At 37.8% G+C, this 144179-nt stretch overlaps 2 protein-coding genes across 5 annotated transcripts; both read left to right on the top strand.

Moving 5' to 3' along the window:
- Positions 1 to 31036: 31036 nt before the first annotated feature.
- Ranbp6 (RAN binding protein 6) lies at positions 31037 to 35614 on the top strand. Of its 2 annotated transcripts, XM_042686675.1 has the most exons (2): positions 31046 to 31190; positions 32306 to 32483. In XM_042686675.1, exons 1-2 carry the CDS (start codon positions 31055 to 31057, stop codon positions 32395 to 32397), a joined length of 228 nt encoding a protein of 75 aa, XP_042542609.1. In that variant the 5' UTR covers positions 31046 to 31054; the 3' UTR covers positions 32398 to 32483. The 2 variants fall into 2 exon arrangements, with proteins under 2 accessions (XP_042542608.1, XP_042542609.1); XM_042686674.1 differs by having other exon boundaries at positions 31037 to 35614.
- A 2893-nt stretch (positions 35615 to 38507) lies between these two features.
- Positions 38508 to 140051, top strand: Kiaa2026 (KIAA2026 ortholog). 3 transcript variants are annotated; one of them, XM_042686777.1, is made up of 8 exons: positions 38508 to 39192; positions 59847 to 60047; positions 76328 to 77745; positions 93021 to 93100; positions 102323 to 102412; positions 128704 to 128819; positions 134155 to 134342; positions 136141 to 140051. In XM_042686777.1, the coding sequence occupies exons 1-8, from the start codon at positions 38597 to 38599 to the stop codon at positions 139374 to 139376; spliced, it is 5925 nt and encodes a 1974-aa protein (XP_042542711.1). In that variant the 5' UTR covers positions 38508 to 38596; the 3' UTR covers positions 139377 to 140051. The 3 variants fall into 3 exon arrangements, with proteins under 3 accessions (XP_042542711.1, XP_042542709.1, XP_042542710.1); XM_042686775.1 differs by having other exon boundaries at positions 135742 to 140051; XM_042686776.1 differs by lacking the exon at positions 102323 to 102412 and having other exon boundaries at positions 135742 to 140051.
- Positions 140052 to 144179: the final 4128 nt, after the last annotated feature.

Genomic DNA, 144179 nt, shown 5'->3' with positions numbered 1-144179 from the left:
AACTGCAATACTCCTAGTCTCTACCATCTAAATAACTATGGTTATAGACATAAGCTAAAATGTCCCGTTTACCCAGTCAGAATGTCCCACATCCACAAATCAGCCAATGACAAATGCTGGAGGGGATGTGGAGAAAGAGGAACCCTATTACACTGCTGGTGGGAATGTACACTTATACAACCACTTTGGAAAGCAGTCTGGAGGGTCCTTAGAAAGCTAAAGATTGACCTCCCTTACGACCCAGTCATACCACTTCTAGGCATCTACCCTGAACAACAGGAACCAATATACAAGGACACGTGCACCTCCATGTTTATTGCAGCACTGTTCACAATAGCTAGGATATGGAAACAACCCAGATGCCCCACCACAGATGAATGGATCCAAAAATTGTGGTATCTATACACAATGGAATATTATGCAGCCATTAGAAATGACAAAATAATGGCATTTGCAGGGAAATGAATGGAGCTAGAAGGAATCATGTTGAGCGAGGTAAGCCAAGAGCAAAGAGACAAACGGTACATGGTCTCCCTGATAAGTGGATGCTAAATCCAAAATGTTAGGTGATAAGACAAAACTAACAGGACTTAAGAAACAAAGAACTAGAGAAAAGGAAGGAAGGAGAGAAAGGAACGAGAAAGAAAAAAGAGAGAAGGAGATCTAGAGAGACAGATACAGACTCCTGAATTGCAAAGGGGTCAGGCTTGCAAATTTGTTTGTAAAAGCTATCCAAATGCTTTTGATAAAGATCAACTAACTGTGTGAACCAATCCTCAAAGTACAGTCTCCAATTTGGAACACAAAGGAGAAATTGTTAAGAACAAAAACACAGAAAACCTTGAAAGTCTAGCTCCTTAGAGCTAAACAAGAAAAAGACACTTCTTTTATTCACTGCCATTAAGCTTCATCTTCCACTAGCAGAGAAAAATCCCTCATTATCATGGGCTCTTTAACACTATTTCACAAGTCTTAATTACCTGTGGTAATAAATGAAGCTAGCAAATTGTGTCACTCTTATTTAACAAGTTACTGTAAAGTTCTCTGAGCCCTTTTTACAGAAAAAAAATCATACATGCTTAAAGAAATGTATATCATTCTTGTGAGATCTCTTTCCTTCTCTTTCTCTCTAAATGGCTTCTCTCCTTCCTAGTACATGTATAACTTTTTAGTTATGATTATTAATGACCCCAAACAAGAAAAATGATTGTAACTAAAAGTTAACACAACTAGGAAAATAATCTAAAAATTCCTAATAGAGGGTGGAGGGAAGGATGGGATGGGAAGGGGAAACAAAGGAGGAGGCTACAATGCTTGATAAGAAATGTACTCATTACCTTGCCCATGTAATTGTAACCCCTCTGTACAGTATTTTCACAATAAAAATAAAAAACTGAAAAAAAAAAAATAAAAAAAAAAGAAACAAAGAACTCCCACTCATCTGGTCGAACCACTACTAAATATCCCCATGCTGCTGATCACATGTATGGTGTATAACATGTGAACACCATTATATGTTATAGACGTGATAGACAATTTGCTCCAGGAAAGTTAGAATGAACTTGTGACTTTAAATGAGCATCATTATTCCACAATACTGTGAAATTCTGGAAATTATGTAATCACTTAATCACAATAAAAAAAAAAAAAAGAAAGAACCTTGGGGAAGGTAGGAAGGGAAGGGATGGTAGGGGGAAAACAATGGAGGGGGTAACAATGTTCAATAGGAAGTGTACTCATTACCTTACTCATGTAACTGTAACCCTCTGTATAGTATCTTTACAATAAAAAAATGTTTAAAAAAAAATAAAGGAGTCACTGAAATGCAAAAATAAAATAAAATAAACAAAATGTCTCGTTTAAATATCTTTTAACACCAACAACTATTTGTATATAGTTCCATCACACAACCACTGATAATACAACAGAAATTACATATAGACATGCTTTAAAATGGCTTAATAAGGCCTGAGATAATATCTTAGTGGTAGAGTGCGTGCCTGACACCACAGGGCCCTGGATTTGAACCCTAGCACTTCAAGGAGAAGAAGAAAAAATACCACTGAGTATATACCCACAGCAAATAAAAACAGTCTATTGGTAAGATGTATGAACTCTCATGTTCATTGCAACATTATCCACATAGTATGTAAACATGAAAGGGTTTTAAAAACATGGCTTATATGTACAGTGGAGTACATTCTTTTAATAAAAAAAAAAAGTGGTAGAGTCCCAGCCTTCAGCATAAGAGCTCAGGGACAGCACCCAGGCTTTGAGTTCAAGCTCCACAACCAAAAACAAAAAAAAAATATTATTTGTGATAATAAAGATAAACCTAGGAAACAATACCTTAAGTGGAATAAACTAAGCATGAAGAGATTGGTACCATATGATTTCATTATAAGTGAAATCTAAAAAAGTTGAATTCATATTAGGAGCGAATAGAATGATGATTACCAATGATGATTCGAGGGGGTATATATGGAAAGATGACATGTTAATTAATGGGTACAAAGTTGTAGCTGGATAGAAAAAATGCTAGTGTTCTATATTGCATAGTACAGTGAGTATAGTTACTAATAATGTACCAAGTATTTCAAAATAGCTAAGGGAGAATTAAATCTTGCTGCAAACAGATGTTTAGATTGTCCAACTAGTCTGATTTGATCATTCCACTATGCAATCATGCATATAAACAATATATGTACATATAGTATATATGAGTGTGTTCATTTCTTTTAAAACAGTAGAATTAAAAGATTTGGGGGTGGGGGTGAAATTGATTGGATATACTGAAAACATGTGGAATTATCAAAATAAAATCCCCTATATAGCTAATGAAAGCTAAGGTAAAGAGAGATTGTGAATTCTTTTTTTTGGGGGGGGGGGCCCTGGGCGCTGTCCCTCAGCTCTTCAGCTCAAGGCTAGCGCTCTACCACTTGAGCCACAGCACCACTTCTGGTTTTTTTCTTTTTGCTTATATGATGCTGAGGAATCGAACCCAGGGCCTCATGCATGCAAGGCAACCGCTCTACCACTGAGCCACCTTCCCAGGCCCCGAGATTGTGACTTCTTAAATATGAATAATTGGGGAGAAGGAAAGGGAGAGGAGGAAATGTAACTTTTCATCTTGGACAAAGTGATGTCAGTTTAAAGAGAAAAAAAAAACCACTCCTACATAAGAACAAATGTATGATCTTTATTTTAGACCATATTGAGATTCAGGTATCTGAAAATCCCCCCCCCAGTAGAGATATAGGATAAACATTTTGGCCATATGCATCTAACTGGGGAGAAAGTGGAGACATTGAAGTGGAAGATATTGGCATTTACTTGGTGATGAAAACCAAAAGAAAAAATGAAATCATCTCTGTCTCTTCTGATCCTCAGTTTCCTCCTCACCAGATAGGATATGACTCCTCTATTGCTTAGTCTCCCAGACACATGTATGAACAATGAGGTACTTGTTCTATAGCCAACCTCAGGATGCACTGCATACCTGTGCGTACAATGGCTGATACAAGCATTATTCAGGAATATGTAGAGTAACAGGTTATGTGCCTTAGAAAAGTACATGATGGAAGAGTGAGAAACAGGAAGTTGCTGTTATTGCTTTAGTCATCAATGTGAATAAGGTTTAATCTGAGTAGGAAAGTGGACATGAAAATTAGGAAATCAATTTGAGAAATACTGTTTAAATAACTTACTCTTTCAAGCTGTAAAGCACACAGGACCACTCAGTTTATCTCAAGTGATTGAAGAGAAAACAGGAAATTAAGTATTTGCAGCCGACAAATGAATCAGAATCAGGATGTGACAAAACTCATGCAATCTCTTATTCATGGTCTCTGCCTAGAATTGACATCACTGACTCATGGATTTTACTTTCACTCTTTTCCACATTACTGAGTTTGCATTCCTGAATGATCAGTTTATCTCTGTCTCACATTCAAATTCTCTAAGAGAATATGGTTGAACAACCTACTGATTTACTCCATATAGGATTGCTTTATTAAGCAGAATACTTTATGCCTCCTCACGAGTTTCCTCAGAGCCAAATTCCATTCCTTTTCCAGTGGAGCATTGTGTATTATTAGTACAAACATAATCTGTTGAAGATTAAAATAAAAGATTGGTATGTTTAGATGGTTGCCAAGTGAAGCTGGTGATGTGTTAAGTCCTGTGAAGACTCACAGAGAATGATGATTTTTCTGTCTCTTCCTCATTTTTTCAAGCCATGAAAATTAGTTTGCAAATATGCTAAGATGGGGTTTATCTTATCAAGCAAAGTCTAACCAGGTTCATAAATTGTGATATATACACCAAAATGCCAATTTATCAAATTACAATAGGACATTTTAGATTATGGAGACTTTCACATGACTGATACATTCTCTCCCAATGGGAAGACTCACATTTTCATTTTGTAGAAGAAAGGAAAAACGCACAAGAATTGTGTCACCTGAGACTGTCTACTCCCATCTTACAAAAAGCTGTAGTGGCTAGCACCTGCAATCCCAGCTATTCAGCAAGTATTGATTAGCATGTTTCAAGGCTGGCCTTAGAGAGACAACCATCACAATCAATGATCTAAGAGTTATGGCATAAAGAGTTAGTGAGTCCCCATCTTATTTAATAAATGGTTCATGTGGGTGAATGCCTGTAAACCCAGATACCTAAGAGAGAGTAAGTAAGAGAATTGTAATCTGAGATGCAAGGTCTTACCTGAAAACTAAAACATAAAAGGACTGGGAACATGGGTCTAGTGGCTAGATGCCTTCCTAGAAAGCATGAGGCCCTAACACCAAACCCTAGAACCTTGCCCTCAAAAGAGCTTTTGGGGGTGCCAAACCCCAAAACTTCTACTTGTATTTCATCAAACAGAGATATGTCACATAGCCATGTTTAATCTATAAGGTAGGCTGAGAAATGAAAGTTGAGGCTGTGCACATTACCACCCACAAATAAACTGTCATTCTACTTACAAGTAGGGAAAAAATTTCAAATAGGCATCCATCAATGCCTTCAACAAAATTAACCCCCAAACTGAGAAGACATAGGAATCAAGAACTATGGAATCCAGTGTAGGAAGACATAGGGCACGTGTTTTCTTTCATATGTAGGTCTTAGACCCAAAATATAATCTCCCATGTAAACACACACAGAGGTGTACGAATATATACATAAAATGTAGTATATGGGGGAATGAAACTCCATGAAGTAAACCTTTCAGACAGTTAACAAATAGAGTAGCAAAATGAATGTCCAGAAGCTGAAATAAGATTGTAAGGAGGTACTAGGAGGAGGAAGTGGATGAATGAAAAAGGGAACAGGTAGAAAATACAACAAGAACATTTCATGTACATATGTGATGAAGGAAATGTGAAACATAAAATGAGTCTGGGGAAGGGAAAAAAGGGATGGAGAGATGATGGAAGGAATGACTCTGATCATGAAGCATCGGACACTTAGTTAAAGATGTTAAATTGTACAGCCTTTTGAAGTTCAGAAAACTTTTTAATGAAGAAGATAACAATTAACTCACAAGCTAACGGTTCTTTAGTACATCCTTTGAAAAATGTCTCCGATGGCAATAGGGATCACTGAACAATGAAGAGCAAAGAAGAGACAGGGGTAATCTGGAGGTAACTATTTACCTTGAAGAAGTGAAAAGCTGATGTGAAGACACTGTGTTAACATTAGGAAGGAGTAATTAGTATCTGAAAACAATTGTGAGTCTTAGAGAAAAAAAAGAGGGGTAAACTGAGTCTAATTGTGCTGTAGAAAGGAATAGTGAATATGGAAGAGAAAGAAGGTTTGAAGCTGATACCAGCAGTTTCAGGTCTGGGCACCTATGATGTATGATGGGAATCTTGGTTCAGGAAGTTTTGAAGATTTGCTCCCATTCTTGAGAAGAAAAAATAAGCTGGGAAATGATGTATAAGTTAAAGAGTCATGTTTTGTGGGTAGAGTCAAGAGGAGGCTGCATTTATGGGAATAGTGTAGGTTGAGAATGAGTTTTATCATAAGCAGGTGCTAAGGTTTGAATATGGACTGATCCCTCAGAAACTCATGATGAAATTTGGTCCCTTTGTAACAATATTGAGTAACAATCAGGTCCTGATGACATTGCTATGATGAATTAATGCTACTCTTGCAGGACTGAATTCATAACTGTCAGCTCAAGTTATTATAAAGCAACACCGCTGCTTATATGGTTTTTCTCCCCTTCATGTACCCCCTTGCCCTTCTTCTTTCCCAGCCAACACAGAACCCTCACCAAAAGGTCTTCCAACCTCCAGAAACCATGAGCTTTATAGTTTAGCCAGTCTCAATTATTCTATCATAGCAATTGAAACAAATTAATAACCAAACTGCTGAAAAAATTGTCCTGATTAATAAATGTTAATTGCAGAGAGGAAATTATGGTTTCAAGTTGAGAAGAGCCTCGAGGAATAAAATACTCAAATCAAAATATGGCTATAGAAAGTTTACCAAATAAGAGAAAATCTGAGCCATTTTTCTCTTGTTTGGGAACTCCTGTAGCTATATTTTGTCCTAGATGGTTATTAATGTCATTGATATTCACATAATTTGTTATCTACCGTGTGTGTGTGTGTGTGTGTGTGTGTGTGTGTGTGTGTGTGTGTGTGTGCGCACGCGCGCGCCAGTTCTGGGGCTTGAGCTCAAGGCATGGGCACTGTCCATGAGCTTTTTTACTCAAGTCCAACATGCAAGTGGTATTGAATCACTGCTCCACTTTTGGCTTTTTTGGTAGATAGTTAAGAGATAAAAATCTCATGGACTTTTCTGACCAGGCTTCTTGAACTGTGATCTTCAGATCTTAGTCTCCTGAGTAGGTAGGATTATAGGTGTAAACCAGTGGCACCCAGCTTGCTTTTTCTGAAACTGAAAGGAAATAGTCACTTTTGGGTTTTTTGTTTGCTTGGGTTTTTTTTTGTTGTTGTTGGTTTGTTTGTTTGTTTTTGTTGGTTGTGGGGCTTGGACTCAGGGCCTGGGCACTGTCCCTGAGCTCTTTTTGCTCAAGGCTAGTGTTCTACCACGTTGAGCCACAGGTCCACTTCCAGCTTTTTAGTGGTTAATTGGAGATAAGAGTCTCATGTACTTTTCTTTACAGGTTGGCTTCAAACTGTGATCCTCAGATCTCTGCCTCCTCAGTAGCTAGGATTACAGGCGTGAGCCACTAGTGCCCAATGAAATAGCCATTTAAATAAAACTCTGAGTGAGCTGGTAGGGAACTTCACCTTTTAGAAAATATATTTTGAGGCCAGGTGCTGGTGGCTCACGCCTGTAATCCTAGAACTCAGGAGGTTAGATCTGAGGATTTCAGTTCAAAGCCATCCCAGAAAAGTCCATGAGACTCATCTCTCCAATTAAGCACCAGAAAACCAGAAGTTGTGCTTTGGCTCAAGCAGTAGAGTGCTTGTCTTGAGCTGAAGAACTGAGGGACAGCACCCTTGCCCAGAATTCAAGCCCCATGACCTACAAACGAACAGACAAAAAGAGTTTTTACACTATATTTTATTCCTCCCAGGCTTTAGGAATTCAGAAGAAATAGTGCAGAAGTATCAATTTACAGTATTGTTTCCTATCATGCATTCAATTTTCAGTTAAATTATCTGCTCTGGAACAAATTTCATCCTTTCTCTTTCTTCATTACTTAAGATTTTGAATGACATGGCACTTCTCAAGAATGCTGGAGGCAAAACAAGGGACCTAAGCCCCACCTTAATCTTAATTCTAGTTTACTTGGGAGGTTCTTGAAATTTGCAGCTCATCTGGAATTGAGTCAGTGCTTTCAGCAATCTGTTTGTTATAAAGGTAAACCTAACATAGGTAAACCTCAACACAGAGTGCTACAGATCTGGGAGATGAGAGAGCGGGTTTCTCTAAGCCTCCTGACTCTCTGTCTCTTTGTTAAAAGAGCTTATAACTCTATAGGACACATAGGTATTCCAAGTGTGCAATTGTAATTTGGTTCTTGAGAAGTTAAACGTTTTTATGAAGTCATGAAAAGATTAGCTCATATCTATCACCCTGGTCTCATGGTGAAATGAAATTATTTCCAAGAGTAAATGTAGCTGTCTGTAGCGATGTGTCATTTGCAATCACATGGGGATGACTTTAAAAGTCTTTCTGCATGATCACCTCTTTACTTTCTTAGGTATTCTGTTACTTGCAACTGTAACCATTGTAACTCTTTGGTTGGCTGGTTGGTTGGTTGGTTGATTGGTTAGTTGGTTGGTTGGTTTGAAACAGATTGGTGCCAAACTTGCTTCAACCTCCAGAGTGCTGGGATTGTAACCGTTCACCACCTCATCTGGCTTTTGGTATCATTCTTAAATCCTCCATTAAGTCTGGATATTTTTAAGACTTGAGTAGTAAAGTGACAGTGTGCTGTGCCATCCTGATCCATTTCCAGGAACAGCGGATTTTGTTCCTAATCTGATTTAGATGATGCTGGCTAACAGATCTCTTTTTGGAAACTTCTTTGACTATACATATCTATCTCAATTATTGTCATTCTTCACTCCCTGGAGGCAGCCCATACTGAGGATATAAGAGTGAGTTTGCCTGTCTTTTCCCTACTCAGAATAACTCTCGATGGCCACACGGCATCAGAGTTGCTTATAGAATTGAGTGGGGTCTTGTGATTATTTCACAGCTAATCTCCCAGCACTCAATCTTACTTCCCTTCTTTCCACAACTTCAGATTCTAAGAGTGCTCCTAATATACTTCTGTAGACCAGCCTCCAAGTCAGTCTACTTCCTAGGAAACTTCAACTATGATAAGGGGTTTTTATTTGTTGGTATTAGGTTCAGCTTCAGGTGATCAACAACCAAACAATAATGATTTAAATAGAATAGAAATGTATTCCTTCCACTTCAAAGTCTGCATCGAAGACCCTGAAAAAATATGGTATACAGCGTTACGAGGCCAAGCTCTATCTTCTTGCTCCGGCCTGCAGATCAGAGTTCCTTGTCTAACATATAACTTTATACATTCTAAACACACACACACACACACACACACACACACACACACATTTCAACACTCTTCCCTCCCACCCCTCATGCCACCCTGCATCTGGGAGCAAGGCAGTATCAGAGACCAGACTGGAATTGAGGTTTGGGGTACTTCTAAGGTTCCATTCACCAAGTTTTGTATTGGTTTCCTATAGGGAAGTGTGTGCAGAAAGTAAAGTATAAACATCAGTGTGACAATATTTTGTACACAAGTGGGAGGTGGCTTACTTGAGAATGCTTGCTGAGCAATAAACAGCTTACAATTTGAATAAACCTTAATCTATTTCCAGATTCTCAGGCAGTTTAGGGTGGAATTAGCTCACACCCAGGAAAGAAATCTGAATTCCTGTTAAGCCTGGACTGGTAGACCTTTTCAGGAAACTCAGTGTTCTGAGAGTATATTGAGAGAAGGTCTTCCAAACTCCCAATCCTTTTGGGTCTCACAGCTCAGCTCAGCGCTCTCATGCGCGCTCTCTCTCTCTCTCTGGTGATTTCTCTTAAAAAGATTATCCCATGGGCTGGGAATGTGGCTTAGTGGTAGAGTGAGTGCTTGCCTAGCATGCATGAAGCCCTGGGTTCAATTCCTCAGTACCACATAAACAGAAAATGCTGGAAGTGGGGCTGTGGCTCAAGTAGTAGAGTGCTAGCCTTGAGCAAAAGGAGCTCAGGGACAGTGCCCAGGCCTGAGTTCAAGCCCCAAGACTAGAAAAAGAAAAGAAAAGAAAAGAAAAGATTGCCCCATGAATTTTACTATTACAAGAGTTACTATGTACTTTCATTGTTTTAGTCTTCACAATTTGGTCCTACTTTGCCCTTCTCTTCGAGCTTTGGCTTATTAAGACAGTCCACCTGCCTGCTCATTCCACCTGAGTCCAGAGCCTGTTTTCTAAATTTGCTTCTGGTTTTAGCGTCCTCCCTAGAACTTAAACTCGGCACCTTCTCATGTTCTTTCAGTCCATCTTTGCTTAGGTTTTTAAGATAAAACCAATGGCACACCAGGATAGCTGAACTCAGACCCATGTTCTGCAATCCGAATGTGTCACTGAGATCTTTGCTGGGGCTACTCTCTAGTCAATGTACGAGCTCCCTCTAGAGCTCCAAATGTGGATTGAGGGTGCTCCTGTTGTGGCCGAAGCTCAGAGAGGGCAGAGTAGGCCACTTGATGCTTTTGGCTCACTTCTCAATCTGTCTTTCTCCTCCATAATCCTCCAAGGCCACATGGCAACCTTTAGACTTTCCATTACCTCTAAGTTATATCCTTCTTCTTCCAGACTCCCACTTCTTGGCTAATCCTTAGTAGTAAGCAGAGCATGGGAGAAAAAAAAAATATTTGGTTTACCAATGAGATAACTTAAATGACTGCAGTACTAATTGGGTTATAGATATTTAGTTTGCACTGTCATTAATAAATTATTCCCTCTATTCAAGAGAGTAGGGTATTATATTTGTATTGATGTAAGTTCTGATTCTTGCTTATCCTGTAAAATATGACTTGTGTCATCACTGAAAATGAAAAGGATGAATTTTCTGAATGCTAAGAGCGGCTAACAGTGTTTTTCTTATGGTTAGAGCATAACTTGAAGCATTCATGGCTTTAAAAGAGTATTTTTATTCACTTTTTAAAAAGTTAAATCTCACAGATACACATTTATAAATATCTAGCAAAGTCTTTACTCAGTGGCCATGAAACATTTTTTCACCTCCTCTTCTTCCTTCTCTTTTTTCCTTCCTCTTCATCTTTGTCTTCTTCTCCTTCCCCTTCCCCTTCTCCTTTTCCTTTTCCTTCTTGTTTTGCAAAATTGGGATTTGAACTGAGTCTCACACAGAGGCAAATCCTGTACCACTTGATCTAGGCACTAGACCTTTTCGTTTTCAGACTATCTTTTAGATAAGGTCTTGCACATTTGTCCAGGGCCAGCCTCAGGCTGCAATTAAGTAGCTGGTATTATGGTCGTCTATTGCTGCACCAGGCATGTTCTTTACAACAACAAAAAAAGATGGTCACAGTAACTTTTCTGCCTAAGCTGGCCTCAAATCACAACCACCCTGTCTTCTGTCTCCTAAGTGGTTGAGTATTATAGGTATGAGCCTCTGTACTTGGCCATAAAACAGATTTCTCTAAACACATACCTTTAAATGAACCGTTGCTAACAAATGCTTGATAGGAAATGGACTCACTACCTTGCTCATGTAACTGTAACCCCTCTGTATAGTATCTTTACAATAATATATAAATATATATATATAATGAAAAAAAACCTACTTGACAAAAAATAAGCTGTCTTCTTTAAAAGGAAAAAAAAAGCCATGAAGAATCTTTTTTTTTTTTTTTTTTTTTTTTTGCAGAGAGAAACAACCAGTACTATTTGGAAGTCTGTGCTATGGTGAGTACAAGCTATATTCTCTGCTCTGTGGGACCAAAACCAAACGGAATAAAAACCAACAAACGAAAATCCCCCAAGTTCCAAAAAGCAGCAAGAAAGAATGCAGGAAGTCTTACAGAACATAGTGATCCAGAGGGGCCGTGGACGTGGCACTCCTGTCTTTAATGCACATCCAACTCTGCTATCTACTGCATGGTTCCCACCAACTCAACTGACTGACTGGATGGGAACTTAGGAATGAATAGCCAGGCCACTTAATCATTTCCCTGCCTCTATTGGCTTCCCTGTCCCTTCATAAACTCCTCCAGGATTGGAGTCTGTTTCCTGTAGAAGGAAGAGCTGTTATCCATGGGGGAAGGTGTGACTCAGGATTTCCAGAACTGATCTTGCATCCCTTGAAGCCTTGCTGTGTGCAGGGACACAGCACGGAGGTGGGCGTGAAGGCAGCCTGACAAACTATGAATTTAAAAAGAAGAAGAAGAAGAAAAACTAAACCACAGAATCTATTTTTTAAAATAGGAAAGAGTGACTTTCTTTATGCTTAAAAATGCTGAAGGGAGTGCTGGGAAAGTGACTCAGTGGTAGAGTATTTGCCTCGCATGCATGAGGCCCTGGGTTCGATTTCTCAGTACCACATAAATAGAAAAAGCCAGAAGTGGGGCTGTGGCTCAAGTGGTAGAGTGCTAGTCTTGAGCTAAAGAGCTGAGGGACAGCACCCAGGCCCAGAGTTCAAGCCCCATGACCAACCCCCCAAAAAAAAATTTTAAAAGGAGTCTTTCTTTCCTAATACCTGCTTATTTACTAACTCTCTCTTCCTTACCAGACTCACTCTAAAACAAAAAGCCAGGAGCATATAGGTTTCATAAAAAATGATTTTAGATCTGATGAGAAAATGTTGCATGATCTTTTTTACCTAAAAAGAAATCTAATCAAATTAGGAAATGAGTAACCCAATTTATTACTCATTTTTCTTGTCTATTTATTTCCTGCTCCCACAATCTCTTCTGACTCAATATTCATCCTTCCTGTTTCTGCACAGTTCATTCTAGATCAAAGTGTCACGCCAGGCACACTGCAGAAGGCCTCAGCACTGGGACTCGATCCCTTCTTTCCTCCTGAGTTTTGTGATTTATAACTGTTTCTGCATCTGCCTCATAAGAAAATGTAAAGAATGGCTGCTGAGAACTAAAGAGGACTGTCATGTAAGGATACATGTAACTCTGAAAGAGCAAAGCAATGGACCTGAAATGAAGATAACAATGCAGACTGAAGAATGAGCATACCTGAAAAGTATCTCAGAAAATAAAACCAGAAGCATTGTGTAATATATATATATATATATATATATATATATATGTATATATATATATATATATATATTCATCCTTCCTTCTCATTTAATTCTTAGAGTGTAGTCTCTAACATGACTATCACTAGATATCTGGTGATATTCACCTCTTTAGCATACTCTATGTATGTTAATTTTACTTATATATAAAATACAAATTGTACAAGGAGCCTTCATTTACTTGTCACCTGCTTTTTTTTTAATGGTCCTGGGGCTTGAACTCAGGACCTGGACGTTGTCCCTGAGCTTCTCTGGCTCAAGACTAGCACTCTACCACTTGAGCCACAGTGTCACTTCTGGCTTTTTCTGAGGGTTTTTTTGAAATAAAGAGTCTCATGAACTTCCCTGCCGGGGCTGGCTTTGAGCTGCCATCCTCACCTCCCAGACTCCTGAGTAGCTAGGATTACAGATGTGAGCCACCAGTGCCCACTCATCACTCCCTATAATAACAATCACATGGCATATTATTTCACTAACAATGGGTTTTTAGGCCCCAAACTCCAGAAATTTCACCCCAGGTCCAGCCACTTACCCCTGTAGGCCAAATAAAGTGACATAATGAAGGGCAAGGATAGGATATTTATTTATTACATGGCAGCCACAGGAAGGCAGTACTTCAGTACATTTTTCAGCTGTCTTCAGCTGACATTTGCCTTAGGTTAAATAGGCAGTATTAGGAACAGGGGGTAAGAACGGCATGTATTATTAAAACAGAGTCACTATTGGAGGGAATGGCTCAAATCAAAGGGCATAGGAACAAAATGGAAAAGTCTTGGATGCCTAGATTTTCTCCTGTGCCTAGCTAATTTGTGAGCCCAAGTAAGGAGTCAATATTTCTCATCCAAAATGTCTTTAAGTTGCCTCTTACATCACTGCTTGTTTCCTCAGCTCCATCTCCCCCAAATTGGAGTAAGTTTTTTCATCTGTAAGAATCTGTTGTTTTGCAGGAACAATCAGCTCTGAGTTAGGCTCTTTGTGCATTTTCTATCATCTGATTACCAATTTCTGTTCAGGAGTGGAGTGTGTGCTCTACTTTTGAACTTGTTATGAATATCTCATCATGATTACACCAGGCTGGAATTCCACACACTTGAAACAGGATGTCAACACCCCCAAACCCAAAGTAGAGCTAAAGGGGGGAAGTACAACCCTACTAATATGGATTCAAAAAATGGTAATGCAGCAAGCCATTGTATGTTGAAAATCCACAATCTTGTGTGGAAGAAATGTTTCTGGGATTCATTGCCTAACAAGACCTCAAAACCTTGGATTTTGGTCATCTATATTACTATAAGGTAGTAACAATTATCAATAGCATTTTATGTACTGAAATAGTATGAAAGATTTCACTTCAGACTATTACAGCTTCCTGTGGCCTCATCCCCACCATTGTTTCCCCAGGCATTCCTGAAGATTTACTTTCTTACTATTAGAGCAAGAGCACCACCCAGTGGTAAGGTTTAAAAGGTTTCCTCACACTTATAAAATACAAGTTAAAATTCTTAAGCCAAGTACCTCTACACCCGGGACAGGTTCCTTCACAAGCAACTTGACCGGCAAAAAAAAAAAAAAGAATAATTGATTTTGGGGGCTGGGAAGGTGGCTCAGTGGTAGAGCGCTTGCCTTGTATGCATGAGGCCCTCGGTTCGAGTCCCAGCACCACATAAGCAAAAAGAAAAAAGCTGGAAGTGGCGCTGTGGCTCAAGTGGTAGAGCGCTAGCCTTGAACTGAAGACCTGAGGGACAGTGCCCAGGCCCAGAGTTCAGGCCCCACGACCAGACCAAAAAAAAAAAAAAAAAGAATAATTAATTTTGAGCCAGGTGTCTATGGCTCATGCCTGTAACTCTAGATACTCAAGAGGTTGAAGATCTGAGAATCATGGTTTGAAACCAGCCTGGGCAGAAAAGTTTGTGAGACTTTCTGTTTGTGAGATATCCAACAAACTACTCAGAAAAAGCCACAAGTGGTGCTGTGGCTCAAGTGGTAGAACACTAGCCTTGACAATGAAGAGGCTCCAGGACAATGCTCAGGCCCAGAGTTCAAGCACCAGGATGGGCAAAATAGTAATAATCATATTAATAATAACCATTTTAACCAGTTAGGCATAGTAACTCACACCTATAATCCCAACTCCTCAGCAGGTGGAGATTGAGAAAATAATGATTTCAGTCCAGTCTGTGCAAAAAAAAAAAGTGATGAGATTTCCATCACAACCAACAAGTTGAGAATGGTGATATGCATCCATAATTCTATGTACGTGGGAGGCATAAAGTAGGAGGATCACAAAATAACTAAAGTGATGCGCACACACACACACACACACACACACACACACACACACACACACACACACACACACAGAGGAGGCATGACTCAAGTGTTTCTAGCCCTGGCTGAGATTAAAAAGGTCCCTTTCAAGCAATCACTTCTTTGTTTTAACACTTTATCACTTCAAATACGTGTCTTATTTCTTCACTTCCAGCCTCAGAATACTCTGATTACTTATTCTGAGCTTCCATAGGTGCTGCTAAGCACTTAACATGCACACAAAACCACAGTTTAAAGACCCTACCAGTGGGAACAATAGCAGATGAATAAGTAACCTGCCATTTGTTCCTTGTCCCTTTGGTGGGCAATTTTTCTCTGAGCTAATGTCAGTAACCATTCAGTTGAAAGGGGTGACATTGATCAAATGCACTGTATGCATCAATTGCTTTGTTGAATAGCAACCCTTGTACAACTAAAGAACATTTTTGAAAATGCACCCTTGTGTTAATTTTCTGTTTCCTGTCTCATACTATTGCTCTGTGAGGTCTCTTCCCAAATAAACTACCTGTATCCAACTAGATATCTCAAGCTGTGATTTCAAGGGATTTGTATCTAATTGAGTTATATAAAAGGTCTTTTGGGTCTTATCCAGAGAAAACTAAGGAAGAACTATTATACCTCTCACATCTGTGGAAACCTAATCACAAGAACAGTGGTTCAAGTCAGGCTTCGGTGGCTCAAGCCTGTAATCCTAGCTACTCAGGAGGCTGAGATCTGAGGATAATGGTTCAAAGCCAGCCCAGGCTGGAAAGTCTGTGAGACTCTTATCTCCAATTAACAACAAGAAAACTGCAGTGTGCTGTGGCTCAAAGTGGTAGAGCACTAGCCTTGAGCAAAAGAAACTCAGGGATAGGGCCCAGGCCCTGAGTTCAAGCCCAGCACTGACAAAAAAAAGAGAGAGAGAGAGAAAAAAAAAATCCACAAAACAGTGGTTCCAGCTCTTCATAAAACCTCTTTAATTTCTTCCATAAAATCTACTTTCCTCTCTATTCCTATCACTTTCCCTGCAAGGATAATTCTTACCTTCCCTGTCTCATGCCACTCCACCTAACCCAACCTGAGTTGAAGCTTCCACAAAACACAGAAAACTCTTTGTCTTCAAAATGATGCTTTTGTCTCTATAAATATCCTTCAAAGAAAAGGCACACAGACTTCTTGGGAACTGGAGTAGGGAAAACATAGAGGAAAAAAAACCTCATATTATATATTGCAATCAAGGTTTTTTCCATGCTCATATTTTCACTGTGATATGTACATGACCCAGTAAAGTAAATGATCTTTGTGAAAGTGAAGACATGAATACAGCTCAGAACCTACAGTCTGTACTAGCCAGCACTCATACTTCCCATATTTTGTATATCACTGTGCAGACTCCTGCCAGTAATCCCAGCTGTTCTGAGATCAGCAAGATGACAGTTCAAGTTAGCCAGACCCCATGAAAACAAACAAGGCTGGCATAGTGCTATGTATCTGTAATTCCAACCACATGGGCATAAGTAGGAAGCCTGCAGTCCAGGCTGTCCTCAGCAAAAACACAAGACTCTATCCAAAAGAATAACTAAAGCAAAAAGAATTAAGAGTATGGCTTAATTCATATAGCACCTGCCTAGCAAGCGTCAAGCCCTGAGTTCAAACTCTAGTACAATAATAATAATAATAATATTGCTGCCATAAAAATTCAAACAATTGGGGCTGGGAATATGGCTTAGTGGTAGAGTGCTTGCCAAGCCTGCATGAAGTCCTGAGTTCAATTCCTCAATACCACAAAACAGAAAAAGCTGGATGTGGCACTGTGGCTTAAGCAGTAAAGTGCTAGCCTTGAGCAAACAAGCTCAGGGACAGCGCCCAGGCCTGAGTTCAAGCCCCAGAATTGGCACAAAAAAAAATCCAAAACCATATCGAAGTTTATATAGTGAAAGTAAAAGTCCTTTCACTTAACCTCAAGCGCATTCCCTTTGTAGAGACTGACATATTTTTTCCTCCATATATGTTTGTACACCACTGTAGGCATTTTGTCTGTATATATAAAATGGAATAAAAATGAGACATCTTTTTCTTTAGCATATTAATGGTTGCTATGGTAAATTCCAGGTTCATCTTGTTTTTTCTTTGTTTCTTGTCCTCTCTCGCTATATTCCCATAGCACCTGCCTTACCTACCACCTCAACTAAAGCTCATATCACATGTATTCTTATTCATGCCTTCCTTCTTTTTATTCTCTTCTTTAATATTTTAAATATCTCTTCTACATACACTCTGGACCCTATTCTTTTTCTTTCTTTCTTTCTTTTCTTTTTTTGGGGGGGCTTAAACTCGAGGTCTGGGCACATTGTCCCTGAGCTCTTCTGCTCAAGGCTACCACTCTACCACTTTGAGCCACAGCACCACTTCCACTTCTGATTATCTAGTGGTTAATTGAAGATAAGAGTCTCTCAGACTTTCCTGCCCCAGCTGGCTTTGAACTTGGATCCTCAGATCTCAGCATCCTGAGTAGATACAATTACAGGTGGGAGCTACCAGCACCCAAATGAACCCTATTCCTATACCAGGCAGTGCTTGAGTACCATAAATTCTATATTCTAGTGTTGTTCTGCTATGCTTGGACTGTAGAACCTCAGACACGTTACTTTAGTCCTCTGAGCTTGGGAAAGGATTTGACGCATAGTCAGTGAATGATGTGTAGTGATAATAACCTAAAGGACTTTTAATTGTCATGTAAAATTACTTATTGCTCCATTTTTATTATAGAACATTTTATTTTTGTTATTCGCCACACCAACTAAATACTTTAAGCCCAGAAATTTGCACTAAAATTGCTGTTTTTAAAAAATTTACTATGAAGGTAATGTACACAGGGGTTATGGTTATGTAAGGTAGTAAGTACATTTCTTTCTGAAGTGTTAACCCCTCCCTCATCTTCTCCCACTTTTCCCCCTCCTAATCCCCTCTCCCTCAAGTTGTAAAGTTCATTTCCAACATAGTGTCTATTGAGTATCACTGTTGAATTGGCTCACCATTTGTCTTACCATTTCTGAGATTCTCCTTCCTTATATACAAGACAAATTTCTCCAAGTGTAGGAAAGGGTGACAGTGTCCTGATCTATGAAATGATAACCCTTTGACACAACACCTTAATTATGAAAAATTATATTTTACAAGAATAATTTTTTCTAGAGTAGTGACAGAAGAATGATTTATTTTGTTAGTTTCAGAAAATGATGATTGTTAACTAGAGTTATTAAAATAACCACCAGAAAAAACACAGGAAAGCTTCAAAGTGGCTGAGTTTGAGAGGCAAGACACAGGATAGGGAGATAAAGAACTAGGGTCTGTGACTTTTCATAACACACACTGTTTTACTATGTTTAAAATGTTCAAGATTATTTTAACCTTTTTAATATAAAAGTATTCTAAGAATTACCTTATGATTGATAAAAACGTAGATGGATAAAGTCTGTTCAGGAGCTCAGGATGGTAAGTGGGTATCTGTATTTTAAACTAATGCTTTTGGTGGTCTTGTTGTAAGTGGCCAAGAGATCACCGTTTGAATATCAGTGCTCTAATATTTATCTACAACTTGTAACATATTTTTAATCCAATATCTTCCATCTTTAAAATTTGCCCTTTAAGTTTACTTTTCATTGATCTTCTATTTCAAATTTTATTAAATGACTTTTGCATTTTTTGGTATACTCACATGATTCTTACTATACTTCATACGAAGTATAGTAATAAATTACATGATTTCTTTCTTTCCTTTTTTTTTTTTTTTTTGCTGGTCGTGGGGCCTGAACTCTGGGCCTGGGCGCTGTCTCTCAGCTCTTCAGCTCAAGGCTAGCGCTCTACCACTGGAGCCACAGTGCCATTTCCAGCTTTTTCTGCTTATGTGATGCTGAGGAATCGAACCCAGGGCCTCATGCATGCAAGACAAACATGCAAGGCAAATATCTCTTTTTTGGCTAACCTACCTTTTTAACGCTTGGTTTTATTTATTTCTGGGGTTTTTCCCTCTCTTTTCAATATTTGTTAAATTTATCAGTTCTTATCAGGAAGCTAGAGAAGACAAAATTTTATATTTAGAAAGTGTTACTGGAGAGAGTATGTCAAAGGGATTATTATTTGCAGAGATTGGCAAAGCCAAAAGGAACTAATAAGGTTTAGCAATAATTATTACTTCACCATGTTTACATCTGAAGGGAAATATAGGAGAGAATGTGCACAAGGGGAGTTTGTAGCATGGAAAGAGAACTCTCAACAGAAATGTTAACTATAGAATTCAACTAATAACCACTGATAACTAATTGGGAGGCTCGTAAGGGGAACAAGATGAGGAGATGAGTAGCCCTCTTTCCAGTTTCTTGTGGACACCAGAAGCCACAGAGCAAGGGAACCTGCTTGATGCCTTCTTGTGGATCTGAGGAAGAAAGAGCACAGGGAAGAACCACCAGCATGCAATGATACCCACAACCTCTTACACGTCTGCACACCTTACAGTAGGCATTCTGCACTACTTTTTGAGAATATTGGGATAGTAAACAGCCTTGAAAGACAGAGATAATGTCTCCTTCTGGAGGAAAGGGTAGACATGGTTACTATCCAGAATAGAAAGATAATAACCTCCTCTAGATCAGAAGCTTCTAGGCCTACTCCCTATTATACAAGATTCTGGTACTCTAAGCTCAGTGAGTTTTTTCCTATAATGTAATCCAAATTCACAGTATGTGCATTGTCACTTAATGTATCAAATCATCCTGTTGGAATTGGGTCTGGAACCAGTGACTCTATTAATGAGAAATTGTGTTTTACCCTTGATGCATGACTCCAATGTCTTTTATAGGTATCCGTGAAATTAAGCTTTGAAACTATTTGTTTTGAAGCAGAGTAAAATCTCAGCTCTTTCATCACTCTTGACAACTCCAAAAAAAAGAGAAGGGAAATAAAAATATAGCAAAACCACCACTACCATTAGTGAGAGAAATAAAAATATAGCAAATAAAAATATAGCAAAACCATCACTTCCATTAGTGAGAGAAAAAAAAGAGACAGAATATATAGCACTCTTCTTTCACCAAGACTAAGTAGCTTTGGATAGATATAGCACAGGTGAGCTCCTCTTTGGAGAAGAGTGGCAACATATATAGGAAACATTATGGAATTAGAAAGATAATCCCCCATTTCCTACTCCTGATGAAATAATTGGTTCAGTCAAGGACAAATTAGTATTTGTTGAAACAGTAGCCCAAAGATAAAATGTGGGTCTCAAGGAGAAAAACAAAAGTGAAAAGCAATCAACAAACTACAGTTTTAAAGATTGAAATTGACTGTCAAGCTAGGCACTGGTGGCTCACGCCTGTAATCCTAGCAACTCAGAAGGCAGAGTTGTGAAGGTCATGGTTTGAAGCCAGCCTGGGCAGGAAAGTCTGTGCGATGCTTATCTCTAATTAAATCACAGAAAAATCCAGAAGTGGTTCTGTGGCTCAGAGTGCTAGTCTTGAGCAAAAGGAGCTCAGGGACAGCATGCCAGCCCAGAGTTCAAGCCTCAAGATCAGCAAAAAAAAAAAAAGGGGGGGGCAGAGAAAGAGAGAGTGAGAGAGAGAGAGAGAGAGAGAGAGAGGGAGGGAGAGAGGGAGAGAGGGAGAGAGGGAGAGAATACTTGGTGTCATTATACTGTGAAGCAATTTCCACTCCTATACATTACTGTAAGAAATGAAAAGTACAACTACTTTGGGAAGCATTTGGCAGGCGTAGATAGAGATAAAGAGGTAGATCTCTCTCTCTCTCTCTCTCTCTCTCTCTCTCTCTCTCTCTATGTATATGTGTATATATATATATATATATATATACCTACATTTAACATATAATAAAAGCATTCCACTTCTAGGTATTTGGAGAAATAAAAATCACAATGAAACCCCTTTCTATACATAATATGTATGAAAATATTTCTGCACAAAATTTGTGCTCATATTACTTACAAAAGTATAAACTGGGAACAACACACATGTCTATTAGATATATGCATAAACAAATTGTAGTATATTCCTGTGATGAAATACTATATTCATAGGACAGATAAATATAAAGGGACAATCATGCACCAACATGTATGAACATCAAAATCATTGTGCTTTGTGATTCAGAAGACATATGCTGAATGATCCCATAAAACATAATATACAAGAGGGTTAAGGGGAGTGTGATGAATGAAGGGTAAATGTGATTGAAATACTATAGCTAAGTGATATAGTTAATAGTAATATTTTATCGATTTCAAAATAGTATATGATTTTAAATATTTTATCACAAATTATATTTGTGCTGATATGAAAGGTAAATATGAAGTCTATTATATATATCACACTATATAACACAAATATGTTCAATTATTTATCAAATAAAAATAAAACTCTCTCCAAAAAGAAAAGAGATAAAGCTGTAGAGCAACAGAAATCAGATTAGTTAGTGATTGCGTCGAACCACTACTGGGCAAGAAGATGTCTATGGAAGGGAACTTGTTGGAAATGATCTCTATATGATATGGTCATGATTAATTGTTAGATTGCCTCTGATTATACACTTGCAATTAGTTAGTTTTATTGCATATAAAGTACAGTTTAATAAACCTGAATAAAATAAAAATACCTCATAGGTAGCATTAATACTTCCTATTGTCTAGTATTTGAGTCAAGTTCTAAGGGAAAATAGGTATGAGTACTGGTGACTCATACCTGTAATCCTAGCTGCTCACGAGACTGAAATCTGAGGACTCAGGTTCAAAACCAGTGAAGACAGACAAATCTGAGACTCTGTGTGTGTGTGCGTGTGTGTGTGCACATGCATGTGTGTGTGTGTGTGTGTGTGTGCACAATTGGTGGGACACAAAACTTAGGGCCTAGGTGCTGTCCTTGAGTATCATTGGCTCAAGGCTAGTGCTCAGCCACTTGAGCCAAGAGCCACTCCTGACCTTTTCTGAGTAGTTCATTGCAGATAAAAATTTCACAGATTTTCCTGCCTGAGCTGGCTTTAAACTGTGATCCTCAGATCTTAGCCTCCTGAGCAGCTAGCCTTACAGGCATGAGCCACTAGTGCCCAGCCAAATCTAAGAGTCCTATCTCCAGTTAATCAGCAAAAAGCCAAAAGAGGAGGCATGGCTCAAGTGGTAGAGTGCCCTCCTTGAGCAAAAAAGCCAAGGGAAAGCCTAAGGCCTCGAGTTCAAGTCCCACTGCTAGCACAAAGTGTGTATGTGGGTGGGAGGAAGACACAAGACTTACTTCAGGGGGAAATTTAATTTAGGTGGTTATTCACACAGATGTGAAATGAGAAAGTGCAACTAGCACTGAGCTCTGTAGAGAGACTGCCCAGGTCTGCACTGAAACCTGAGGAAAGGATACTGAGGACATCCCCGGAAGGGCACAATCTCTCTGCAGACAGGGGAGGTAGCTGTGTTCATTTTTTCAAGTGCTCCAAGAGGCAGAAAACTGCTGCCTCCAGTCGTCCACTGCCAAGACTACCCAGAGAAGAACAAGAGGAGAACAATGCTGTTTCTCACTTTTTTCAGTCCTCCAATTTCTAGAGGATCCCATTGATAGAACCTACCAGTAATGAAAAGATCCAATAATGAAAAAATCCAGTAATGAAAAGAAATTTTGTGCGCTGGGAAGATGGTTCAGTGGTAGAGAGCTTGCCTTGCATGCCTGAGGCCCTGGGTTCGATTCCTCAGCACCACATAAGCAAAAAGAAAAAAGCTGGAAGTGGCACTGTGGCTCAAGTGGTAGAGTGCTAGCCTTGAGCTGAAGAGCTGAGGGACAGTGCCCAGGCCCAGAGCTCAGGCCCCATGACCGGACCCCCCCAAAAAAAGAAATTTTGTTTCCAAACATTAGCATTGGAGAGCAAATTACAGAAAGTACACATATAGAGCTAAAAGCCAACACACAAATGACACCTCTGGTTTAATCCCCCTTTCAGTAATGAAATCATGTAGTTGCAACCTGAAGTTCCCAACCAGTGGTTCATCTACTGGTGTTGATAGGTATTGATTACTATTAAGTAGAGTCATTATTTTATTCTGGGCTATAAAACAGCAGTTTAATTTTTTTAATTTTAGCATTCTTTATGCACTTAATAGCTGGGATTCTGTAAAAAAAAAATTTCCCTAATGAAGTATTTGGTTAATCTGAATAACAACTTGTGTAGGAAAGGTAAGGGGGAAAAGGAAAAATCTTATTTACCTTAGTCAAAGATCATTTCCAAAGATGATCAATGAATTAGTATTTGTGGCATGAGAATATAATTACATTTGTTTGATATCATCACTTTTTGTTTGTGTTAGGTCCACCCATGAGAAATAGCCCCTTCCCTTTTGTTTTACCTCTACGCACAAAGTGGTCCTCTCTAGAAGTCCCAGCCGCGCAGCTTGGGGGCCATGGGTGGTCCCCAGGCTCTGAGGGTACTTGCTCATCCACTTCAGCCTCACATCCTCCCAACCCTCTCACTGTATATCCTCAATCCCCTCCATAAGTGCCTTCTCTTTCACACTACACCTTGTGAAGGCCAATGGTTTGGCTCTTAGAATAAATTCTCTTCTGCTTGAGCAACCACGTGGAGGTCTCCTTTCTCCAAACCTTACAGTTTGATCACCACTTTTGTTTGGCATTATCATTTTTTGTTTATCACTTCCATTGACACATTTAATTGTTGTTTTTTTGTTTGTTTGTGTGCTAGTCCTGGGGTTTGACGTCAGGTCTTGAGTGCTGTCCCTGAGGGTTTTTAAAATTTTTTGCTCAAAGCTAGTGCTCAACCTTCCCACCAGAGCTGGTTTTGAACCACGATCCTCAGATTTCAGCTTTCTGAGTAGATAGGATTATAGACATGATATAGTTGGTATCTCTTAGACCCTAGTTTCTCTTTACAACACATAAATCTTTAGTATACTTAATATAAGGTCCGTTCCTGGATGGCTAGCAGACTCCACACTCCTCTCAGCAAAGTCTCCACCCAGTACCTGTGTTACATAGGCAACTGGCACACCTGGAAGAGGTCACATCTGCATCTGCTGAGGTCACATCTGAATTTGATGTGGCCACACTTTTCTCCTCCCATACCGTAGATAAGGCCTAGCCTAGGTCCAGACGCCCTCTTTCTCAGGTCTCTTCCCAGCCACGTGGAGTGCCAACATGGCCTGGTGCCAGCCGGAATGATGAATAAACCTACCCCTTACCTGAATACCACGTGCATGGTGTGGTACTTACTCAGCAACCTCTTTTTAAAAGCCTAACACTTAAGTCTTAAGTTTCGTTTTTTTAAATCCATTGTAGGTATCCTTGTTAATATTCAGGTTGTTTCATTTTGGCCATTTGGAGCCTTTATTGCATTTTTTAAAAAATGTTGTGTAATGTTTTGGGTGTTTCTCTGGATTATTTTCGTAATAGTGTCATGTAGGCCCATTTTAATTCTATTCCTTTCATTAAACTCTAATTTTCCTTAGAAGAAATTTGCAATTTATTTTGAACTTTCCTTACTTGATAAACTGCTGATAAACATCTTAATTGTCTGGTTTCGGGCCACCTTTGTGAAAAACATTCTTCAGATGGTTTCTCCCTCAGCGCAACAAAGCTAATTTTAATTACAAAAGTTCATAAAGTCATATAACTCTAACCAAATCTGCAAGTCCAGACTTGCAATCTTGGGTATTATGTATGCTCCTTAGAGCAGCTATAACAATGCAGAAAAGTAACTAGAAAAGAATGATCTAATTTAAGAACAAAATTTAAGATTTTTAAATCAGATTATTTTTTCTAAAAGTAAAAGCTTATAAATAATTTCCCTAAAGTTGATTTACTTAGATCTTATTGTTGGAATGATGACTATTATCATAACACGTGAGAACAAAACATGGGTCCTGACATTCACCTTCTTGAAGAAGCTTCTTTTTGTTCCCCTCAGAAGAGTTAACAGTCTTTTGATCTGTAGCAACACTGCTTTTTATTATTTTATCAGTAAATAAATAGGTAAATAGCAGCATCTCCAAGCAGAAGCTCAGTCCAGAACTTAGGCAGATTTCTGAGACGTCTCCTAGTCTTCTTGGTACTATGAACACTTAAAACCTTTCTAATCTTTGTCTTCCACTGCTATAATTTAGACTTGCAGCTTAACTGATTTTTTGGGGAGGCAGGGAGGGTCAGTTGTGGGGCTTGAACTCAGGGCCTGGTCCTTGTCTCTGAGCCTCTTTGTGCTCTACTACTTGAGTCACAGAGCCATTTCTGGTTTTTGAGTGGTTAATTGGAGATAAGAGTCTCACCAGGACTTCTCTGCTCTAGCTGGCTTTGAACCACAATCCTCAGAGTTCTGGCTCCTGAGTAGCTAGGATTACAGGCATGAGCCACCAGTGCCCAGCTAGCTTAACTGAATTTAAACAAGGCCTCCTAAATTCCTCTAGTCTTTACACTTCGGTTTTCAAATTCCTATAAAAGTAAACTTTCTAAAAATTGGTCATTTCATAGGTCTTGGTTAAAATTAACTTCTCCTTACCTTTAAAAAAACAACAACTAAAATTCTCCGCATGGAATATAGTGTCCTTTATGATCTGGCCTTTATTTTTCCTGCCTTCCTTCTTGCTACCTCCTATGTCATCCTTAGACTCTCTCAGGCTCCAGACCCAATACTCCAGCAACACTGAAACATTGGTACTAATCCATATCGAAGTATACTCTACAGCCACCGCATTTCAACAAGTTGTTTCCTCACTTAGAACAAACTTCTCTTTCTTCAAATGGTTAATGAAGATTCGTACTTCAAAAGTCATCTCTGATATCATCTCCTCTGGGGAGCTTTATCTGATATTCCCACACCCAGAGTATTGTTAGCTGTCCCACAAACTTCAAGGAATTCCATTGAAGACTCACTGCCTCCGTGTGCTCCCTACACTTAGGACCTTTGCCACCTCTTACAAGCATTTTCATGTATTTAATCTTTGCCCCAAGCACCTTGTACTGTACTTGAGTATACATGCAGTGAAGGTTTTGTTGTGGCAGTGCAGACCAGCAAACAGCAGAGACTATGACCACTTTTCAGAGAAGATAAAGGAGTTTATTGCTGACAACCGGAACCAAGCAAATGCTAAGAAAGAAGTTCAGTTCCAGAGGGAGGTGAAGACCCTGTTTTTGTTTGTTTGTTTGTTTTGTTGTTGTTGGTTGGTTGGTTGGTCATGGGGCCTGAACTCTGGGCCTGGCTCTTCAGCTCAAGACTAGCGCTCTACCACTTGAGCCATGGTGCCACTTCTGGCTTTTTCTGCTAACGTGGTGCTGAGGAATCAAACCCAGGGCCTCATGCATGCAAGGCAAGCACTCTACTACTGAGCTACTTCCCAGCCCTATCCCTGGGTTTTACACAAGCTGGTTACACACAAAATACGCATTAATCAGGTTTACACAAGGTTAGGGGGTTGATATCAACTTCTGACGAGGTGGTTAATTCCTTTCTAGTTGCCCAGAAATCATCTACCCCTCTTTATTATTTAAAATAATGCTTTGTGGGCTTCCCACTATGGATTCAGATAGCCCTGAAATGTGGATACTGAGTCTAAGAAACTCCATCTTGTCCTAATGGCCATCTTGGCACTTTGCCCTAAGATCCTAATTATTCCTCATCTGGTTTGCTGTACTTATGTTAAACACTTTTACTGGATTTAATTCCTCACAGCACAATGTGGTTTTGACCTTTATAAGCTTTGTGCTAGCTCCATTCTAAGCTGCAAGTTTTGAGGGGCAATGAGTCAGCTTGCAAACACCAGCATTTTAATAAAAACTCCCAATTTGACCTCTTAAAGTGCGGCTTCTCTTTATCTCACTGATAGAATTTCCCCATATAACAGCACCCCTTAGTTACCCTCAGCTCACATTTTGGAATGTGGGAAGGGGCCACATTTTGGCAACTGGATTTTGGAAAGTGCCTTTACCAGCAGGGTGACTTTTCTACTTCAATTTGCTGAGGGAATGAGATTGAATAGCTTTTGTTGTTGTTGTTGTAAGTAAGTTTTTTGGTTTGTTTTTTGGTGCCTGTATTGGGCGCTTGAACCTAGAGCTTCTCACACAGTATAACTTCTGGCTTTTTCTGTGTGATTAATTGGAGATAAAAACAAAATCCACAGAATTTCCTGACCAGGCTGACTTCAAACAACTATCCTCAGATATCATCCTTCTGAGAGCTAGGATTACAGGCATGAGCCACCAGCACTCAGCTTAAATTGAGTGTGTGTGTGTGTGTGTGTGTATGTGTGTGTGTGTGTGTGTGTGTGTGTGTGTTTGCAGGCTTGAATTCTGGGCCTGGGTGCTGTCCCTCAGCTCTTTTGCTCATGGCTAGTGCTTTACCACTTGAGCACAACTTGGTTTTCTGGTGGTTAATTGGAGATAAGAGTCTCACAGACTTTCCTGCCCAGGCTGGCTTTGAACTGTGATCCTCAGATCTCAGCCTTCTGCATAGGATTACAGGCATGAGACACCAATGCCTCCAGGCTAGCTCTCTACCACTTGAGCCACACCTCCACTTCTGACTTTTTGCTGGTTAAGTGGAAATAAGTCTCTCAGATTTATCTGGCCAGGCTGGCTTCTAACTCAGATCTCAAGCCTAGGATGTTAGGTGGGAGCCACCAATGCCTAGTTTTGATTAAAAAATCTTAACCTAAGATTCTCAAATAGATATATGAAGTGATACCATTTTACCTATATTCCAACAAAAATATAACTAAGCTCCTGTTCTTCTATATCTGTACCAATCCTAGGCATTGTCAGATATTTATTTTTAAAGTATGATGGTCAGGCACCAATGACTCACACTTGTAATCAGGAGACTGAGATCTGAGAATCGCAGTTCAAAGCCAGCCCAGGCAGGGCAGCCTGTGAAACTTATCTCCAGTGAATCACTAAAAAAATCTGAAGTAGACCTGTGGCTCAAGATCTAGAGTGCCAGACTTAAGCAAAAAAAAAACTCGGATAGCACCCATGTCCTGAGTTCAAGCCCCAGGACCAGAAAAACAGACACACACACACACACACACACACACACACACACACACACACACACACACACCACACATTCTCTCTCTCTCTCTCACACACACACACACACACACACACAAACAAACATAGAGACAGACAAACCAACACATACACACACACATCCCAAATGTGGGTCTGTGATGGTATCTAATTTTAGTTTTAATAAGCCTTTAATATTCTAATTCTTTTTTTTTTGGTCCGTCGTGGGGCTTGAACTCTGGGCCTGGGCGCTGTCCCTCAGCTCTTCAGCTCTAGGCGAGCGCTCTACCACTTGAGCTACAGCGCCACTTCCGGTTTTCTGGTGGTTTATTGGAGATAGGAGTCTCAGGGGCTGGCTTTGAACCGTGATCCTCAGATCTCAGCCTCCTGAGTAGCTAGGATTACAGGCATGAGCCACCAGCGCCCGGCATTATTCTAATTCTTGTAGTGTTGAGGAAAGACCTTTTCCTATGCACATTCATTATTTTTTACCTTATCTTGCTCATTAAAGTTCAAAAACTTGAATGTAGATACGAAAGCTATGATTATAGTTAGCAAATTCAATACCTATCATCCTTTTTTACTTATTTTGAATATATTTTTAGAACATGATATACAAGGGGTTACAGTTGAATAAATCAGGTAATGAGTACATTTTTTTTTGAACAATGTTACCCCTTCCCTTACTCTTTTTCAGTTTTTCTCTTCCATTCCCACCCACAGGTTGTATAGTTCATTTGCAACATAGTGTCTATTACCAATGATGAATTTGTTTACTTTTTGTCCCTCCGTTTTTTAAATCACCAAATGCTGAGATTCTGCAGGCAATTTTTTTCAAGGAACCATAACCAGTATGTGAACAATGCAGAACTGGATTTAAGATCATAGAATCAAATCATCTTCTGGATATTTACACAAGCCAGTGTTCTTATTTAAATTTCATCAAAAATTCTGGTTCAATAGTTTAGAGGCAAGGCCCTAAACTCTATATTTTAAAATAAGTATCCCAAATGATTTTCATGTTTTCTACAGAATGAGAGTAATGCCTAGACAATGGGGCTTGGTATTACAAACTAATTTATGTGACTACTTGCGTGGGCTATGATCTCGTGATATGAAAACTATGGTTTTCCTATTTTTGGATGCATATGCATCCTTACAAAGTTGAATATGTCTTCTTGGAGAAACTTAAAACAGACATTGCAATATATGAAGATCTGTGATGGTGTTGCAAAAATCAAGAATGGTTAGGGGGAAGTAATGTGGTAAAAGAGGGTTGATGTTATGTTCAAAAGAGACGGGGATTAAGACTCAGATGTGTCATTTTAGGTAAAACCCTGACCTCCTTGAGTTTCTATTCCTTACCTAAAATTAGTCCTGTCATCCTAACAAATCTGTATAAAGTTCTTTTTTTGGGGGGGGGAGGGGTCCGGTTGTGGGGCCTGACTCTGGGCCTGTCCCTCAGCTCTTCAGCTCAAGGCTAGCACTCTACCACTTGAGCCACAGCACCACTTCCGGCTTTTTTTTCTCCTGCTTATGTGGTGCTAAGGAATTGAACCCAGGGCTTCATGCATGCAAAGCAAGCACTCTACCACTGAGCCACCTTCCTAGCCCAACAAATCTATATAAAGTTCTAAATGTGTTAATGCAGAGTAAGACCTCATCATTCTCTTTTGGATTGTCATAGCTTTCTGAATTAAAGAAACCATATTTCGCTGTAGAGTCTTGGAACAAACCCTGCAGTTTTCCACTAGAGGATACTAGTGGAACTGCTTCACATCACAGTTTAGACACGATGTAATATGTGACACAATCAAAAATACAAAATTAGTTAAGTAACAAGACTAGGGTTCAAGTACTCTGATTTTTATTTCGGATTACTTTTTTTTTCTTTTTTTGCTGGCCATGGGGCTTGAACTCTAGGCCTGGGCGCTATCCCTCATCTCTTCAGCTAAACGCTAGTGCTCTACCACTTGAGCCATAGAACTACTTCTGGTTTTGTGAGTGGTTTATTGGACATAAAGAGTCTCACAGACTTTCCTGTCTGGGTTGGCTTTGAGCCGCAATCCTCAGATCTCTGTCTCCTGAGTAGCTAGGATTACAGGCATGAGCCACTGGCACCCGGCTAACTCCAGATTACTTTCTACCATACTTTACTCAATTGTCTTTTTATTCTTTATTATAATCCAAGGGCCAAGTGATTCTGATACACATCCAAGTTTGAGCACCAGTGTTCTATCACTGTACTACCACTACTATAGATGTGGTAGTGAGGAGGAAATCATTCTCTTGTTGGCCTTATTTTATAAACCACTTTATTATGGTATTACTCACATATCATACAGCTCACCAGCTTAAACTGCACAAAGTAATAGCTTTTAGTATAACCACGTGGTGCAATAATCACAAGTCAATTATAGAACATTTTCATTATTCAAAAAAATACGCTCTGCAAGCACTAATTTCAGTCTGTATAGAGTTGGTTTTTAAAAAGCTTTCTTATCATGGAATCATACAATATTTGGTCCTTTGTGATTGACTTCTTTCATTCAGCTTGTTTTCAAAATGCACTCACTGGTTTTAGATGATCGGAGTAATACCAACGCAGTTTAGAAATAGAGGAAAAATCACTCAGAATCCTAACCGAATATAATGAATGTTAACATTTCTTCCCCTTTTCCCCTGCAGGTGCATATTTATCAGAAAAATAAATGGAGGATCACCAACATCACACCTCTCTCAGAAACTTCTTCCTGGCTTCCAAGCCTCCCGGTGCTTAGCAACCGGCACCCTGGCAGCGGAGGGAGCAGCGCCCCGCCCATCCCCACCGTCGCCTCGCTGACGTCACGCTCCAAGCCGCAGACCCCCCCCCCCCCCGCCCTTCTTCCCGGTCGCCGTAGTTTTGACAGGGCGCGATGGCGGCGGCCGGATCTGCAGGGGTGCCGGCGACCGTGTCGGAGAAGCAAGAGTTCTACCAGCTTCTGAAGAACCTAATCAATCCAAGCTGTATGGTGCGGCGGCAAGCGGAGGAAATCTATGAGAATATCCCAGGTCTGTGTAAGACTACATTCCTCTTAGATGCCGTCAGGAATAGAAGAGCGGGTTATGAGGTGAGGCAAATGGCTGCCGCACTGCTACGACGGCTTTTGTCCTCTGGCTTTGAGGAGGTCTATCCAAATCTGCCTTCTGATGTGCAGAGGGATGTCAAGATTGAACTCATACTGGCCGTTAAGTTAGAGACACATGCTAGCATGAGGAAAAAACTTTGCGATATTTTTGCGGTGCTGGCCAGGAATCTGATAGATGAGGATGGCACTAACCACTGGCCAGAGGGTCTGAAGTTCCTTATTGACTCGATCTACTCTAAAAATGTGGTTCTGTGGGAAGTTGCGCTTCACGTTTTCTGGCACTTTCCTGGGATTTTTGGGAACCAAGACCGGCACGATTTGGATATCATCAAAAGATTGTTGGACCAATGTATTCAAGATCAAGAACACCCAGCAATCAGGACCTTATCTGCTAGAGCTGCAGCTGCGTTTGTTCTTGCTAACGAGAACAACATTGCCCTTTTCAAAGACTTTGCAGACTTGCTTCCTGGAATCCTACAGGCTGTGAATGACTCCTGCTACCAGGATGACGATTCTGTGCTAGAATCCCTTGTTGAGATTGCAGATACTGTACCAAAATACTTGGGTCCCTATTTAGAAGATACTCTACAACTGAGCCTGAAGTTGTGTGGAGACTCTAGGCTTAGTAATCTGCAACGCCAGCTGGCCCTGGAAGTAATTGTGACCTTGTCTGAAACTGCTACCCCAATGTTGAAAAAACATACAAATATTATTGCACAGGCAGTTCCTCATATATTAGCAATGATGGTTGATCTACAAGATGATGAGGATTGGGTAAATGCTGATGAAATGGAAGAAGATGATTTTGACAGTAATGCTGTTGCTGCTGAGAGTGCACTAGACAGACTAGCTTGTGGGCTTGGTGGAAAGGTGGTCTTACCCATGACCAAAGAGCATATCATGCAAATGCTTCAGAGCCCTGATTGGAAATATCGGCATGCTGGATTAATGGCCTTATCTGCAATTGGAGAAGGTTGCCATCAGCAAATGGAACCGATCCTAGATGAAACAGTTAACTCAGTTTTGCTTTTTCTTCAGGATCCTCATCCAAGGGTGAGGGCTGCGGCCTGTACTACACTTGGACAGATGGCTACAGATTTTGCCCCTGGTTTCCAAAAGAAATTCCATGAGACAGTGATTGCAGCTTTGTTGCGTACAATGGAAAATCAAGGTAATCAGCGTGTGCAATCTCATGCAGCTTCTGCTCTTATTGTTTTTATTGAAGATTGCCCCAAATCATTGCTAGTTCTATATTTGGATAATATGGTGAAAAATCTGCATTCTATCTTGGTAATTAAGCTTCAAGAATTGATTCGGAATGGGACTAAATTGGCTTTGGAACAGCTTGTGACAACCATTGCCTCTGTTGCAGATACAATAGAAGAAAAATTCATTCCATATTATGACATATTTATGCCCTCCCTAACTCATGTTGTTGAACTCGCTGTTCAGAAGGAACTTAAACTTCTGAGAGGAAAAACTATTGAGTGCATTAGCCATGTTGGTCTTGCTGTTGGGAAAGAAAAATTTATGCAAGATACATCAAATGTGATGCAGCTATTGTTGAAGACGCAATCAGACTTAAGTAATATGGAAGATGATGACCCTCAGACCTCTTACATGGTTTCAGCATGGGCTAGGATGTGTAAAATTCTTGGGAAAGATTTTGAGCAGTACCTTCCACTGGTTGTTGAGCCTCTTATTAAGACTGCTTCAGCTAAACCTGATGTTGCTCTCTTAGACACACAAGATGTGGAGAATATGAGTGATGACGATGGCTGGCAATTTGTAAATCTTGGAGACCAACAAAGTTTTGGGATTAAAACTTCAGGACTCGAAGCAAAAGCAACCGCTTGCCAGATGTTGGTTTATTATGCTAAGGAGTTAAAAGAAGGATTTGTGGAATATACAGACCAAGTTGTAAAACTGATGGTTCCTTTACTGAAATTTTATTTCCATGACAATGTTCGGGTGGCAGCCGCAGAGGCCATGCCTTTTCTCCTGGAATGTGCAAGAATTCGTGGTGCAGACTATCTTTCACAGATGTGGCAGTTGATATGTGATCCTTTAATCAAAGCTATTGGGACTGAACCTGATACAGATGTACTCTCAGAAATTATGAATTCTTTTGCAAAGTCCATTGAGGTAATGGGAGATGGTTGCCTTAATGATGAACACTTGGAAGAATTAGGAGGAATTCTGAAGGCAAAACTTGAAGGACATTTTAAAAACCAAGAGATACGACAGGTTAAAAGGCAAGAGGAAAACTATGACCAGCAGGTTGAAATGTCTCTGCAAGATGAAGATGAATGTGATGTTTATATTCTGACCAAAGTATCAGATATTTTGCACTCATTATTTAGTACTTACAAGGAAAAGATTTTACCATGGTTTGAACAGCTCCTTCCATTAATTGTAAATCTCATTTGTTCAAGTAGGCCATGGCCAGACAGACAGTGGGGATTATGCATATTTGATGATATCATAGAGCACTGCAGTCCAACCTCATTTAAATATGTGGAATATTTTCGGTGGCCAATGCTACTAAATATGCGAGACAATAACCCAGAAGTTAGGCAAGCTGCTGCTTATGGCCTTGGTGTTATGGCACAGTTTGGTGGAGATGATTATCGTTCTTTATGTTCAGAAGCAGTTCCACTCTTGGTGAAAGTTATTAAGTGTGCAAATTCCAAAACCAAAAAAAATGTTATTGCTACGGAAAACTGTATCTCAGCAATAGGGAAGATTTTGAAGTTTAAGCCTAACTGTGTAAATGTAGATGAAGTTCTTCCACATTGGTTATCATGGCTTCCACTGCATGAAGATAAAGAGGAAGCTATTCAGACTCTGAATTTTCTCTGTGACTTAATTGAAAGTAACCATCCACTTGTAGTGGGTCCAAATAATTCCAATCTTCCCAAAATCATCAGTATAATTGCAGAAGGAAAAATCAATGACACTATTAACTATGAAGATCCTTGTGCTAAACGCCTAGCTAATGTTGTTCGCCAGGTACAGACTTCTGAAGATTTATGGTTGGAGTGCATATCCAAACTTGATGATGAACAGCAGGAAGCCTTACACGAATTGCTAAATCTTGCTTGAAGCACTTTAATATTACTTGAATATCATCTGCCATAAAAGTGACTACTAATAAATGTTGAGTGGATTCTGTTATAAATGACAGAATTGTTCTCTCCATTGTAAGTGGTTATATTTCATCCCCATGTTTCTCTAGGAGTAGTCACAGCCTTTTGTATACTTTGCATGTTTTATCTCTTAACATAGAACTTAGTAATAACTCATGTCTTAGAATGTTTGTCACTTACCCCTACTTGATGTGCAGTAAGTATAAGTTGTTGCTGTTTGAACAAATATCAATGCTGCAGTTAACTTGGTGCCAAGAAGTCATCCTGACTGTCACAAGATACTAAGAGCTAACAAAGGTAAGATAGAACTTCCAGGACAAACATCTTTGAAGTTATGACAGGCTTATTTATTACTCCTTGATACTACTACTTCTGATATTTATGGTGGTAGAAGAATGGTAGAACTGAGAGTGAGTTTCAAGATATTGCTGTGGAATGTGAGAGTTTTCTTTATAATGTATGTAAACTTTGATATGATGTACTCCTGAGAACCAGTTGTGACATATCCAAATTCCAGTTCACAAGGTGTTCAGCTGAGAGTTATGAGAACATTTAAATCTCTTTAAACTGCTCTCCATTTAAAAAAGTTAATCAGAACAACAAGAATTATAGTTACTGAATTATAATTACTGGTGCATCTAACATTGGTAGCATGTAATATACTGTAATACTGTGTTTGACAAATAGCAAGTTATCAGTGTTTGTGGGATAAGTGTATATGTTTTAGCAAACTATTTGTTTGTATATGTGTGCTATTTTTTTCCTGCCAAGCAGGTCAACAAGAAGAGAAGACTTGATTCAGAATGAGACCCAAATAGTTTCAGGTTGTGAGGAAGTTCATAGCAAATACTATAGCAGCACTGAAGGATATTCTATAGTAAAAGTGAAAAAACAAAACAAAACTTAATTTTATTTTTAAATATTAAAAATAAAACAGCTTTGAGACTAGTCATTTACCAGTGTAAGTGCATTATAAGAAAACAGCTCTGTAAGTCTGTTCTATTAATTGCAATGTCAGTCTTTGGTGTTGAGCTTTTTATAGGGTAGAAAAAAGCTTTCTAGTCCATAAATCATCCATATAAAACTTAAAAAAAACATACATCTATTGTGACTTCCTGGGGATATTGTGAATACTGTGTACGTATTCAGCAAATATTTAAGAACAGTAAGTGCTCAATAAATCATTGCTGTTCATTCATCTCTATTGTGTGTCTCTATATTGGTTTTTGAGTTTGGAATTCCTTTTGAAAATTTCCTTTGGAATTTTCCAATTCACCCCTTACCACACTTCAGATTGGTAGGTTGGGCCCCTGTAGACAGGGATATAAAGTTGAGATCTTAGATATGTGTTTCCTTGGGCTGGGAAGGTGGCTCAGCGGTAGAGCGCTTGCCTTGCATGCTTGAGGTCCTGGGTTCGAGTCCTCAGCACCACATAAGCAAAAAGAAAAACAAGCTGGAAGTGGCGCTGTGGCTCAAGTGGTAGAGCGCTAGCCTTGAGCTGAAGAGCTGAGGGACAGCTGCCCAGGCCCAGAGTTCAGGCCCCATGACCAGACCCCCCGCCCCCCCAAAAAAAGAAATGTGTTTCCTATCCATATAATTTTTGAGCGAGGGGAGAAAGTTAAGAATGCTACATATAGTGTGGTCATAATTGTAAGTCATTTAAAATAAATAGAAAAAATCAACTTCAAAGTTTTTTTGTTTTTGTTCAGTCCCAGGGCTTGAACTCAAGGCCTGGGCACTCTCTGTGAGCATTTTCCCCAAGACTAATGCCCTGCCACTTGAATCACAGTTCCACTTCCTGCTTTTTTTTTTTTTTTTTTTTTTGGTGGTTGGGATAAGAGTCTCATGGACTTTCCTTCCTGAGCAAACTTTGAACCAAAATCTTTAGGTCCCCGCCTGAGTAGCTAAGATTATAGATTTGAGCCATTGGCACTTAGCTACTTCTAAGTTTTGTTTCTTGTTTTTATTTTATTGTAATGCTGTACAGAGGGTTTGCAGTTACATGAGTAAGGTAATGAGTACATTTCTTGTCAAACATTGTTACTCCTTTTTCTCCCACTATTCCTTCCCTCCCCAGTTTCCCTCCTTCCCCCCTCCCAATTTATAAAGTTCATTTCCAACATAGAGTCTTGTAAGTATCATTTTGCATTGGGTTATTCTTTGTCCTTGTTATTCCCTTTCCCTTCCCCAAATCAGATAAATGTATATACAAGACATAGGGTACCAGAATCGAAGACAGTGATTGCCTCCTTCTAAGTTTTAATAGAGAGTTGTCTTATTTGTGGAATCAATGGTAATACTTCTATAAATATACCTACATTTCTTGTATAAGAGTGGATTTTTTTAAAGTTCTAGGACCTGTTCTGCTTTCATAATAACTGGAATTACTGTCATCTTCCTTCTTTCTGAACTAGAGTTGAGACGTCTTCTATTTCATTCTCGTATATATATTTAATTAAGAAGCCTTTCAACGACATTTCCTGCATGAAGAATTAGAAATTCTGCCAGATGATTTGGAATTAGGCACCTAGAGTTTTAAAGTATGACACAACTAGGTTTGAATTTTGGCAAATTATTAAAGAGTTAGATTCTCTGGAACGAAGGTAAATACCTAGATTAAAGGATTGTTGTAAGAATTAAGGAACATAATGAATATAAAGTGTTTAGTGACATAAGGCTCAATAAATGGAATAAGAGTCATGAAATAGGGCTGGTGCTTAAAAAAGAAGATACTTGCTTGAATATGGTTGACCCAGATTCTTGGGCTTTAGTTAAAGTAAATGAGGGATATCCAGCAGTTTTAGGCATGTTTGTTTCTCAGTTGTTGAAATAGGTCTAGTCTCTGTCCTTTTCCTTCCTGAGCTGAGGTATATCTTCAGCATCCGGAGAACACTATTAATGTAAATGTCAAACTAACAAATTACAAATATCTGATAGTAGGAATCCTTCCGTATCAAATGAATCTGTGCATATAGAATGAACTGTAACTACTCTAAAGCACAAAAATGTCCCCATCTCAGTATTTTACTTTCAAATGGTATTTATGGACAAACCAACCAAAAACGTTGAGGATTTCAATTTTGGCATGTTTTTGAGAGGCATTAATGCAAAAGGCATGTAAATTTTACCGTGGAGAGGACTTACATGTCATGCTTTCTCACTATTCATTTGCCGTAATAAGGTTAACTATTAGGTTCCTTTAGGATAAATTAGAGATTTTAGGGATTACCAGAGTCTCACGAATCAACAGAGCTGGACTGGCTGAAGCCTCCGGCCGCCCGGTTTTCACCGTGAGCACGGCGGCGCAGGCGCTCTGCTTCCCCCTCCACCCCGCCCCTTACGGTGGCCCGCGCGCTAATGACGTCACTCTCCCGCGCGGCGTTCCGGGCCTCGGTCGGGTCGCGGAGCCGTAGTCTTCCCTTTCGCAAAGCTGGGCGGAGCGCGAGGAGAGCAGGGGGAAGATTTTGTTCTACTACGCACGCGCAGAGGGGATGGCGACGGTGCCTCTTTCTTTCCCTCTTTCTGTAGCTTAGCTCAGCCCGGAGGGTTGAGTGCCCTCCCCCTGCTCTGCCTGCCCCTCCCCTCATCCCCTCCCCCCCGCCCAGTGGGGATCCTAACTGACAGTTGTCGCCAGGCCCGTCCGTGCGCCGCCTCCTTCTGCCCAGGTCCCCCGCAGGTAGAGAGGGGCGGGAGGGGGTGTGAGGGAGAGGAGGAGCCGGGCCCGCCGCGGCCCAGCGCCGCGGCCCACCCGGGGGAGGAGAGAGAGGAGCCCCTGGTACTCCTCGCCCCCTCCCCGCCCCCTGCCGGCCCGGGAGGGGGTGGGGCACCGGGGCCGCGGCCGCCCCGCGAGGCTCGGCGGTGGAGAGAGCGGCGACCGGCGGGCGGGCGGCGGAGGGGTGAAGCCGACGAGGGCCGCGCGCGCGCCGCCGGGGGAGGGGAGAGAGGAGGGCACCCGGGCTCTCCTCTCCCCCTCCCCGCGCGCCATGTAACCCCGCCCCGCCGGCGGCGAGCTCGAGACCCCCGCGCGCACCGAGCCGAGCCGGCGGCTGAAGAAGGACGAGGCCCGATGCGGCACGGGCTGCGCGGCACGGCCGAGCCGTGAGGAAGCGGCCCGCGCTCCCACGTCCCTCGGCGTCTCGAGAGGCCGCTCCGCGCCTCCCAGCCTGGGCCTGCCGAGAGCATGAGCGTGCCCGAGCCTCCCGGGGAGATGGAGCCGGCTGGGGAAGAGGAGCGGCCGCCACCGGCGGCCGAGGCAGAGGGCGAGGAGGAGGTGGCCGAGGCGGCCCCGGCCACGGGGCCGGCCCGCGGGAGGAGTGCCTCCTCGCTGGAGGACGCGGCGGACCCGGCGGAGGAGGCGGCGGAGACGAAGGGGGTCGCGGGCGGTGGCTGCAAGGAGCAGGAACTGACCTACGAGCTGCAGCAGGGTTACCGCATCCTGGGCGAGTTCCTGCAGGAGAAGCATAGGGGCCTCACTGCCCCCTTCCTGCAGCCCTTGGGGGGCGTTGCCAGCGGGGAAGAGGAGGCGGCCGAGGGGCCGCGCGGCGGGGGCCGGGGCAGTCGCGCCGTCCCGCCGCCGCCGCCGGGCCAGGGCATGTGTTTGCTGAAGATGGAGGAGAAGTTCGCCAGCGGCCAGTACCGGGGCATCACGGAGTTTGTGGCGGACTTCAGGACGATGCTGGAGACGTGTTACCGCCTGCACGGAGTGGACCATTGGATCTCCAAACAGGGCCAGAAGCTAGAGATGCTGCTGGAGCAGAAGTTGGCGCTTCTCTCTCGGTAAGCTAGCCCCATTCTGGGTGGGACTGACAGACTGACACAAACACACCCTCACACGTGTCCGAGCGAGGATGGGCTGGGCCAGGGAGCGGGGGGCGGCGCTGATAGGTGCGGTGTCGGTGGCGGAGAACCCCGAGAGGTGGAGCAGCTCTGGGCGGGGGCCTTGGAGGGGTGTGGTGGATGTGGGCTGAAAGCTGGGCACCCGGGAAGGGAGAAGCTGATTTCCATATTTCTATCAATGCGTTATCACTGTGATTCAGACACGATAATCCACTCTCGAACCATTATTTTTAAGTCTTAAAGTACACTGCAAATTGATATCAAAGTTTCTAAACTCAGAAGGTCCGTCAAGTTTTAAAGATTTGAAAAGAATGTAGAATGAAGCAAGAGAGCTGGCTGCAAGAAACTGCTCAAGTTTCTAAGAGCATTTAGTTTCCATAAGCTAACAGACCTTAGTCTTAGAAAAGGACAGAGAAACTTTCTCTTTAACACAGAGGCTAATTTTTGAGGCTTGAATCCTGGGCCTCAATTCAGACAGGCTAGGCAAGCGTGCTCTTCAGTCATACCTTCAACCCTACTTAAAGGTAAAATTTTAAATTCTTGGAGCCATCATTCCTAGCGGCTAATGTGCATTAAGAATTCTCAGGTGATTTAATAGTATCCATACTTAGAAGTTAAACTTATAACGTTGTAACTTATAAACGTTGTAAACATAAACGTTATAATGTTACTAAAGATACTTAATCTCCAACATTCAGCAGAAGAGAAAAAAATGCTTACATTTTGATAGCACAAAGTAGCATGATGGTTTCAAGTAGAGTTCTGAGTTGCTCACTTTTTTGTACTTGTTAGTGATGTTATGTATACACTTTATAAATGATAAGTTTGGGGCTGGGAAGGTGGCTCAGTGGTAGAGCGCTTGCCTTGCATGCCTGAGGCCCTGGGTTCGATTCCTCAGCACCTCATAAGCCAAAAGAAAACAAGCCGGAAGTGGCACTGTGGCTCAAATGGTAGTGCGCTAGCCTTGAGCTGAAGAGCTGAGGGACAGCGCCCAGGCCCAGAGTTTAGGCCCCACGACCGGATTCCCCCCCCCCCACCAAATGATGTTTGCTTAGGTATATTAGGAAATTATTACTTTTTCTATACTAGCCAGAAGACTAAGTCGTTATTATATAATTGCTTTGGGTAGACATGTTTGAAAAGCCTCAGTTGCAACTTAGGTTTGGAATATAATTTATTATGTTTCAAAACAATATGTTATAGTTCTCATGAACAGGGTTTTTTAGCAACCAGATGACCAAGACACCTTATTTGGAAATGAAGTATTATATAGTATTTTAGTATTTATGTCATTTAAGTTTCCTTTTGTGTTCTGATGTATATTTGTAACCCTAAATTAAATCTTTCAGTTTGTAAGGATAATTTTACTGCTGTTTCATATACTACTGAGCTTCTAGTGACTGATAATAAATGAGATGCCTTTGGTAAAGAGGATGTCACATTATCATTAAAGAGCAGCCAAATGATATTAGTACATTGAATAAACATTGTAAAACTTCCAGAGTCTTTATCTGTATAATGAGAGTATTAGTCTAAATTAATTGATTGTGCAAATATTTAAGTGTCCACTAGTGTTGGACTTCCATGTGTCTCAGATCAGTAGACAAGTTTTCTGAACTGATTGGTTTACAGTTGAGTAGGGAAGAAAACACCTAAGATGATAATGAATCTAGGGCTGGAAGGTGGATTAGTGGTAGAGTGCCTACCTAGCATACATGAAGCCCTGGGTTTGATTCCTCAGTACCACACAAACAGGTAAAGCCAGAAGCGGTGCCATGGCTCAAGTGGTAGTGCGCTAGCCTTGAGCAAAAGAAGCTCAGGGACAGTGCCCAGGACCTAAGTTTGTGCCCCAGGACTGGAAAAAAAAAAAAGATAATGAACATACTGGATATATTAACAAGGTTTAGGAGAGGGTGATCTAAAGCTGGAAGAAAAGGGATAACAGGTGAGAAAAAGAAAGGAGAAGGGGAAAGAGAATAAAGTTAATACAGTTTGTACTTGAACTCATTCTTAAAGGAGTTGAATATTGTAGGTGGATTTGACAGGGACATTTTAGAATACTAAACTACAATGAATGCAAGACATAAAACAGCATAGTTTTCTGGAAACTACAAATAATTTTAAATACTTTAGTATATATTTTTATAGTTTAGTCTCCAGTGTTTTGTCTGTACCTCAGAAGGCATACAAAATGGGTCCAAATAGGAGTGAGGGAAGAAATTATTAAAACTTCAGTATATTCTATTATTATTTTATTCTAAATGTCTGGTTTTGTTTTGCTTTTGTGATATTTATACTAGTAGTAGATATATAAACATAAATATAGGGCTGGGAAAGTGGCTCAGTGGTAGCGCGCTTGTCTTGCATGCCTGAGGCCCTGGGTTCGATTTCTCAGCACCACATAAGCAAAAAAGAAAAAAAGCCAGATTTTAAACATAAATATACACACATATGTATGTATATGTATATATACGTATCTAGGCAAGTGCTCTGCCACTTGAGCCATATCCCCTTTTTAGTTATCTTTAAGATATTTTTTAGTTATTTTTTAGATAGGATCAACTTCCTGCTTTTTGCCTTCATCTATCCTTGAATCGTGATTTCCTATCTCTGCCTCCCATGCATGTTCTGGGATTACAGTTATGAAATATCATGTCCATCTTGTTCAATATAAAATCTTGATAACTTTTTGTTTGGGCTGGCTTCAACTGTAATCCTCCTTTTTCTGCCTTCCAAGTAGCAGGGATTATAGATGTGAGCCATTGTTCCCAGATTACTTTCAGAGTTTTAGTGGTAAATCTTGATTTAGCTTGTTAAATACTATGCTGCAAGGAAGAATGCTTAGAGTACTACTGGGATAAGCTATAGTAGCAGGGGTGAGAAACCTTTTTAACTGCATGGGGCTATTTTGATATTTATAACATAATTTGAACAGGCTGATTCACTGAATTTCATTTTTCCAAAGCAGCTAAATTTACTGAATTTCAAGTCCCACCCAGGTCAAATGCTTTCCCAGGCCTTCTCCAGCCCTCAGGACGGAACATATGCTATTCCCAGGAGTGTTAGAGATGTAAAGAAAAAATAACAGGGGTGGGAGGAAACTGATTCAAATACTTTAATAGATTTTATTTAAGCTAGTTTGTTTATTTGCTTGGTGGGTTGTGAGGCTTGAACTCTGGGCCTGGGCTCTGTCCCTCAGCTCTTCAGCTCAAGGCAAGCACTCTACCACTTGAGCCACATTAACACTTCCAGTTTTTTTGGTGGCTAATTGGAGATAAGAGTCTCATGGTCTTTCCTGCCTGGGCTGGTTTTGAACCTTGATCCTCAGATCTCAGCCTCCTGAGTAGCTAGGATTACAGGCATGAACCACTGATGCCTGGCTTCAAGCTAATTTTTTTTTTTTTTTTGCCGGTTGTGGGGCTTGAACTTTGGGCTTGGCACTGTCCCTCAGCTCTTCAGCTCAAGGCGAGTACTCTACCACTTGAGCCATAGCTCCACTTCCAGTTTTCTGAGTGGTATTGGAGATAAGTGTCTCATGGACTTTCCTGCCTGGGCTGGCTTTGAACCATGATCCTCAAATCTCAGCCTCCTGAGTAGCTAGGATTACAGGTGTGAGCCACCAGCGTCCGGTTTCAAGCTTATTTTTAAACTAGGTTTTAAAGAGTGTATAAAATGTTGGTAGGTGAAATTCAGGAGTCAATTGACAATTACTTTAATTATTCTGTGCTAGGTAGAGTATAAAGCCATATAAAATGATCTTTTATGCTACTTCATTTTGATAGGTGAACAGAAAATACAATTTAGAATTCTGATGCATACAAATACAGAGTATTCGTTAGGAAATAGTTTGTACCCTATGATTAGTGTATAAGATGAATAGGATCTGTAGTGACAGGTAGGTCTAGAAAGATAGGATGGGGCCAGTTAGAGAGGGCTTTGAATGCTTACTAAGGAGTTTAGAATCTAGGCCATGTAAATGTGTCACAAGGGTTAAGAGAGTAACATGATGTTACTAGTATTTTGAAGAAGGTAGAAATGGAAGGAGGAAGAAAGCAGGAAGTCAATTAAAAGGTTATTTAATTAATTCCATCAAAAAATATAATGAACAGTTGGAATATAAAGCTTAGATGAAGATACAGAAGAGAATTTAACTCAGCAGGTGCAAATGGTAAATGGCAAACTGTTGGATGCATGGTGTGAAGGAGTGATGTCCAAATGAATTAGGTTATTTGTACCCAGGTGATGGAGATACTGTGATGATAAGAGGGATTCATTTGAAGATATCCAGCTGAAAATTAATTTAAAAAGTGCATATGGTAATAAGAAGTGTGGTTTTTGTGGGGTTTGAACTGAAGGCCTGGGTGCTGTCCCTGAGCCTCTTTGTGAGCAAAGCTAACACTCTACCACTTTAAGCTGCAGCTTCATTTCCAGTTTTTGAGTGGTTAATTGGAGGTAAGAGTCTCACTTTTCTGCCTGGGCTGGCTTTGAACTATGTTCCTCACATCTCAGCCTCCTGAATAGGATTACAGGCATGAAGCACCCACTCCTGGCACTATAGATGTTTAATAAAGGGTTAACATACAGAAAGGCAATGATTAAAGAAATGAAAGTGAATGAGACTGCCCAGGATGAAGTTTAGTTATAAAAGGGGGCAGCAAACTTTGAGGATTGTCTTCAACAGTCTTTTCAGGAAGAAAAAGGATTAGAAAAACTTCTATTAAAGTATATTTAAAAAGCTGAACACTTTGAGTAAGTGCAGTTAACAAAGTTGAAAAGGATTTCTCATGACACAAATGTATTATCTGGAATAATGTGAACACAGACTTCATTGCTTAATGATTTTTTTTTGTTTTGTTTTCCATTGAAGATACTAATTTAAGAATGGTTTAGCTTTCATATAATAAAAATGCCTATGTAGACTTTGATTGTTGTTGGGATTTTTTTGATGTTTTGTGTTGTGTGTTTATGTGGGCATGTGCATGTGCATGTGCATACATACATACTAGGATTGTGGCTTGTACTCAGGGCCTTGCACTCTTGGTGGACTTTTTTGCTGGAGTTCTACTACTTGAGCCATTCTAGAAGTCTGGTAATTTACTGGTTGAGATCAAGTCTTGTGGACTTATTTGCCTAGGCTTCCCAGGCTGCCAGGCTTCTGATCAAGCTTCCTGAGTAGCTAGGATTACAGGTATGAGCTACTGGCCTGGCAAGACTCATGTGTTTTGTTTTATAATGTGCTTGTCATTCCCTGTTAGCTTTCCATTGCTGTGACAAAATGCCTGAGAAACATAATTTAAAGGGTAAAAAATTAATTCCATATTATACCTGTATTTTAGCTTTTAAATAATCTTTAGGCCATCTCTATAAAACCCAGAATTCCCCAGAACAAAGAAGAGACATTTTCAGTCTCCAGAAACTTGGATGATATTATGATCTTTAATGTTCATATTAAATTACCTTAAGTCCTCCTTTTTTAATTGGGAAAAACTGTTTAATCCCAGTGGTAATATTATCTGTCACTAAACTTTTTTGTTATATCATCTTTCTTCTGGGATTTGTGAATATTCCAGAATGAATCATGCTTAAAATTCAGGATATTAAGTACACACACACACACACACACCATTATGGAAAGCATACTAATTGTGTTTACAACCACAATTAGGATAATGAAAAATTTTCATTTTCTTCTTTTAACTTTTCTATAAGTATTCATAGATTTTTCTATAATAAATATATTAAATTTGTAGTAAAATTCAGATTTTATTGAAAGGAAATTCATATTGCAATTTTTTTTTTTTTGCTGGTCTTGGGGCTTGAACTCAGGGCTTGGGCGCTATCCCTAAGCCTCTTTGTACTCAAGGCTAGTGCTCTACCACTTGAGCCACAGTACTACTTCTAGCTCTTTCTGAGTAGTTTATTAGAGATAAGAGTCTCATGGACCTTTCTGCCCATGTTGGCTTTGAACTGCGCAGCCTCCTGAGTAGCTAGGATTACAGGCGTGAGCCACCAGCACCTACATTTATTTACAATTTTGAATAAACTATATATATGTAAAATAATTTCAGTTAAAATATGTAACACCAAGGCTCTGAGAAAGTTTATCTAGTTGTAACTAGATGGTGAAACTATGAGTACACTTTTCATTTTTTTCCTCCATTTTTAATTTTTTGTGCATTGACCATATATTTTGTTGCTTTTTGCAATTCCATTTAAATTATGAAATCCAGATTTTTCTGTGTGTGGTTCTAAGCAGTTGGAATAGCTTGTACTAAAAACTGACTGAATTTTAGAATTCAAAGCTTTTGAGTACAGCCATCTGAACAATAGCTCCAGACAAAAATAAATCTTCTGATGGTGTCCTTTATATCTTTTAGTGTGTCTTTACATTGATTTGTTTCTAAATCATGATCCCAGAAGATAAGCCAGTTTAAAATAAAACTATTTGACTGTAAACTCTTGTTATACCTTCCAGGTACTTTGCTAGTGTTGCTATTCTGCGAGATTGTATTCTATGTTAAAATCAGTGAAAATTTATAATCAGTCCAATTTATAATGCAGAAAATGATTAAGTTGTTATATAGCATATGAAATATGCTGAGCATCTTCCAAAAGTTTTGGAAGCAATATATTTCATTAGCTAAGGGTTAGTTTTCTTTCAAGTGATAACATATCGATTTGTAATAACAACAATTTTAGTTTGCAAAAGCTTTAAAGGTTAGCCATTAAAAAAAAAATCATAATCTACCAAAGTAGTAGATTGACTTTTGTGGTAATGTATATTCTCAATCTCTTGAGATTGATACCACAAAGAAAACATTTCTCACAAAATATATACTCAGAATATTAAGATTCTATTTCATATTTTTTGTTTTTATTTTTGTCAGTTATGAGGTTTGAACTCGGGGCCTGGGCACTGTTCCTGAACTCTCTGGCTCAAGGCTACTGCTCTACCTCTTTGAACCACACACCACTTCTGGTTTTCTGATGGTTAATTGGAGCCCTGTCTGGCTTTGAACTGCAATCCTCAGATCTCAATCTCCTGAGTACCTAGGATGACAGGCATGAGCCACCAGCACCTGGCTATTTTTTTAAAAATACTTTTCAAATTTCCTTGTAGACATAGCAAAGATTATCAATTTTTTTTTTTTTTTGGTCCGGTCGTGGGGTCTGAACTCTGGGCTTAGGCACTGTCCCTCAGCAATTCAGCTCAAGGTTAGCGCTCTACTACTTGAGCCACAGCGCCACTTCCGGCTTTTTTCTTTTTACTTATGTGGTGCTGAGGAATCGAACCCAGGATCTCAGGCATGCAAGGCAAGCGCTCTACCACTGAGCCACCTTCCCAGCCCCAGATTATCAATTTTTTGCTGAAAAAGCAATTCCTAGCAAATTCAAGTTATTCCTATGTTTGGTCTATAAATAAGAAGAGTCTGCTTCATTTTGCACAGAAGGAAATGGACCAGATGAAAAAGCTATCACATAGAAAGGTTTTCCCATAGAAAGCAGTTGTAAATATATACTGTTTCCATGTTAGCTCACAAACATTTTTGACATACCTGAATTTTTAAAATTGGAAGATGAAAATATTAGAAAATAATCATGAAAAAAACCAAATACATGTTTTATATTTGTCTTGAATACTGGTGTTTTTACTTGAGGAAAGACAAGCTTTTATATTTGAATATTTTAGCTGGGCACCAGCGGCTCATACCTGTAATCCTAGCTACACCGGAGCTCAGATCTGAGGATCTCTGTTCAAAGCCATCCTGGGTGGAAAAGTCTGTAAGACTCTTATCGTCAGTTAACCAGCAGTAAACCAGAAGTAGAGCTGTAGTTCAAGTGGTAGAGTTGCCAGCCTTGAGTGAAAAAAAGCATACTGATCCTGAGTTCAAGCCCCAATACTGGTAATAGAAAAAACAACTCTATTACCACAGATATGTTATCTCCTGATCCCCTGTCTTCTCTGCTACTATTGCTTCTAAAGCCTTTTCTAACCATTCTTTCTAAAATAGTATTTCTTTTCAATTACCATCTGTTTTTCTTTTTTTAATTTATTTTTAATAATTTTTCCTTTTTTTTTTTTTTTGTCGTGGGGCCTGTCCCTCAGCTCTTCAGCTCAAAGCTAGTGCTCTACCACTGGAGCCACAGCGCCACTTCTGGCTTTTTCTACTAATGTGGTGCTAAGGAATCGAACCCATGGCCTCATGCATACAAGGCAAGCACTCTACCACTGAGCCACCTTCCCAGCCTATTTTTAATAATTTTTATTGAGATTAAGTGATTGCATAAATTTCACTGTATTGTAGGATAGTGATACAATTCACAAGGCAAATTGTCATTATCTTGGTCTATAAAGTTTGTGAATTCTATAAGCTTTGAAAATGCAACTATTTCTTCCACGTCAGGCTGTTTTTCTTTTATTATCTACCCTTTTATTGATTTTATTCCAACCTCTATAACATTTAATATATAATTATGTCTTTTTTTGTTTCTCTTTAAAATGGAAACCCGAGGGCAGGGAAATCTGAGTGCAGGGAGGTTTTTTTCATTGATTTATTGCTGTTTAACTTCTGCATGTTTATGTGAAGTGAAACAATAGATACTGGTTGAGTGGAGAGATATAGTACCCTGCCTTAAGGGGTTGATACAGTATTAAAAGCCTAGTTAATTGGAAAGTTGGAGGCTAGCCTGGATAATTTAAGGAGACACCATCTCAAAGTAAAAAGAGGTGGAATGAGTGATAGGGTAGAACTTGCCCAGCATTCATTAGGTCTTATGATTAATCCTTAATACTACCAAAACCAAAACCAGACAAATCATCATAGAAGGTATTGTATGATCTAGGCATGGTAGTGCAAATCTGTAATCAAAATGTAGAGAATTGGAGGCAAAGGAAACCATGAAACCATCTTAAAACAGAAACAAAAACATGATGTAGTAGCTCATGCCTATAATCCCATTATTAAAAAGGCTGAAGCAGGAGGATTTCAATTTTTAGGCTACCCCTGGATATAAGCAAGTTCCAGGCCAGCCTGTACAATTTATGAATGAAACTGGTGATTATCATATTGAAAAAATACGTCAAACTCAGAAAAATAAAATGCTATATTTTACTCATTTATAAAATCTGAAGCTAAAAAAGAAAAACTAGCTGGGTGCCAGTGGCTCAAGCCTATAATTCTAGCTGAGCTCTGAAGATTATGCTTGGAAGCCAGGCTAGGCAGGAAAATCTGTGATACTCTTACTTTCAATTAATCACTAAAAGCCAAAAGTGGAGCTATGACTTAAGTGGAAGAGCATTAGCCTTGGGCAAAAAAGCTCAGGGACAGCACCCAGGCCCTGAGTTCAAGCCCAAGGACTGGCATAAATTTAAAAAAACTAACATTATGACAATTGTAAAAGGATTGGTATTGTGGGGATTGAAGAGGGTGATGGGGTAAATATGATCAAAGTATATATGTGTATGTATGTATGTATATATATATATATATATATATATATATATATGAAAATAACATAATTAAACCCAATAAAATCTGTTTGGAAGGAGGAGAGAAGAGGATTTTTAAAAAGTAATGTGTGTTTAATATGGTAAGACAAGTACAGTTTATTATATATTTGCAGTGCTTATTTGATAAGCACTTATAGTGGAATTTAGAAATGAATATAGAGATTTTTCACAACTATTCTAAAACTAGAAGAAGCAAATACAATAGTATGTTATCTACAAAACCTAGGTGATTAAAAACTAGAATTGGATTAGCCGGGCGCTGGTGGCTCACCCCGTAATCCTAGCTACTCAGGAGGCTGAGATCTGAGGATCTCGGTTCAAAGCCAGCCCGGGCAGGAGAGACTGTGAGACTCCTATCTCCAATAAACCACCAGAAAACCGGAAGTGGCGCTGTAGCTCAAGTGGTAGAGCACTCACCTTGAGCTGAAGAGCTGAGGGACAGCGCCCAGGCCCAGAGTTCAAGCCCCACGACCGACAAAAAAAAAAAAACCAAAAACTAGAATTGGTTATACTGATCAAAAAAAAAAAAAAAAAGAAGCAGGGTGCCAGTGTCTTATGCCTGCAATCCTAGCTACTCAGGAGGCTGAGATCTGAGGATCATGATTTGAAGTCAGCCTGGAAAGAAAAGTCCATACAACATTCTTCAGTAAACCATTGATAAGCCAGTAGTGAAACTGGTACAAGTACTAAAAGAAAAAGCTCGGGGACAGCATCCAGGCTCTGAATTCAAGCCCTAGGAATCCCACTCCACCCCCACCCCCCACAAAGATGAATATAAGATGAAAGGTAGGTGTGGAGCAGTGGAAAAGTTAATTTGGTGTAGTGGATCCAGGCAACAAGAAAATATATTCAAGAGAGAAAAGGGAGGAAAAAGTGACTATTTATAGCTATGGAATGGCCTAATATGTTATGCTAATCAAGAGTTTGATATTCTGTATTAGAAAATTTTTATATTAAAGACTTTATTTTTTATTTATTTATTTTTTTGGGTCCAGTCGTAGGGCTTGAACTCAGGGCCTGGGCGCTGTCCCTCAGCTCTTCAGCTCAAGGCTAGCACTCTACCCCTTGAGCCACAGCGCCACTTCCGGCTTTTTTCTTTTTGCTTATGTGGTGCTGAGGAATCGAACCCAGGGCCTCAGGCATGCAAGGCAAGCACTCTACCACTGAGCCATCTTCCTAGCCCATATTAAACACTTTAAAACTAAAGAATTTTAAGACATATATACATAAAATAGAGGAGAAAAAAGTCTCATTCTTCTGGCTTTCAAGTTCAAAAACTTACATTTGACTTAGCTTTGGTGAAGAATCACATATATAAATATGTCTGATTTTTATTTTTATTTTTTTGGTCAGTCGTGGGGCCTGAACTCTGGGTCCGGGCACTGTCCCTGAGCTCTTCAGCTCAAGGCTAGTGCTCTACCACTTGAGCCACAGCACCACTTCCAGCTTTTTCTACTTACATGGTGCTGAGGAATTGAATCAATGGGCCTCATGCATGCTAGGCAAGCACTCTCCACTGAGCCACCTTCCCAGCCTGAAATTTTTGTTGGACATTGAAGAAATCGTAGAATAATGTTAACAAAAATTGAAAGACGACTTTCTTTTTCTGAAGTAGGTATGCTAGATTTATATCCAGATAATTTGGAGTGGATTTAGTTGTTTTGTTTTCCTCCCTCCTACCCTCCCTCACTCCCTCCCTTCCTTTTTTTCTTTCCTTCCTATTCAGAGCCTCCTGCTTACTAAGAAGGCAGTGTACCACGACTTGAGGCACTATGTTAGCCCTTTATGCATTGGTTATTTTTAAGATAGGGTTTTGCTTTGTGCCTTGGCCAGCCTGGACTTTGGTCCTCCCATTTGTGCTTCCCTTTGTCAGTGGGTTGGCAGGTGCCTACTACTGCACCCAGCTCTTGATCTTCCCCCATATCTTTAAATGACTTTAAACACCTCTGCACCCAGGTGTTGGTGAAGATGGATTCTTGAAGTGAGATCTTTCAATCAGTAGCTAAGATTACAGATTTGAACTACTATAGCTGGCTGTTTTGTTTTTTTCAGTTGAATAATTTTAGCCTTCTCATTATCCAAGAAAAATATGTCAAATGCAGAATTTTACCGATTTAGGTTGTTACATATACCAATTTATTCTTGTCTACCAAATTATTTTGGAGTTTGAATTGATGGCCTCACATCCTAATTTTAGCTTTTCAGCTTAAATTTCACACTCTACCACTTGAACTACATTTTCACTTTGTGTTTAATTGGTGATAAGAGTCTCATGGATTTTTCTACCTGGGCTGGCTTTGAACACTGATCCTTAGATATCATTATCCTGACTAAACAGGATTACAGTTATGAGCTACCAGTACCCAGCTGAAATTATTTTTCAACAGCTTTTTTTTTGGTCTGCCAAAACAACAAAAAATTATGAGTCACGTACCAATGAATCAGGCCTGTAATCTTAGCTGCTTAGGAGGGTGAGATGGAAGACTCACAATATGAGGCCAGAAACTGCAAAAAAAGTTGAGAAACCCCTTTTTAACCAATAGCTGGGTGTCAGCTATGTGGGCCTGTCATCCTAGCTGCAACTACAACAGGAAAGTTAAAATAGGTGGGTACAGGAGCATGCCTGCCAGGGATAGAACTCTTATCTCAAAAATATCTAGCACATGAAAGTGCTGGAGGTGAGGCTCAAGTGGTCAGGCTCCTGTCAAGGCAACCAAGGCCCTGAATTCATACCCTAGTTCCACAAAATGAAAAAAAAAGAATCATGACAATTAGTAAGTTGCAAACATTGATTGTAACATTATGCCTAATTTGACATTTTAGTCTTTTTTAGTACAAATCCATATATGCAAGAGATAATTGAATACTTGTCTTAATACATAATATTACTAATTATACAGTATCTAAAGACAATTACATTTGACACTATTCTACAGAACACTGAACAAATATGAGGACTGTACTCTAATTTATCTAATCTTTGATTATGTTACAATCATTAATACATGTAATAATTTCCTATACTTACTAATTCCAAGAGAAGCAATTTAGGTGATATTGAAATTTCAGTCAAAAGTTACTATTTTCAAGACTTATTCCAAGATTTTATGGTAAAGATTTATAAATTATTGGCTAATTAAAATTTTAATGTTTTTACTAGCAATTTAAACTTTTACTAATAGTTAACATATTATTCATTTATTTTAATATGGTATACACTCTGCTAAGTATTCTATATGTTCTTTAAAGAGTTTGTAAAAGTAATCGAGATGCCAGTTATTATCCAGGTTCCACTTACTTGGGAGGCAGAGATTTGAAGAATTGAGGCCCTATTTCAAGAGAAAAGCCTAGGTATGATGGTATGTACTTATCATCCTTGCTACATTAAGTGGTGTAAATAGGTGGATTGTGATTCAAGTCAATCCACCTGGGAAACAGGGATACCCTTTTTAAAAGGTAATAAGAACCAAAAGGGGCTAGAGGGATGGCTGAAATGGTAGAACATTAGCCTAGAAAGTACAAAGCCTTGAGTTCAAATTCTAGTACCTCAAAAAAAAAGACTTGTGAAATTTAGAAAGTTATTGTAAGATTAAGATTTAAAAAATCATTCATTCCATCATTCAGAGGTGATTACTTATTAGCCTCCTTTATTCTGTCTGTATACATATATATTAGTCACAGAAAATATCAAATACAAACTCTAGATTAACCATATATACAGTTTTCTATTCTGCTTACTACCTATTAGACTTTGTTGTTGTTGTGGGGCCTGAACTCTGGGCCTGGGCACTGTCCCTGAGCTCTTCAGCTCAAGGCTAGTGATCTACCACTTGAGCCACAGCGTCACTTCTGGCTTTTTCTGCTTATGTGGTGCTAAAGAATTGAATCCAGGGCCTCATGCCTGCAAGGCAAGCAATCTACCACTGAGCTACCTTCCCAGCCCCCTTTTAGACTTTTACTTGGTCTTTAAAAATGTTTTATTATCTTTAAGTAGTTGTACAAATCAATTTATAAATATAATTCATCCTGATTGATGTCACCTTCTTCATCATTCCCCTCCAACCCAAACCGTGCCCTTAATTTTATAGGATATTGTGCGGTTGTCATAATCTAGAAGTGTCCTGGATTTACAATCTGCTACTTTAAAGTAGATCGTAGAGATATAGAAAAGCTGACCAGGAACAGGAAGACAAGTTATCATCCTTCTTTGTAACCTCATCATACTAGCATCTTGAAGGCAACACAAACACATTTGAGAATTAGAGTAACTTAAGAACCTTCTCTCTGCCTCCACTGAGAATTTGGTTTTTGTGGTGAAGAATATGTAGTTTAGTTAAGCAGTATTAACTCACTAAAAATGCGTTTTAAACTTATCAAGTCTGGTAAGGCAAATACTAGTTCCATATAAGTAAAAATTATCTCTTTACCCCAGTATCTTCCTTAAATTAAAAAAAATGAAACATTTTTTCTTGCTTAGCCTTGCTCTTACTTGGATCTTACTTAATTTTATCTGGAAAATTAAACCATTTAGATCATTGAGTACTTAAATCTTTTCTCTTCCAGTGTCTATTGGCTGTTCTTAACTTGCTCTATAACTCATCTTTTGACTCTTACTATCATTTGCTGGTTTTTTTCCTAATAGCTATAGATAATCCTAAAATTATGCCCTGAGATTTTATGTTCCTATATTTGCTTTTCTAGAGATAATCATTTATTTTATGGCTTTATTTCTCACTATGAGTCCCTAACCAATATTTTAAGCTCTCCTTTTTTAGAAAAAAGTTTCATATTTCTGTCCATAGAACTTTTCTAGTTGTCTGTGTAACTATTATCTCAAAATGTTAACAATTAAGTATTTTCTAACCTAAATCTCTTCCCCCATGTTCCTATTTTTCTTTTCAACTTTCTGCCAGGGCAGCAAAGCACTAAGCCATTGGCTGGCATAGTAATTAACTTTCAGAGCCTGATTCTGGTCAGTATATTGTTGGCCCTGAGCTCAGACTTTCCAAGTCATGTGATGTTCACAGCCTCCCATCCCTCCCAGGGAGGTAAATGCTTGGCAGGGCCTGAAAACACTTAAGTCCCACCTCCAGGAACTGAATCCCTGCATGTGTTTGCTGTCAGGTGAGTCTGAGGGCTCAGAGCCCAGGCCTTCTGATTCATGTGATTTCTTTGTTTTATTTTTTTGGTCGGTCGTGGGGCTTGAACTCTGGGCCTGGGCGCTGTCCCTGAGCTCTACAGCTCAAGGCTAGTGCTCTACCACTTGAGCCACAGTGCCACTTCCAGTTTACTGAGTGGTCTGTTGGAGATCAGAGTCTCACAGCCTTTCCTGCCCGGGCTGGCTTTGAACCGCAATCCTCAGATCTCAGCCTCCTGAGTAGCTAGAATTACAGGCATGAGCCACTGGTGTCCGGCTGATTCAAGTGATTTCTATAGCCTTCTATCCCCACCACTATAGGAAGTGAACTGCTGGTCTGGATTTGAAAGCACTAAGGCCTTATTCTGGGAACTGTATCCCATCACATGTTTATTGCTAGGCCCAGAACCCAGGCCTCTGGAATCACCTGAGTTCCATAGTCTCCCTACCACCTGCAACAAGGTTAACTTCTGGGCAGGGTCTGAAGCATTATGTCCCACTTCTGGGAATTACATGCACTATATGTTTGCTGCCACTTGGGTCTGAGTGTCTGGAGTTCAGATCTCTGAATCACATGATTTCTAATCCCGTGTACATGGAGATGAACCTTTGGGCAGTATCTAAAAATACTTGAGGCCTACTTTCAGGAACTTTATCTCAGCATAGTCTAAAGACTATGAGCCCAGGCCTATGTACTCACATTATTTCCACAGCCCTTCCTCCTCACAGGTATATGAACTGCAGAGTGGGTCTGAAAGCACTGAGACCCATTTATTGGAACTGAACCCTGAGCTGTGTTTGCTGTGAGGTGGGTCTGAGGGCTCCAAGTCAGGACCTTCTGAATCAGGAGACCTCCACAGCTGCTTCCTCCACAAAGATATGAACTTCTAGATGGAATCTTTAAGTATGACACCTACAGACAGAATACCTAATTCCTTCATTTCTCCCCCAGCCAATACAGAATTCAGGATTCTCTGTTTCCCCTACTCTGACACATTTGGAAATCACCCCTAGGTTAGATGCTTGTTGCCCATAGTGACACAAACTCAGGATATTGTGGTAACAAGTAGGGACTTGCACGCAGCCATCATGGGCTCTTAGTACACAAAGAAAGGAAACTTCTCCAGTAAAACTACCTCACAAGTGGACAACTGACTCTTTGACAAGAGGTATTGGCTAGTTTTCCTTAATCTGTGCAATACTGGCATTCCAGTCCTATACCCTGAGCAGATGGGCTAATGCTTGGCTACTGAGCTAGAACCCCAGTCCAGTGGGGAGAAATAGGACATCAGTCTGGCCACTATACTTTCCTGTGTGAACACAGAACTGAAAGACAACAGGTGATTAAAACTAACAACCAGTGATTTGGCCTCAATCACATGAGCAAATCCCAGTGCATTAAAAAAGAAGAAATATGAACAAAGCAACATGACCCTCCCAAACTCACCAGCCCCACAGTAACAAACACTAATAGTGAAGTTGATGAAATCTTAAAGAATTAAAAAGAATTATAAGAATGATTAGTGAAATGAAAAGGGGCACCAGTAAAAGCCTGAAGAAAACTTAATTCAAAGAAAACTTAAAACTCAAAATTAGAATTCTGAAAATGAAAAGCTGAATAAGTGAGATAAAATAAGCTACTAAAGGGCTGGGAAGGTGGCTCAGTGGTAGAGCGCTTGCCTTGTATGCACGAGGCCCTGGGTTCGATTCCTCAGCACCGCATAAGCAGAAAAAAAGCTGGAAGTGGCACTGTGGCTCAAGTGCTAGTGCGCTAGCCTTGAGCTGAAGAGCTGAGGGACAGCGCCCAGGCCCAAAGTTCAGGCCCATGACTGGACCCAAAAAAAAATTTTAAAAGTTACTAAAAAGTCTCTCCAGTACACTGGATCAAATTGAAGACAAAGATTTGTCAAAATATGCAGATTAAGATAAAAAAAACTAACGTATAAATAACATAAAAGACCCCCTAGGATACCATTAAAAGATCAAGCCTACAAATTATGGACATACAAGAAATCATACAAGTTAAATGTATCAAAAAGATACTCTATAAAATAGTACCAGAGAATTTTCCAGATCTTGAAAGAAATTGTCATTGGTAGGAGAGTTTTTGGACTTCAGACAGGCAACAGAACTCCTGCATACTAGGGAAAGAATATGAGAATTGAAAAAGAAGCGTCAAGACTACTTATAAAGGCAAACCCATCAGAATAACAGCACATTTCTTACCTTTAAGAGCAAGGAGGATATAGATTGATGTACTTCAAGTCCTGAAACAAAATAACTGCCAACCTAGATAACTATATGCAGCAAAGCTGCCCTTATACTTGGAGGAATACAAATTTATAATAAACAACAGAAGCAACTTATAGCCCCTGTAAATTAGTGCTGCAAATGATACTTGGGGGTGTCCTACACACACAGAGAAAAGGAAAATAAAGTCAACCAGGAAAATATGGAAGAGAATAAATCTCACTAGACAAGAGATAAGCAAATAGTGAGGAAGAGTAAAACAGTGCAAAAGGGATAAAATGGCAGTAATACTATATAATTTTCAATAACTAAATGTTTATGACTTCATATCTCCAATCAAAAGATAGATTGGCAGGGGCTGGGAAGGTGGCTCAGTGGTAGAGCGCTTGCCTTGCATGCATGAAGTCCTGGGTTCAATTCCTCAGCACCACATAAGTAGAAAAAAAAAGCCGGAAGTGGCGTTGTGGCTCAAGTGGTAGAGTGTTAGCCTTGAGCTGAAGACCTGAGGGACAGCGCCCAGGCCCAGAGTTCAGGCACTAAGACTGGACGCAAAAAAAAAAAAAAAAAGATAGACTGGCAGACCCAACTATTCGTTGACTATAAGAAGTGTACCTCACTGACAAAGATAAATGTAGGCTCAGAGTGAAAGGATGTAAAAAGATTTTCTAAGCACATGGAGTCTAAAAACAAACAGGATGAGTATTTCTAGCTGACAAAGGAGACTCAAACCAAAATTAGAATACACTAAGATCATTCATAGAATACACCATATAACAAATACTTAAGATAATTTAATAGAGGACCAGTGTCAATTCACATAAAGATTAATAGTAGCTAAATTTATTGTTAATACTTGGTTTAATATTTTTAAGTAAAATTGGACCTTTGAATTCTGAAATTTGTAATATATTAATAAGACACTTTTCATGTTTTCTTTAAAAAAAGTAGAAAAGATAAATAAAACCAATGAGTCAACCATAATTGTTGAACCTTTGCTTAACCTCTGTGTATGCTTGCCAATATTATTTTAAGACTATTGTCAGATCAATTTCATGAAATAACTTTCTCATCATAGGCAAAAAAAAAAAAAACTTGAGTTCTACATGGAAATAGTTATTTTAGTTTTTATGGTCATTTGAGTATTCAACAATTTATGTGGAGTTGAAGTGAGATTTACTTTTTTGTTATTGTTCTGGTTCTGGGTGTCAACTTAGGATTTGGGTGCTGTCCCTGAGCTTTTTTGCTCAAGGTTAGCACTCTACCACTAGAGCCACAGCTCCATTTCTGGTTTTTGTGGTGCTAAATTGAAGGTAAGAGTTTCACAGACTTTTCCTGCCCAGCCTGTGTTCCAGCCTTGCTCCTCATATCTCAGCCTCCTGAGTAGGATTACAGCCGTGGGCCATCAATGGCCAGCTAAGATTTTTTGTTGTTGGTCATGGGGTTTGAACTCTGGGTCTGGGCACTGTCCCTGAACTCTTCAGTACAAGATGAGCACTCTACCACTTGAGCCACAATGCCACTTCTGGTTTTCTGGTGGTTAAGAGCGATAAGAGACGGACTTTCCTGCTTGTGCTGGCTTTGAACTGTGACTCAGATCTCAGCCACCTGAATAGTTAGGATTATAGGCGTGAGCCACCAGTGCCCAGCCTTAAGATTTACTTTTTAATCTTATTTTATTATATTTTCTTTGATGAATGAAAATAAGGTAGAAATATTATTCAAGAATCTTTTACTATGGACAAAATAGATTTTTGGAATTTTTAAACTTTATGTATGTAAATTTAAAATAGAAAGTAGGCAGGGCACTGATGGGTTATACTTGTGAGCCTACTAGCTTTTCAGGAGGCATAGGCCTGGGAGGATTGAAGTTCAAAGCTAGCCCTAGTAGAAAAATTTATGAGACTATCTCTAACCAGGAAAAAAAAAAAAAAAAAAAAGCTGGCTTGCCAGGTACCAGTGGCTTACACTGATAATTCTTGCTACTGAGGAGGCTGAACTCTAATGACTGAGATTTGAAGCCATGAGATTGTACTTTCTGGTTAACCACCAAAAAGCTGAAAATGGAGCTGTGCCTCAAGTGGTAGAGCACTAGCATTAAGCAAAAAAGTTCAGAGACAGTAGCCCCGCCCTGAGTGAGTCCAGGATAGACATACGCACGCACCCTGCAAGCACACAGACACACACACACACACACACACACACACACAGACACACACACACTCTCAAAGCTGGGCTGGAGGTATGGCACACACACACACACACACACACACACACACACACACACACAGACACACACACACACAGACACACACACACACTCTCAAAGCTGGGCTGGAGGTATGGCACACACACACACACACACACACACACACACACACACACACACTCAAAGCTGGGCTCTAATGGAAGAATACCAGCTTGCGCAAACTAGCCTAGCTAGCAAGACCCCAAGACCCCCAAGTTTAAGTCCTGATACCAGAAAAGAAAAAAAAGTGAAGCAGCTTGCTTTGTATCCTTCTAAGTACTTTTTTTGTGTGTGCACGCATACTCTGTAGTTTAGGGAACTGAAAATACGGTCCGTAAGGAAACAAAGTCCCTATCTTTCTTGAGCTTTCATTCTGGTGGAAAGATGAATAGTTACCAAATAGATACTTATACAATGCAATGTAATGATCAGTAACATGAAAAAAGTGGTATAAGAGCAGTATAATAGAGGATACTTTTAAGCATCATGGTCAGAGAAATACCCTCAGTTTTGGTACCCTCAAGCACTTGAGACCTGAATTAAATAATTGACCTAGCTATGTAATCGTCTGTGAAGAAGAGCATTCTATAGGAGAGAAAGGAAGTGCAAGGAGCCTGGGAAGCAAATTACATTATTGTGACAATAAGAAGGAACATAAAGAGTGAAGGTGAAGGTTAAGAATCTGGTGGAGGTTAAATCACACCAGGTCTTGTATGTCCTAAGTTCTTTAAATTGTAATCTTTTAGAGGAAGAAAACAAGGTAATAACAGAAACTGAATAGCTTTTTAGAAATATTTCATAGGTTGTTGGACAGGGAGATGGCAGTAGAAGCAGAGAAACCTATCATCAAATATAAATACATTTAATTATTTCAGATTCATGGATAATTAGGTATGCTGCCATGATTCTAGTTTTTATTTAAGCATTAGATTACTATCCAGAATAGCAATAAAAACATAAATCAGTTGTGAAATTGGAGAGGAAATATAGCCTTAGATTCTTTTTACAGTTTATTCAGATTTATTTTTTGGATTGCAACCTGAAGTTACATATTGTAATACCGCATTTGTTTATGACTTTCCTAAAGTGCTTTGTGTATCAGATTTTCTTTCCCAAATTGTTTCTGTGCTATGACACATTTTCTCATACCAATTGTAGATGTAAACTAAACTATTACAAAAACAAACTTATCCACTAAACAATTAGTGCTTTGATCCTTAATCTTCATGTTTCAATTTTTTTAATGTAGAAGAAAGACTGTCAGACTGATCTATCTTTCCTATTGCATAAAAAAGCTTAGAAATTGTATGGGGAGGATAAAATGGTATCATGTCTAAATAAGGTTTAACTTTTTATACAATTAACAAAGAGAACTCTTAAAATGCTGGTGAAGGGGATTTATTGCTTATACAGAAGATTTGACCTTGTGAATTGACTTATTCTTCTTCAAGGCACTTGAGAGAAAAGACAACGATAGCAGTTACATCTAGAGGCTATTATGGATTGGAGGATGAGAAGGGAACTGCATGTACTTCAACAAGGCGTCGGTCAACACCTCGAAGTTTGGCAGGCTTGACCAGTGGAGTTTTTGAGTCTATAATGGTTCAAGTTTTGAGACAGGAAGAACAGCTGAGAGCAAAAGAAGAAAAAAGGTAATGCCAAAAAAAATTAAGTTTTGTGATGTTCAGATTTTCAGGAATTAGCTTTTCAAAGAATGGCTATATAACTTTTATGTGCCCAAATCAATTTTTTGGGCCTATTTTAGTAGTATTCCAAAATGCAGTGAAAATGAGTTGATAATAAAATATCACAATGACATTTGTTTAAGAATACAGTTAAATTTTAAAACAAAAATTTTATTTTATTTTTTTGTCAGTCATGGGGCTTGAACTCAGGACTTGGGCTCTGTCCCTGAGCTTCTTTTTTTTTTTTTTTTGGTCCGGTCGTGGGGCCTGAACTCTGGGCCTGGGCACTGTCCCTCAGCTCTTCAGCTCAAGGCTAGCGCTCTACCACTTGAGCCACAGTGCCACTTCTGGCTTTTTTCTTTTTGCTTATGTGGTGCTGAGGAATTGAACCCAGGGCCTCAGGCATGCAAGGCAAGCGCTCTACCACTGAGCCACCTTCCCAGCCCTGAGCTTCTTTTGTTTAAGGCTAACACTCTACCACTTTGAGCCATAGCACCACTTCCAGTTTTCTGGTGCTTAAGTAGAGATAAGAGTCTCACAGACTTTCCTGCTTGGGCTGGCTTTGAACTGCAATACTAAAATCTCAGCCTCCTGAGTAGCAAGGATTACAGGTGTGAGCCACCGCATCTAGCTAAAACAATTTTTGTGTTTTTTTTGCCAGTATTGGAGCTTGAACTCAGTGCCACATGCTCTTGTTCAGCATTTTTGCTCACAGCTGGTATTCTACCACCTGAGCGACACCTTTCAGCTTTTTGCTGGTTAATTGGAGATAAGAATCTTTTGGATTTATCTGCCAAACCTAGCTTCAAACTGCAATTCTCATATCTCAGCTTCCTTAGGATTATAGGTATGAGCCATCTGTACCTAGCAAAACAAATTATGTTGGAGTTATAAAAATAATTTTTATAAAAGTTTTCAGGATAGTTTCTAGGTTCTAGAAATAATCTCAAGGAAATTTTAAATTTGAGGAATTTTACATAGATTTCCAGTTTTAGAACAGAATAGCAGAGCTTTAAAATTAGGACACACTACAGAGATTTTGTAGTTCAAGAATTACATATAAATTCATTTTTGCTAGTTTCTCCATTGATAATAATTTCCTGAGAAAATGATTGTTCTTAACTCAACAGGTAAGAGCTTAATTAGTGGTCCTTCTCGAATTTGGTAGCATGAAGTGATGACACTTCTATAACATTTAGTTACAACAAAAGGAAGTTAGGGCTCAGAGAGGTAAATAAAATTCAGAGTTCTATACTTGATTGGTGATTTTTATTTAAAAATATATCTCAGAGTATGTTGGGAGTGACAGTTGGTATAGTAGGAATATTCTGATGTTAGTAAAAAGCAATTTATGATATTTTGCTGCTCTTATAATAATTTCCTTTGATTTATAGGGTTAAAACTCAGCTTTGGGTTTTCCTATTGTCATACTGTCATGCAATGATTAATTTGGGAGCCCAAATTAATTGATTAATTTATGCTCAGCTCCATAAAGTTTTTCTGCTTTAAGAAGTGGGAGCTTATGGAGAGGGATAAAAATTAACCTGGCAGTATTGTATAATACATTGGATTAGGGAGAACTGAAAAACTGGAAAGCTAATAGGAAGATGACTAAAGTAATCTAGACTTTTCACTGTAAGTCACTAAAAATAGATAGAAATTATATTGTTCTAGGAGCAGTTATTAGGATATAGTACCTTCCTTGAAACAGAGCAAAGGAAGAGACAAATGTGCGTTGCAAAGGCTAGTAATAGTAACAAGACAGTAACAATAATAATTAACAAGAAGAACATTTTTAAAATGGTTAACATTTATGGAACATTATTCAATGATTAACATTAGCTCTCAATGCCTTAAATGTAGTCAACATTTATCCTAAGTCACAGAGAAATTAAGTATTTTATCTAAAGTCAAGTAGTATTTAAATGGTATAATTGATTAGAACCTGAGCAGTCTGGCTCTAAAGCTTGTTCTACTAATCTGTATACCATTTTTTGACTTGTAAAATGGTGAAAACCTCAAAGACACGGAAAGGTTTGAAAATGTGAGTCCTAGGTAGGATAAGAGCAGTGAACTGATTCTGCATTCTGATTTGAAAAATACAAGTAGAAGCCAGGCACAGCGGCTCATGCCTATAATCCCACCTATTCAAAAGGTGAAGATTAGGAGGATTTCAGTTTGAGGCTAACCAGGTAAAAAGTCACACGACCCCTTCTCAATGAATAACTGGGTTGGTGGTATATACCTATCATTCTGGTTACATGGGATGCTAAGATTGGCCAACCCATTCAAAAAAAGTTGATGAAACTCCATCTCAATGGAGAATCTGAATGTGTTGATAAGCCTATCATCCCAGCTATTCAGGAAACATGAAGTAGGATGATCTTGATCTAGATGCAGGCCCAAGCAAAAAGTGAGACTTTACCTTAAAAATAACCAGTACAGAGAAAGGGCTAAAGGCATACATGGGTCACACTTATCTAGCAAGTATGAGGTCCTGAGTTCAGACCCTTTACTGTCCTTCCAAAAAAGAATCCAAGTAGGAAAGGCTAGTAGGAAACTAGAAAAATGTCAAAATCTTCTTTGTTCAATCTTATGTTTTGTGTGTGTTTGTGTGTGTGTGTGTGTGCGTGCGTGTGTGTGCACGCGCGCGCATTAACATTGTATAAACAGGTGAATATGCCATGAGAGGAAGGTCTTAGCAGTTATGTTTGCTTAATGGGTCATATGAATTAAGCTATCTTCTGGGGTATAGAGTTTCTTTTTGTTGTTGTTTTTGTTGATTCTGGGGTTTGAGCTTGGGTCTTGTGCTTTTTAGGTGTGTGCTCTATCACTTGAGCCACATGCTCAGCCCTTTTTTGCTTTAGTTATTTTTCAGGTAGGGTCTTGTGTTTTTGCTCTATCTTATTTCACTCTACTATCCTTCTACCTGTGGGCTCTCACATAGCTGGTATTACAGGTGCACACTGCCATACCCTGCTTATTAATAGAAATGGGGGTGTCTGGCTAACATTTCCCCAGAGCTGGCCACACACTGTGATCCTCCCTAATTTTCCTTCCTGAGTAGGTGGGATTACAATTCTGAGTCACTGAGCCCAGACAACTTTTTCTTTTTAAACTACAGTATATTTTTTACATAAAAGATAAATTAAAATTATATACTTTGTACCCACAATGCAGCAAATTTGGGGAGACAGTACTTGGTTGAGCTTAGGCACTTGTGTTTGCTAGTCAGGTTTGGTCTTTTCTGAGTTAGAATCTTGTGTTTATGCCCAAGCCAGTCTATGCCATGATTCTCCTCTTTACATTTCCTGAATAGGTGGGATAATAGGTGTGTGCTACCACACCCAGCTTTGTATTATTGAGATCGAGTCTCAAGAACTTTCTGCCCTGACTGTCCTTAAACTGTGATCTTCTTGATCTCTGCCTCCAGAAGTAGCTAGAATTATAACTGGAATTAATTACTGCTCTGTCAAATTTTGGGGGGAAAAATGTAGGGCCACAGCAGCAAGATGACAGAGTGATATCACCTAACATTCTTCTTCATAGACATCCCTAATAAAACAGATATTCTCACACCTAATTTATTGGTGGTTAAGTAATCTTGACTTCATCTTCCAAGCCACAGGTAACTATGGACAGTGCAGATCCACAAAATGTTGGCATGGAAGGTTTGGTGCAGAGCACCAGATTCCACCAAAGGATCAATGCAGCATGGCTGATGCACCGACGGTAACAAAGCAGAGAGACCTAAATACAAACTTCTACCCAGAGGATAGAACCCTCAAATTGGACTGGGTATTGCCACTAGCCACAACACATCTGAGAGATTATGGAGGAGAGCACCTTACCTGTTGGATAGGAAGCACAACATGGCAGCTTATATCTCAGAAAAGGATTACCATCCCTTGCAGTCTGCAACAACAGACTGAGTTTTCTGGGATTTGGTAAAAGGAGGCAACTACAAGTTTAGTGGGAACTATGTAGGTAGGAGTGGCAGATTGAGGAACTAGACCTAAGAAGCCATCTCCGAAACTCCTTGTGAAACTCTTTGAACTTCTAAGTCCTTCCCCAACTATACTGGAAAATGAACCCAAATAGATAGCAGCCTCCTGTTATACACTAATTTGAAGAAGTTGGACACTATTTTTTTAATTTTAATTTTTAAATTTGTTATTTTAAAAGTTATACACAGAGGAGTTACAGTTACATAAATCAGGTAGTAAGTACATTTCTTTTTGGACAATATCATCCCTTCCCTTACTCTGTTTTTCCCTCTCAACCCTACCCTTTTGTGATTTTTCAAATTATTAATATCAATTTATATTGACTGTATGATTAATTTGTGCAATTTAATCACAGTTGTCATATTTTCATATATATATATATATATATATAGTGCTTTAATCGATTCCACCCTCCCTATTACTCTGTTTTGTCTCTTTACTTATCCTTCTCCCTCTGTCCCTTTTACCCTTTCCATAATAGCTCATCATTTATGTCTTCTACTTTTTTTCCCTTCTATATATGAGAAAAAAACGTACAATAATTGTCTTTCTGTGTCAAGTTACTTTGGTTAACATAATGAGTTTCACCTAATTCTATTCATTTTCATGTAGATGATTCTGATTCAGTTTTATTCCTTGTTTTGTTTTCTTTTCCGTATGCAGCCCAGATTACCTCCAACTCACTGTGTAGCCCAGTCTGGCCTCTCAATCCTTCTGCTGCCCCCTCTTCATTTCTGGGATTATAGACATGAACCACTAAACCTCTTTTTTATGGCTGAATAAATTTCCATTTTATATATACAGTATACACACTATTCATTTATCTACTAGCAGTACATAGGCCGATTTCATAGCTTGGCTGTTATGACTATAGTGTCAAAATATACATGAGTAGCTGGGTCCCTGTGGCTCGATCCTAGCTACTTGGAAGGCCAAGATCTGAATCATGGTTTGAAGCTAGTCTGGGTAGGAAAGCCTGTGAGATTCTTATCTCAAATTAAGCACCAGAAAAACTGAAAGTAGCTGTGGCTCAAGTGGTAGAGCACTAGCCTTGAGCAAAAGAAGCTCAGGGACAGCACCCAGGCCATGACTTCAAGCCCCAGGATTGATACCAGTGAGTATATACATATACACATACATGAATATTCATGCACATCTTACATTGTGGTGTACTATTTTTAATTTTGTAAGGAGTCTCCATATTTTCCATAATAACTACTAGTTTACATTCCCACCCATAGCATGTAAGGGTTCTTTTTCTTTGCATCTTCATCAACATTTTTTGTTTGTTTGTTTGTTTGTATAAAATAGCCATTCTGATTGGGATTAGATTGAATCTCAATATAATTTTGATTTGCATTTCCCTGGTAGCAATAGTCTGGGCTTTTTTTTCCCATATATTTGTACATCACTTGTATTTCTTCTGTTTAAAAACTGCTGTTCAAATCATTTGCCTGTTGTTGGTTAGATTATTATTCTTTTGGTGGTAAGTTGAATAGTTAATTGGAGATAAGAATATCTCAGGGACTTTTCTGCCTGGGCTGGCATCAAACCTCAATCCTCAGATTTCAGCTTGCTGAGTAGGTAGGATTACAGGTATGAGCCACTCACTAGTGCCCGGGCTTGTTTTGTATATGCTCTTGGAATTTATCATCTCTCAAATGAATACTTAGAAAAGTCTTTCCTCTACTTTGATAGGACATCTCTTCACTCTTTTTTTTTTTTTTTGGTCAGTCCTGGGTCTTGAACTCAGAGGCTAGGCACTGTCCCTGAGCTTTCTTTTCCTTAGGGCCAGTACTCTATCATTTGAGCCACAGCGCCACTAACAGCTTTTTCTGTTTGTGTCATAATGAAGAATTGAACCCAGGACTTCATGCATGCTAGACAAGCACTCCACCACTAAGACACATTCCCAGCCCTCTCCTTACTTTTTTGAATGTTTCCAATGCTGTGCAGAAAAATCTTAATTTTTTCCAATTATTGGTTTTATTTCCTGAACTAGTAGTCATGTTGCCTGAACTATTGGAGCTACATCTTTTTAGTATAATTAGTTTTCAGTCTTAAGTTAAAGTCTTTGATCCATTTTGAACTGATTTTTGTATATGATGAGAGAGGAATCTAGTTTCAGTCTTAAGCTATGGATATCCAGTTTACAAAGCATTGTTCTTTGAAGAAACTGTCTTGTTGCTAGCATATGTTTTTGGAATCTTTGTCAAGAATAATATGGCTATAGATGTAATAATGTAATAATATGGCTGTATGCTTTTTTAAGGATCTTCTGTCTGTTGGTCTACAGGTCTATTATGAGACCAAGATCATGCTGCTTTTGTTACTATGGCTTTTTATGTATTTTGAAGTCAGATAATATGATAACCCCCAGTATTGCTCTTTTTTTCCTCAGAATTGCTTTCATTATTCTGTCTTGTGCTTCCACATTCATTTTAGATTTTTTTCTAGTTCTGTGAAGAATGTAATTAGTATTTGGATAGAGGTATTGCATTGATTAGTTTTGTTTTGTTTTGTTTGTCAGGGTTGTGGGGCTTGAACTCAGTGCTGGGCACTGTCCCTGAGCTCTTTTACTCAAGGCTACCACTTTGAGCCACAGCTTTACTTCCTGGTTTTTGAGTGTTTAATTGGAGATAAGAGTCTTAAGGTGACTTTTCTGCCTGGGCTGGCTTTGAACTGCAATTCTTAGATCTCAGCCTCCTGAGTAACTAGGATTACAGGAGTGAGCCACTAGCAACTGGCTTCTTTGTTTACTTTTTAATGCTGTATAATTTTCTTTTGAGGTGCCTTTATCTGGTTTTTGCCATAATACTGGCTTCATAGAATGAGTCTGGAAGCAATGCTTCCTTTTATATTTTAAAAGAATAGTAGAATTTAGCAGTGAATCCATTTTTCCCCAGTCTTTTGCTAGTTTTGTTTGATTTTTGTTTTGTGTTTGTTTAGTGGCTTTATTGCCATTGCTTGTTATTGATCTATTTAGGTTTCATGAAATATTCTTTTGGATCAAATTTTATGAGCCATATGTATCTAGAAATTTGTCTATTTCTTCTGGACTTTTAAATTCATTAGTATATAACTTTTTTTTTGGGGGGGGGGGGGTGGTCCGGTCGTGGGGCCTGACCTCTGGACCTGGGTGATATCCCTCAGCCTCTTCAGCGGAAGGCTAATGTTCTACCACTTGAGCCACAACGCCACTTCTGGCTTTTTTCTTTTTGTTTATATGGTGCTGAGGAATCGAACTCAGGGCCTCAGGCATGCAAGGCAAGCGCTCTACCACTGAGCCACCTTCCCAGCCCTATTATATAACTTTTTATGAAAAGTTAATGACAAATGATTTTCAGTTGAAAAGTTACTCCCAGAAGATTTTCTGGATTTCTCCTATAAAACTCTGGATTTCTCTTTTCATCTGTAATTAATTTGAGCCTTTCATCTTTTATTTTAGTTAGTTTACTAAAGGAAATGACTAGCTTTCAGCTGACTTAAAAATCATATTGTTAAGGTCTTTAGTAAAAGAAAACAATATCATTCCAGTTGAACTTCAGTCCTGTAGTTGAGACTCATCTACTTTAACTTTTGACTATTTCCTGTAATAATCTCCACATTTCTAAATAAATTCTTTTTTTAACTTTTTTTTTTAAATTATTTAAGTAGTTGTACAAAGAAGTTCCCATTCTACAAAACAGTATGTGAATACAAGGTGTCTGACAACATTGTCACCCATCGCTCCTAACCCATCCCTTCTCTCACTTTTTAAAAAAAAAATTGAGATTAGGTGATTACATAAATTCCACATATTTCACAATATTGTGGAATAGTGATAGTTAAAGCCACAAACACATTTTAACCTTCACAAGGCAAATTGTCATTATCATGGTCTATAAAGTTTGTGAATTCTATGAGCTTTGACAATACAAATTATTTCTTCCACATCGGGTGATGTTTACATTTCTTTCCTTTTGCTTAGTGTATACTGTTTCTTCTTTCCCTCTCATTCCTCCCTTCCTATTGCTGTCTTCATGTTGCTTAGTTCTTTTTCTTCTATTTCCAGTGCAGCTGATGGGTCCCTTTGTTGTAGGTTGTTCCGTTTCCCACTTATCCTGGCTTCCCTCCATTGTGTGCATATATCTACCATATATATGGTCAAGAACGTGGAGTATTTAACAATGATACGACAAAATGACTGACTGTCCTTTGTTTCTCGAGTCTTGTTTACTTTGTCATATTTTCTTGGATTTTGGCTTTAGCATCCACATATCAGGGAGACCATGTGCCATTTGTCTCTTTGCTCTTGGCTTACCTCACTCAACATGATTTCTTCTAGTTCCATCCATTTCCTTGCAAATGCCATTATTTTGTCCTTTCTAACAGCTGCATAATATTCCATTGTATATAGGTACCACGGTTTTTGGATCCACTCATCAGTAGTGGCATCTGGGTTGTTTCCAAATCTTGGCTATTGTAAACAGTGCTGCAATAAGTATGGAGGTACATATGTCTTTGTATACTGGTTCCTGTTGTTCAGGGTAGGTGCCTAGGAGTAGTATGGCTAGGTCATAGGGGAAGTCTATATTTAGCTTTCTGAGGTACCTCCAGACTGCTTTCCAAACTGGTTGTTATTAGTATACATTCCTACCAACAATGCAGTATGGTTCCTCTTTCTCCACATCCCCTTCAGCATTTGTTGTTGGCTGCATTTAGAATATGGACCATTCTGACTGGGGTAAGGTGGTATTTCAGGGCTGTTTTTATTTGCATTTCCTTTAAAGCCAGGGATGATGAACATTTCCTCATGTGTTTCTTTGCCATTTTTATCACTTCTGAGAAATCTCTCATTAGCTCCCTTGCCCTTTTCATGATTGGTTTGTTTTGTGAGGGGTTAGTTTCTTGAGGTCCCTGTATATAATGGATATTAGACACTTGTCTAATATATTGCTGGTGAATATTTTTTCCCAATTAGTTATCTTTCTTTCTAGTTTGGTTGCTATTTCTTTATCTGTGCAGAACTTTTTATTTTAGATAGTCCCATTTATTGAGTCTTTCTCCAATTTGTTGTGACCTTGGGACTCTGTTCAGGAAGTTCCTGCCTGTGCCTATAAGTTCAAGTGTCTCTCTTACTCTGTTCTGCAGTAGTTTCAGAGTATCAGGTTTGATGTTAAGATCTTTAATCCATTTGAATTGATGTTAGTGCATGGTGACAGGTTTTCTGCATGTGGCCACCCAGTTTTCCCAGCACCAGTAGTAGTTGAAGAGGTTATGATTCTTCCACTGTATGTCTTTGGCTCCTTTGTCAAATATCAACTGATTCTGTATGTGGCTTTATTTCTGGGTCCTCTAATCTGTTCCATTGATCTTTGGGTCTCTTTTTTTGTGCCAGTACCAAGCTGTCTTCGTTATTATGGCTCTATAGTGGAGTTTGAAATCCGATATTGTGATCCCTCCTGCATTCTTTTTTTTTTGCCTAGAATTGCTTTGGCTATTGTAGGTCTTTTGTTGTTCCATATGAATTTTTGGACTGCATTCTCTATTTCAGTAAAGTACATCATTGGGATTTTAATGGGAATTGCATTGAATGTGTTTATCAATTTTGGCAGTATGGCCATTTTCACTATATTAATTCTGCCTATCCAGGAGCATAGGAGGTCTTTCCATTTCCTGGTATCCTCTGTGATTCCTTTTTTAAGGCTTTTATAGTTTTCATGAAATAGACCGTTTACATCTTTGGTTAGGTTAATTCCTAGGTACTTTTTTTTTTAGGTGATTGTAAATGGGATTGTTTCCTTGATTTCCCTTTCTGCTTGTACATTGTTGGTACACAGAAAGGTGACTGATTTTTGTGGGTTAATTTTATATCCTGCTACTTTGCCAAAATGGTTTATTAGCTCTAAGAGTTTGGGGCATGGAGCTTTTGGGATGGTTAAGGTATAAAATCATGTCATCTACAAAAAGAGATAGTTTAACTTCTTCTTCCCCTATGTGGATCCCTTTAATGTCTTTTTCTTACCTTATTTTCTTATTTTCTTACCTTATTGCTCTGGCAAGGATTCCAGAATTATATTGAAGAGGAGTGGAGGAAGTGGGCATCATTTGTTCCTGTTTTTAGGGGAATTGGTTGTAGTTTTTCCCCATTAAGTATAATATTGGCTGTTGGTCTGTCTTATAGGGCTTTTATTGTTTTAAGGAATGTTCCTTTTATTCCTATTTTTTCCAGAGCTTTTAACATGAATGGGTGCTGTATTTTATCAAAAGCCTTTCCCAAGTCAAGGGAGATAATCATGTGGTTCTTGACCTTGGATCTGTTAATGTAATGGATTATATTTATTGCCTTACATATTAAACCATCCCTGCATCTCTGGGATGAACCCTACTTGGTCATAATGTATGATTTTTTTGATATGTTTCTGGATTCTGTTGGCTAGAATTTTATTGAGGAGCTTTGCATCTGTGTTCATGAAAGAGATTGGTCTGTAGTTCTTTTTTGGAGGGGGTCTTTGCCTGGTTTGGGGATGAGTGTGATATTGGCTTCATAGAATGAGTTTGGGATTACTCCCTCTGTTTCTATTTCGCTGAAGAGCTTGAAGAGTACGGGTATTAGTTCCTCTTTAAAGGTCTTATAGAATTCTGTAGTGAATCCATCTGGTCCTTAGCTTTTCCTTGTTGCAAGACTTGTGATTGCTTCCTCTGTCTCATTGTAGGTTATTGGCATATTTAATTGACTTATTTCTTCTTGGTTCAGTTTGGACAATTTGTATTTCTCTAGAAATCCATCCATTTCTACTAGGTTTTCCTTCGTTTGTAGTATAGAAGAAATATTTCTTTATTATTGTTTGGATGTCTTGGATGTTTGTTGTAATTTTTCCTGTGGCATCTCTGATCTTACTGATTTGGGTCTCCTCTCTCCTTTTTTTAGTTAATCTTGTTAGTGGTCTGTAAATTTTATTGATATTTTTCAAAAAAACAGCTTTTTGTTTTACTAATTTTATTTATAGTTTTCTTAGTCTCTATCTCATTAATTTCAGCTCTTATAAATTCTTAATTTACTATTTCTTGACTTTTTTCCAGTCTTGCATTATTGATACCAATCTGTAGAAAACAAAGATTTCATTATTTTACAACTATTTCATCTGACATGGAAATTCTGTATTTCTGTTCTGAATTTTTATTTCATCTATATTTTTTATTATTATTGATTAATAACTGGAGTTGTTGGCATGGCTCAGTTGGTAGAGCACTCACCAGTGAGTGAAAAATGGCAGGTCCCAAGTTCAAGTCCTGGTCTCATACCTAAAATAATAATAACTCATCTTTCTCATCTTTTCACTACCCAACAAGACATTATTACATTTTCCTCTTAATGTATTTGCCCATACATTTGACAGTTTGTTTGTTCACACTCCTTGTGTCTTAGAACTTTATGATTTTTTTCCTTAAATATATGTTATTGAAGAATTTTCTCTATATATTTCATTTGAGTAGTTTTCCTTGCTGTCTTCCAAGTTTAGTATTCTTTTAAATTGTTAAATTAGTCATTAATCTCATTCAGTATATTTTATATCAAAAGTTTAATTTAGGTCTTTTTATATCTTCCAATTTATGTAATCTTCTGACCATGAAATACATTTTAAATGATTACTTGTTACTTTGTTTTAAATTCTAATATCTGTTATTTCTGGTTCTGTTTTGATTGATTTTCCTCATCATGAATCAGTCTTGTATTTCTGCTTCATTGTCTGCTTTACAGTTTCAATTTAGATATCAAATATTGTACACATTACTTTGATGCCTATTGGATACTTTTGTGACCCTATTAATACTTGAACTTTTTTCTGGATTGCAGTTGTTAAGAGACAGTTTGATAATTTTGAATCTTCTCAGAAGGTTTGTTCCTTGAGTTATGGACAATTTTGTTTAGATCCAATTATTTTGTATAACCAAAGTCCTTTATTGAATATTCTGTCAAATAGCTTAATTATAAATCTAATCCTTTTATACTTTTCTCCTGCATATCTTCTCCTTTTCATAGTTCAGCAGTACTGGAGTGTATACCTAGATACTTTTACTGCTGAGCCATGCTTCCAGCCCTTTTTTATGCTAGTTTTTTTATTTTTCCCACACTTCTTGCCCAGGGTCTCACTTCTTGCCCAGGCATACACCTGGACCACAGCTCACCTATTTTTAGCTTCCTTTCATAGCTTGGATGATCAAAATGTACCACCATGCCCAGATTCTCCCATTAAGATGAAATCTCATGGATTTCACAGGCTTGAAATTGATCCTCCCAATCTTAGCCTCCCAGGAAACTAATATGGACAGGTATGGGTTGAGAAAGGAGACTTGTGAACTGTTCCACACTGCTGTCCTTAAGCCACAGCAGTCTTTCCATTCTCAGCTTCATGAGTAGCAGGGACTGTAGGAATAAAACACCATATCTGTTTATACTAATTTGAATATTATGTCTGTTATTTTAGTAGATATCCTAGAAACTTCTACATGTTTTAAGTTACAAAAGCCTAAAATTCATATTTCTACCTTATTCCTGATACTTAGAAGGACTTTGAAATGCTTTCAACTTTAATCATGTAGTTGCTTTTGTAAGGTATTTTATTTCTTTTTAAACTCTATAAAACATTTTTTTATCAGTTTTATGCCTTGGCTATATAATTTAACCTATATGTTGCTATGTTTTTGCTCTTTTCCAAGTCATTGACATTTCCGCTGTAATATCTTGTAAGTGAAATTTTAAAATCAGAAATACTGAGTTGTGCTTGTCTAGAAATGTTTTTATCTTTGTTTTGGAATAATACTTTTGTTCTGAAGGGGAATTTATATTGGCAGTTATTTCCTTAGCATATTTAAAGTGTTCCACTGTGTACATGCTTCCACTCTTACTGTTTATTTAGGAGTCAACACTAAATCTGGTCATTTTAATTTCTCTAATTTTTCTTTTCTTTTCTTTTTTTTGGGGGGGTCCAGTGGTGGGGCCTGAACTCTGGGCCTGGGCGCTGTCCCTCAGATCTTCAGCTCAAGGCTAGCACTCTACCACTTGAGCCACAACACCACTTCCGGCTTTTTTCTTTTTGCTTATGTGGTGCTGAGGAATCGAACCCAGGGCCTCAGGCATGCAAGGCAAGCGCTCTACCACTGAGCCACCTTCCCAGCCCCTTCTCTAATTTTTCTAGAAAGTTGTTTTTGTTCTTTTCCAAAACTGGTTTTTCATCTTTTATTGTCTTCTCTTGTTTTCAGTTTTTTTTCACTGAATATTGTATTTCTGCATCCCACAATTCATACATTCATGGTAAAAATTTTATTTACCATAAATATGAGAATTACCATAAATGTCAGACTTTTTTTCCTTCCTGGTCTCTTAGTACATTAATTTTTTCATGCTATATTATCTTTGGCTGTGAACTCATTTCTTTTTACTGTATTAGAGTTTCTAAAGGTCTTGGTACAGTTTTTTCTTCTCAGTTTTTTTCTGTTCAATAAACTGATTGAGCTGAGGATATAGAGTACTTGTTTAGCATGGGCAAGACCCTGAATTTGATGCCCTAGCACCCACCCTTGCCCCACTCCTCAAAAGTACCTAACAACACTATTGGCATGAGACTATGTTAAATTAATTTCTCAGTTTTTTTCTGAGTACACAGGAAAAGTGAATTTGCCAAAAATCTATATGAGAGCCAATGTGAGAGAAAATTTTGGTAGTTGTTCTTCCCACTTATCATTCCTACTATAGGTAAAAACAAAACAAAACATCTTTTCTTTCAATTTTCAACTTAAATATAGAGGAGAGGGACTATTGTTTCTGATATAACCATCTACTAAGTGTGTAGACTGTTTTGGAGTCCCAGCTCTGTATGGATAACCAAATTCTACCAGCCTACTACCACTCTCATTTAGTAAAAAATAAAGTTCTTCAAAACTATATGCACATATGTAAAAGGTCAAATGTTATTAAGAATATTTGACATCATTTGGATATCCAAATGCTTTATATATAGGTGTATACATATACACATTCACATATATATATTTAATAAATCACTAATTAGATTTCTTTATTTAATGAACCAAGATTGCAAAATCAAATAACTTGTTATATCTGAAATAGCAAAGTGGTTAATAGTGTAACCTTTCAGTCAAAAAACATAAAATGTTTTTGTTTTAGAAAAGAGAAAGTCCTAATATTTCTTAAGGCATTCTTTCTATGTATTTGTCTTAACAGGATGCAGTATGGTAGCATAGGAAATTACCTAATATAGGGCTGGGAAGGTGGCTCAGTGGTAGAGCGCTTGCCTTGCATGCCTGAGGCCCTGGGTTCGATTCCTCAGCACCACATAAGCAAAAATAAAAAAGCCGGAAGTGGTGCTGTGGCTCAAGTGGTAGAGCGCTGGCCTTGGGCTGAAGAGCTGAAGGACAGCGCCCAGGCCCAGAGTTCAGGCCCCATGACCGGACCCCCCCCCCCCAAAAAAAAAAAGGAAATTACCTAATATAAGGCATTAATTGGTTTTCACTTTTGGCTGTTATGAATAATATGACTGTTAACATTCCTGTAAAGCTTTTGTGTGGGCAGATGTTTTTATATCTCTTCAGTATACACCTAGTATAATTGCTGGATCACATAGTATCCTTATATTTAACGTTTTGAGGAACTGTCAGACTTTTCCAGAGTAACTATACCATTTAGTATATGAAGTTTCCACTTTCTCAGCTTTTTCACAATACTCGTTAACCTTTCTTTTTTAAATAGTCATCCTAATGGGTATATACTGATGCAAAAACATATTATGCTTTTGATTTGTGTTTCTCCTCTGGATAACAACATTGATCATCTTTTTATGTGCATGTTGCTTATTTGTATGTCTTTTGAGAAATTATGCATTTTCTTTTGCTCATTTTCAAACTGGGCTAGTTTATCCTTCTGCGTAGAAGTCTTATTAGATGCATGATTTTCAATTTTTTAATATGTGAGTTAGCTTTTTACTTTCTTAATGGTATCTTTTAAAAGCACAAGTTTCTAGTTTTAATGATACCCAATTTATCAATTTTTTTATTGTTTATGTTTGGATATCTTATCCAAGAAACTGATACCTCATTTAAGATAACAAAGATTTGTACCTACATTTTTATTTAATTTCATTTTAATTAGAAGGTTTTAAACAAGTACAAGTAAAAATAATTTCAAGAGTAAAAGATCACTCATAATCCTATTAACCTATCATTTTCGCTATTCTGTCATCTCTTTGATAGTATATGCATATTTTTAGTATTGCTATTGTTTGTTAAATATATACTCTATTGTCTTCTGACATTTTCTCTGTTGATACAGGGTATTCATAATTGCCATTAAATTAGAAAAAATTTTTTTGTTTATATAATACTGAGGTATTGAACCCAGGGCCTCATGCATGTTAGGCAAGCGCTCTAATTCTAAGCCACATTCCCAACCCTATAATTTCCATTTTTAAGGCTACATAGTATAGCCTGTTTCTTTCCCATTTGTTGTAGCTCAGTTTCTCTTTTTCTTTTGATAATTTAATTTTGCTTTATTATATATATATATGCCTATATATAATGTATACATATACATATGATATATAATATATAATACATATATAGACATTATATAATATGTGCTATATAATACTATAATATATACTATATTATATAATATGTGTCTATGAAATACATAAATATGAAAATGTTCAGGTATGAGAAGTTGATCCACGTATATATACTGTGTAATGATAAAATTAGGGTAATAAGCATTTCTGTCTCTGTACACCTTAAACATTTTACGTTGGGATCTTTATACTTTTCTAGTCATTTTGAAATATATCACAAATTATTGTAACCAAAAGCTACCCTACTAAGCTGTAGAAAACCAGAGCTAATTCCTCTTCTCTGTGTTAGTATCCATTGTCGAACTGCTTTCCATTCTCCATCCTTGTCCACTCTTTCTAGACTCCATTGATCAGGTATTTGTCTTTTCACTGATTGTCTTACTTCATTTAACATAATGATAATCAATAAAATAATAATCAGTAAAAACCAAAGATGAAGTCATACATATAACTGTTTATCTTGAGGTGAGAAAAACATACTTTTTATGGAGTACTTTGTACTGATGTAGAAAACTGAAACAACATTTTTGCCTTAAAGATAAATGCACCTACTTAAAATTAAGTATTTTATAGTGCTCTTTAATAATAATATAATTTGTTAAATTTTGTTTAGACTTCGGGAGCAGGAAAGAAAAGAAGCAGAAGAAGCTTGTCAAAAAGAAATAGAAGAATGGGAAAGAAAACTTCTAGCTCAAGCAGCTCCAACTTGCATGGAGAACATGTGGGAAATTCCAGCCATTGGACATTTCCTTTGTTTAGCCCAGCAAATTCTAAATTTGCCAGAAATAGTCTTTTATGAATTGGAACGTTGTCTTCTGATGCCTCAGTGTAATACTTTTCTATCAAAAATTATGACTTCTTTATTAAGTCCTCCTCATCGCAGACCTACCTTACATCGAAGACCTACTTTGCCTTATAGGACCTGGGAAGCAGCACTCAGACAGAAAGTACAGCAGTGGTATACTGCTGTAGGGCAGACTGAAAATCCTGATAATTGTGCTGAAAAACTTGGGTTGTGTCCTCAATTTTTTAGAGTTCTTGGAGAAGTTAATCCATTGGAAGAGAAACCTTTTCATGAACTACCCTTCTACCAAAAAGTGTGGTTACTTAAGGGTCTTTGTGACTTTGTATATGAAACACAAAAAGAAGTTCAAGATGCTGTACTTGGACAGCCTATTCATGAGTGCAGGGAAGTTATCCTTGGTTATGATTATTTGGAAAATGCTTATGTACATTTTCCACAGTTCTGTGGTGCAGATGTACGGATTTATAAACAGAGACCCTTTCAGGCCCCAGAATTTCCAATTCCACCCATTCAAGTACAAAGAGTACCTCGGATTAAACTGGAGAAATTAAAGTATGACTATGTTAGTACAAGTAATGGAGAACATAGGTGTAGTAGAGAAGGCCTGCCCTCTGCCGTCAGGAAAGAACAAGAAAGTAAGTTTGATTCACCTTGTTGCCCTGCTAACGTGAACTTTGATAATCATGACATCTCTGTTGAAATGGAAGTTAAATCTAACTGTGAAATTAAAATTCCCAGGCCCTCTGAAATTAAAAAAACTGATTGTTGTAAGGAGAATTTGGGAAAACCTGGGAGTCCAGGGGAAGTTACTGGCTTTGGTGAGCCACTCAGTCCAGGTGAAATAAGGTTTATAGAAAATCAGGAAAAGTATGGTGAAACTTCCAGAATAAAAAGTGAGTCTAGTCCATTAAAAGAAAATTCCCTAAAATCTTGTCAAATTCATATAAATGGAAGTCACACTGATCATCCAGAAATTAACTGCCACAAAATTGTAAGGGATTTCTTATTAGAGCAGTCAATGCAGAGTCACAAGAAACTCAAACTAACAAAAATGAGGGCAAAAAAGAAGAAAAAGAAAAAAAAGAAATTGAAAGATGTTTTGAATGAAAATTTACAGAGAAAACGTGAAAGTCTTCATTCTCTTGTATTCAAGTCTTACAAACCTGAGATCCAGAATAAGTTATTGATCATCAAAAAGAAGGCAAAACATAAGAAGCACAAATCTGGTAAGCTAATACAAATGGGTAAGAAATATTTTTGAGTATAATTCAAATTTTGAATTTTGCCTCAGGGAAGTTTTGATTGACTGAATAAAATTGTACATGTTTACTTGTATGTGAGTGTATATATGTCTATGTGTAAGAGTTAGGTTTCATTTATTAAAAATTTATTAAAAATTCTAGAGCAGAATGATTTCATATACTAACAACAACCAAAAAAATAAATGCAGTACATCTAAATTTTAGTTAAACACATTTATCATTATATTTTTACATTTTTCTTTACCAATCTCATTGTAACTGATGTGATTCCTGTTATTTATGGCAAGTTAGATTTTTTTCCTCCAGACTTAATGACAGTACAAATGTACTAGAAAAAGCAAATGTAAAAGAAGTATCATAGGCTGGGAAAGTGGCTCAGTGGTAGAGTGCTTGCCTTGTATGCATGAGGCCCAGGGTTGGATTCTTTAGCACCACATAAGCAGAAAAAGCCAGAAGTGGTGCTATGCCTCAAATGGTAGAGCACTAGCCTCGAGCTGAAGAGCTGAGGGACAGAACCTAGGCCCACAACCGTCAAAAAAAAAATAAAAGTATCATTCCTAAGACTTATAGTTCACAGTAAATTAACTTTTTTTAAAAAAAATACGTTTTTATTGTTTCAGTCATGTACGTCAGGTAATGAGTATACATTTCTTCTTGGACAGTGTAACTCCTTCACTTATGCTCTCTGTTTTTCCCTCTCATTCTCTGTTTTTCCTTCTTGAAAATACCCATGAGTTGTATAGTCAGTTTTCCACATAGTTTCTAGTGAGTACCACTGCTGCATTTGCCCGTCTTTTGTACCTCCATTTCTGTGCCCCCCCTTTACCCTTCCAAAGACATGTAAGACACAAAGAAAACAAAATAACGAACCATTAACTTCTTAAACTAGGGTTAGCAGATTATTTATCTGGGTCTCCGTGTTTTCCCCACATCATATATTTTTTAGCACTCTATTTTCAGTATACATTTTCATATAAATTTGTTGTATATGTTAGGAGCCTATTTAAAATCTCACTAAGTCATGAGTGGTTAGTTGCTTTTATTATTATATTTTAACTCATTAGGTGCTTTTACTTTTCCTGTTGTCTGTTTTTTAAATTTGTTTTGATCTAATTTATTATGAGGATAGCTAAGATAAAAGTAATAATAATTTTTATTAACTTTCGTAAAAAATTGTGTGAGCCTACCATAGTGACATACATCTGTAATGCCAGGTACTTAGGAGATAGAGGCTAGTGGCTCTCAAATTCAAAGCCAGCCTAGGCAAAGTAAGATAGACCCTATCTCAAAAATAAAATACGGCCAGGCACTGGTGGCTCACACGTGTAATCTAGCTACTCAGGAGGCTGAGATCTGAGGATCCTGGTTCAAAGCCACCCCAGGCAGGAGTGTCCTTGAGATTCATCTCCAATATAACACTTGAAAACCGGAAGTGGTGCTGTGGCTCAAAAAGTAGAACACTAGTCTTGAGCTGAAGAGCTGAGGGCCAGTGCCCAGGCCCAGAGTTCAAGCCCCAAGACTGACAAATAAATTAGTAAAATACGAAATAAAGGACTGAGAATGTGTCTCAAGTGGTAGAGCACTTGCCTAGCATGTGTGAGGCCCTTGATTCAATCTGTAGTACCACCAAAAAAAAAAACAAAACATGAAAATTAATTGATTGGGGAAACATTTAAAATTGCTAACTAAAAGGAACTGAAGTTTGTCAGCATCATCCTCATTTATTTGTAGATTTATTTTTATTCCTTCTGTGATAAAGTCAATTAAAATTTGATAGAAAGTTGCTACTGAGTTGTCAAGTAGACAAGGTAGATATATAGATAATATAGTTTATATTACACTTTAGTTATTTAAATTATTAAATGTAATTCAACATCTTAAAATATATGTGTAACATATCATTAATGAGTAAGTATTATAAAAGTACCAAAAACAGGCTTAATTTGTTTGCACTACAATTTTCAAAGTGGTCTACTTTGGCCTAAATTTTTAAGTGGTTTACAGAAATAAACCTTTAAGTATTTTACAAGCAAACCACTAGCTTATTTTAAATTAGCTTGATGACTAAGGCAATTAATTCCAAAATATCTCTTAATACATTAAATAATATTTTTAAATGTGAAGTTTTTGTTGTTGTTGTTTTATCATTCAGAGGCTTGAGTTTTCCTGAACTTTTTCACTCAAGGCTAGCGCTGTACCATTTTTGAGTTACAGCAGTACTTCCCATTTTCTGGTTATTAACTGATAAGAGTCTCACTGGGACCTTTCTGCCTGGTCTGGCTTTAAACCGAGAGCCTCAGCTCTCAGCCTCCTGAGTAGCTAGGATTACAGGTATGAGCCACTAGCATCCAGCTTTAAAGTGTGAAGTATTCATTAATACTGCTGTGACTTAAAACCTTTCATTAAGTTTTTGTTTGTTATACCAGTACTATTTATGTATTCAAAGGCAATTATAACTTACAGTTTGTAAAGTAATACATACATTAATATAGCTCCTAAACAGATTTTTTGTTGTTGTTGTTGGTTGTGGGGCTTCGAACTCTGGGCCTGGGCGCTGTCCCTGAGCTCTTCAGCTCAAGGTGAGTGCCCTGTCACTTGAGCCACAGCGCCTCTTCTGGTTGTCTGGTGGTTAATTGGAGATGAGAGTCTAAATGGATGTTCCTACCTGGGCTGGCTTTGAACCATGATTCTCAGATCTCCACATCCTGAGTAATTAGGATTACAGGCACAAGCCACCGGTGACCAGTGCCTAAACAGATTTTACAGTTAAAAACAGTGCTAAGAAATGGACTGAAAGGAATTTATATTATGATTAAATAAAATTATGTTACAATTTTTGGATCAGTTCAGGATGTTTAGAGATTGTAGATAAAAGAAAATTCAATTCCTGTCCAGTTTTGAGTAAGTTCACCAGAAAGCAAATTTAGCAATTACTGTGTACCCTCAGGGCAAGGACAAGGCTGGAAAGACAAGGCTTACATTCATATAATAAAAGAAAAATATATTTATCTGTATACTTTCTCATTTTATCCTCAGATCAAATTCTAGAAAGTCAAGTGTTTCCTTATTAAAACATTTGGCTCTGGCACGCCTATACTAACACTATACTGCAACACAGTATGGAAACATGGACCAATTTCCATTTTTCATCAGATAAAACTTACTGATAAAACAATATTATTGCATAAAATGTTTAGTAAGAACAAAACAGTTAACATTATTTTGTCCACTTGTTTTATACTTTGATTAGATGTTGAAATAGTATGGTCTTAATTATTACCAGTTTGGGGCACATTTTAATCCATTGTTTCTTTTCATACACTTTTCAGAAGTAAACATTATGGTTATAGTTTTAGACATTTTTCTTCTTACTGACTAGCATTGTTCATTGGTATTGTTTCACAGTACATTTTGGGAAATTCATATCAGATTTGATTTGAAATTTAGAAATCTTCATATTTTAGAGGTGTCTTATTAAGTGCATACATTAAGTAGTATCCCTAGTAACCTTGAGGTAAATTAACTTGAGGTAAATATCTTCTACAGAAAAAAAAATGTATAGGGTGGTCAGACTAACTGAAGCTTTAAGAAGTCCTAACAGTCTAACAGACAAATTTTGTTATCTTATAATTATTTTTAAGATTTTACTACCTTTTGAATTTCAGAATTAAAGATACATAATTTGGATAAGGATTTTTTGAAAACTGCTAAATCTTTCTCACCTATTTTTTTTCTTTTAATACAGAGCTTTTGTTCAAGAAATACCTACCAGTAACCTATGTATTCTATAGAATATGCTTTGGGATAAGATGTATCATTTACGACTGACTCATACACTTGCACTTAAAATGAACTAAATTCTACATAATGTGGTCTATTTTATGTTTATTTTCAATGGATTTCAAGTTTTGGTGGCATCTCTGAATTTAGTAAGCATCATTGTAATGTAAATGTGTTCTTTTGGTTTTGGGGGGTTATTTATTTATTTATTTTTTGCCAGTCTGGGGCCTGAACTCTGGGCCTGGGTGCTGTCCCTCAGCTCTTCAGCTCAAGGCTAGCGCTCTAGCACTTGAGCCACAGCGCCACTTCAGGCTTTTTCTGCTTATGTGGTGTGAGGAATCAAAATCAGGGCCTCATACATGCAAGGCCAGCACTCTACCACTGAGCCACCTTCCCAGCTCCTGTAAATGGTTTTTATTAGAAGGCACAAAGACAAATTGGTTGAAAATGATTTCATAATTTCAAAGCACTATGAGGCAGTTTTGCAACTTCTAATCAGTTTTAATCTCTTCTTCAGAATTGGGGTTTTCATTCTACTTTTTAAGCTTTGAATTCATTTTTAGTCAGTTAGGCCTATGACTTAATATTGGAAATATTATGGGAAAAAACAAATGGTTGAAAATGATATGATGTCCATCACCTCATGCTCTTATCATTTTTATTTGGTGGGGTGGGGGGGTGGGGGTCTTGGGGCCTGAACTCTGGGCTTGGGTGCTTTCCCTGAGCTCTTCAGCTGAAGGCTAGCTAGCACTCTACCACTTGAGCCACAGCTCCACTTCCGGCTTTTTGTACTTATGTGGTGCCAAGGAATCGAACTCAGGGCCTCATGCATGAAGGCAAGCACTCTACCACTGAGCCACCTTCCCAGCCCCTCATGCTCTATCTTATATGATTTATTCAGTACTTTGAATAAGGAAAATATGATCTGGTCATTAGAAATTTTTCCTTGGTAGCCTACTTCCAAAATTCCTGAAAATGTTGCCATTTAAGCAGACTAAGTACAATTTAACTGAGAAGAGATTAGAAAAAAATGTCTTAACGGAAAAAACTAACCCAAAGCTTGAACATATTCAGATTCTTTGTGGGTTTTTGTTTTTGTTTTGTTTTGTCAGTCCTGGGGCTTGAACTCTGGGCCTGAGCACTGTCTCTCACCTCTTCAGCTCAAGGCTAGCTCTCTACCATTTGAGCCATAGTGCCACTTCCAGTTTTCTGGTGGTTAATTGGAGATAAGAGTCTTATGGACTTTCCTGCCCAGGCTGGCTTTGACCAGGATCCTCAGATTTCAGCCTCCGGAGTAGCTAGGATTACAGGTGTGAGCCACCAGCACCTGGCTAGATCTTTTGTGGTTTTTATTATCATTATAAAAACAATAAATTTTCTTGCTAGTACATAGAGACAAACAGAATAGCTCTTGCTAGGCTCTGATGGCTCATGCCTGTAAGCTTAACTTCTTAGGAGGCTGAGATCTGAAGATCATAGTTCAAAACTAGCCTAGGCATAAAAGTCCATGAGACTTATTCTCAACCACCAAAAACAAAAAAAATTGAAGTGGAGCTGTGGCTCAAGTGGTAGAGTGCTAACCTTGAGCAAAAAAGTTCAGGGACAATGCCCAAGCCCTGAATTCAAGCCCCAGCACAAAAAAATTAGCCCTTTCCTCAACACATAGTGTGCATTCTTTTATCACATGCTTAATGAAACCTTCCATTACCTTTCTGACTGGACAACATTTTCCCTGTTGTGCCTACTTACAACACCAAGTACTTCTCCTTTATAATATTTATCAGTCATATTTTATTTCTCCTTTCTAGTCTATAGCATTATTGAAGACCGAAAGTTTGAGCTTTTCATCCCTTGCTCTTAGTACTAGTATGTTTAGGAATCTATTGAGTACATAAATGAGCACATAGTATGATTCACTCACTTATAACTAAGATTAGCTACTTACCATGTACCATTTATATCCTTTTCAGGACATATATATTTTTAATACAATCATAATACACGTACCATTTTTCAGTCTGCTTTATTGGCATGTAAAATGTATCAGGAACAACTGCAATAGGTCTTTGCATAATCATTTTAAATAGCTACGTAGGATTCTGTTGTTTGTATTTTGTAGTTTATTGAACTAACTTCCTCAGTGGACATTTGATGTTTTTCTTTTTTCACTAGTATGTTGTTATAGATTGTGTAGAGGAAGTGCTAAAATCAATGAGAAAATTTTAAAAATTGAAGTCAACTTATAAAACTTGAAAAGCAGCCAAAACTGATTTAAGATACATTTGTAGTTATTAAAAAGCTTATGGTGTTTTATTTTTCAACTAACATGGTTTGAAGGAATTTCCCCTTCTTCAAAAGTCTCTGTTTTGAACCATATCATTTCAGTATAGTACCTGTAAGCTGATAAAAATACATGAGGTATACATGATCTTACTCTCTTTATGTGTTAAACTAAGGTTCACAAAGGGAAACAGCTTTCTCAATTTAACAATCGTTAAATGCAAGTAAAGATAGCATGATAAAAAGGTCAAGCAGAGGAAAAGTCAATATATCTTTGTCTCTGGGAAGGTCACCTCATGCTCTAGTGAGTGTGTGTGTGTGTGTGTGTGTGTGTGTGTGTGTGTGTGTGTGTGTGTGTGTAAGGGGGGCGGGGAATGCATGCATGCTAGTCCTGGGGCTTGAAGTCATAGCTACTATTCTACTGCTTGAGCCACACCTCATGCTCGTGTGTGTGTGTGTGTGTGTGTGTGTGTGTGTGTGTGTGTGTGTGTGTGTGTGTGTGTGTGTGTAAGGGGGACGGGGAATGCATGCATGCTAGTCCTGGGGCTTGAAGTCATAGCTACTATTCTACTGCTTGAGCCACAGCCCCACTTTTTCTTTATCTCACAGACTTTCTTGTCTGGGACGGCTTTGAACCTTAATCCTCAGATGTTATTTTCTTGAGTAGATAGGATTATAAATGTAAGCTACTGGCACCTAGCATTATACTCTATTCTTATACCAAGGATTTTGAAGAATATTGTGGATTGGATAGGCAAAATGGTTAATAACATGGAAATCATGGAGTTATAATTAAATAAGGTGTTAGTGGAAAAATTAGCACAATAAAAAAAAGTCAATGGAAAAGTTAAGGTGTTCTAAGCTATTTGAGTGATAATGAGTATGTCATTTGGGGGGTATTTATTTCTAGGTATGGGGAAATTCAGTTCTTTTACATAATTCAATCAGACCAGTGCAGATGGATGAGCTTAAAAGAAGCTGTATCAGATCTGTAAGAAGGAATGAGTTACTTTAGAGAAAATGAGAAAGCTAATTTATAATATTTAATTATTTCCAATGTCATGTTGGTGAAGTTTGTAGAGTTCTATATTGATATCACTATGGAACCTAACTGTATCTTCTTGGAGAAAACCTGTAGAGTAACCAAGTGGAGATTCCAATATTATAAGAGTAAAAGAATGAACTATATTTCATGTCCTTTTCAGTCTCTTCTATTTTTTCTTTTGTTGTTGTTGGTGGTGGTCGTGGTCATGGGGCTTGAATTCTGGTCAGCTCTTCAGCCCAAGGCAAGAGCTCTGCCACTTGAGCCACAGCACCACTTCTAGTTTTCTGGTGGTTTATTGGAGATAAGAGTCTTACAGACTTTCCTGTTCAGGCTGGCTTTAAACTGTGATCCTTAGTTCTCAGCCTCTTTAGTAGCTAGGATTACAGGTATGAGCTGCTGGCACCTGGCAATTTTTCCCTTTAAATCACTAATATTCAAGCCAGGCACTGGTGGCTCATACCTATTATCCTAACTATTCAAGAGGTTAGGATCTGAGAATGATGATTTGGAGACAGCATGGGTAGACAAATTCAAGAGATTCTTGTCCCCAATTAACCAAAACACTGAAAGTGTACATGTGGCTCAAGTAGTAGAGCCACTAATGTGAGCCAGGAAGCTGCTTGAGAATTTGAGGCTTTGAGTTCTAGCCCCAGTACTTGTCAAAAAAAAATTCTGATAAATAATGATTCTGTGTGCCATGCATTGTTCTAAACACTTATACAAGATAAACCATTTAATCTTCCTAAAACCACAAAAATGTAAATGCTACTCTAAGGTATAGAGAGATTGGTTTACTTGTTCAAGGTCACCATTTGGTAAGTGACAAGATTAAGAGAAAAGATCTGAAGATAATTAGGATGCTGTTCAAGAACTATGAAAATAAGTTGGTAGCGTTAAAATGAAGAATAGGAGGAATAGTGTGGCTTATACCTGTAATTCCAGCTCTTATGAGGCTGAGATTGTAAGTATGACACTTCAAAGCCAGGCTTGAGCAAAAAGTTATCAAGATGTCATCTCACAAATAAACTACATATGGTTGGCATTTCTGTTATACCAGGCATATAGGAGGCAGTGGGTAGGAAGATTTCAGTCTGAGACAGGCCCCAGGTGAAAGAGGAGACTTTACCTGAAAAATAACTTAAAAAAAGAGCTGATCATGTGGCTCTAGTGGTAGAGTACCTACCTAGCAATTATAAGGCTCTAGGTTTAAGTCCCTGTATTGCCAAAGAGAAAGAGGTTGTGGTAAATTTGACCGAAGATTAAATATTCTAAATTAAAGGGAAAAGTAATTGGATTTTGAGCAGTATCATATGATGTAATAAAGGTGAATAATTGCCCTATAAGAAATTTACTCAGCCTGGTGCTTGTAACTCACACCTGTAATTAGCTACTCAGGAGGCAGAGATCTGAGGATCTCAGTTCAGAGCCAGTTGGGGCAGGAAAGGATGTGAGACCCTTAGCTCCAATTAACCACCATCAACTGGAAGTGGTGCTGTGGCTCAAAGTGGTAGAATGCTAGTGAAAAAGCTCAAGGACAGTTCCCAGGCCTTGAGGTCAAGTGTACAACCAACAACAACAAAATACATGAGAAATTTACTCATAGGCAAAGAGAACAGAAGGAAAATCAACTATTTTATTAAAATCAAATTGTGTACTTAGAACCTTCCAGAAACTTCTATAGAATGAAAACATTAGCTTAACCATGAACATAATAGCATCAAATTTAGATTTCAATTTAAGCTTCAAGACTGTGATTTAACATCCCAAGTACCTCCTAGATTTACTATGTAATAGAAATGCCATTGGTTTTTCTCCAGTAACTGTCTTTTTTATCCATTAACTAATATTCATAAAAATAAAACACTGAAAGTAATATTATGTTAGGTGGATTTTAAAACGTAGAAAGACTAAATCTAAAATGGCATTGAAGTAAAAATCTTTGAGTAGTTTAAGGGGCTAAGGACTGAAGACAGACAAGGGAAACCAGGTGGAAGATAAGAAGATGAAAGCATGGTGACAAATGCCTGTAATTCCAACCTCTCAGGTGGGAAACAGATTGGAGAACAATTCAAGGCCAACTAGATAAAAGTTATTGAAAGCCCATCTCACCAAACAAGTGGAACATGATATTTTACCCCTTTCTTTCCTACTGCAAAGGAGATGTAGGTATGAGTTTCACAGTCTGAAAAGTAGGAGACCATATCTGAAAGATAATTAAAGCAAGAAGAGTTGGAGATGTGGACTCAAGGGCTAACATGCCTGCCTAGCATGCTCAAGACCCTAAGTTTAAACCCTAGTACAAATACAATAAGTAAATGGAATAAGAAACCCAGGAAAAGGAAGTTGAAACGAAATCACCTTCATCTCTGTAATATTGAGTGCATTTTTCAGATTATAAAAACTAGAGTTTGAGGCTGGGAATGTAGCTTAGTGGTAGAGTGCTTGCCTAGCATGCATGAAGCCCTGGGTTCTATTCCTCATTACCACATACACAGAAAAAGCCAGAAGTGATGCTGTGGCTCAGATGGAAGAGTCCTAGCCTTGAGCAAATGAAGCTGAGGGACAGTTCAAGCCCCAGGACTGGCAAAAAACAAACAAAACTAGAGTTTTGTGGGTTTTTGTTTTTGCCAGTCCTAGGGCCTAGGCAATGTCCCTTGAACTACTTTTGCTCAAAGCTAGCACTCTACCACTTGAGCCACAATGCCACTTCTGGCTTTTTCTGTTTATGTGGTACTGAGGAATTAAACCCCGGGCTTCATGCATGCTAGGCAAGTACTGTACCACTAAGCCAGCCCCAGAAACTAGAGTTTTGTGCCTCATTTACTGTGTTATATGCTTAGTTACAATTTTCCCTCTCAGATTGGATATGATTTTTTTTCCTTTGTTTTTTGTCAGTTGTGAGGCTTGAATTCAGGACCTGGACACTGTCCCTGAGCTCTTTTGCCCACAGCTAGTGCTCTACCACTTTGAGCCACAGTGTAACTTCCAGTTTTCTGGTGGTTAATTGGAGATAAGAGTCTCATAGACTTTTCTGCCCAGGCTGGCTTTGAACCACAGTCCTCAGATGTCAGGCTCCTAAGTAGCTAGGATTACAGGCCTGAACCACCATTGCCTGGCTGGATATAATTTTCTTAAGGAATATTGTTTCTTTTTCTGGCACTAGGTTTTTAACTCAGGGCCTACCACTTGCTTGGCTTGCTTGCTTGCTCTACCATTTGAGCCCCACTTTCCTGCCCTGCTTTTTACTAGTTATTTTGAAGATGATATCTCTCCAACTTTGTTCTGCCCAGGCTGGCTTCAAACCTTAATCCTCTGAATTTCAGCTTCAAGAGGGGCTAGAATTATAGCATGACCCACCAACATCCAGCTTAGGTTTACTTTTGCAACATTAATTGCTGTTTTAACATTAAAGTTTATTAATAAAGTTTTATACATTTTCCAAATACAAGTTGACACTTTTTGTTCAAAATGTTCATGGAAGACTTAAAGCACTATTGGTGAAATTCTGTGTATGTTGTATTTTATAGAATCCAGTGACCTAGGGAAGGAGTGAAAGTCCCCAGAATATGTTCAACACAAGTGGTTGGGGAATGGAAACCCACTGGGGGGCAGTATATAACTTGTCTAATATATATCTTGTCCCCAAACAGGCATATTACCAAAGTACAGCTTGTCGTTTTGTAGTATCCCATGCTCCATTTAAAAATAATTTAAAGTAAATATTATTTTAATTTTAACAAAGGATACAAGGAAATTTACATTCAAATTGTTTTCTATTGAGGATATAGACTGAAATTATTAAATAATGGTCAACATGCAAATAGATCTTCTAACTCTAATCAAAACGAATTCTATGAAGTCAACCAAAAGTGGATCGTATCACTGTAAAGAGTTTTGAAGAATGAGGTATTATATCAACAAACAACACAGTTTGAAGTATATGCTTCAGTGCATATTAGCTACAAATCATCCATTAATTTCTTTGTTTCTAATCTATTTTTTATTTAACAATGAGGTAACAAAATCTAGCATTCATAGAACCTGGCATATTGTAGAAATCAACAAATTGATCAGTCAATTGGAACTGATTTTTGTGAGGCTGAATTGCATAATGAAAGGCTTTGAAGGTAGAATCCCTAGCTGTGGTGGTGCATCTCTGTAACACTTTAATAAGTTAATCTTTTAGATATTTATCTCATATCAAAAATAAGGTATTACTTAACCTTGGAAGGTTGTTTTGACATTTAAATGATTAATGTAATTCATAAAAATCACTTTAATTAAGTGTCAGATCTTAGGCTCTCAATAAATGTTAATATTGTTAAAATCACAATTAGGTCACTTGTGAGCCTTTTTTTTTTACATTTCAATAATTTTATTGAAAGGTACTAAACAACAGTTGGTCAGGTTACATCTGCCAACTCAAAGTTAGCACTGATGTTTTCAAAATGTTGAAATGTATCAGCCCTTTGGGGAAAACAAAAGGTTCCCCATAAAGCCTGGTCTACAAAAGTTAAAGATAGCCTACACTGTGGGTCTTTGGTTGTTTTTTTTCAACATTCATTTATCCATAATATGTCAGAATTGCTAACGGCCATTCTGGAGGGACTCTGGCTATGTGTGTACTATCTGTAACATGTCCTAGATCCCCTTACATCCACCGGCTGACAGAAACAACCTTCACTACTACTACCTCTGCCATCTCTTAATTATATGGGTGCTGACCTTTCTTAAGACAGAGAAGGTTGAAACTTTAATAAGTAGTGTAAATTAAGCTTGGCATAATGGTATATACCTGTAATCCTACCTACTAGTGAGGCTGAGGCAGAAAGATTCCAAGTTCAAGGCCAATTTGTGCAAATTAGTCAGACTGTCTTAAGAAAAAAAATTTAAAAAGGTAGATAGTTCAATTGCAGAGCCCTTGTCTAGCATGCTTGAGTCTATAGGCTCAATCCCCAGTACCACTAAAAAAAAGTAAATTTTTCAAACCATTGTCAGTGTTGTCCTTACTATGAATTGTAAATCATTATTTTCTTATCATTAGACTAACAAAATTTCTGATGAAAATATGTTTAAGAATCACTCCGCAGAACTCATTGCCACCAAGAACAAATTGAATTTGATTTCTGCCATTAATAATTCACAATATATTAAGGAAGAGGAACATTACAAATAGTTATACTATCTATAACAAATCTTATATTCATTGGTTTGACGAATAGCACAATCGTACAGATGAAAAAGAACCACAAGAGATTCAAGAAAAAAAATTGAAGGTTGCCAGTCACAGGTGTCTCATGCCTGTAATCCTAGCTATTCAGGAGGTGAAGATCTGAGGATCGCAGTTCAAAGCCAGGTTGGGCAGGAAAGTCCAGGAGACTCATCTCCAATTAACCACCAGAAAACCAGAAGTGGTGCTGTGGCTCAAGTGGTAGGTGCTCACCTTGAGCTGAAGATCTCAGAGACAGTGCCCAGGCCCAAAGTTCAAGCCCCATGACCAACAAAATTAAATTGAAGGTTAAGATTTTTAGATTAGATTAGATTGTGAATTTTCTCACTTAGCTAAAGCAGAAAAGATAATTATTAGTGTTCACTTACCACATGCCTTACAGCTCTGTGTATTATAATTTACTTAATTCTCACAGCAGGAGGTATTGTTATTCTTGTTCCACAGATGTAAAGACCCAGCACAAATAAATAAGAGCTATTTGCTTAAGGTCATGCAGCTATAGGTAGTTGTAACAAATATTTGCACTCACATAGTTTAGTTCCTAAACTCAGTTTTAAAAACACTGCATAATAACACAGGGCTACATCCTTTAATTTAACATTTAAGCATTCTAATGACATGATTAGCTGAAGAAAGCAATACCACTTAAGATTTTTAATTTATTCAAATAGAGTGGCTGCTAAAGTTCACAGAATTTAGTGCCTTAGATAATATGGTAACAATGTAAAAATGCATGGAATTGCAAAGAGTGATTTGTGTCTGAATAAATGCAGAATCAAATGTTTTGGTTTTAATTAGAATAAGGGAAGGGATTAAAGAAAAATCACCATTTCTTTACATTATTGTGTTTATAAGATCTTTTCAGCCTTCAGTAAGGCAGATTTACATAGCAAATCATTGACTCTTTTCCCATGAACTTTAAAAAATGATAGTATATAGAAAAAAGACACATGTTTATGAGTCTCCTTGAGCTAGCTGTTATTAGAGACATACCATAATCACTTCTAACTATTGCTTGTTTAGGTAACTCACCCAGCTTATCTATTTCTATAGCAGTACTGTTATGTAAGTACAATGTCAACACAGAAACAAATGATTATTTAGAAAAATATGTTGGATCAATTTAAAAATTATTCTGAGCCAGGCACCAGTGGCTCACACATCTGTAATCCTAGCTAGTCAGGAGGCTGAGATCTGAGGATCATAGTTCAAAGCCAGAATGGGCAGGAAAGTCTCTTGAGACTTTTATCTCAAATTAACCACCAGAAAGCCAGCTCAAGGGGTAGAGCGCTAGGCTTGAGCTGAAGAGCTGAGAGACAGAACCCAGGCCCAGAGTTCAAGACCCATGACTGACCCCCCCCCCCCCAATTCTGAAAACAGGTTGATACTTATTAAAGTTAAATGAGCCTTAACCATGAACTCTGTCAGCTCAAAGTTTAATCATGCTATATACATTTTATTGAACCAGAAGTTAGAAATTACCCACATTGCAGTTCTGTGATAAGGTTAAAAAGGAATATAGACAATAACCACAGTTACTGTTAGCAGAAATTGTCAGCTTGTGGGGGGCGGGGGGAGAGGGGGTGTGTTTGTTGTGGAGATGGGAGGGAATGGATGGTGGGGGAAAACAAAGGAGACAATGCTCAATAGGAAATGTACTCATTACCTTGCTCATGTAACTGTAACCCCTCTGTGCAGCAATTTTACAATAAAAAAATGTAAAAAAAAAAAATTGTCAGCTGGGTTCAATAAAATATCAGACATTGATATTTTTCACTTGAGATCATATCTACTTAAGAAAATGTTTAGAAAGGAGCATTAAAACTATGTAAAATGAATTTATTTTATGTGATAACTCATTTTCTCATTTGAAAAAAATAGCTTGTAAGCTGCTTTTAGTCTACAGATAATTATGAGTTAAAATTAATATAGAAGATCTGCAGACAGCTCAGTGGTAGAAAGCTTGCTTGATAAGTACAAGGCCTTTTGAGTCTCAGCACCAAAAAAAAAAAAACAACCCAGATTAATAAAGAAGTATTAGATTTAACTTTCTATACCTTTATATAGACTGAACTCCTGGAAGACAGTGTCCATTTATAATTCCTTATTTCCCCCATAAGTGTCCTATATCTATTATCGTTGAGTTATCAAGAAAAATAAATTTAATTTTTGATAATTACAAAAACTTTTAATATGTTCCTTACTAAAAATAGAAGCTTTATGTATGAATCCTTTTATGAAGTTAAATACTAAGTAGGTAATGCTGCATATGTATGCTACAAATTGGATTTCTTTAAGAATATGATGTTTATTTTTCCATAGTGATTTCTGAATGCACAAATTACAAGGTGCACTTTGAAGGCAAATGTTTATCTTCTTCTAAAACTTTGGATTTTGAATACTGCCAAGGGCAGCCCATTAGCAGTGTGCAGAGCTGAAGGGACAGAAAAACCTTGTTTCTTAAGCTACTGAGGGTATTTTCACATTAGGTTGAGTAGAGGATATAATCTTGAGATTTAGTTCCTGACTGCAGAAGTCATTGTTACAGGTAAGCATTTTTTCTCCCATGTGGATCTTATTATTAATTGTGAATGCTGATTTTAATGAATAGCAGTATGTGGCTTTTTGCCTGATTTGATTGCAGTAAATTCTGAAACGTATAAAGATTGTAATAGTTTGCGTCTTACATAAATAAGATAGCATTTGTTAATGTGTCTCTTACAGGTAGTTACAGTTTAATGTTTGCTCTTACTGGGGCTTGTTTTGATTCATCATTTTTATTTGACTCACTAGCCACCATCTGTTAGTTATAATTTAACTTTCAAAGCTCCGTATAATTTGGTTTTTGTTAATGAAGTTCAGGAAACAGCATTAATAAAGCTTTTTCTCTTTTAATCTTGAAAGGAAAAAAATCTATATCTAAGAAAGCAATCACAAAGAAAAGGAAAACTCTCACAAAATCACCTGCTGTACCAGAATTTCAGGTAAATTTTTCAACTTTGTCTCATTTTTCGTAGTTTAATTTTTTTTGTATTTATTTTATTGCTTAAAAGATGGGCTGAACTTCAAGAAACTAACTCATATACTTATAATGAAATGTTTCTGACAATGTTGTTTTTCCCTTGCAAGCACGAATTTAGTCAGTCTGCCAGAATTTCATAATTTTTTTAACCTCTTGTTTCTGTCTCTTGGTAGTCAAAAGAACCTGATTTTTTGAATATGCTAACCTGAGCTAACTTTTGTAGAAGCAGTTTAATAGAACAATAGAAATATATTTATATGTAATTTTATATATGAAAGGATATTATATGTGAGAAAAATATATATGAGAAAATATTAAGTTAAAATTAAATGGTCATAAACAAAAAAATGTACGTACTGCCAATTATTTTTTTTCTTCAAAAAAGTAATTGTATGAACTAACATAAATATATTAAATGTTTTTTATTTGTAGCTAATAAGCAATTTTGTCCTGGTTAAATATTTTCTATTTTATAAAATATATTTTCTCCAAATGACACTGACTTACTTTAAAACTTTTGTAGTAATATGTCTAGCCACAGACTAGTAACTGTGAAGGTATTTATAATATATAGTCTGATTATATAGTTACATATATAAAAAAAATGGATACATCTATTTTCAGTTAAAAGTCGTATATGCCAGAAGTTACTAATTGGTAAAAATATTTTTAAATAAAGTAAAAAATAAAAGTATGTTTTTATCAGTATTTTAGAGTATCCTAGTGACATTTTTAAGATGAATTGAAAACATTTCTACAAAATCTTTATATGACTTTTGTTATAGCAGAGTCAATTAATATTTTACAGTTTACCTGGGACATCCTTCTACTGTTCATTGTAACATGACTAAATATTATAGTGTTATATTATTATGCTTCTACTGATATCATACCAGCCTTTGCTATTTTTAGGACTCATTTCCTATCAGTTCTTCAAAGCATTACTAGTCCTGGAAATAATATCTTAGTTAAGACCTGGCCTGTTTCTATTATTTTCTGTTCCTATATTGGTGGATGGAGTTTTACATGCAAAAGTAAAAATAAACTGCATACAGTGTTCTGTACAGTTGCAGTTGATATTAGAAATTATGTCAATGGATTGCCTAGCCAGTATTTCTTTTTTAAGCTAGCAAAGCAAAAATGGAAATTATCAATGTATCATATGTAATGTGTCACAGATGTTATGTGAATATGTATACTCATATATTGTTCTCATGAGATGTTGCTTTTAGTTGTGTGTATGTACACCGTGACAGGACTTGTATATTTTTGACTGGCTCATGGACAAAAAAAGTTTGTAAAACACTGTTTTAAGTGATAGTTTTAGTCAGTTATTGACCATTTGCTTACCACTGGCAGAAACTTAAGGTCAAAAGTACATGTTTTGCTAGAATGAACCGTTCAAAATAAATAAAGTTCCCTTCCTGGTTCTTAAGGTATGGGTTGGTGGAGGGAGTGTATTTCTATGTCTCTGTATCTGCATAGGGCTAAGGTAGGGAATACTGTCCTGAGAACAAGAACTCTTATACCTCGTTTATAATATGTGAACCATGGTATTCTTCATAAAGAAAATGGCAACTGCTTCACAATGGAATATGTCATTTACTTCAAATAAATGAATTAATAGAATACTGATAATATTAGTTATCAATGAACTTTGTGGACCATAAAACTTAAAGCTTTGTTCATATGTAAGAATACCACTTAGTGAATTTTTTTTCTTGCCAAAAATTCTAATAATAGGATATTTATCATCTTAGATTTTATAAATTACTCATTTTATGCATTTTTTTTTTAATTTGTGCCAGTACTGGGGCTTGAACACAGGGCCCTGTGCTCTCCCCTGGTCTTTAATGGTCCAGGTTGGCACACCACGACTTGAGCCACACTTCTATTTTTGGCTTTCTGATTATTAATTGGAGATAAGAATCTCATGGGTTTGTCTGCCCAGGCTGGCTTCAAACCTCAATCCTCAGGTCTTAGCCTCCTTGAGTAGCTAGGATTACAGGTGTGAGCCACCAGTACCCAGCTTAACCACATTTTTTGTTTGTTTAGTGGGGCTTTATGTTGTTTTTGGTTGTGAGGCTTGAACTCTGGGCCTGGGCACTATCCCTCAGCTGTTCAGCTCAAGGCTAGAGCTCTACCACTTGAGCCAGAGTGCCACTTCTGGTTTTCTGGTGGTGTATTGGAGATAAGAGTCTCACAGACTTTCCTGCCTGGGCTGGCCTTGAACTGTGATCCTCAGATCTCAGCCTCCTGAGTAGTTTAGGGTTACAGGCATGAGCCACCTGCACCCAGTTACCCATGTTTTTTTTGTTTGTTGGTTTTTATTAGTCCTAGAGCTTGAACTCAGGGCCTGGGCACTGTCCCTGAGCTTCTTTTGCTCAAGGCTCTCACTCAACCACTTGAGCCACAGCTCTACTTCCAACTTTTTCTGAGTAGTTCACTGGCAAGATAAGAGTCTTACAGACTTTCCTGCTGGAGCTGGCTTTGAATCTCAGCCTCCTAAATAGCTAGGATTACAGGCTTGAGCCACCAGTACCCAGCTAAGTTTTATTTTTTTTTAAGATCAATTTAAATGTCATTTCTGGTATTAAGTATGAAAATACTTAATAGAAATATATAAGTAGAATATTTTCTTTGTCTTATCCTTTTAAACTACCTTAATACAGAAAAGAAAACTATTGATACATAAATATTAAATTCCTATGTAAAATTTACTCTGTTTACCAAAAAGCTAGTCTTGTTTGAATTGATAGAAAATATTTTTAAAGACAGTTACGGCATTAAATTGTGAAGTTTACTTTTTAAGCACTAACACATGAAAAAAGATGTCTATTTTGACCTCAACTACTTTTTATTCTGAGAATATATTTGTTGACTTTTTTAAAACTAAAAAGTAACCTTATTTTCTTCCGAAGGAATTCATGTTTATAAATACATCTAATATCTCTCAGTTTAAGAAAAATAATTATCCTACTATTATTTAAGGTATATGCTGTGGACATTGGTGAATCAAATTTGTGAGTGCATACACGTGTGGGTGTGTGTGGGTGTGTGCGCATGTGCGCGTGCGTTGTAAAGAGACTAATACTGTCTGTACTATTTTTTCCTAAGAGTTGATTGTCAGACCTTAAACATAAAAATAAGATGCTTGTACTAAAAATGAAAGTTCATAGCCAGGCTCTGGTGGCTCACGCCCGTAATCCTAGTTACTCAGGAGGCTGAAGTCTGAGGATCACTGTTCAAAGCCAGCCAGGGCAGGAAAGCCTGTGAGACTCTTATCTCTAATAAAGCACTAGAAAATCGGAAGTGGTGCTGTGGCTCAAGCAGTAGAGCACTCGACTTGAGCTGAAGAGCGCAGGGATAGCGCCCAGGCCCAGAGTTCAAGCCCTACGACTGATTTAAAAAAAAAAAAAAGTTCTTGAGTTTCCTTCTCTAAAGACCTTTTTTCAACGAATCTAGATGGGTACAAATCATCTGCATGGTGGTTAAACATATAGGTTCTTGAACTAGGCTTCACCTCTTAACTTTGTAACCTTGAGTTTACTTACTTTTGTAGGTAGGGTTGTTGTAAGGATTATATTATATTCCTTATCGTTTAGCTATTCTTATTATTTATTTTCAAATAAACATATGCTTCTGAGGAAAAACATATTACAAGTAAAAAAGTCCATTAGAAATCAGCTTAAGAACAACTATTATTGATCTAGTACTTTTTTCAGCTACTAAAAACTTTTAAAAAATTTTGGATATTTGACCATGGAGTGAAAAATTAGTCTTATTCTTATTTTAGTGTTCTGAGAGGATATATATGTGGCATGTAAGGAAATTCTATTGACTTTTTTATCAATAGAAATTGCAAAAAAATTAGGAAATATTTACAATATTTAGAATAGTAGTTTATTTAAGCATTTATATCAAGTAATACAATTTTGTTTAATTAAATTATTTTTCTATATCAATTTTATAAGCAAGACAAGTAAACAGTAAATGTCAGTTTTCCTAATAAAGTTAATTTTTTGTAAAAGGTATTTTCATTTAATATTTGAGAAGTCTAACCTATGCATTCTCCTTTTGTACATAATTTTAGTAGAAAGTTCTAGAATGTATTTAAACACTTAAGTGTTCACAACCAATGGATGCAACTCTAGGTACTGGTGGTTCACACCTATAAACTTAACTACTGAAGGTAAGGTCCAGCTTAGAACCCACCAGGGCAGAATAGTACACAAGACTCTTTCTCCCAAATGACTAGAAAAGGCCAATGCTGAAGCTATGGCTCAGGTGGAGTAGAGTGCCAGCTAAGCAAGCATTATGCCCTGAGTTCAAACCCTAGTACTGGGGGGAAAAGAAAGGGGTGACGTTGTTCAATAAGAAATGTACTCATTACTGTAACTCCTCAGTACATCACCATTATAATAACTACACACACACACACACACGCACGCACGCACGCACGCACGCACGCATGCACAGAAAAGACCCAGTAAGATAATTAAAAATAAATAATTTAGCAAGCTTAGTTACCACAACATTATTTTCCATTGGTAACCTATAAAACCTCTAATGGAATGTTCTCCTTGTTCATATGTATAGTTTATTCTAAAAGCTAATTTGCAAAAGAATTATTTGCCAAAGTATTATTACTATAGTATTATTTTCAAAAAACTTAAGGATCTTTCACATATTCCTGAAAAAAATTTATTTCTCCATGCAGCCAGTGCAGAGACTAGGGAATAAGAAATGAAATACAAGTCCCAGTGTTACAAGTTAAGACTAAAATTGAAATTAGTTTTTGGTTAGCTACTTCACTGTGTTCCAAATCTTTGGAGTAAGTCATTATTTTGAATTGCTGTTATTTAAAATGAATATTTTCAACCTCAGCTTTTTATTTTGCTGTAATCAACATAGATTTTTAAAGTTCTTTAATATTTTAAATTTAGTACATGAAAGAAAAATATTTTGTTGCCTTGTTTGTCAAAATTATTTAGTTTTCATTGTCAGAAATAATCTTTCTTTGTGGGCTCCGAAGTGTAGACATTATTGCTTGTTTGGGGATTATAAGACATTAGGAGGACTTCTACCAGTGACTAATATAATTTCATTTTAATTGCAGTATAAATTTTGGATGTACACCATGCTCTCATTGTTTTGCTTATAATTTTTATGACAAATTATAGATTATGTTAGTAGAATGAAATTAGTACTATCAACTTTGTTTGGACTTGTTATTATAACTTCAGAGTACTTTTACTTTTGCTTTTAACTATATATCTTGTTTCTATTTTTACAAACTACCTTATATTCTTTTTGAAACATGATTATCATTTCATGGAAAATATTGAATATGTTACATCCTAAAACTTTAATTAACACATTTAATTCAATTTAATTTTGTTTTGTTTAAAAAGAACCTTTAAAGAATATGATATAGTAGGAGCAATGGAGACACTGGCTTTTCTATTAGCATGTCATCACAGGTTACTTTATCTCTATTAGTTTTAATTACTTGTATTTGAATTGAAGAAACACTTGTTTTAGTCTAGGGTAAGGCCTGAATCACATTACTTATTTTTGGTCCCTTTTAGCACTAAGGTCTATAATTTTGTAGCTCTACCATGGCTTGTGTCAAGTGAAAGGTTAACATTAGTAAGAGTATGAGAGCCTTAAAGATTTCCTGGGGAATTTATAATCTCTACACTACAACAAGAAGACATCTTTTCTTGATGTTAGCATTGTGACCTGGCAGTAATCCAAGCTTCTGTGAAGCCTTTTAATTTCACCCCTGGAAGGCCCGATACCTCAGGTATACATTTCAAATTCAAGTTAATAAGAAGGAAGTTTAAATAAGATGCTTTGCTTTGTTTCAAAATGCCTCTGTTCTTCACATTAAGGTGAGATTTACATACTAAATTGATTCTATTTCTAGAACACCATTTTAAATTGAGTTTAGTTTAAAGGTCTTACTTTGTAAAACAAAGAAAATAGAGTTGTTTATGACACAGATGTGCATAAATTGATTGTGTCATATTCCAGAATTACCTAGCAGCTGAACTTAATTCTACATATTAGGTATAAGATATGCATTAGACGTATCACTAGAGACTTTTAAAAAAATTAGTATTTTAATTCAGGCATGGTAGTGCATGCCTTTAATCCTAGCACTTAAGAGGCTGGGATTAACCTGGGCTACTAGTGAGTTTGGAAGCTAGCCTTGTCTGCATACAAAGAACTAGTCTCAAACAAAAGAAAGCATAAATCACTATATAAACTATTAAGTCATTTCAAATAACTTCAAAGTAAAAATTGATTTAAAAATATTGTGGCTCTCAAATTAATCAGAATTTGTTGTTAAGAGGTCATTTATTTTAACAATTATCTATTTGAATACAGTGTTTAATTCAGTGTGCCATCCCCTATTTCTGGAAATTAATCTTTTAGATTACACTACTCAAAAGTGTAATCTTCAGGCTATTTCGAAGAACTTGTTAGCAACGCAGAATATAAAGTCTCATGTGAGACCTACTAAATAAAAATATCTTTGTTGTAACAAGATCTTCATACAATTCTTGTATGTAATGAGATTTGAGAAGCACTAATTTAGTACAATTTACTAAGCCCCTTGAAGGTGTTATTTTAAATATCTCTTAAGCTGTTGAAATAATTTATGCTTTTACCTTTATTGTATTTATTCCTTTAGATAGAATGTAAATATTTGTTGATTTAGTGAAAAACCGGCTTCTCACACTTGTAATTTTAAGTATTCAGCAGCTTAAGATCAGAGGATTGCTGATCAGAGCCAGCCTGGGCAAGAAAACCCATAAAACTCTTAAATCCAGTTATCAACCAAAAAGCCAGAAGTGAAACTCACTCTCTCTTCGCTAGCCTTGAGCAAAAAAAGCTAAAGGGCAGTTCCTAAGCCCTGAGTTCAAGCCCTAATACTGGCATAAGTGTGTTCACACACACAACACACAAGATTAAATTGCTTTTAGAATATATTTATAGAGGGATTTACCTTCATTGTTTCTGCAGGTTTCTATAAACAGCATACAAAATATATACCTTTATTCCTTGTAGCGAAATAGCTAAAATGAAAGCAAAAAATTCCTTTTCGCTTTGCCATATGTGCAACTAAAAAGTCTATGTTATGATACTAACCTAGTATATTAAGTTTAGTGAGACAGCGATACAACATCTGCTATGTTGTATATGATGCGAATAGACATTGCAAATACTGAGAAATTTGAAGTAGTCAGAGGAACTCTTAGTCTTCACTGAGTACTTTCTAAAATCTTGCTGAAAGGTCAGCATTTTTCTATGGTCTTATAACAGAAGCTGAACATATTACGTAGTTTTAGAGGCAATTACATGGTTTACCAGCCACTGGCCATCAGCATTTCCTTCATCACCAAATTTGGCAAATTGTAATACGTAATTTCTAAAATTAGTTTATTCTCCTATTGTATTGTTATATATTGCTTTCTACTCTGAAATTGTTTTTCTTTTTGTTTCCCAAGCATTACCCTGAGCTACATTTCCAGTGACAAATTGCTTAATTGGAAGTACAAATTTTCCTTATTTTGTCAGTTCTGAGTTGGAAGTTCTATAGATATGTCTTATACACAATTGTTAATACTAATTAACTTTTCTTACTCTATTAGATTAAACCATCTCGTCATTTTTGTGGAGCAAAAAATTTAAATGAATTCCCTGTCTCCTATTTCTTTCACTTAATAGCCTCTAAGAATTACCTTCTGGTAACCCACTTTTATGTTACTTGTTTCTAATTTAAAAAATGCTTCTTAGGAAGCAAATGCCCTTATAAATATGGGCTAATAAAGTTAATCACATTAATAATTTGTAAATACAGTATTTTAAAATATGGCATAAAGGTAACAGCAAGACTTGCACTTCATCGGAAACTTTTCATCTTTTTGCAGATAAAATTTTTATTTCAGAGGCCTTTTATTTTTCATAATATGTATTTTAAATAGCTTAAATTATTTTTTTTCTTTTTTTGGGGGGGTGGGTCCGGTCGTGGGGCCTGAACTCTGGGCCTGGGCGCTGTCCCTCAGCTCTTCAGCTCAAGGCTAGCGCTCTACCACTTGAGCCACAGCACCACTTCCAGCTTTTTTCTTTTTGCTTATGGGGTGCTGAGGAATCGAACCCAAGGCCTGGAGCATGCAAGGCAAGCGCTCTACCACTGAGTCACCTTCCCAGCTCCAGCTTAAATTATTTTTGAGAAAGAAGTAAAATATATTGAACTCACTTGGGAAAGCTGTAATTTTTTTAAGAACTGAAATGCAGTTAATGTTATTGTTGTTGAGACTTCACTGTACAGTCTTGGCAATTAAACCGTACTAGCAACCAGCCAGTTTAAACCAGTTATTTTGGACATTTGCCAACGTTACCAATATTAAAAAGGAGCCACACAGTTATGGAATGAAATAGGTCCTATCTGTAAAGAGGATTTTATTAAAACCTGTTAAGCTCAGTCCAGTATATGGTGTATACTTCTAATCACAGTGTGCTGTGGGAGGCCTGGAACAGGCAGATTGTAAGTTCAAGGTCATCTTGAGATACATGGCAAACCCTGCCTGAAAAACAAATTTTTAAAGAGCTAGTATGCTCATGTTAAGAATGTATACTTAATTTTATCTATATTTTCAAATATATTACATATAGTTGCAAACCTTCTTTGCTAGTACTTCCAACAGCAATAAGTAAGATTGGTTAAATTATGTATCACCACACCAAAGCAAAAAGATAATGACAACTTTCCAGGGGTGCCTTTGATTCACCTCCTAGGAGACTGCCTGATGAAGTGCTTCTTAAAGGTGATTGAATTGCCTGTGAAATCTAGAGTGAGTTTCCAGATCTTTGTCATTCTGGGCTGAAAGTTAATATTAAGAAGTAACTGAATTGTAAAGCAAACATAAGAGGTGGGGATGCGGGATGAGAACACCAATGTTGAAGTTTTACCTTATTTTATACTACGACTGAAGTTCATATATCATAACAAGTGAATACCTCTTAACATGTATCTGTGGAGTGTTCCTTGCTGTACTATTGCAGAGAAAAATAATTGTGAACTCAGTGTGTGTTAAAACGACTTCTGTTACCACGTTTTGGGTGTTTTATATTATGTGTTATCAAGCTGTGTTTTTGTGTTTTATTTTAGCTTATTTGCACTAATCTTGATGAACTCAGGGAATTAATCACAAAAATCGAGAATGAACTCAAAGATCTGGAAAACAGTAGAAAAAAATCGGTAGGTGTTAATCCCAAAGTTCTATCTATTATTATCAGCATTAAAATTTATTCCTGCTTTTTTCTAAAGCCTTTATAAAAACTTATTCTCAAGAATTATATGAAAATTTGCCATGAAAGATAGAAACATTGTTTCTTTTGTTTCTCCTGTGTTGTAGTTTTCACTTTTAATAGGCAAACTTGGTGCCATGGGCAAGAAAATTAATTTTGTTTGCCTGGTTTATATCAGGTATTATTTTAGATATTTCCCTTATATTAACTGTTTTCTAACTAGTAATTTTATCTTACAAATATTCTGACTTAATAATTACATGTATTTAATGGAAATTTATAGCCACATTAACATTAAATTTTAATAAAGTGTAACATAAAAACATATGTAACCTATTTAATTGGGCCCTAGATATTGAGATAGCTTTTGATAATTTTCACTATTCTAAATTCATAATCTTTTATTTTTATTTTTTACTGCTATTGAGGGATTGTAGCATGACAGCATTATATGTATTGTCCCAGCTTGGTAAAATGCTCTATTTTGTTACATAGTAAATGAGTAACAGCTGTTTAAGTAGCATTTATAGTTGGGTAATGCCACAGATTTGAAACACAATTACACATCAGTAAGTAAATGGGGAAGACTTCAAACATTGAAGAAAATCATCATTTAAAAAAAAATTTTATGCCTTAGAAATGTCATGGAACTACTTTGAGCTCAATACTCATCATCTACTGAAGTCAATATGTACTAAATATGATTAGTGATTTAGCAAGCTTGATATCAGATATGTCGTAGTCATTTCTTTGGAAAAACTTATTGGTAGCAATCTGAAGGGAAGAGCCTGAAATACCATAAAAGTACAACCTACTAAGTTTTTTTAAATACTAAAGTGAAATCAAATCTTAAACATTTTAGCAGTCTCACATGTAACACCCCTAAGAGTATTGCTGTAGATCTAAGAAGTAATTTTCATAGTGAAAGTAAATAATTAGCAAGAAAATATTCAACATGCTATCGGAGAAAATGAGGAAAAGTGTATATTTTAGAAATAATTGCATTAAAATTATTTTTACCCTTATTAAGCCCTTATGTTTTCATGTACACTATAGATACCTAATCTCCTGATGTAGAAGAATTCGATGTTTGATTAAAATTTACTATAACTAAGTTGGACCTGGTGGTTTCAGCCTGTAATCCTTGCTACATGGGAATCAGAAATGGAAGTAGGGGTAGGAATTGCAGTTTAAGGCCAGCCAAAGCAAAAAGTTCATAAGACCCCATCTCAACCAATGATTGGGCACAGTGGAATATGCCTGTTTTTTGAGTTATGTGGAAGTACAATGGCTGGATGCTGTGGCACACACTTGTCATCATCAGGGACATGGGGAAGTCCAAGTAGGAGGATTGAAGCCCAGGCTGACCCAGGCAGAAAGCCACACCCTACCTTGAAAATAACCCATGCAAAAAAGTGCTGGAAGCTTGGCTTCAGTAGGCATGAGGCCCTGAGTTTAATCCCTAGAGAGAGAGACACACACACACACACACACACACACACACACACACACACACACACACACACACACACACACACACACACACACACACACACACACACACACACACACACACACACACACACACACACACACACACACACACACACACACACACACACACACTGCTGCTCTCAAAAAAGTTAATGAGAATATTTTTTGTAGCCAAAAGATTTTTCAACTTATTTAATACTATATATTTGTAAAGTATGTAAAGATTAATTTCTTCACTAAGAAGGAGTATTTTTTTAAAATCAAGGTGTGATATATAATTGTTCACAGAAGCTACTTGTTTTTTAGGTAGGTGTCCATATTTCATGATTAAAAAGCATTTTGTCAAGTAAATTTGTCAAATCTTTTTTATGCTGCAGTTAAGCATGTCTTTATTTTTCCTATATTGTAAATTAGAATTTTTGTTTCTAATACATGATTTTAAGCATAGTTAATATAAGTATTTATAGGATGTATTATAGGGAGAAAAAGACTTTGGTTCTAGGGATTTTTTTTGTAAAGCCACCCATATCACTTTCCTTGATGAAGTGGACTTAGGACTAAGTATCTCACTTCCTTTATAGTATCAAATAGAAGAAAAGTAAAAGGAAACAAAACCATAAATACAGTGTACCACTTAACTGGCATGTTTGCTAGAAAACTTTTAGATTATACAGAGTTTAATTGGTCACATTTTGTTTCTCTAAATTTATTCATAGCCCCTAATATTCATATATTGGTTTTAAAGTATGCTTCTTACTCTTCAATAAATAGAAATTTTTGGAACTGTTCTTACTGAGGTTTTCAACCTATGACCTTTTTCACGTTGGTGTAAACTGCCTACAAGATTTACATGAACAGATTATCTTTTTCTTTTTCTTTTTTGTGTCTGTCATGGGGCCTGAACTCTGGGCCTGGGCTCTGTCCATCAGCTCTTCAGCTCAAGGCTAGCACTCTACCACTTGAGCCACAGCGCCACTTCTGGCTTTTTCTGCTTATGTGGTGCTGAGAAATCAAACCCAGGGCCTCATGCATGCAAAGCAAGCACTCTACCATTGAGCCACCTTCCCAGCCCTGAACAGATTATCCGAACCAATGAAATAATCTCACAATGTAAAACAAAGACAAAGTTTATACTTCATTATTATTCTCTATTTTTATACAATCTGATATTGAATATGCTAAATGTTCGTTAATTCAAATAAGTTTATTGTGTATTTGTATTAACATTTAATACCAATTCATTTGTTAAGGTGTTCCACTTAACTGAATTTTCTAAAAATAACTGAAATTTAAACTTTTACTAAAATCCTTATACAGTTAATAGAGAAATTCTCTGCCTCTCTGCATTGTTTGTATTTTTGGTTTTTCTTTTCCTTTGTCTTTCTGCTTTGCCAGGCTGTCTGTCAATTGTCATTCTCATGTGTTTTAATACATTTGCCCTAGCTGATGTTCTGTGGATTAAGAAATCAGGTAACCATTTTTACTAGAATTTGACTCAGTGAGGACCCAAGGGACTTAATGATAAAATGTATGAACTAGATAATAGTGGTAGCTGTTTTGACTTATTCCTTGTCTTGTAGGCTTCCTTCACTATTGTCAGATAAAGGAGGTTTTAATATTGCTCTCCATAGGAAGATATAATATTAATGTCAATGTTAAATTGCTATTCATCATTTACTTTCATAATCTCAAACAATGAAAAGAAGACATGTTCCATTCAAATATTTCCTTGTCATAAATGTCATTACTCGTGAAGGGAATAGAGATGTAATATAGATTCATATAAATACTTAGCCACTTCAGAGCTTTTCCAGGTAGTTTTTCCTGAGGAAGACTGATTGATCCCATTTTCTCACCTAGATCAACATTCCATTAAAAAATTATTTTTATCCAGGCACTGGGGGCTCAGGCCTGTAATCCTACCTAGTCAGAAATCTTATCTGAGGATTGTCATTTGAAGCCAGCCCAGGCAGGAAAATTCATGAGACTCTTATCCCAATGAACCACCAAAAAGCCAGAAGTGGAGCTGTGGGTCAAATGGTAGAATGCTAGTCTTGAGAAAAAAAACAAACAAACAAACCCGGGGCCAGGGCCCAGGCCCTGAATTCAAGCCCTAAGATTAATATGGGGGCAAAGAAGAAGGGGTTGTATTTGTTTGTTTGTTTTTTGTGCTAGTACTGGGACTTGAACTCGGGACCTCGCATTCTTGCTTAGTGATCTTGCTTATGGTTGACACTCTACCATAGGAGCCATAACTCCTGTTTCAGCTTTTTGCTGGTTAATTAGAGATGGAGTCACAAGAAATTTTCTACTGGCTTTGAATCACCATCTTCTAGATCTCATCTTCTTATGTAGCTAGGATTATAGATATGAGCCACTACCAGCACCTTGTTGTTGTTGTTTTAAAAATTAACAGATTTTGGACTGGGAAGGTGGTAGAGCGCTTGCCTTGCATGCATGAGGCCCTGGGTTCGATTCCTCAGCACCACATAAGCAGAAAAAGCTGGAAGTGGCGCTGTGGCTCAAGTGGTAGAGCGCTAGCCTTGAGCTGAAGAGCTAAGGAACAGTGCCCAGGCCCAGAGTTCAGGTCCCACAACCAACAAAAATAAATAAATAAATAAAAAGTTAAAAAAATTAACAGATTTTGCTGGGCACCAGTGTATTACCTGTAATCCTAGTTACTCAGGAAGCTAAGATCTGAGGATCATGGTTTGAAACCAGCTCTGGAAGAAAACTCTCTTTTCACCAAAAGAACTCATCTCAAATAAACTACCAAAAAACAGAAGTGGAAGTGTGGTAGAGTGCTAGTCTTGGGTAGAAGGAGCTCAGGGACAGTGCCAAAGCCCTGAGTTCAGGCCCCAGGACACATACAAAAATTAACATTTTATATTTCAGAGCAGTTTTATATTTACATTAAAAAATCTTTCTTTAGGAGCTGGGAAAGTGGCTCAATGATAAACTGCTTGCATGCATGAGGCCCAGGGTTCGATTCCTCAGTACCGCATAAGCAGGAAAAAGCCAGTAGTTCTGTGGCTCAAGTGGTAGAGTGCTAGCCGTGAGCTGAAGAACTGAGGGATAACACCTAGGCCCAGAGTTCAGGCCCATGACTGACCAAAAAAAAATCTTTCTTTAAGCTTCTCAGAGGTTTTCTCATTGAACTGTTTATTACAGTGGAAAGATATACAGTCTTTTTTTTTTTTTTTTTTTTTGCCAGTCCCGGGGCTGGAGCTCAGGGCCTTGGCACTATCTCTCAGCTTCTTTTGCACAAGACTAGCACTCTACAACTTGAGCCACAGTGCCACTTCTGGCTTTTTCGGTTTATGTGGTACTGAGGAATCAAACCCAGAGTTTCATGCATGCTAGGTGAGCACTCTACCACTAAGCCACATTCCTAGCTTTTATATATAGTCTTTTAAAACTCTAGAGTATTTATTCATTCTTGAAAGATAATTAATTCCATTTATGGTTAATAATGTGAAGTGAGGAAAATAATTTGTTTGGTCTTACTTGATGGTTCCATCACTTCATGTAAGAGTAACTCAACATCATTTCTATCTTATAATACTGTATTTAATGTTGAGATAAAATTTGTGTTTTGCATAATTATTTGGAATATACTTTCTGCTGTAATAAGATTATTAGCTTTCAGGAAAGATAGACTGCTATTTATCTTGATAATACTACCTGCTCCTATTTTATTTGTAATTTGTTAGACACTATTGCATTTTAAATAGAAAAAAACTTATCAAACTTTTATTTCTTAGCTTTTTATCGTATCTACCTAATTTATATTTCATATCATAGTTTACATATTCAAAGAAGTCTATTCTTCAATATAGAAAGAACCATGTAGAAATTGGATATAAAGAAAATAAAAAATTCACAACAAAAAGATTTTATTTCAAGCTGTGTATTGGTGGCTCATGTCTGTAATCCTAGCTACTCATGATCCGAAGATCTGGGTTTAATGCTAGCCTGTGCAGAAAGTTTTTTGTTTTTGTTTTTGTCAGTAGTCGAGCTTGAACTAGGGGTCTGGGCACTGTCTTTGAGCTCTTTCACTGAAGGCTAGCTCTCTACTACTTTGAGCCACAGCACCACTTCAGGCTTTCTGGTGGTTAATTGGAGATAGTCTCATAGACTTCATGCCAGTCTGGCTTTGAACCCTGACCCCCAGATCTCAGCCTCCTGAGTAGGTAGGATTACAGGCATGAACCACCAGCACCCAGCAGCATTTAACTTTTATTCTCCACATTTCTTTCCTAAACACACACACACACACACACAAATTTATAAAAGTAAATTAACACAATAATGTGTGTTTTGCAGACTGCCTCTAATAATGGAAATTTGGGGGCTGGGAAGGTGGCTCAGTGGTAGAGCGCTTGCCTTGCATGCTCAAGGCCCTGGGTTCGATTCCTCAGCACCACATAAGAAAAAAACCGGAAGTGGCGCTGTAGCCCAAGTGGTAGAGCGCTAGCCTTGAGCTGAAGGGCTGAGGGACAGCGCCCAGGCCCAGAGTTCAGGCCCCGTGACCGGACCCAAAAAAAAAAAAGGAAATTTGGATGCAGCTTATACGTCCAACAGTAGGGAGATAACTAGACATCATAAATATTGATACAGTAGTATATAACTGGTAAAATGAAATATCAGTGGGTCATTGTTACTATATGAAAATTAAAGTTTACACAGATACAAAATAATAAATATATATGATTATATCAGGTAAAAACATGTTAAAAACAATTATAAAGAAAATTTAAGTGAATGAAATTAAGCTCTACTGTTGAAGGAATTTAGATTTATAGTAGAAGAAACATCTCTTAAGTTAGGCCAGAGATAGTAACACTTTTTGCAGTTATCTATAAACAGTAGTTATCAACTAGGGATTTTCTTTTACTACCCATCTCTCTTGCCTCATCCCCAACACTTTTAGCAATGTCTAAAGAAGCTTTGGTTGCCACAATCAGTACTAGAATGTAATAAACAGAGACCAGGGATACTACACTGTTGAACATCCACATTCTAATGATTCTAAGTTGTTTAAGGCTTTTCACCACAGCAAAGAATCATTTGCTCTAAGTGTCAGTTGTGCTAAGGTTGAAAACCCTGAAATAATCCCTTATTTGTTAATGACTATTAGTTCATCCTGTCTGTCACTGGCAATTTATTATGGAACAAAAAATTTGATGTTTTGGAAGTTAGGTGGAAATAAGTGAAATAACACTACATCTATAACATCATATACTTAAATTCAGACCCTGGTTCAATGGGAATGTTGGTGTAATATAAATTTTTATCCTTCATAATCCCATCAATGGTTAAGAAAGATTTTGACCTTAGCTTCCTCCGTGTTAGTCCACAATGCCCTCTTTGAAGTATGTTGACTATTTGCCTTTTGCCTTACTTAGTGTAGGACTCATAGTTACAAACAACATGAATGTTTATGTATTTTTCTAATTTACTTTCAGAACTAAGATGTAATCTTAATATCTGAAGATATAGTGAGGAATGATACACAGATAAATAGAAAAATATTGTCAAGTCCTCCTATAAAACTTCATTTAGCCAGGTGCCAGTGGCTCACGCCTATAATCCCAGCTATTCAGGAGGCTGAGATCTGAGGATCTCAATTCAAAGCCAGCCCAGGCAGAAACATCCCATGAGACTCTCTTTTTTTTTTTTTTGAGGTCCGGTTGCAGGGCCTGAACTCTGGGTCTGGGCGCTCTCCCTCAGTTCTTCAGTTCAAGGCTTGCGCTCTACACTTGAGCCACAGCACCTCTTCCAGCTTTTTTCTTTTTGCTTATGTGGTGCTGAGGAATCGAACCCAGGGCCTCATGCATGCAAGGCAAGCGCTCTACTACTGAGCTATCTTCCCAGCCCCCCCATGAGACTCTTACCTCCAATAAACCACTCAGAAAACTGGAAGTGGCATTGTGGCTCACGTGGTAGAGTGCTAGCCATGAGCTGAAGAGCTCAGGGACAGCAACCAGGCCCAGAGTTCAAGCCCCACCACAGAACCCTCCCCCCCTCCCCCAAAAAAAGCCACTTCATTTGTAGCATCAATTTGCATGGACTCAAAATGTAATCATATATGGTAAAAGTCTAATATATGGCAAATAAATTACTATGCATTATTTTTATGCTCTTACATCTATAAAAAGAAATTTTATTACAACGAAAGATTATGGGGTTTTCCCCTTTTCTCTAGTTTATATCCATAGCCCATTTATTGCCGTATAGTGATGCATCAAATCATTATTTTATAGCTAGCTATTTAAAAGTACAAGCTGTATTTTACTGCAGTGTAAGGAACTTTTGGGAACATTTAGAATCCTATGTAAACCCTAGTTAACTTTATTTAATGGCTCTGGTTATAGATACAATTTTAATCTCTAAATTACTCTTTTTTGTTTGGGCAGTGCTATGTTTTATTCTCTTTTTGGTGGTACTGAGATTTGAACTCAGGGCCTCATGCTTGGTAAGCAAGCACTCTACCACCTAAGTCTTGCCTCCAGTTCCCTTTTTATGTGCTGGTATTTTCAAGGTAGGGTCTCACTTTATGCTGGGGCTCGCCTGAGCTGTACTTCCCTGTGTCACTAGGGATGACAAATGCATGCTACTGTGCCCAGCTGTTGTGTTTCCATTGCTGGGATAACAGGTATGTATCACCTCCTCACTTAGTCATTGAATGAGATGAGGTCTCAAACTTTTATGCCTAGACTGGACTTGAACCATGATTCCCCTGTTCTCTGCCTCCCAAGTATATAGGATTACAACTTGAGCTACTATGCCTGATTGTACTGGATTTTTAAAACTCAGAGCCTCTCATTTTGTTAAGCAGGTACTCTAATTGAGCCATACCACAAATCCTTTTTGCTGTCTTATTTTTCAGGTGGTACCTCATATTTTTGCCAAGAACCACCTAAGATCAAGGTCATACTATCTGTAGCCTCCTGTGTAGTTGTCAGACACTCAACACTACTCCAGACTTATTTAATAAAATGGAACCTCACTATTTTGGGGGCTAGCTTTCAGCTTCAATCCTCTTGAATCCTTTGCAGCTCCTGAGTAACTAGAATTATAGGTATAAGCCACCATGTCCAGCCCCAGATCATTTTTAAGATTAGTTTTACTTAAGGTTTTTAAGATTTTGTGTGTGATATTTTCCTATTCTACCATTCTGCTAAACTAATTACTGGCTAATAAAACTAGAAACTAACTCAGCTGTTGAGAGGAATCACTTTTTCTTTATAGTCGCTTAAAATTTTTTTAATTTGCTTTTTTAGAAACAAGTTTTCTTATTCCTGTCTTACAGATGCTACACTTATTCATTAGACAAATATTTACTCATTGTCTATAGTGTACTGTACACTATGCATAGTGTAGGAATCCAAAGATTAAAACCAAGCCCTTAACTTGGAGAAATTCATTTATATAGCATAAGAATTTTTTCATTGTTGTTTTGTTTTATGGTATGTGGGGGCAGGGCTGGAACTCAGGACTTGGGCTCTGTCTGTGAGCTTCTTTTTGCTCAAAACTAGTGCTCTGTCACTTGGACCAGAGGTTTGTTTTTTTTCCTAGCTTTTTGGTGGCTAATTGGACATAAAAGTCTCACCGACTTTTCTGCCCATCTGGCTTAGAACCATGTTCCTCAGATCTCAGCTTTCTGAGTACCTAGGATTACAGGAGTGAGCTATAAGCACCTGGCTACAGTTTAAGATTTTATTTTAAACTTGGTATAGATTTGTAATTTTAATCCAATTAGGAGACAAGAGTTCTTGACATGTTATCCAAACTGCCATCAGACTCTTGTGCTCAAGCGGCCTTTGCCTTAGCCTCCTGAGTACACTGGGGCTACAGGCACATGGCCTACTTCCATGTACTATACTTGGGGCATGAACTCAGAGCCTATCAACCTCTCAGCTTTTTCTCTCACAGCTGGCTGTCTACCACTAGAGCCATACTTCCAGTCTAGCTTGATTGTTTATTTGCTAATTAATTGATAGAGTCTCTAGGACTTTTCTGCCCAACCTGACTTCAAACTTGGCCTCAGATCTTACTTCTGAGTAGTTAGGATTATAGGCATGAGCCTCTGGCACCCAACACTTCATATACTTTTTATTAATTTGCTTGGTTTTGGGGGGGTGTTTTGGTTTTGTTTTGTTTTTGCCAGTCCTAAGGCTTGAACTCAGGGCCTAGGTGCTGTTTCTGAGCCTCTTTTATTTGTGCTGAAGGCTAGTGCTCTGTCACTTGAGTCACAGTGCTACTTCTGGCTTTTTCTGAGTAGTTTTCATTGGAAATAAGAGTCTCGTGGACTTTTCTGCTTGGGCTGCCTTCAAGCCTCAATCCTCAGATTTCAGCTTCCTGAAGAGCTAGGATTACAGGCCTCATATACTTCATATACTTTCATAAAATATTTAATCTTGTATTTCTAAGCTGTGCTTATTTAAAAGCCAACCATTACTCAGGAGTGGGGAACCTTTTTCTGCCAAAGATCATTGAGATATTTATAACATTTTCAGGACATACAAAATTTTCAATACAGTTAGGCTGTAGGCAACCAACAAGAAAAATTTGTCTGTCCTGTCTTGTAACATATGAAGTCCTTTGAGCTGGACATTCCCCACTCATGCCCTAGATACTTAACACACTTTCTATTAGTTACATGTTTATGTGTTGAGAAATAGAATGGAATTCTAATGTACAGATTTTATGAACAATCAAAAGTTAACCAACACCTGGTTCTGTGATTCTGCCTATAATGCCCACACTTGGGAAGGTGAAGTAAGAGGATTGTGTATTATAGGCCAATACTAGCCTAGACTACATAGCAATATCTTTTCATAAAGGACAGAAAAATTTGACAGATTTACATGTTTAAAATAATAGTTTTGGGGGGCTGGGGAGGTAGCTCAGTGGTAGAGTGCTTGCCTTGCATGCATGAGGTCCTGGGTTCGATTCCCCAGCACCACATAAGCAAAAAGAAAAAAGCCGGAAGTGGCACTGTGGCTCAAGTGGTAGAGCGCTAGCCTTGAGCTGAAGAGCTGAGGGACAACGCCCAGACCCAGAGTTCAGGACCCACGACCGGACTAAAAATAAAAAAAAAAAAAAATAAAAAAAAAATAATAGTTTTGGGAGGGTATGGCAGAAGGATCACAAGTTTGACACCAGACTACGCTAGTGGCAAGCCAGCACTATATAGACCCTATCTTTAAAAAAAAATGCTGGGGGCCAGTGGCTTACACCTGTAATCCTAGCTACTTAGGAGTCTGAGATCTGAGGATCTGGGTTCAAAGCCAGCCTGGGCAGAAAAGTCCATGGAACTCTTACCAACCAGAAGCAGAAAACTGCAAGAGGTCTTGTGGTCAAAGTGGTAGAGCACTAGCCTTGAGAAAATGAAACTCAGGGATAGTGCTCAGGCCCTGAGTTCAAACCCCACGACTGACAAAAAAAAAAGCCATTATTTCTGGATACTAGTATACACACATGTAATCCTAGCTATTGAGGCTGAGGTCTGAAGATCATGATTTGAAGCCAGTGAAACTCTTTATCTCCAACAAACAAAAGGCCACTAGTGAAGCTGTGCTCAAGTGGTAGAGCACTAGCCTTGAGCAAAAAAAAAAACTTTAAGGAACAGCATCTTAAGATGAGTTCAAGCCACAGTACACTCATGCTTCACCCTCTCTCTGTCTCTGTCTCTCTCTGTCTCTGTCTCTTTCTCTCTCTCATACACACACACACACACAAATAGAAATGAAAAGTCGTTATATGTAATGCAATACAATAGAATACAATGTCGTGTTATGTAATGTAATAGAAAGGAGAGCTATATGACCAAAAATGTAAACTAAAACAATGTATGATGAAATAACTGCTCACTGAATTATTTAAGAATGTCTTATCTGGGGCTGGGAAGGTGGCTCAGTGGTAGAGCGCTTGCCTTGCATGCATGAGGCCCTGGGTTCAATTCCTCAGCACCACATAAGCAAAAAGAAAAAAGCCGGAAGTGGCGCTGTGGCTCAAGTGGTAGAGCGCTAGCCTTGAGCTGAAGAGCTGAGGGACAGCGCCGAGGCCCAGAGTTCAGGCCCCACGACCGGACCACCCCCCCCAAAAAAAATGCCTTATCCTCCAAGCACCAGTGTCTCACACCTGTAATCGTAGCTATTCAGAGGGATGAGATCGACAATCATAGTTTAAAGTCAGCCTCAGCAAGAAATTTCATGAGATTGTTATCTCCAGTTAACTAGCAAAAAGCCAGAAGTGGAGCTATGTTTCAAGGGGTAGAGAGCCAGCTATGAGCAAGAAAAGCTAAGGCCAGGCAATGAGTTCAAGTCTTAATACCAGCACACAAAGAATATTTTTGATTTATCTATGTAAGTCTTGCTTTGGGGGCTTTTTTGCATTTAGTAACTCCTCTTTAATATTATCAAAACTGAAAGTACTGAACGCTATAAAACTTTCTTGCCATTTTACAAGACTGTAGAAAAAGAATGCATGATACATTATGTAACATATATATATATACATATATATATATGAAAATTAACACAGAATTGAGCAGAGAGCATAGACATACATGGAATCCACAGGTAAATAATACATCAAAAAGAGAAAAGGCCTCATGTAGAAACAATTTCTTTAATGTAGATACACTCTAACAAATAGTCACAATTACTATTAGTTAGGACAGTAAGATTTATAAAGTGGATTTATTAATAACACGAAACACTGATTTTTTTAAAGACAGTTTTTAAAACATACAAAAACTAGTCTTAGGAATCTGTAAGGATAATAATAACCATTTAATGTACAAATATATTAACACTCTACTAACCTCAGTAATAAAGGGTTGTTATCTTAAAACATGACACAATTAACTTGTTCAAAGTCATAAAGAGTTAAATTGTTTTCATTCTGAAAAACAAGATATATTTTAGGAACATTACTTTTTAAAAAAAATTAGTGTATATTAATTGTATAAAGGAGTTTCACTGTGATATTTAACACATTTACATATTGTATTTTGATCCAATTAACAGCCTATATGGCTCTCTTTTCCAATTCCTTCTCCCTCGCCCTGTTCTTCAATACTTTCCCATAGATTTCCTTCTGTCATCTTCAACCATAGACACAATATTTGTCACTGTTACTCACCCCCACCATTGTTTCTCTCTCCTTCCTCCATGTTCCCCCTAGTCTAACTATTACATATATCTTAGGCCTAAATTTCACATTTGAGAGAAAACATATGACCTTTGTCTTTCTGAATATGCCTTATTTTGCTAATACAGTGTTCTCAGTTCTGTCCATATACATATTCATATTGTATGTGTATATACACATACAATATGTATATTATACTAATCTATAACATGTATATTTAGTATGCTAATGTATATTATACTAATGTATAATATGTATATTTAGTATAATATACATATTGTATATACATGTATGTATGTGCATATGTACGTGTATGTATACATACATACATATATATCACAGTTCTTTTTTGTCAGTTGTGGGGCTTGAACTCAGGGCCTGGGAGTCATTCCTGAGCTGCTTTGCTCAAGGCTAGCACTCTACCACTTTGAGCCACAGTTTTCTGGTGGTTAATTGGAGATAAGAGTCTCACAGAGAGGCTGGGAATGTGGCTTAGTGGTAGAGTGCTTGCCTAACATACATGAACCCGGGATTCAATTCCTCAGTACCACATAAACAGAAAAAAGCCAGAAGTGGCTCTGTGGCTCAAGTAGTAGAACACTAGCCTTCAACAAAAAATGCTCAAGGACAGTGCCTAGGCCCTGTCCTGCAGGACTGGCAAAAAAAAAAAAAAAGAAAGAAAGAAAAGAAAAGAAGGAAGAAAGAAAGAAAGAAGGGGAAAGAAAGAAAGAAAAGAAGGAAGGAAAGAAAGAAAAAATTAAAATAGAGATTGACTCAACTCACAGGATACCAAAGAAAGAGAGAAGGAAAGAAAGAAAGAGGGAAAGAAAGAAAAAATTAAAATAGAGATTGACTCAACTCACAGGATACCAAGGATAAGATAATGTCAAAAAAGAGTCTCACAGACTTTCCTGTCCCAGCTGGCTTTGAACCAGGATCCTCAGACCTCAGCCTCCTGAGTAGATAGGATTACAGGTGTGAGCCAGCAGTGCCAGCTTATATCACGGTTCTTTATCCATTGATCAGTTGAAGGTTGATTCCATAGCTTGCACTTGTGAATAGTGCTTTAGTAAACATTGTTGCATACATCTATCATATCCTGACTTTAAATTCCTTTAAATATATGTCCAAGAGTATTATTGTAGATCATACAGTTCTACTTTTAGACTTTATTTTATTTTGGTTTTTTTTGGGTCCGGTCGTGGGGCCTGTACTCTGGGCCTGGGCGCTGTCCCTCAGCTCTTCAGCTCAAGGCTAGCACTCTACCACTTGAGCCACAGTGCCACTTCCGGCTTTTTTCTTTTTGCTTATGTGGTGCTGAGGAATGGAACCCAGGGCCTCAGGCATACAAGGCAAGCGCTCTACCACTGAGCCACCCTCCCAGCCCTACTTTTAGACTTTAAAGACATCTTTTGCAGCTGAGTGCCAGTGGCTCACACCTAATCCTAACTACTTGGAAGACTGAGAGTTGTAGGAATGCTGTTCAGAGCCAGCCCAGGTATAAAATTCTACAAGACTTATTCACCAATCACCAGCAAAAAGCCCAGCTAGAGGCATGACTTAAATGATACAGTGCCAACTGTTAAGCCAGCACTTGATACCTGAGTTCAAGCCCAAGTACCAGAAAAAAAAATTGCATCTAAAGAAGAAACCTGTCATATATAGTTGAATACTTATTGTGGGCCTATTCTCCACTAGATGTTACAATAAAGAATGCAAGCCATGCACTGGTGGCTCATGCCTGTAATCCTAGCTACTTAGGAGACAAAGATCTGACTATCTCAGTTCAAAGCCAGCCCAGGCAGGAACATATGTGAGACTCTTATCTCCATTTAGCACCAGAAATCCAGAAATGGCGCTGTGACTCAAGCAGTAGGGAGCTACCCTTGAGCTGAAGAGCTCCAGGGACAACACCCAGGCCCAGAGTTCAAGCCCTACGACCAACCAAAAGCAAACAAACAAAAAAAAGAATGTAAAAGTAAGACATTGACTTCTCTTTGAAAGATGTTCCCAATTCAGTTGTCACTTTCATGGAACTTTTTGTGCTCTGATGATGGCAAATAAACAGCATTTTTTTGCACTTAATTTTTTATTGTTATTATAAAGGTGATATACGGAAAGATAAACAGCATTTTTTAGTGATTTAGATTGTGCTAACTACACACCTGTTTTCTAATAGCATGTATAGATGTGATAACATTAGTCAACATCTTTGCTACCACCAGTTTACTCAGTAGAGTCAAATTCTTACACTTACCTGTGGTAAATTTTCAGTCCACACTTATTTTTTCTCTGTAAATGAAAATGGTAGTAAACCTATTAAATGTGCATGGTGGGGCTGGGAAGATGGCTCAGTGGTAGAGCGCTTGCCTTGCATGCCTGAGGCCCTGGGTTCGATTCCTCAGCACCACATAAGCAAAATGAAAAAAGCCGGAAGTGGCGCTATGGCTTAAGTGGTAGAGCTCTAGCCTTGAGCTGAAGAGCTGAGGGACAGCACCCAGGCCCAGAGTTTAGGCCCCACAGCCGGACCCAAAATAAATAAATAAATAAATAAATGAATGTGCATGGTTAGATTTTTTTTCCATTATTAATAAACTGCCTCACTTGCAAGCAATGTGATCTGTTAGTTTTTCCTACTGTTCAAAGTAAGAAGATACAGTAACTTGGAATGTGTCATCATACTGGTAATGATGTCCTTTACACTTCGTATTTTAACACTAATATAAAAATACAATTGAATTATATATTATTCAATATATTCAGTATGAGGTGCCTTTAGAATAAAATGCAAATGCTTTTCTTTTTCTTATTAGTCTTAAATGAAAATTGGTGAGAGTATCTCAATAGGAAATAATAGCACATGGTAGTTAATTAGAACCTCTAACAATATAAAATTACTTTTAAACTTTTTCCATATTACTATGCAAACATTTCATTATACTATCAAAGTGAATACTTTTTTAAAGGACTATATAATAAGAAGATTACTTCAATAATGTGTTCCCTAAACTATAAATATTCAGAATATGTGAATATGGTTATGATTTCTCTAGGTGAACAAGAAAAAAGTGGGAACTAGAGACATGGCTCAAATGGTAGTATGCTACCTGAAGTAAAAAGATCAAGCTAGAATGTAAGGTTCTGAGTTAAAGCCCTAGTACCAGTACAAAAGAGAGACAGAAGAAAGAAAGGAAAGGAATACTTGCTGAATATATTACCTTTTTATTTAATACTGTTAATATTCTTAGACTAAGAAGATTTTCATGTAGTTTATTAAAATATTTGCATAGCATAAAACAGAAAGCAAAGGAAGGAGTAACATTGTCCAAAAGGAAATGTACTCTTTGCCTGCCTGACTTACGTAACTGTAACCCTTCTATTTAATAAAGATTTGGGGGTGGGGGGGTCAGTTGTTGGGTTTGAAGTCAGAGCCTGTGCACTGTCCCTGAGCTCTTTTGCTCAAGGCTAGTGCTCTACTACTTTGAGCCATAGTACCACTTCCAGTTTTTGAGTGGTTAATTGGAGATAAGAGTCTAACCAGGCCTTTTCTATCTAGGCTGGCTTTGAACCATGATCCTCAGATCTCAGCCTCCTGAGTAGCTAGGATTACAGGCCTGAGCCACTAGCATCTGGCTTCAAGATGTCTTTAATTTTAAAAAAGCATAGCATAAAATACTTAACATGTTTTTTTATATGTCTGAGTTTAGATTATTTGCAAGCTTTCTTTGTATATTTCTGGTGTTTTTAAATGAGATAACTTGTATAGGATCCATGTAGCTTTTCTAAGTTATTTGCATTTTATTTGAAAAGCATAATATACTGATACTATTAATAATAATATATTGATAATCCCTTTCTACTACAGAATTTACATAGGTGACAAGAACCAAGTAATAAAAATTGTTTTGTGATCTGTGTTTCTATACTCTTAATACTCTTTGTAGAAAAGCATATAGGAAAGTAGCATTATACTTTTATTATGAATTTACTTTTATATTGGACTTTTCATTGAAATTGTGTGTGTGTGTTGGTATTGGGGCTTGAACTCAAGGCCTCACAGCTTTTTAACTACATTGCTCACCTTTTAAGCTCAAGGCCAGCTACTACCTGAGCCTAACCTCCAATTCCTGCTTTTTACTCTTAATGAGAGATGAGTCTCATGGACTTTCCTACCTAGGGTGGCGTTGAACCATGATCCTCAGATATCCTTTTCCTGAGTAGCTAGAATCACTGGTGTGAGTTTCCAGTGCCTGGCACAACAAATTTTATTAATTTTCACTAGGTGGTAATAAAAGTTTTATTTATATATACACATAATATTCTTTGCAATAAAAATACATTCATTTCCATAAAAATAAAAAGAAATTTCAATTATTAAGAGAATTCTTGGTGTCATTATATGTAGTTTTAATTTTTTGTGTGTTAATGCTACCTGAACACAAGGCATAGAGTTCTTGCTTAGCTTTTTGGCTCATGTCTGCTGCTCTACCAATTGAGCCACAGTTCCACCTAATCATTTGGGTGGTTAATTGGAGAGAGGAGTTAATTGGAGAGAAAATTGTCTGTCTGGCCTGGTTTCTAACCTTTATGTTCAGATCTCAGCTTCCTAGGTAACAGAGATTATGGGTGTGAGCCACAGATACCTAGCATGATTGTAACTTTTTAATTTAACTGTTAATAGTTGTTTTTAATTAAATATAACATTACAAGAAAATCTACATAAGTAATTTCATAGTAGTGTGACTTTCACTAGGTATAACATACAAAGCATCTAAATTTTTTTTGTGTATATATGCCAGTACTGGAGCTTGAACTGATGGCCTAGAGCTCTTATATGCCAGTACTGGAGCTTGAACTGATGGCCTAGAGCTCTTAGCTTTTGTGCTTAAGGCTGGTACGCTACCTTTTTTTTTTTTTTTGGTCGGCCATGGAGCTTGAACTCTGGGCCTGGGCGCTGTCCCTCAGCTCTTCAGCTCAAGGCCAGCGCTCTACCACTTGAGCTACAGCGCCACTTCCGGTTTTCTGGTGGTTTATTGGAGATAGGAGTCTCACGGTCTCTCCTGCCCGGGCTGGCTTTGAACCGCGATCCTCAGATCTCAGCCTCCTGAGTAGCTAGGATTACAGGCGTGAGCCACCAGCGCCTGGCTAGTACACTACCTTTTGAACCACAGAGTCACACCTCCACTTCTGGCTTATTACTGCTTAATTGGAGGATTTTTTTAAGGCGTCTATTCAGATTTATGTGCCCCAGCTGGCTTCAAACCCTGATTCTCAGATTCACCCTCTTGAGTAGCTAGAACTGCAAGTATGAGCCACCAGCACCTAGCATGCAAAGCATCTAAATTTACTAATTTGTAAAATACCTTTATTGTGATATGATACTTAATAAATCTAGAATTTGTTTATTTTTTTCTTTTTCTTTCTTAGGTGTCCAGTGTCCCCAGCATCAGTAGATTGACAACTCCCTCTCCTTGCAACACCCTAGCCAGTATTATGCTGGTGCTGTTATACCTATCCCAGATTACTGTAGCAAAGTGGAGTTGTTTTTTAATTGTAAGTTCCCCCACCCCCGCTCATTTCACAATCATTGATGGAGCTTTTCATTTTACAATATAGTCTAGTCTTATAAGTTTTTATTATTTTTCCTTTATGATTCCTTAAGTTATTATATATTGTTTTCAAAAACTTATAAAACTGCATAATATAATAAAGGATTTACCTTGTGATTATGGATCAGCTCCTCTTTGTAGTAATTCCTAGAAGGTTATAAAAACTTCCATAGGCCACAATGGTGGCACATATCTGTAATCTCAACACTAAAGAAGCTGAGGCAGGAAGATTTCAAGTTCATGGTCAACAGACTATGTAGAAGTTCCAGGCCAGCCTGGACTACATAGTGAAAGCCTGTCTCAAATATAAATGAATAAAAAAAATAAGAAAATGGCCTCCATGGTTTGTTAGTTAAGGCATTTAATGGAAAGGGAGCTGGCAATCTGCATCTGCTGTGGACATTGGACAAGAAGCAATTAAAGGTAAGCTTCAAATTTAGACTGTATTGGATGATTTGGTTTCAGCATGTATTTTTGAAATCCTTTATGTTAAACTTTGTAATTTATTGATTTAAAGAAATACTATTTTCTCACTAAAGTAACCTTTGGTAGATATTTCAATTATTAAATTCACATAATACGCTGGAGTTATCATAGGGGGAATAGATAGATATATACGTGTGTGTGTGTGTGTGTGTGTGTGTGTGTGTGTGTGTGTGTGTGTGTGTGTGTACTGGCATTTGAACAAGGGGTCTTGCATTTGCCTTGCAAGTACTGTACCACTTGAGTCATGCCCCCAGCCCTTCTGTTAAAAAATACACTTCTTTATTTCTGAAAATAGAGTACTAACATTGAAAACAGCTCATTTGACTCCATATTCACATACTTGTTTGTAAAATCAGAAGTCAAGTTTTATTATATGCATAATTTATATTATTCTTAAATAATTAGAAAGTTATACCACTGCTCCACAATATGCTTTCACTAACCCGTCTAACTGCCATGTTAATCTTTCATTCTATTAATCAGTACAGATAAAGATTGCAAAATTTTTACAATTTTTATTAAATCAATATTCTTTATGTTTGAGTAGCTTGATGTTTTTCCTTTTAACTTGTTTTAATTCACTTCTAAACTTTAAATTACTATAATTTTAATTATAATTTTTAAATAAAATTATAATTAGAGATTTTAGTTTTTGTTTTTTGGGTTTTTATTGGCCAGTTGTGGGGCTTGAACTCAGGGCCTGGGCACTGTCCCTGAGCTTCTTTTGCTGAAGGCTAGCACTCTACCACTCAAGCCACAGCGCCACTTCTAGCTTTTTCTGTTTATTTGGTACTAAGGAATCGAAACCAGAGCTTTGTGCATGCTAAGCAAGCATTCTACCACGAAGCCACATTCCCAGCCCCAAGACGTTAGTTCTTATGTAACAAGATACCTGCATATAAATGTAAGCAGTTATACAATATAACCCATTTCTTCTTTAGAAATTGTCTTTGTGAGAACTAACAGAGATGACATTATATAGTAGAGAGTGGATTTTTGCATTCAATAGATGTAGAATTCCAAAGTCTATTTCTGCCAAAGGGTCATGATTTTCAGGCGAGCCTGGGCTACATAGTGAATTCCAGGCATCACTGGGCTACAATGGCACACCCTGTCTCAAAAAAATAAAATAAAAATAAAATTTCTGTCTACAGATACTTCCTTGTGTGACTTTAGACTTTTTGTTTGTTTGTTTGTTTTGGGGGTCCGGTCATGGGGCCTGAACTCTGGGCCTGGGCGCTGTCCCTCAGCTCTTCAGCTCAAGGCTAGTGCTCTACCTCTTGAGCCACAGCAACACTTCTGGCTTTTTTCTTTTTGCTTATGTGGTGCTGAGGATTTGAACCCAGGGCCTCATGCATGGAAGACAAGTGCTCTACCACTGAGCCACCTTCCCAGCCCCCTTTAGACAGTTTTGACCTAAAAAATATTATGCCCTTGCTGGGTACCAGTGGCTCACACCTGTTATCCTAGCTACCTGTGAGGCTAATACTTGAGGAGCAAGGTTTGAAGCCAGCCCTGGAAGGTAAGACTCTCCAGTTAACCACTAAAAACCTGGAAGTGGAGCTGTGGCTGAAGTTGGTAGAATGCTAGCCTTGAGCAAAGAAGATCAGAGATAGTGCTCAGTCCCTGAGTTCAAGCCCCAGGACTGGTGTACACAGACACACACACAGACACACACACACTCAGGCCCTGAGTTCAAGCCCCAGGACTGGTGTACACACACACACACACACACATACACACACACACACACACACACACACACACACACACACACACACACACACACACACACACACACACACCTAAACTTACGCTTTAAATAATTTCATCCAAGAAGAAACAAAGCAATTATTAGTTTTTCTCTTCTGTATATTTATAAATAAAATTGATCTGTCAGAAAAGCTATTGCTCATTTGTAGTTTATGGCCAGAGGTCAATATGTATTTGATTTTAAATATTTTTGTATTAGACTCAGTCTTACCACCTCTAAATTTCTTTTTAAAAATTTATAACTTTGTAATAAGTTTTTCTTTGTTGGCCATAAGGCTTGAACTCAGGGCCTGAGCACTATTCCTGAGCTTTTTTTTTTTCACTCAAGGCTAGCACTCTTACCACTTTTCTTTCTTTTTTTGGGGGGGGGGGGAGGGGGTCTGGTCATGGGCCCTGAACTCTGGGCTTGGGCGCTGTCCCTCAGCTCTTCAGCTCAAGGCTAGCGCTCTACCACTTGAGCCACAGCGCCACTTCTGGCTTTTTTCTTTTTGCTTATGTGGTGCTGAGGAATCGAACCCAGGGCCTCAGGCTTGCAAGGCAAGCGTGCTACCACTGAGCCACCTTTCCAGCCCCACTCTTACCACTTTTAAGCCATAGCTCCACTTCTGGTTTTCTGGTGGTGGTTATTTGGACATGAGAGTCTCATAGAAGCTGGGAATGTGGCTTAGTGGTATAGTGCTTGCCTTGCATACATGAAGCCCTGGGTTCAACTTCTCAGTAGCACATAAACAGAAAAAACTGGAAGTGGCACTGTGGCTCAAGTGGTAGACTCTAGCCTTGAACAAAAGCAGCTCACGGACAGTACCCAGGCCCTAAGTTCAAGCCCTAGGGCTGTCAGAGAGAGAGAGTCATAGACTTTCCCTGGCTGGCTTTGAACTGCAATCCTCACATCTCAGCCTCTTGAGTAGCTAGGATTACAGGTATGAGCTTAATCTACTCTCAGCTTAATAAATATTTTTATCTTTGCATTGGTTCCATTATATACTATGAAACTCTGAGATCACCACGGAGTAGAAAGGAACATTTTCATTATTTTAATTTATTTGGATTGTAAGCAGTATGTTTTGGCCAAAGAGCACACGAAATAGCAGTTTTATTGGCCGCAAATACCAATCCCAGTGCAGTTATTTTCAATTTTTTTAAGCCTGTGCCTGCTTTTTAGCCAATACAAAAACTATAGATTCATGTAACTGATGTTATGGTATAGGAATACCCCTTGTTAAGATCATTGTGTCATTTTGTTAAGATCATTGCCTCATTTTGATGTGTGTTCTAAATGAAAAAATTTTGATCAAACTTTACTTTCTATAACATTATGAAAGTAATAAACTATTTTTCTCATTTACCAAATACAGAAATTATAAATAAAATACCTTACCATTACTACTCTAAGGACATAAATACAGGGAAGAGGCCAGACAGGTACAATAGCTCAATCGTAGCTAGTTGGGATGCAGATTATCAGGGAGAATCATGGCCCAAGGCCAGCCTCTGTAAAAAGTTAGGAAACTCCATCCTAACCAATTCCTGGGCACAGTAGTATATGCTACCATCCACACTGACATGGATCACAGCCCAGGCATACAAGGTGAGGCCCTATCTTGAAAACAACCAATGAAAAAAGGTCCTGGAGGTCTGACTAAAGTAGTAAAGCATCTGCCTAGCAGGCATGAGGGCTTCAGTTAAATCACCAATACTACCAAAAACAAAAAATAAAGGAAAAAAAGAGGAGAAAGGGAAGGGAAGAAGGAAAGGGAGGACACTTACAAAATATATAAACCAAAACACATCAGAGGATACATGAAATTAGTCTACCCCCTAACATTTAAATTCCTTCTATGCAATCTACTAGTTCAGTAGTACATTTTGTAGCTGTTTAATTAATTAAAAATTAATAATTGAGTACTGAGTGCCAGTAATTCATGCCTGAAATCCTAGCTAACTACTCAAGAGACAGAGATTGGGAGGATCATGGTTCAAAGTCAGCCTAGTCAAAAAGTTCATGAGACCCCAATTTAACCAATTGCTGGACACAGAAAGTCATGGTTCTAGGGCCGCAAGAGCAAAACGAAGTTTTTAAGTTTTAAGACCCCTTCTTTTTCCCTAAACAACAAAAAAAATTAAAAGCTGAGCATAGTGCCACACTCTGCAAGCCAAGCTATGGCAGAAACCACAAATAAAAGGAAAGCTGTTCTGGCCAGAGCAAAAAGCAAGACTCTATCTCAAAAATTGGCATGACTCCAGGAGAAAGCACCTGTTTTTAAGCACAAAGTCTTGAGTTAAAACATATACCACCAAAACAAAACAAAATAAAAACAAAAATTGAAGTCATCTCCAAAGGTAAACAAATTCTTCCCAATCCTTTTGGAATCCTTTTCTACATTAATTGTGTGATTTAGCAACTAGAGTGATGTCTTAACAGTGTTCGATTCCACAGTCTAGTCTTCCTGCTTCTCATCTACCTAAGGTCTGCATTCCTCATCTCATCATCCCTGTATTAATCAAGAAGCAAGCATACAATCCAGTTACCTCTACAGTGATCATCTTTTTCTTCTTGTAACCTTCTGAGAAATTCAGTGTGCCTTGTGCTCACTGGTCTTTCTGCATTCTAATTAGTTCTGTTACAGAGAGGGTATTCTCTTTTTTTTTTTTTTTTTTTTGGTCCGGTCGTGGGGCCTGAACTCTGGGCCTGGGCGCTGTCCCTCAGCTCTTTAGCTCAAGGCTAGCGCTCTACCACTTGAGCCACAGCACCACTTCCGGCTTTTTTCTTTTTGCTTATATGGTGCTGAGGAATCGAACCCAGAGCCTCAGGCATGCAAGGCAACCGCTCTACCACTGAGCCACCTTCCCATCCCAGAGAGGGTATTCTCTTTACCTCTGTCCTTCATACTTTTTTTTTTCTTCTGTCTTTAGTTGGAAAAGTTTGCTTTCAGTCTCCCTATTTCATTTTTGAACCAGATAGCTAAAAAGTAGAAAATGCAATGTTGTTAATATGCCTTACTAAAAGTCGGGGTGAGAGATGGGGGAGGGGGGTGAAAGGAAACCTTCCTATTTCTTATTATTTATTGAAACAAACCCTAAATCATTCCACAAAGGGTATAGGGTGGCTATAATCTAACTGCCTTTTTGTCTTAATTCAAGTTTGCTTTGTCTATACAAAAGTTATTTTTCAGTTTCATTGTGTTTTAGGTTATTGGTTAGGTTTTTGTGGGTTAGAGTAAGTATTTTCCAAGCACTGGTGACTCAACCCTGTAATCCTAGCTACTCAGGAGGCTGAGATCTGAGAATCAAGGTCAAAGCCAGCCAGAGCAGGAAAATCCATAAAACTCGTATCTCCAGTTATCCTCAAAAAGCTGGAAATGGAGCTGTGGCTCAAGTAATAGAGTACTATCCTTGAGCAAAAAAGCTCAGAGATAGTGTCTAGGCCCTGAGTTCAAACCCCAGGATGGACCAAAAAATAGAATAAGTATCATCTCATAATTTTTTTTGAGAAAATAAACTTTTAAGCTATAACTTTTTGTTAGAGTCCTGTATTCATTTCTACAACACTTAAAAAGAAAGCCTGTTTTAAGACTTTCCTTCTATGATTTGTCATTCCACTAAGACAAGAATTTGTAAGTATAAGTTTCATATCCATTGTAAGCATGTGAATATATACTCCCACAGCTTCCTACTTTTAATAAAGAATTCACCTTGGTTTCAAAAAAAAAACCTTCAGAGATAGAAACATAGCTTTTATGTATAAACATTCTGCTGATTTAAAGCACAAAAACCTTTCTGGTAGAGTTGTACTAAAAACCAGTTAAGCTTATATGTGATTGAAATTTCCATTTGAAATATTGAAGGTTTCATATATATATGATTGGGAAATTCATGTAAAGTACCTTTAAGATGTGCTTTTTGCTCCTTAAGACAATAATTTTCCTGCCTTAGTTTATGGATATGACAGGTTGACTCCCTTAACCATTGCTTATAGGATGAAGTCTAATGTTATGCATGTTAAATGTGAGTTATCACATACATAATTGTGTTTTTTGTTAAAACAGTATATATGGTATGTGAATTGAATCCCAAAGCTTGTACAAAATATACAACATAGTAATGTAACAGTAAGTAGATTACAGTAATGATAGCTATACATTGATATTATAAGAAAACAAGGGTTGGCTTAAACTGCTATGAATTTGTTCTTTCATTATTCAAATAATTTTATGTATAGTGATGAGGTGAGGTATATCTTTAGAGGTTTCTTATAACCTGCATCATACTAAATTTATGTAATATCGTGTTTAAGCGGTAATAATGTAGTTCTTAGAACTTGAACTTTAGAACCAGATACAAGTTCAAGTGGTAGACCTTAAACAAGATTAACTCTTCTCTGAACCTTTCAAAAAGCAGTACACACACCTCAGAAGGGTTCTCATAAATGCCAGGCAGGGAGAGAGAAAGATGTAAAATACCTAGAATAACACTTAGCAAATGGAAGAGGCATCAGTAATAATTAACTATTAGTGTAGTATTGTAATTTTTAAAACAATTGAGTGTTTTGATTGCTTTTCTGTGCTATAAGCTATTTAAATTGAAATATTCTAAGAAATATGGATAATTTTGGTTTTTAGAGATAAGCCTAGCTTTTCTTACCTTTTTCCTTACTCTTTGGGAAGATTACCAAAACTTTGCTAAATGAGCTTAATTGATTAGTTTATGTAAGTGTACTTTGCTTATTTGATGAGTTCATGTTAATGTATTTTTATGGGGTTTGGGTTCATTTGTCAATGGGAATCAACCCCAGTGATCTTTGCATGTATGTGGTTAATTATTTATTAAAATTTTTATTATGACATAATTAAACATTTAAATATTTGTCACCTGGTTGGATAAAATGAGATTTCTCCTATAGAATCAGATATTGTTAAACATAAAAGATTTACTGCCAGGCGCTGGTGGTTTCCACTTGTAATCCCAGCTACTCAGGAGGCTGATTGCTGAGGACTGAGGTTCAAAACCAGCCTAGGGAGGAAAGTCTCTGAGACTTTTATCTTCAGTTAACCACCAAAAGCCATAAGTGGAACTGGGCATCAGTGGCTCATGCCTATAATCTTAGCTACTCAGGAGGCTAAGATCGGAGTCACGGTTCAGAGCTAGCCAGGGCAGGAAAGTCCTTGAGGTTCTTATCTCCAATTACCCACCGGAAAACCATAAGTGGTGCTGTGGCCCAAGTGGTAAAGCACTTGCTTTGATTTGAAGAGCGTAGAGACAGCATCCAGTCCCAGGGTTCAAGCCCCAAAACCGACCAAAAAAAAAAAAGCCATAAGTGGAACTGTGTCTCAAGATGTAGTGTGTTATCCAAGATCACAAAAACTCATGGTGCTGCAAGGAAGTGGCACTGTGGCTCAAGTGGTAGGGCGCTTGCCTTGAGCTGAAGAGCTGAGGGACAGCGCTAAGGCCCAGAGTTTAAGCCCCACGACCGACCAAAAAAAAAAAGAACAACAAAAACTCATGATGCTTACTCCCTGAGTTCAAGCACCAAGACCGGCGTCAAATTAAATAAATAAATAAAATAAAACACGATGTATTTCTCCCCTTCTTGCAAGCATTTGTGGAAGAATTAATTTTAACTGGTTATTGGCACTTTACTTTTTACTGAGCAGATAAAGCTTGATGTTGACTTTTAGATGGAATCTAAGGGATTCACTTTAAAATATTGTGTTCCTAGGGCAAATGGTATCATCGGAGACAAGCTGTAAAAGAATTGCATAGTACATTGATACGTCTTTTAAATGAATTATTACCATGGGAACCAAAGTTAATGAAGGCTTTTCAAAGAAACAGGTAATTAAAGCTTTATGATCAGTTTTACTTATTCTAGAGCTCTTAATTGATGGTTTGGGGAAAGATACACTTTTCCATTCATTTGTAATTCTGCAGATATTTTTGAGTATCCGCTGCATGATACTTCCTCAAACCGTGGGAAAACAGTGTTGATTAAACCAACCCTCTTCTCTGTGACTTATATTCTAATGGAAGAAACATACAAACTCAAATGTGATAAAAGCTGAAGGGATAGGAAATGCCTGATTTGGAGAGGATGAAGATTATTCTTCATAGAAATGAGGGAGATAGGCCTGTGGATCATCTGAGGGAAAAGCAGAGAGACTAGAAAGTGGGTAGTTTGTAAAGTTGGGATATCTGTTGTTTTGTTTGTTTGTTTCTTGGTTTGTTTTTTGGAGAAATGCAAAGAGGCAAATTAACTCAAAGCAGCGTAAATGAGAAAGACAAGAATCACAGAGGTAAAATGAAAGACATTCAGGTCATATAGGACTTTGAAAAGTTTGGCTTCTTTTTTTTTTTTTTTTGGATCCAGTTGTGGGGCCTGAACTCTGGGCCTGGGCACTGTCTCTCAGCTCAAGGCTAGCGCTCTACCACTTGAGCCACAGTGCCACTTCCGGCTTTTTTTCCTTTTGCTTATGTGGTGCTGAGGAATTGAACCCAGGGCCTCATGCACACAAGGCAAGCTCTCTACCACTGAGCCACCTTCCCAGCCCCTGAAAAGTTTGGCTTTTACACTGAGCAGTACTGAAAGGTTTCACATAGAGAAAGATGTAGTCTTTATCTTTTCATTGTTGTTTATTTATTCACAGAGCAGGGTATTCAACCCAGGATTTTGCACATGCTAGACAAACATTCTCTAGCTGAGCTATATCACCACACTTAGATGTTAAAGCACTCAACTCTAGCTGTTCATCACAGCAACAGTGTTATAAAATATACTTTACCTATTGTTTTTAGTTTAAAAGTGTTCACATTAGTAATGCATCTTAGTTATTTTGAGTTATTCCATAATTTTTAAGTTTTCCAAAGTAAAGCAAAAAAAATCTTTGAAATGAACAGTGTCAGTTGAACTTACCATAATTATACCTATTCGTTCCTTGCTTCCTTTAAACATGTCTAGAACAATATTTCTTTTCTTTCCTGTTTCCTCCAAAAGAGGCAGTTTAGAAACTGTTCCATATTGATACTTGGGAAATGCCATTCCTACTTCATAGTGTATGTGTAAAAGTAGCAATATGCCATGATCATTAAACTTTAATCACTTTGCTGTTAGAAATTTATTTTACAAAATTATACTAATGCATTTAGAAAAAGAAAATGAAACTGCTGTAGTAAAAACTAAGTTTGTTTCAAAAAGTTTATTTAGACATTGGTTAGATTGTCTTTGAAAATTACAATAACCTATGTATCCATCTGCTTTGCAACTATATATAAACTTGTCTACAGTTTTTAATTTCCTAACAACAAAATAAATATTTTGTTACTTAAAAAAGTTTCAGATCACCCACTGATGGCTCACTCCTGTTTTCCTAGCTACTCAGAAGGTTGGCATGTAAGAATTTCAGTTTGAAGCCATCCAGACAGAAAAATCCCTGAAACTCTTATCTCCAATTAATCATTAAAAAGCTAGAAGTAGAGATGTGGTTCAAGTGGTAGAGTGCCAGCCTGAAGCAAAAAAACCATTTGAGAGCTGATGGCCCTGACTAGATAGATAGATAATAGATAGATAGATAGATAGATAGATAGATAGATAGATAGATAGATAGATAGATAGATAGCTGTTGGCCCTGTCTAGATAGATAGATAGATAGATAGATAGATAGATAGATAGATAGATAGATAGATAGATAGATAGATAGATAGATAGATTAGATTAATAAAATAGTAAACTAACACAATAAATAGATAACTTTTTAAGAAAAGGAAGACTGTTGATGATGTGTTGAGGAAGATTAGGAATAAGAATTCATAACAGGGGGCTGGGAAGGTGTCTCAGTGGTAGAGCGTTTGCCTTGCATGCCTGAGGCCCTGGGTTTGATTCCTCAGCACCACATAAGCAAAAAGAAAAAAGCTGGAAGTGGTGCTGTGGCTCAAGTGGTAGAGTGCTAGCCTTGAGCTGAAGAGCTGAGGGACAGCGCCTAGGCCCAGAGTTCAGGCCCCACAACTAACAACAACAAAAAAATTAGTCTTGTTTCTTACAAATAACATATTTTGTTACTTATGAAAATTATCTGAATGATAATAAGTGGACTAGATGAAGAAGAAATGTTTGGCATATTAATACCTTGACTAGACAAAAGGATGAACATAATTAGAAGTATTAGCTAGATATGAATGCAAATGAAAATACCTTGCAGATAAGATGTGAACCTTGAAATTCTCTTTAAGTTGCTATTATATGCCATGAAATAAGTTGCTGTTATATGCCATGAAATAAGAAGCAATCAAAGCTAGAAAAGTGGTTCAGGCTTATAATTCCTAGCTACAGGCAGAGATGAAGAGAATTGAAGTTCAAGGTGAGCCAGGCAAAAAGTTTGTGAGACTCTAACTCAACCAATAAGACAATTGGCACAGTGGTATGTACCTGTTACCCAGTTACGTTAGAAGTGTAATTGTTCAAATCCAGTCCATGCCAACCTGGGAAAAATGTGAGCACTATTTAAAAAAATAAATGGGATTAGAGACATTACTTACACTATCTGGAGGCATATATAGCACTTACCTGTCCAGCACAACATCCTGAGTTCAAAACCCAGTGCCATAAAGAAAGAAAGGAGTACCTAGTAACTGAGCACAAAGAGAGCTTCATGCTGTCCCCACATAAATGCCTCTCTTTCTTACCTTACAGATTGAGTCTTTTTTTCTTTTTTTTGATCAGTTGTGAGGCTTCAGGCTCTGGCCTGGGCACTGTCCCTCAGCTCTTCAGCTCAAGGATAGTGCTCTAACACTTTGAGCCACAGCACCACTTCCAGTTTTCTGGTAGTTAATTGGAGATAGGAGTCTCATGGACTTTCCTGCCTGGGCTGGCTTATAGATTGAATCTTCCAGCTACCCTTTGCTAGCTCCTGCCAGCACCTCACAGCCCCACAAAATTCCAAGCAATCGTTTAAAACAAGTAATTAAGTAACACTTTTTGAATATGTGCCACACAAACTATGAAGTGAATACTGTTGTTATCCCCATTCTATAAATAAGTAAACTCATGTTCCAGAAAGATTAAGGCATTTGCCTAAAGTTTTACAAATAGTCAATTTAAGAAGTACTTAAACTCCAATATGCACAAAATAAGAATAGCAAAAATAAATTGGAAAATGTATGTTCAGATTTTTCTGGAGGGGGAGCGAAAGGATGCCATTTCCTGAGGGTTTTTTGTTTTCTCTTTTTCTCAAGGCTAGCGCTCTACCATTTGAACCACAGCTCCACTTCCAGCTTTTTTGGTGGCTAATTGGAGATAAGAGTTTCATAGACTTTCCTGCCTGGACTTGCTTCAAACCACATTCCTCAGATCTCAGCCTCCTCAGTAGCTAGGATTACAGGCATAAGCCACCAATGCCTGACTATTACAAATTTTTTTTTTAACAGACAAACAGTAAAAGTTTAGGTAAAATAGAAATTTAGTTGAAAGCAAAAGGAATTATAAGAGATCCCCAAAATAGCATCGAATCATTTAGAAATGTCTCCATCTCTCCATAGTTTCTCAGAGACATTGCTAAGATTTCTGTGAAAGTTTCAGAAAGTAATTATTTTTTAGCTCTGCTAAAAAATTATATGCCAGGATTAAGTGATGGATATATCTATGACAATGTTTATTGTTCAAATAATCAATATTTTTGCTTAAATTTCTTAATTAGCTTTTAAAAATGATCTTCTAAACTATGCTAAAATTAATTATTTTAATACTATTTCATGTCACTGTAACTCCTCTGTACATCAACTTTATAATAACAATAATTTAAAAAATGTTTAGAGACTATCTCAAATCCATTAGTCAATGAAACTACAAAAATTTACCTTTCTCCCACTTAATAAGTCTAATAACCTTTAGAAAGACAAATAGGTGATAGATATGTCCTAATTTTATTCAGAAATTTGCAGGTAATCCTTTCTATTTCTTAGAAATAGGATTTGTCATGAACTTTACAACTTTGGTGCAGGGGGGGAGGAGAGGGGGGGGAGGGGAAATTGGGGGGGTGGGGGGGGGAGAGGATAGAATAGGAAGGGGAAACAAAGAAGGAGGCTACAATGCTTGATAAGAAATGTACTCATTATCTTGCCCATGTAATTGTAACCCCTGTGTACAGTATTTTCACAATTAAAAAAAGAAATAGGATTTGTCTTCTTGATCACTGGTAAGACTGAACTAATATGCATCTTACGTACATTAAGATTTAAACTGAAGCTGGGTATATATGGTTGCACATGCCAGTAATCCTAGCACTCTAAGAGAAAAGGCAGAAAGATCACCAGTTCAAGGCCAGCCTGGCCTACATAGTAAGTTCAAGGCCAGCCTCAGCCTTATAGTGAGACCTTGTAACAAAAAAAGTGTTAATTAATATAGTTCACACCTGTAATTTCACTACTCAGGAAGTACTCACAGTTTGAAGCTAGCCTGGGCAAAAAGTTGGCAAGGCACCATCTCATCAATAAGCCAAGTTCGGTGATGCACACCTGTCTTCCCATCTACACTGAAGGCTATGGATAGGAGATTCAGTCCGAGACTGGCCTTGTAAAACACAAGGAAAAAATGCAAAAGAGGGTGGAATGTGGTAGAGTACCTGTCTCGCAAGTGCAAGACCCTTCATTGAAACCAGAGTACCACCAAAAATGTTAAAAACAAAAATAGGCTAGGTACCAGTGGCTCATACCTATAATCCCAGCTACTTAGGAGGATGAGATCCAGAAAATCATGATTGAAGCCAGCCTGAGCAAAAAAGTTTGTGAAATAAATAAGTCATACATATAAAATAAGTCATACATATAAAATATTGTAAAATAGGGCTGGGAAGGTGGCTCAGTGGTAGAGCGCTTGCCTTGCATGCCTGAGGCCCTGGGTTTGATTCCTCAGCACCACATAAGCAAAAAGAAAAAAAGCCGGAAGTGGTGCCGTGGCTCAAGTGGTAGAGCGCTAGCCTTGAGCTAAAGAGCTGAGGGACAGCGCCCAGGTCCAGAGTTCAGGCCCCACGACCGGACCCAAAAAAAAAAATTGTAAAATAAACCAAAAAAGATGAAAACCTAATTTTAGTGTCAATTGAAAATATTTTAATGTAGAATTTAAAATGCTAACAGGGAGTTTAATACAGATGTATTATGAGTTATATTGGGTATTTTATTTTAGGAGTCGCCTAAAGAAAGACTATGATGATTTCAGAAGACAACCTGATCATGATAAATTTTCTCGAGAGCTGTGGACTACTGAAGAATGTGAAGGAGATCCTGGGAAAGAATCTCCTAAAGTAGAAATCAATAGGTCTATAGACTCAACAGAACCTCTAGATATCCTGGAGAAAGATCACTTTGATTCAGGTAGGCATTAAAAGTGTTTAAAAAGCAATACTAAAGATAGCTTTGTTGTTGTTGTTATTATGGAGACAAAAGATAATCTGGTTTGAGAAATCAGATATGTTTTAAAGAAGTACTGTCCATGTCCTTATGAGAAATTTCTTGGGAGACACTATTATATTTCTAAGACTTTCTGGAGCCAACGACTAACTCTAAACTATAGGTATGTCATTGCTTATCACATACCATATAACCTTAATCTGTTACTCCTTTGAAATTATTTCATTCTCTTCTTTTTTTATTACTAGTTTTGAAGTCCTATTTCTGAACTGTGGAATTTGGAAAGTCTAATCCTGTGAAGTTTGTCGTTTTTTAAATGACCAAGATTGGTGGCCTAATGAGACCAGAGGAAATACATCATTTTAGTAAGGATAGGTGTCTGGGTCAGACTACATGTAACTCGTCCATTAATTGCATAAATCTAGTTTAATGGCTTTCTTCAGTTATATGAAAAGTTAGTATAAAAGTTTATGGTTATGAATATACCAACAGTTTTTCATTGTTTTGATGAATTATAAAAATATAACTTCTCAACCCAGTTTGTTAGGATCACAGATTTTTTACTAGAAGGATAAACATTAGAAAAAGACATTTTTTTATCCTTTAGAGTCTCTAAAAACAGAATAGAATGAAGAACTCTCTGTTCCTCTCCTTTTCCCTTCCCCTTCCCCTTCCTCCTCCCCATCTCCCTTTTCTCCTCCTCCTCTTTTCTCTCCCTTTCCCTCTCCCTATCCTTTCCTTTTTCTCTTTACTGGGATTGAATTCAGGGCCTGGTGCTTTCATTGAGTTGCTCATTCACTGCTGTTTCTCTACCACTTGAGCCACACCTCCAGCCAGAACTGTCTTTGGTGTCAAGATTTTCCTATCAAGAGGAAGAAAACAGTCAAATAGATTCCTTCCCAAATTAAACTCTGAGTCCTACTTGTTAGCTTAAGTATTCTTTTTTTTTTTTTTTGTCGGTTGTGGGGCTTGATCTCTGGGCTTGGGCGCTGTCTCTGCGCTCTTCAGCTCAAGGCGAGAGCTCTACCACTTGAGCCACATCGCCACTTCCAGTTTTCTAGTGGTTTATTGGAGATAAGAGTTTTATGGACTTTCCTGCCGGGGCTGGCTTTGAACCTCGATCCTCAGAACTCAGATAAAAAGTTTCCTTTTGCATTTACATTGGCAACAGAATTAGAAAATAATTGATTGCTCTAGTCAAAGGTCACATTAATCTCCATAGATGGTGCTGAAGCTTTTGAATCACCCAACAGTAAATTTCTTGATAAATTGACAGCTGAAAGATTGACTTGCTTTAATTATTGGTGTTATTACTATTCAACCAATGTTTTCTGTAAACAAATACTTGTTTTATAATTTTCAGATGATATGAAATTGTCAGAAATTGATTTTCCTATGGCCAGAAGCAAACTGTTGAAAAAGGAATTGCCTTCTAAGGATGTACTGAGGACACTGCCTAAAACACTTAAACGACAGTCCAAACAAACTAATTATCTGGATGATAGCACAAAAGAGCTTTCCCCAAGGAAGAAGGCAAAGTTAAGCACAAGTGAAACAACAGTTGAAAATTTACAAGGTGATATGCAGATTGACTGTTTGAATGAATCAAAGCGTATAGAGCTACCATTTCCAGAGTCACTTGCCTCAGTGGATTCAGTACCAGTGTCTACTCTCCAAAAAGGGACCAAGCCCATTCAGGCATTGCTTGCAAAGAATATTGGGAACAAAGTGACCTTAACAAATCAACTGCCCCCTTCTACAGGTAGAAGTGCTCCTGCTGTGGAAAAGCCAGTTGTATCTCCTCCAGAAGCAAGCCCCATGAAGCCAGCATTAACCTGCCTATCCAGTACAAAAAGTCCTTTACAGATGGTATACAAAATGCCCTGTGGTCAGTGGTTGCCCATAGATCTTCACAATAGCTCTGTGAAAATTCAGATGCAACCTGTGATGGATCCTAAAACAGGAGAAAAAATTATGCAACAGGTTCTTATTTTGCCTAAGAATTTTGTGATTCAGCACAAGGAAGGAAAAGCAGTTGCAAAAGAAATATCACCACTTCAACAAAAAGGTACAGAACAACATTACCCATCTTTCCCAGCAACAGCAAGTACAAATGCTTCTTCAGCGTCAGTTCTTGTCACCTCAACAAGTACTGTTTCTGCCCAACTGCCTAACACAGTTTTTAACAAGATAATTGCACCTCCATCAAATAGTAGTAGTGCTAGACCACAGCCTTTGTCACCTAAATCCTCTGTAAGTAATTTATTATTACCACCAGTTAAAACTAGCCAGAGTGAAGCAGGAAAAACCAAGAATGCAGTTTCAGCAGCCACATTCCCCCAGCCTGTTGCTTCACCTACTGTTTCCTCAACAGCTCAACCTCTGTTATCAGCCACAACACTAAGTGGGCCTACAAATCTTGGTAACCCCCTCACCTGTTTTGCACAACAAACTGCTGACTCTGCTGAAGCAAAGCAGGAACTGAAAACTGTGTGTATAAGAGATTCACAGTCAATTCTTGTTAGGACACGAGGAGGTAACACTGGAGTTGTAAAAGTGCAGACCAATCCAGATCAGAGTTCCCCCAACAGCTTATCTTCAGGCTCGGTTTTCACATTTGCTCCTCAACTTCAGGCATTTCTGGTGCCCAAATCAACTTCATCATCATCATTTTTTTCACAAATAGCTGGAATGACTACTACATCTAGTCTCCCACAATGCAGCCAAACACCCACTTCTGTTTCCATTCCTTGTGGCTTTAATCCATCTGTGGGAAAAAATCTCAAACCTATGTTAGGCCAGCCCTCCAGCACTGGTAGTTTGATAAATAAGACTTCACCCACACCCTCTTCTCCCTTGAAGTCATCCTCTGTTTCTTCCAGCACTCTACTACCATCAACAACAAATAGTTCAGTTAATGTAATTAACATATCAACAGGAAGTTTTGGTCAAACAAATGCAAATGCTATTCATACTCCAAATAAACAGCAGCAAGTAGATTATATCACAAAGAGTTGCCCTATTATGAGATCAGAAGCAACAGCAGCAATAAATGGAGATGTGATCAGTGGGACTCCAGTTCAGAAACTTATGCTGGTATCAGCTCCATCTGTTCTTCCTTCTAGCAATGGAACTACAGTTAATGTGGAACCTGCGCCAACCTCTACAGGTATTTCAACCCAGAAATTAGTTTTTATTAATGCTCCAGTTCCCAGTGGCACTTCTGCCTCAACTATTGTTGCAGAACCATTGAAACAAAGTCTTTCTCCCCACCTGAATAAAACATACATTAAGACTCCAGAACAACCCCAGATAGTACTAATTCCATCTTCGGTGGGAGCACCATTAAAATTAAATTCCTCCCCAACTGTGTCTCAAATAAAAGATGTGAAAATTGGGCTAAACATAGGTCAAGCAATTGTAAATCCTTCAGGCCATGTACCAGCTATACCATCAATTAACATATTACAAAGTGTAACACAGAAAGGAGAAGAGAAAAGTAGCAAGGGCTATGTTTTGCCACTGTCAACAACTGGTAATTCAGTTTCATTAAGCTCAAATTTTGTGAGTCAAAATATTCCCGCTGTTAATGAATCAGTGGTTTCTGCAGCTAAAGCAGTAAACATGTTTTCAGTTACAGGAGCAAATGTTTCTTTGGGTTCCCTTTCAGTGACCTCATCCTCTGCTGCAGTTGGGACACAACCTCCTGTGTTAGTCAGTGGAAATGATACCTCTTCAAGAATTATGCCTATTTTGTCAAGTAGACTTTCCACATCAAATCTCGGAAACACTGTGGCTATATCAACTGTGAAAACAGGACATCTTGCATCCTCTGTTCTTATCTCAACTACACAACCAACATTGACTCCCAAATGTCTAACATCAGCTTTGCAAATTCCTGTTACTGTTGCCTTGCCCTCACCTGTGACTACATCTTCAAAAATAATCAGCACAGTTCCACAATCAGCAACAGCAACAGGAGCCACAAATCCTGTATCTCTTTCTAAAAGACAATCTCGAACTTCTCTCCCATTTCAATCACCAGGGACTTCAACTACAGTGCCAACAAATGGAAACACAAATAAACCTCAAACTGAATTGTCAACACTTTCGCCAAGTCCAGGTAGAATCATTAATATTTCCAATTTTACTTCTCTGCCAAACCACCAAATGTCCCCTGCTTTAGTAAAATCAACCCCCAGTTTCAATTGTGCTCCAAGTGGCTCTGTTGTTCACACTGCTACACCACCATCAAATGTAACTAGTCTGGTAGGGGGTGCCTTCAGTGAACCTTGTATTCAGCAAAAAATAGTTATCAACACCAGTACACCTTTGGCACCTGGTACTCAGATCATGATTAATGGAGCCCGGTTTATTGTCCCACCACAAGGTCTTGGAGCTGGCAGCCATGTTCTCCTTATATCTACTAATCCAAAATATGGACCTCCTTTGGTTCTAAACAGTGGCCAAGGCATTCAGGCTACACCAGTAGATAATCCTGCCCAGAAGGTAACAGTAGGATCAAACCATTCTTTGGGTGGGCAACCTATAAAACATTCTCTAAGAAGCTCTACAAAAATTATAAACTCGCTTGGGAATGCCAGTTCTCTTCCCACAGTACATACAACACCACAAATTGTAAACACAACTGCTAAAATTTCTATTCCACCTCCTGCACCAGCAGTGTCATTGACTTCAGTTATTAAGTCTCCTCCAGCTACTCTTTTGGCTAAGACATCTTTGGTGTCTGCCATTTCTTCTGGTAATCCTCCACTGCCAAGTAGCACTTCGGTATTGCCTTTGGACACATCTGTGAAAAAATTGTTGGTTAGTCCAGAAGGAGCCATTTTGAACACCATAAATACTCCAGTCTCTAAGGTTTCTTCATTGTCTTCATCTCTTTCTCAAATTGTTGTATCTGCCAGTCGAAAACCTGTCTCTGTCTTCCCTGCTTTTCAATCATCTGGTTTAGAGAAACCTGACACAGCTGCATCTTGAATTAGACTAAACGAGCCAGTTTTTAAATATTGGGGCATTGTTTTAACTCCCTTGAAAAATTTTAACTGTTTATTATCTGTTGAAAACATACTCTATACATAGTTGAGAGAATGTGTACGTACGTGCGTGCGTGCGTGTGTGAGTGTGTGTGTGCTTTAGCTTGCAGCAAGATTTTCTTTTTTTAGGGAGGGAAAAGTGTATAGAGGGAAAAGTGTATACCATTTCACTTATTGATAGGAGGATGTTTTTCAGAAGTTCTTTGTTTAAATATATGGTCAAGATTTACTTGTCTGTATAAAAAAATTGAACAAAGTCAAATTTGACTAGAGTAAGCTAGCCTTTTGCACACTTAAGTCAACATTTCTTTTTTGAATTTGAACTATTACAGCGTATTGATGATATAGTTTTCTGTGTCATTAGTAAAATCTTATTTTTGTTTCTGTACAAAGAATATATATATTTATGCATTGTGAAAATGCAGCCCATGGTGTAAAATTGTACATATTCCTAAATCCCTAACAAGCTGTACTAAATATATGTACAAAGAACTATGCTGTCTTATTTATGTTTTGTTTACATAATGTATAGTTTTTTAAGTATTTTAGTAATTTTGGACCAGTGAACTGTTAGCAACAATGCAGAAGGATCTGCATGTAATAAACTTGAGTTGCTGTATTTCTTTGTTTGAATTTGCCATTTTTAAAATGTGTTTTTGTTTCATTGAAAAAATTGCATGATATAATTAAGACAGGCCTTTTTTAAAAAAGAAAAGAGTGTGAAGGCTAGGAAATGTGTATTAATAATGCTATTTGTGTACAGTTTTACAATTTACATTTACTTTCATGAAATCTCATGTGATTTTCACATTACTCAAGCAGTTATGTGCTACCCAGCTGTTAGGTGGTAGAGCCAGTATTTGAGCTTAATGCTCCAGAATTTTTTCTCTGGTTTTACATCTATTTTTAAAAGTAGATATAGAATTTTTATTCTAGATTTCATAGTTCGACTTTTTAAAAATCCACTATCAAATTATACATTGAATTTTTTTCCTAGCCAATATATTTTGTATCTGTTAATGTACCTCTAATATGTTTCTTAAAACTTATTTGCTCTTTCCAGACAGGGTCTTGCTATTTAGGCTAGGCTGGCTTGAACTCATGGTCCTGCTGAATCAACCTCTAGAGTAGCGTTTAGAAAAAATATACCGCACACTCAACAAAACTTTTTATTTATTTTTTTTGGGTGCGGTCGTGGGGCTTGAACTCTGGGCCTGAGCGCTGTCCCTCAGCTCTTCAGCTCAAGGCTAGCGTTCTACCACTGGAGCCACAGCGCCACTTCCGGCTTTTTTCTTTTTGCTTATGTGGTGCTGAGGAATCGAACCCAGAGCCTCAGGCATGCAAGGCAAGCACTCTACCACTGAGCCACCTTCCCAGCCCAACTTTTTATTTTAAAATAATTTTAGATTCACAGGAAGTTGCAAATATATAAAGAAATCTCCTTTACCCTTCACTTTCCTTTCCCTAAATAAGTTAATTTTTAAGTTAGGGTGTATTGTTTTGATTTTCCAGACTTATATGTAAGGAAATGAATTTTTTGGTAGTTTAGCATTAAAAGTGAGTGTGAATATCAGTTATCTTTCTTATTCTTTTTTGTTTTATCCCAATTACAAAGCGATTACTTAAATTCCATTGTAAAGCAAATTTTGTGGCTCAGATAATTGTTTGATTTTTGTAGTAATTCAGAATATGCCTCATTCTAAATAAAAGGTAGCTTTTCTATTTATTGGATATTTATTACCTTATTTGAGGTATACTGATTATATATACATTCCTTTTACAATATTATTGTTAAACCTTTCCACAAAGAATTACAGTATAAAATGATAGGCCTAATAATTGCTTTGGAAATGGTAAGTGGAAAGAATTGTGTGTGTTCCTGAAAAGATACTAAAAAGCTCTCAAAAATTTTGGGAAGAGGGAAGTATGTGGTAAGTGTCTGGATTTTGGTTTGGTTTGGTTTATGTGTTGTGGAGCACTGTGTGTGTGGTATGTGGGTGTGTGTGGGTGTGTTTAGATAGGATCTTACCGTGTAGCCTAGTGTGACCTCAGGATCCTCCTGCATGCCACTCCATCCAGCTTTTCAAAATGTATCTTTAAAGCCAACTGCCAGTGGCTCATACTTGTAATCCAAGCTGCTCTGGAGGCTGAGATACGAGGATTTCTGTTTGAAGCCAACCCATGCAGGAAAGCCTGTGAGTCTTACCACCAATTAACTGACAATAACCCAAAAGTACCTACGGCTCATGAAGTGGAGTGCTAGCCTTGAGGGGGAAAAAAAAAAGTTCAGGAACAGCCAAAAAAAAAAGTATCTTTATTCTTTAAGACAGTACCTTTGTCAATCATGTCTACAATATGCTCACACTCCCCCTTTTCCTGTTAGCTTAAAAAAACACTGGGAGCTCAGAATATGGATGATATGTAAAGTGCATTACGTTACATATAGGTGCTCAATGAATATATTTCTATACCCAGCTTTTAAAACAAACTGTTCCCCTTTAGTCTCAAAAGAGTTCTCTAAACTTCCAGAAAATAATTTACTGAGTTATCTGAGACCTAACTTTAATCCTAGTGAAGGATCTAATTAACCATTAAAATACCTTCCAATCTCTGGGTGTGTGCGGGGGGAGAGTGTGTACTAGGGCTTTAACTCAGAGCCTCACACTCTTAGCGTTTTCACCCATGACCTGCATGCTGCCATTTGAGTCATACCTCCAATCTGGCATTTTACTGGGTAATTGGAGATAGAATCTCTCAGACATATCTGTCTTGGACATATCTGTCCAAGCAAGCTTCAAATTACAATCCTTACATCTTAGCCTCCTGAGTATTAGGATTACAGGTGTGAGCAATTGGCACCTGGCCTCTTCCAACTCTTCATCCCAAAAGTTTAATAAAATCTCCAAAGCTGTAAATTAGGGAAACTTTAGATTGAAGCCTAAAATTTCATGGTAACCAAGCATTGGTGGTACACACCTATAATCCTTGCTACTTAAGATGCATGATCTGAGTATCACAGTTCAAAGCCAGCCTGGACAGGAAAGTCCAGGAAGACTCATCTCCAATTAACCACCAAAAAGCCAGAAGTGGAGCTGTGGCTCAAGTGGTCTAGCAAAAATGTGCCCATTCCCTAAATTCAAGCCCCACGACAAGAACCACAAAATAGTTTTTTTTAAAGTCTCCTCGAACTGGAAGTAGCACTGTGGCTCAATGCTAGAACGCTAGCCTTGAGCTGAAGAGCTGAGGGACAGTGCCCAGGCCCAGAGTTCAAGCCCCATAACCGAAAAAAAAAAAAAAAAAAAAGTTTCCTCATGGCTTGGAAGTGGGCCAGGTACAGAAGCACTGAACTCAAATCTCAGTACTATGTAAAACTTCAGGCTTTCCCTGCCAGCTTTTACTTTATTCCAATTGACTGCATTCTAGTTTTCTTTTAGCTTGGAACACATCAAGATCTTTGCAGATGTCCTCTCTGATTTAATATTTGGTTACAGGTTCAAATGACATGTAATTCTTTCTCCTTGCCATACTCTAGCCAGTAGCATAATATTGCAGTCAGTCATAGATTGAGGAGAGAGATTAACAAGAAAGACATAGTACTCTTCACAATTATAATTATTTATGATTATTTTAATGACTGTAATACTTTGGAAAAACCACATGGCATCCCAGGTACTAGCACACAGTATTCAATATCTACTCGTTAAGTAAGTGAATAGAATCTTAGTTAAGGTCTAGTTCACTTGCTAAAATTAATGTTCTAAACTGGCCAGTGTAGCACATCTCAACAATCAGGAAGTTGAGGCAGGATTGTTATTTCAGGAAAGCCTAAGCTATCATGAAATATAATGAGACCTGTCTTTACAAAACAGAAACTACTACATATTTGATGAATAAACTTAAGTATTCAAACAGCTGCATTTCCTTTGCCTCAAGTTCTGTAGGTCAAATGGGTAAACATTTTGGTTAGAGTGCAAACTCCTCAGTTTTTATGCTCTTTTAAGTATTCATCTAAGGGAAAAGCTACTAAAGAACGGGTTCACAATGCTAAGGAAGTTACATTTCTACATTCAGTGTAGAATCAGGCCCATTTGGGTAACTATTCAGTATCATTTAAATACTTCTCAACGCAGGCTAGAATAACATCACTTTCTAATACATTAGCACTTCTCTTTCATTCCTTATAATGCTTCCAATCTAAGTCAGTAACTGACTGCATTCAGTAACTGACATAAGTTTTGCAACAGTCTGGGTGCCAGTGGCTCATGCCTGTAATCCTAGCTACTCAAGAGGCTGAGCAACTCAAAGCCACCCTGGGCAGGAAAATAGGTGAGAGTCTTCAATTAACCACTAAAAAGAGGAGCTGCGACTCGTGGTAGAGCACCAACCTTGAATGGAAAAGCTTAAGATATAGCACTTAGGCCCTGAGTTGAAGCCCCCAGCCTCTGCACGCAAAAAAATATTGATCACTGTAGCATTGACTCAAGATCAATTTAAATATATACTCAAACCAGGAAAATATTTAACTTAGAGCAGAGAGGTAAATTTAGAAACAAAATTTTTGTGTGTGTACCAAGACTTGAGTTCAGGGCTTTGTTCTCTCACTTGACTTTCCTGCTCATAGTTGGCCCTTTATTACTTGAGCCATGCCTCTAGCCCTGCTTTTTACTGGTTTTAGGGGTTGAGTCTCACAACCATTTCTGCCCAGATCTCCTCCTCCTTGTAGCAATGGTTTCAAGTATGAGTCACC

This window comes from Dipodomys spectabilis, unplaced genomic scaffold (assembly GCF_019054845.1).
Source record: "Dipodomys spectabilis isolate Male_0828 unplaced genomic scaffold, ASM1905484v1 ptg000098l, whole genome shotgun sequence".
In the NCBI taxonomy this organism is placed as follows: domain Eukaryota; kingdom Metazoa; phylum Chordata; class Mammalia; order Rodentia; family Heteromyidae; genus Dipodomys; species Dipodomys spectabilis.
This window is presented reverse-complemented; position numbering and strand designations above follow the sequence as displayed.

What these genes read in the sequence shown, in the direction of transcription:
- Kiaa2026 (XM_042686775.1), top strand. Translation starts at nt 38,597, where the DNA reads ATGAGCGTGCCCGAGCCTCCCGGGGAGATGGAGCCGGCTGGGGAAGAG. An exon ending in ACATAAGAAGCACAAATCTG is followed by an intron (nt 77,746 to 93,020) that starts GTAAGCTAATAC and finishes TAATCTTGAAAG; the next exon opens with GAAAAAAATCTATATCTAAG. An exon ending in GAAAGATCACTTTGATTCAG is followed by an intron (nt 134,343 to 135,741) that starts GTAGGCATTAAA and finishes TATAATTTTCAG; the next exon opens with ATGATATGAAATTGTCAGAA.
- Ranbp6 (XM_042686674.1), top strand. Translation starts at nt 31,055, where the DNA reads ATGGCGGCGGCCGGATCTGCAGGGGTGCCGGCGACCGTGTCGGAGAAG.